This window comes from Lontra canadensis, unplaced genomic scaffold, assembly GCF_010015895.1.
Source record: "Lontra canadensis isolate GAN:19392208 unplaced genomic scaffold, GSC_riverotter_1.0 scaffold52, whole genome shotgun sequence".
In the NCBI taxonomy this organism is placed as follows: Eukaryota; Metazoa; Chordata; class Mammalia; order Carnivora; family Mustelidae; genus Lontra; species Lontra canadensis.
This window is the reverse complement of record NW_022631046.1, coordinates 10529712-10651607: the sequence shown is the minus strand read 5'-3', so window position 1 is coordinate 10651607 and position 121896 is coordinate 10529712. Positions and strand designations below refer to the sequence as shown.

At 45.8% G+C, this 121896-nt stretch overlaps 1 protein-coding gene across 1 annotated transcript; it reads right to left on the bottom strand.

The window, feature by feature from the left end:
• Positions 1–324: 324 nt before the first annotated feature.
• On the bottom strand, positions 325–66256 carry ELK3 (ETS transcription factor ELK3). The gene is made up of 5 exons (XM_032874277.1): positions 65887–66256; positions 39087–39295; positions 17903–18682; positions 7766–7888; positions 325–1103 (listed from the first exon to the last, which is right to left on the bottom strand). The coding sequence occupies exons 2-5, from the start codon at positions 39291–39293 to the stop codon at positions 1005–1007; spliced, it is 1209 nt and encodes a 402-aa protein (XP_032730168.1). The 5' UTR covers positions 39294–39295; positions 65887–66256; the 3' UTR covers positions 325–1004.
• Positions 66257–121896: the final 55640 nt, after the last annotated feature.

The following is a 121896-nucleotide window of genomic DNA, read 5'->3' as shown; positions in this document are numbered from 1 at the left end:
ATATTACAGAATTGTTAGGTTCATCAACCAGTTTGTAAGCCTCTTCCTAAGCATGAGATGTTTAAACATTAATTATAGTTCCAGGGGTTTAGAGAAACCCAAACTCATAACGATACAGGAAATGTATCAGAGGTGTGATTCTCTATGGAAAACTGGGAGAACCACAGCTAATTTTTTGAAATAAGAATTTGCTTACATAGGAGATACCCCAGGGGCATGGCTAGAATGAATCTGATGTAGATTTCCATCTTAGGTTTTTGTTGGGGGGAGCTTAAAAGATTGTAAACAGAGAGGTGGCTAACCTTTCAAAGTTCATTTAAAAAAAAAAAAATGCACTTTAAAACATTTTCTTTTATGAATGTTTATTTTCTAAATATGGCTTAGTTTCTTTTATAAAAATCATGAAATCAGACATTTACTGAACTTCAGTTCAAAAGAGGTTCTAAGGCAATTCTTATACAATTGAAAGCAAAAAAGAAAAATATGAATATGCTTTCATTTTGCCTACTTGTGAAAAATGATTCTACTAGAGAGCTGTTTGATACTAATTTTTGTCTTTCAAACATTTTTTCTTAATACTAAAAAATATATAAATCATTTACATAAAACTAAATGCAAAGGAAGGCACAGCTGGTTATAGTGTCTATAAGCATAGTACAGCATATGCGGAAATTAGAAGGAAAGCTTCACATCCTTATTAGTTACATTGAAAACCATTAAGAAAAGTTCTTCACTGTCAACAGTGTTCAACACTTAAGAGCTAAGAGGATATAAAAACAAAAACATAAAAATCACTTAATGCCAAACAGATTTTCATATATACTTGAATATAAAAAAAAAAGTTTTAAAAATGCTAACATAAATCTAGACCATCCATGTTATGAAAAGTGCAAACCAAATTAACAGCCGGTTTCACAATGTCCTTCTCATGACACAGGTAAACTAGCCCATGGGGACAAATTTGTTTCATCAGTTAATAAGTCTTTAACTGTGGCCAGATGTCATCAGGATTTCTGAGAATTCGAAGAAAGCAGTACTGGAGAAGCAGCTCTATCCAGACTGGGGATTGGCACTGGCATGTGGCCATTAAGCAGTGTTGGAAACTGTAGGGGACACAAGATTTTTAAAATAATTATTACAGATCCATTGGGACAAACTTAATTTCTCTACATTCCTAGACAGACCATAGTGAATCACCCCTGGGACTGATGGGTTGCAAATTATTGTGCAGAATGCGATCAGGATTACATACAGCAAACAGGAGATAAGGCCCAGAAAATTTCCCTATTTTATATGCCTAGTCCACTAGGAAAAAAAAAATGTACATATGGTGCTAAAGCATGTTCTAATACTCCTTTTAAAAGGTTCCAAGCTACTTAGAATGCTGATTTGCTTTAAAGTAATTTTGTGGTTTTTTTGTTTTGTTTTTTGCTTTAATTTTGAAAACCACAGACAACTGACTGCTGATTCACATGTAAAACTTCTAATACTTCTAATACTCTATTTTGAAAATGGCCATTGTTTTTCCAGAGTACTATATGATGCTTCTCAGTAACTGTTAAAAATGAGGAATGTTTTAGCTTAAAATATTTAGAAAGCAAGAATATATATTGAAGCTGAGAAAGTATTTTTTAAATTACAATGATAAATAATATCAAACTTAATAGATCACCCTTAAGTGACAAAAGAATAAAGTTAATTTCTGTATTCTTGGTAACTAAGATGATAAATGGGATAAAAAAGTATATGCTTTGGTAACCTTCCAGTCTAAAGGAAATACCACCACTGTACCCCCCAACTGAATAAGAATAATTAAAGGCCTCTTTTTAATACATAACTGTTCACAGCTAGATTTTCGCTGTCCAGAATGACATGTGCCAAAATGATTTCCAGGTTTATCTTCCAGCTTTATTTTTATTTAGTCTAGATAGGTTAATATTAAAGGTCAACATTATAAAACTGCAGAGCCTGGCACAAGTTAGAAGTACAATAAATATAGAATATATTTCAATTTTCAAACTATTTCCATAACTGTTAATGTCTCATACCTTACAGTTTATTGGTGATTGTCATTTCAGTTCGTATCTAGGAGCTTGTAAAGTAAGTTTGGTTATCCCCATTTGACAGAAGAGAAGACACAGCTCAGATAAGTTCAGAGTGGTTAAAGACTAATAAGCAGTAAAGCCAAATCTTAAACTTAAAAGATCCTGTGCTTTTTGTACCAAACTGGCCAACTTATTTTTGGCAGGGCTTGGTGTGAGTGTGCTCTTTAAATACTCTTTCAATTTCTTTAATGGTCATTGGCATATTCAAGGTTTTTGTTTCTTTTCTGACACTTTGGAATTTTAGTAGTTTGTAGAGTTTTATCCATTTCAATTGGATTATCAAATCTATTTGCATATATAGTTCATACTCTATTAAGATCCCTGCTCTTAACTACTATTCCCATTGACTTAAGAGTGAACACAGGATGAAGAGGTTTTGAATATTCATTCTCTTAGCTTATTTGCAGTCTTTTCTCATTTTGTTTTTTGTCCATCTTATTGGTGTTTTCAAAAGAAGCAGCTTTTCGTTTTGTTAATCTTCCTGTTTTAAAAAGTACGTTACTGATTTCTGCCCTCTGCTCTTTATTTCTATACACTCAGTTGTAGTTTCTCTTGCCTGTCTCTTCTGGCCTTTTTCATCTTTATTGACTCCCTACCTCCACTAGCTTAAGTTGCAACATTTATCCCAAACTTTTGTTCTCAGCCTTCCTTTCTCCTGTGCTGGCCTCAACAATCCTTTCCTGCTGTCAGTTAGACATCCCTATCAATGTGTCTTCACCAAAAACCTGCTATTCCGCATTCACTCTTAAGTTGGTGAGAGTGGTGATATGACCATGACCCTAAAAACTTCAGTCAGGGCTCTGCCACTTACTAATGTGAGGTCTTGGGTCAACTGAGCAATGACTCTGCGCTTTTTGTTTCCTTATCTTTTCAGAAAGAACTGTTGGGAGTACAGTTGACTCTTGAGCAACACAGGTTTGCAGATTTTTTTTTTTTTTTTCAGTAAACACAGTATAGTACTGTAAATATATTTTCCTTAACAATTTTCTTTTCCCTAGCTTACTTTATTATAAGAATACAGCATAATAATACATATAACATGGAAAATGTGTGTTACAGTCAACTGTTAAGTTTTTGAAAAGTCAGAAGTTACATGTGGATTTTCAACTGTGAGGAGGGGGTCAGCATCCCAATCCCCACATTGTTCAGGGGTCAACTGTATTAAATCAGAAGCCATGAAAAGTGCTTTGAACAACATTTAACATACCCTAGCCCTCAATAAATGTTAACTGCTTACTTATAGCATTTCCAGTCTTTTAATCACATAAGTAATCTTTGCCTCGTCCTAATTTTCACTTTGCCTCCTACTCCTCAAACCCAACTAAAAGTCTTTCTCTCAATTTTACCTCTGGAATGTCTTCTAAATATATTCGTATTGTTCTAAGATGATTTTTCCCTCAGTATTTGCAGTAGTATAAATATTCCTCATATCTTCCTGTACCTTACACTTTTTGCTTTTTCTTCAGTCCTTCCGTCTTGCTTGTATCAGCAATATCTTTCTAAGATAGAGATTTTAGAGGTGCCTGGGTGGCTCTGTTAGTAGGTGCTTTTTGTTCAGATCCCAGAGTCCTGGGATCGAGTCACATGTCAGGCTCTCTGCTCAGCGGGGAGTCTGCTGCTCCCTCAAATAAATTCTTAAAAAAGTAGTATAGTAAGATCTGTTCTTTTATCTCCAGCTTAGAAAACCTTCCATTGTTTTCGAGAGACTAAGGTGGAAAATCCTGAGCATACCATTCAAGGTCCACAGCCACCCAGTCCCTTCCTAGACAATGTTCTTGCATATCCAGATCAGGTAGATTATCTAGAAGGTGTTTTCTCTCTCCCAAAATCCTATCCTTTTTTCTCAGCTTAGGTGCCACTTCTTCCATGGAGCCGCCTTCTAGTCCCCAGCTAGAAAGTTACTCCCTGTTGGGTTCCTATAACATTTTGTTTATATATCTATTATAATATATAGATATAGATTATAAATATATATATATTTATAACATATATATATTCCCCTACAATCCCTAATAACAATGCATTACAAATATTTTCTGGGTTAGATCTGTTGAATTAAAATATTCAGAAAATATTCTCAATTGAAAACTTAATTCTAGGGGTGCCTGGGTGGCTCAGTTGGTTGGGTATCTGCCTTCAGCTCAGGTCATGATCCCTGGGTCCTGGGATTGAGCCCCATAGTGAGCTCCCTGTTCAGTGGGGAGCCTGCTATCCCTCTCCCCCTGCCATTCACCCCACTTATGCTCTCTGGCTCTCTGTCAAGTAAATAAAATCATTTAAAAAAAAAAAAAAACCCTTAATCCTGCCATGTTTTCAAGATATTATCTGTACCTATGCTAGATTTGATGAAAATCTGTTTCAGAAGTGGAACAGACACCCTGTAAATAAGCTCAAAATGCCAAACTGTTCAGACCAATATCGTTTTATTTTTAAATATACCTCTTCCAGAAAGGCACTAATATCTTCTCTCCCCTTCCCTTAAATTCTTCAGTATCTGCTGTAAGTTGCTTCAATAATTACATCAGTGGACCTTCTGTGCAAAATCTCATCAGCTTTGTCAACTCTTACCCTGAATAAAGATTCTGATCTACTTTCCAAGCCTCACAACAGGAAATTTGCCAGCATAATTTAAAACTTATTGTAGCCTTCCTCCATGTCTAGTATATACGGAAGATTGTTGTTGTTGTTGTTGTTTAATTTGTTAGACAGAGATCACAAATAGGCAGAGAGGCAGGCAGAGAGAGAGCGGGGGAAGCAGGCTCGCCGCTGAGCAGAGAGTCCGTCGTGGGGCCCAATCCCAGGACCCTGAGATCATGACCCAGCCAAAGGCAGAGGCTTTAACCCACTGAGCCACCCAGGTGCCCCACATAAGGTTTATTTTTAAAGAAAAATAGTTCAAAAGGGGCACTGCTGAGAATCTGAATTTTGAATATTCCTCTTACCATGTTTTATTTACTATTTTCAAAACTGCTATTTTCAACTTTTTCACAACTGCTTTTATCATGGGAAGAGTAATATTTTAAAAAGTACAAAGTTGTTTTTCCTTAGTTTTATGGACCCCAATCACAGAAAGAGGGCACAAGGCCCTGCCAACAATCCTCTAAACATGATTGTTTTCCCCATTCCTACCTCCCATTTGTGCTTTTGGTTGTTGTTTTGTTTTTTGTTTTTTGGTTGTTTTTGAATGGCTCTGGTAGGACAGGTACATTTTGTGAAATTAAAATTCTGAGTAGATGGCCTTTCAATGCAGCAATTTCTTCTGCAGAATTCTAGTTATAAATTAGGAACCACTGGTATCCTGTGGTTCTCAAAGTGAATTCCGAGAGCAGCAGCATCACTAGGGTCTTGAAACAATATTATAATCAGGCCTGTCCCACACCTTCTAAATCAGAAATTCTGAGGCTGGGGCCCAACAAACTCTTTTAACACACTGCCCAAGCGGATACTGTTGCATGTTACCTTTGAGTGCCATTGGTCTGCAGTGGTGACTGAAGAGAAAAGGGTGTGTATGTGTGTCCAAGACCCAGAGCTCCAAATACCCTGCTATTGTGTAGAAACCCTATGGATATGAACCACTGTTACTGTGAGGAGTGTTGATGGGCTGGGAAAGGTTTAGTATCCAGGGCAAAGGATCCCAAAGAACTCCCAAACAAAAGTTCTCCCTGGCTTCCTTGGGAGATCACCAAGCCCTGTACCAGTCAGGTCGCAGAATTCTCAGTAAGGATGGAAGTGAGATTCCATTCATTATTCACAAATATCTAGTGAACCCTATGGAGGCTTTCATGGATTGTAGGACTAAAGTAAGATTGCAGTCCATGTACCCTTGGAGCTTACCATACACATGGCACCAAACAACTCCTTCCTTTGGCTCTCCTTAGGAGCTCTAATACTAGAATACTGTTGCTCCATTCTGAATACTTGGAGGAAATAAGGTCTTTCAGTTCTCCACCAAAAGTTTACTACCCTAAACCTTTTCCTAGTACTACATTTGCTCACTGCTTCTAGTTCTTGTTTCTCTGCTGGAGTTAAAAGGGCTAAGAATCAACATGTTGGCTGTGTATGACCATAGCTCAATTTTCTTGTGATGAGAAGAGGGGCCAAAAGAGAAACCTGATTACCTAGGGATATACAGTCACATCCTGACAACCCTACCTCAACCTTACTGGGAAACCAGAGAAGCAAGATAGCAATCAAAACCTCTTTAGCTCCACCTTCTTCTGAGACCCTAAATCCCAGCATGTATAGCTCCTGGCACAGAGGGGATCAGTACTAACCTTGATAAGCAAAATGACCCATGCTCAAAAATGCACAGAGATCTGATCTTTTTAACACTCAGTTTCTTAAATATTTAACTTTTTTTTTTCTTTTGTTTTTTTAAAGATTTTATTTATTTATTTGACAGACAGAGATCATAAGTAGGCAGAGAGGCAGGCAGAGAGAGAGGAGGAAGCATGCTCCCTGCTGAGCAGAGAGCCTGATGTGGGGCTCAATCCCAGGACCCTGAGATCATGACCTGAGCCGAAGGCAGAGGCTTTAACCTACTGAGCCACCCAGGCGCCCCTTGTTTTTTTTCCAAAGTAACCTCTACACCAAACATGGGGTTCAAACTCACAATCCTATGATCAAGAGTCACATTCTCTACCAACTGAGCCAGCCACGTGCCCAATTCCTTGGTGAATTCTTAAGTATCCACTCATTTAGTCAGTGATAATTACTGAGCATCATTTGTGTGCCAAGCAATGTGGCCAGACACGGGGTGGCAGCGGGGGGGGGGGGGGGGGGGCGGGCAGGTGCTGCTGTAAACAAGAAACAAGATGCAGTTCTGGCCTTTTGAGGGCCCACAGTCTAATGGGGGAGATTGCCAGGTGACTAGGCCATTGTAATACAAAGTGGTTGGTGCTAGATGCAACGGGAACAAAACTACATCTAGCTTGGGTGAGCCAAACTGGGGAGGGGTGGGAGGCGCAGGCAGGCATGGGATTCAGGGTGGATGAAACAGGCTAGAGTTAGAGGGGGTTTTCACTTACCCCAGTTTCACTTCACTCCTGTCCCTAGGACCCTTTCTATTCTCAAGGGAGAAATACTGATTACCACACAATCGCAAGTAATGCTACTGCAAGATTCTAGTGTGGGAATGAATAATAAATGCACCTACCCAGTAACAGGAGTTGTGCAAGATGAAGCACATTTGGTTAAAAACTAAGACTGTTTTTAACCAAATGCCCTGGGTGCTCCTTTCTTGTTACAGAACAAGGAGAACTTGATGACGATTCATAGAATCATGCAGATAACTCTTCTATTACAGTATAGAGACCTTCTTCACTGTTTTTGTTTCTCAATTCAAGTGGTGTCAGTACATTGCTTCATTTTTTAAAGTTGTCCCTTTTCCTTGATAAATTTCCAGTTTTCATAGTCAATGAAGATACCCAAACCCTTTCAGAATTAATGGTTCCATTTGCGATATCCGACATGAATATGCCATTTCTGCCTCGATGAAAATCTCTGCCTCTGAAGGCTGGGTTTGACAGCACCATTAACTCCCCGTGGAAACTTAACATTTTACCCAAAGGTAGGCTAGAACTCTGTTACCTTTACAGTATTTATTGGGAAACACACCCTTTAGAAGGTGGATGTTTAAACATTCATTTCTAAATGCTCACCTGGAAAAGCGTGTTTGGCCCTTGCAACCGGGCGGGACTCAGTGGAGCAACTGGACTAAGGCTGCTCCAGAAATGTATGCTGGATAGCAGTGGACTCGGGGTCAGAAGCAATCCATTTGGTGTCTGGGAAAGAAAACACATACACAGGTTTTGATAAAGGTATCACCTGATTCTGGCCACAATCAGCAGTGCGGCTAGGTACACTAGCCACGAACCAAGAAACAAGCCCTCCCATCTTAGGAAAATCTGACAACTACGTAATTTCTGCAAGGCTGCGCACCGTTTAATTTTCTTCAGTTCTGATGGTATTAGCAATTTTATAAAGGCGCAAAGTATGGACAATTTACCTTCCCTAAACACTCTGAACACTGTAAAACTCAAGTTTATAGCAGTATTCATCCAGATGGTTCCTTCAATTTATTTCCCTTCCCACATTAAAGATGATTTAGTGTACAAAATGGGATTCCGTGAAGGGGCCTTTTTTTTTTTTTTTTTAAATCTATATTTTATTTTCCTACAGTGGACATCCATTACACACATTTTAAAGGGCCTCTCGAGCTTCACTTTCATGGGCATCAATGGTCCTTTAAGATTTTAGGACCTGTTGTTAAAATACCCTGTAGCAGCTTCTGCAAAAATTTTGAACTGGGTTTTCCAAAGATTCCACTCCGGATATGAGGCTGATGAGAATTCATCTCCCTGGCAATGGTTTGGAGGAGGAAAAAAATTCTTTCTTGTTAGATTGGGTGTAAAGCCAAAACTCTGGGTTTCCCAGGAGAGTGCCAAGGACTGCATTTGCTTGCACACACACAGCAGGAGTCCTGGCCTGCAAGCGAGCTGGAGGACAGAAGAAACAACTCACCCCAGCTGGTATGTCTGCATGGCCTTTGTTCTCCGCTGAGGCAAACTCCCTGGCCCATAGTGGTTTTGCACCTTTGCTGACTTGAAGGAGCCCCTCAGTGGTTTTGTGATGTCAGTAAGGTGCTCTGTGTAAGAAGCACCACAGCAAAGGCGCCAGCATTGCCGATGACATCACTCCGGATGCTAAAGTGTTATTTTTTCCTAGAATTGGCCCCAGCAGCTTCGTTAATTATCGAGAATATCTGGCATAAACCTAAGTCGAAAGGTCTGTTCCGCAGAGACAAACATCCAAAGGTTCTCAAACTGTGACACTGCTGGAAGGTCAACTAATTTATACCATGTTGAGTCTTCGGTTCCACAGCATTTCCTACACATGGAATAACCTATGAGGTTACTAGAATAAATACATGTTTTAGATAAGCTTCCCACTTCTAATCCAAGGCAGTTTTACAAATATGCCGGGCCATCTGGTCTGGTGATTAAGACTGAATGCTTCAGCATGGGCTCCGCCAGGGTTCCGACCTCAGAACCACTACTTACCACCTAGGTAACTGCTCTATGCCTTGGTTTCCAAATCTATAAAATGGGAAGGAAAAAATGCCTACCTTAATGACTGCTGGGAAAATGAAATAAGATGGTGTACGTAAAGCTCTTAATATGTGCCTGGCACATAACAAATGCTCAGAAGTGTTGATCACAAGTGTACCCAACATACTTATTCAATGAATTTCATCTGTTCATGGGAGAAGTTCTCAACGTGTGTATAAAAGTACTCAGGGTTCTGAAACCAGTCAAGTCAGCCAGTACCTTCAAGGCTCCTCTCAGTCATATTAGGCTCAAGTCCAGAAACTCAGGTCATCTGAGAACTAACATTTGCTTGTTACTCTGGAACGAAAATCCAGCCACGTTATGCCACGTTAACATTCAAAAACTAGTGTGTTCAGGGCCTCCAGTTTACCTACCAATGAAGGTCCCAAAGCTCTTAAGAGACCGTAAGTCTTCTAGATTACAAAACCTACCTTCCTCTTATTCATGGCCATAAATACACATCCACTCCATTTTAATCCTTTGAGCAATACATGAAGTTTTATTTTAGTCTAAAATGTGTACCCAGGTCTGGATGTGAGATGTTTGCACATCCGTTTCAAAGGGATACAGGACATACTCAGAATATAGTAGTCTTCTGTTTCCCATGTTTAATCTTTTGGAATATCTTTTATAACATATGCAAATAAATATTGTGAAATGACTTCATTCGCTCTTCTCCCCACCCCGACCCCTCTTCTCCCTGAAGATCCTGTGGCTGTAAAGAAAAAATTATTTGGTTGCTCTTTTAAGGAATGTTCCTATTAATGCTCACCCTGGGTAATCTCCAATACAGTGCGAGTTTTTAGAGCCTTTTTCCACAAGCTCCTGGAATCAAGGTGGGCTGGGCCTGAGGGCTAGACACTAAAGAAAGAAGCCACAGCAAAACGCATGCTTCCTCTTCCTTCACCAAAAAGTACTTTAGCAAATGGGCTCTTTTGAATGGCAAACAGGGAGTTCCTGATCCCACCAGCTTCAGGGAAGGAGATGCCCTAGGACCTGAGGCAAAGGGCATTGATGTTCAAGGGGAAAGACCATCTAAGCAGGATCTTGTTTTCAACCTCAACTCAGTTCTTCTTCCACATAATACAGTCTCCTACAAAGCCTGCACATTCAAGCTAAACCTGGTGAGCTGGCATTACCCAGACATCCCCCACCTTTGTGCCCTGGTTCATGGCCCTCTGCCTGGACCATGCCCTCAGACCTCTTCCTCTTTCCTACCCCTGCCTCCCTCTGCCCATGAAAACTCGACCTCCTCAAAGGAGACTTTTCTGCTTTTCCCTCCATCAGGTGAAAGTTCTCTTTTTCCTGAATCTTTGTAACACTTTATAACCCCTTTTTCCCTTAACAATTTCTGTGTCATATTATGGTAATTTGCATTTCTTCTTATACTTCTTTCTGTAGCCTTTAAGGTAGCATGCTTATCTTTATTCCTGTAGTACCCGGTTTCTAAATACTTGATAAGCCAAAGCGATCTGTAGCTCTAGGTACATCCTCTCACATGTGACCTGTTGGACATGTCCAATGGAATGCCCATGTTCAAACCAAACACCTCACATTCTTTCCAAGTCTAGTGTTTCTTAGGACTCCTCCATTTCTATCAATAACCAGCCATTTATCCACTCAAGAAATACAGAGTGCATGATAATGTATCAGGTGCCAGAGATACAATGATAAAACAAGACATGATCCATGGACTTACAGCCCTGTCTACAATCCAGCATCCTCGTCACTGAGATGCAAAATGATCTCCCACTTGCTACAACCTCTTGGGGACGACCTGTGGATCCTTCTTTGAACTGACTCTGATTTTTGCCCCCCATTTCCATTCCTGCTGCATTCAAGGCCCTATAAGCTTAGAGATGGCATTCAGTAAATGCCTCCTAAACCAGCCCCTGTACCTCTTGTCCCTCTTTCTATCTATTCTGAGCACCACCACCAAATCAGTCACCCTAAGATGCTTTTTGAAATTCTTCCAGTTTCAGGGGGAAAAAATGCCTTAGCCACAATTCTATGTTCCCCCATAACCTAGTTTCACAGGCTCCTTAATTTCTCTAGATGAACCCTCCTACTTGGCTTGATGTGTCCTGAACACAAAGAATTCCAACCCACTAGTTCTTCACTCATTCCAGAACTTCCCTGACTACGTAACCCACACTTCCCCACACTAGACCCATTCCATGGGTGATCTCATCCATTTCCATGATTTTAAGCACCTCTTACATGTTGGTGACTCCCTAACATCTCCAGGCCCAAACTCCTCAGCTCCAGCTGTAGCTGGATGTTTGCTCCTTTATGTCCTACAGGCTTCTCAGCCCAAAATGAACTTGTAACCAACCTTTCACCATGAGCTGATTCTTCCTCCCATGCTCCTCATAGTCAATTCCTGGCTCTACCCTACAACCTTCACACCTGATTAGTCACCAAATCCTATGGACAATTCCTTATGTCTCTCTCAGATCTGTCTCCTGTGGCCCCATCCCAAGGTAACAGCCTTAGATCTAGATCCTCCTTGTCTTTCATCTGGAATATTATCATGGTATCCTAACTGGGTCCAGCCTCACCCCACCCCAATCTACGTCATCAGGATGACTTCTAGAACACAACTCTATGTCACTCGTGCCCCATTTCCCACTGCATCCTTCACCTTTGGAATTTATCCCTCCATCCCTTATTAAACTACTGTACTGCCCCTACACAGTAAGCTAGTTCACATCTTTATGGCTTGGCTCCTCACCTTACGTGCCAGATGACTGCTACCGATCCTTCAACACCGTGCTCAAGTGTAAACACGTCTCCCATGAAACCCTGTCAACATTCTTCCCCATCCTCAGCAGCATTAATACCTTCTTCCTTAGTATTTCTTTTGTACTGATTTGGGACATTATATTAAACCATTTAAGGCAAGTTATGAGCTATTTACAATCAGAGATTATCTAACTGACGTTCGTATCCCCAGCTCCAAGCGCAACATCTACACGCGATAGGTGCTCAGTTCCTATATGCTGAATTGAACTAAATGATCTTTCCCTCTTCTGTTCCTAATGGTGCTTCTCTGCACTGTGTATCTGACTCTTGCCATGTGCTGTTGTCGATCTGTATGCCTTGTCTTGGCTAGGTTAGAAGGTCTTAAAAATAGGCACTGTATGTACTTCTGGTATCCTTTCAGTGATCTGCAAATAATGCTTGATAATTATTTGCTGAAAGACTCTAAAAGGAATTATTGTATCTCTCAAGTTAAAACCCTAGCAAGCTGGTAATTTCCTATCAAAACAAGTCTAAAAGTTCCTCAGCCAGTTTTCAGAGACATCTGTCATTTCACATCACCCTAAGTTACATTGCCCCATATTCTTCACCTATTGGACAGCAAGCTATAAGCTCAGGAGAGCAGGAACTGTTTGTCTTGCTCGCCTTTGTACACTCCAATCACTAGCAAATGGTAGGTGTTTACCAGTTATCTCCCAACAAGAACTATTTGCAGATTATTTGATAATTTAAGGTACCAAGACTTTGGTAAGTCTTTCGGGCTTTAGAAAATAAAGGAGAGGAAATCAGGGTGTCCATTTAACATTATGTTGTACCAACAAACATCACAAATCTTAGTCTCTCATGGACACCAACAGAATCCATGACAGTGCCATTCTGGGGTTAAAAACAAATCCTCAACCAAATAAGGTAACTACTTCTGGAGACTCCTGGAGTTGCCCAAATTCAATAAAAACATCAATTTTGAAGACTTTAAAAAAGAAGTTCAATCACACATAAGTCTGCATAGCACTGACTCTGCTGATCTTAATGAAAGGGGGACCAGAACTCCTTAAGAGTCTAAAGTAGGTGTTGTCAGTGGTAGGAGGGGAAAAAGGAGTAGGAGCAGAGCTGGAGAGTAGGCCGTGGGACCATGATGGCAACAGATAGAGATGAGAGAGGTGCCAAGGTGGAAAGTGGGAGGGCTCTACCACAGTTCTTTTATCTTGGGCAATCAGAGCCTAGGGAAGGAAGAAACTTCATCTGGAACATCAGTCACGCAGAACTCTACCAGCAACATCGTTCACTGCAAAGAGCTTCTAAAAGGACAACCTCTCCCCTGTAGGGTCAGTATAGAGAAAGCTGGACGCTAAGCTGGAAAAGTTGAGAGAGTTGAAGAGAGTGGGATAAAGGGAAGAAACAAACTTTTATCCTCTTGTGATAATGGCCTAGGAGACAATAAGATGAGAGCCTATTCCCGGGCAGAGCTCCTCAGAGAACACATCCATTTTACTCCAAATTCCCACCTGATGATTTTGGCCCAAAGTTGTTACATCTACCAGTAAATGAAAGGAGGTTCTCGCATTCCGGTCCTCTGCCAGCTGTCTCTACTCAATTAGTGCCATTCAAGGCTGCCGCTAATAAAACAGCCTGGGGCATGCATGCTCAGACTCTGACGGTGAGTTCATGCCCCAATGCCCGAATAAATCCAAGTTCAGCATCTTAAACATCACACATGAAATTAACAGAGGCCTTGGCATGAATGAAGGGAAAAGCAATGCGCCAACCGCTAATTCTGAACTAACTACATTGCTAAGAGATGAGGAGGGAGACAATGAACTGAAGAGGCAAATGGAAGAAAGAGGGACAGAGGACACCAAGGTGCAGAAGATACAGAGAATTGGAAGTTCTAACTGGCACTCTTTAGGCTTCCATGGTGCCTGGCTAGGAATCATGAGGGTTTCGCATCCTGGCTCCTCCTTCATCTCAATGTCTATAGCTCATGCCATGAGAGATAACATCCTTGCTTTTCAACCAACAGTCCAATATGACCTCTGGCTGAGCTCCAACTACATCACTTCTCGGTACACAGCTGGCTTTTGTATTCTCTGCCCTCAGTTCCTCGCAGTCCATGCTTGACGAGAGTCTGGGTGATCATCATGTCTGTCTATATTTGTGATCTTGGATCCTTAAAAAATCAAGAGTAATCTCAGCTGCACTGTATAGATCCCAGCAAATGCACCATATGTATTTTCGATGGGAATGGAGATTATGGTTTTGGGCGAGTGGCAGAACGATGAACATTTTTTCATGTACACCATCGATGACATTTCAAATCTGAATTTGGGCCTATGCAAGGTGGGTGGTTTAATATGATCCTCGAAGGGAAAAGTAACCACATGACCCTGTTCACGCCAAGACCCTCTTAATCCTACCCTTCCTTCTGCCATATTTCTATCCGAAAATAACTGGGAATTATTCTCGGGATAAGATAAAATACAAACAGTTCTTGAGATAAACTATATCCCTGGGAACTTCATTTTCAGGGTATCAAGTTATTAGAGCACACCTTTCATTTCTTCTAAAGCCAACTGTTAAGAAAAGTTGACAGGACAGTCCCGCCGGTAGCAAAATGTTTACATGCAAACAGTGTCACATTGCACACAGCACACCCCACTGAGGAAAGTAATTTCTACAGCTGAAAATGCTAAGGTAGGAGGGAAACCAGTGAACTGTGAGAATGAGACATCACTGCTGCCTGTGGGAGAAAAGCCCCAAGTCTCCTTCAGGAGAGGAAACCCCCAGAATTGACCTGGAAGTAAAGGGAAGGCTTTCGCTCCTGCCCTCTGGGGGGATTGCAGGGAAATGGGCTCACTCTTTAGGATGAGATGGGCTGCTGGAGGTGACCTTGCCTCAGACTGTCCCCTGAGGATGAACCATGGCTCAAGGCTTAGTTTGTTTTTTTTGTTTTTGTTTTTGTTTTTTTAAGATTTTATTTATTTGACAGAGAGATCACAAGTAGGCAGAGAGGCAGGTGGGGCGGGGGCGTGTGGAGGTGAGGGTGGGGAGGGGGAGGGGGAAAGCAGGCTCCCTGCTGAGCAGAGAGCCAGATTCGAGGCTCGATCCCAGGACCCTAAGATCATGACCTGGCTGAAGGCAGAGACTTAACCCACTGAGCCACCCAGGCGCCCTCAAGGCTTAGTTTATGAGCCACTCAAAGCAGCTCCCGGGGGAGCGAATTCTCTGAGAATCCAAATCCTACATTGATTTCTAGGCCCACCTTAAAGAGCTGGAGGATTGTCAAGCCCACACAGGTGTGACTGTCCTGTCCGACCTCAGAGAAACCACTTGGGTGAATGAATATCCCACCCGAGTCCTGCCCTTTCTCTGCTCTCTCCCTCCCTGTGGCCACCCTTGGCTGCACTGGGTACAGAGCTGACACTGCTGGAAGGTGAGGGAATTCAAGTCCTGAGATTACACCATCTCCCAAAGCCAACCCTTAACTCCTCTGACTCCACTTAGCACTACACTACCTTGTAGCCACCCCAGCCCCTCGGCTTGGTCCAAAGGCACTCTCAGCCAGAGACCTTACATCTACTCTCCTGTCATGGCAACAGACCCCTGCCCTTGCCCTCTCTCTCCTCAGGAAGCGCTGGTCCCCTTTCTTAGACTCCCTGGCACCAGTTCACAAGCAAGGTCCTACCCTTGCAGCTTGGCTGAGGACCATTCACTCTCGTCTGCCCAAGGCGCAAGTCCTCTCTTAAAGCATCTGGCTTTCCAATGCTTTCCCCCCTCCTGTTTTAGGCTGTTCTAGTAGTTCCTGTCTCCCAGTCCTGAGTTGAGCATCCCCTTGTTCACATCCGCATTCTATCCCTGCCTCACGTCAAGGTACGCCCCTCCCCTTGCCCAGCCATACCTTCCTCAGTCCCACTGGGCAGAGCCACCCTAAATTCACTGTGTCCAGATCCAAAACCCCAGGGCCAGCCTGAGCAGCTTTCCTGAGACAACAGGACTGGCCATCTGTTCGGAGATAGTGATGCAGGCTCACAGAGAAAGCAGATACAGAAATCTGAATTGGCCTCGGTCTGGCTTGAGATCTTTGTAAACCTTACAGCTGTGAACACAAAAGAGGCCAGGGGAGGAGATACTCAGAGCGTGCCTACCCACCCCCCGCCCTCTTCTCAAGTTACTTCTCTGAACTACTTGAGGAACCGCTGTTTCTGAGCCACTCACTCCGCAGCCCCTAGTCCCTGGACAGTTTTGTTTGATCAGAAAATGCCTGATCAATAGCACATATGCTCATTCTGACCAGTAACTGAGCCCTGAGCCCTCCCCTCCATGGTGGCAGCTCAGTAGCACTAGCTCGCAAGCTGGGGCAGACACAAAATCCTTGGGACACAATCAGTTTGGGAGAAGCCATGGAGAGGAGAGTGGCCAAGAGCTGCTCTCAGCTATTTGGCAGACTCCACGGATGGTTACGCTCAGGGACAACTGGAGGTTTTCCCAGTGGGCACGCCAAGAGCATTTTATTAAGAGCATGGATTCTGGAGCAGGATAACCAGGTTCAAATTTGCTCCTCCCACCTGCTAGCTGTGTGACCTTGGATGAGCTACTTTACCTCAGTGCCTCATTTACCTCAGCTGGAAAAATGGGACAGAAGAGTATCTACTTCATGGGCCAGCCACGAAGAATGACTGGAGTGGTGCGTGCGAAGTGTCTGGACCAGCGACCAGCAAACGTGAATCACTGTGACACAGCTGCCCCTTCTGACGCCTACGGCAGGGACGGTGATGGCAACGAGTGCAGGGGCAGGTGAGGGAGCTCCCACCGGCCTCACGGTCCCAGGAGGATACCTGCCAGCCATAGCTCTCTCAGACCATGGCCGTTATCCCATCCAGTCCTCCCAATAATCCATTTCACAGATGTGGAAACAGCAGAGAGCAAGTGCCCACCGTCTCAGGGCTCCCCAGCGGTGTAGCCAGGAACCAAATCTGGTCTGTGACACCAAAGCCAATGTGCTTCACCTCTGCCACCAAAGTGTGTCCAATTTTCCAGAGGAAGCAGAAATAGACTTTACCAACCCCGGCTCTGCCTTTGCCCTGCGAACACCAGCCGGACAAGAAAGAGCATGTGCATATGATATTTAAAGGAAAAGGCTGCCTTCTCGTAGAGGAGTTAATGATGGGTTTTCTCAGAATAGCACTGCTTTTGCTGAAGATTCTTCCTCACTGCTTGGTGTGGCCCTGATGTTTGGGACAATGCAGATCCACCCAGTCGAACACAACAGCAGCATCACTTAACATCTATCTTCTCAGTAACAGAAAGCAAATGGCTACTTATCAGGTGCCCCCCCCCCCCCGAGAGGACCCCATCATAGAAATTTCATGAAGCTCAGAGGCGCCTGGACAGCTCAGTCTGCTAAGTGTCCAACTCTTGACTTCGGCTCAGGTCATGATCTCAGGGTTGTGAGATCGAGCCCCACGTCGGGCTCCGCACTGGGCGTGGAGCCTGGTTAAGATTCTCTCTCTCTCTGCTCCTCCACCCTCCTTTCTCTCCCTTAAAAAACAAAACAAAACAAAAAAAGATCTCATAAAGCCCAAATGCCTTCTGAAATGTCACTCGGTCTGCTCGACTTTCCCTAGGAAGATATTATTTGGATCTGCTTTGAAGGCCCGGGTGATGTCCCATAATATGATCACCTTCAGCCACTGAAAGCAAGAAACCAGGGAAGCATCCCACCGTAACCAATATCCCAAACCTCTTCTCTTGTGGACACCTTGGTCTGGGGATGGAGAAGTAACTGCCCTTTACACTCCCACCGTGACTTTGGTCTATGGGCCCTAAGATGATCTTTTAAAGGGCCGAAGGAAGCTGCCTTGGTTGCTTTCTTCCTTTCCACTCTGCCACCGAGTCTGATGCAGCCCCAGCATGGGGACGGGCTCTTACCTGTGCGGTGAAGAAGGCTGGGGTGAGGGATCCCGAGGGGAGAGCTGGGCTGTTGAGGGCGATGGAGCCGATGTCGGTGCCGGAGAGCACCAGCGGGGGCGCGGAGATTTCCAAGCCTTTGGGTTTTTTGGCCTTTGGGGGAAGAGATGGAGACCTGGTCTTGGAGCCCGATGACAGGTTCAAGGGCTCTAGGGAATCGGAGTCATGGCAGGCGGCCTCCAGGAAGAGGCTTCTGTGTTCAGAAGGGAGGGGCGAGCTGGGGGACAGGGATGGGGACCGAGACGAGGAGGGTGAAGCGGACGAAATGCTGGCGGCATTTGGCAACATTAAAGAGGAGACCTTGGCTGAGGCCGACGAGGCCAGGAAGGCCTCAGACGTGGAGGGCAGGGGCACCACGGGCCTGCTGGCGTGCTTGTCGCTTTTATTAGTCACAAACCTGATGACAGTCCTGACTTCTTCCACGGGAGGGCTGTCTTCCGGCTGCTCCTCCAGCTTCTCTGTCTTGATGGCCTTGAAGGATTCTGGTGGGTTCTGCAGGGAGTTAATGGTGAAGGACGAGTACAGGCCTGAGTGGATGTATTCGTTGCGGCTGGCGCTTTTGAGGGCCGACAAGCCGTGTCTGTGGGCCTCTCGGCCCTCGGCGGGGGCCTTGCACTCGCTGTCCTGCAGCAAAAGGCTCTCCCGGCTGATCTCCACCGCATGAGGGTCCATTTTCAGTATCTCCGGGAAAGACACAAACTTGTACACAAACTTCTGCCCAATCACCTTTTTGATGATGTTCTGTGAACACAAGAAGGGACAGTGAAAAGATCAGTGCACCAGAGAAACAGAGGAAGACGTTCGTTGGCAGAGGGAGTTTGGCTGGCAGCAGCATGACACATGCCTCCTGATGGACACGTCTTGGCTACGGTGCTGCGGAAAGGGGACTCGGGCTGGAGGCAGCAGAATTCGATCTGCTTTCCAGTTCTGTGGTTACGAACGGTGTGAGCTTTGGCACAGTGATGGCCGTTTTTAGTTTCCTCATCTGTGAAGTAAGAGTTATTCTATCTAATAACGCCCTAGCCGTCCCCATTTGCTAAGGACTTAGAATGTGGCCAGCAATGTCCGTGCACCATCTCATAAGCATCTGTACGGAAATCCTAAACAGAAGGTGTTATTACCCAAAAACTAAATGATTGGACTCCCATTTTAAAACTTAAGAAGATAAGCTTACAGCGCTTAAATAACCCACATGAGCCACATGGTAGGTAAGTGGTCGAAGCAGCGTTTCCTTCGCCATAACGCAGTATTGTCTTACCTACCTCTGGGTCTTGTGAGAATTCAATGAAATAATAATAGGAAGGCCTTCTGTAAGCTAGAACACATTATAGAAATGTAAGTTATTATCACCAGCCACCACAATGTTTTCTTAAGTCATGTAGCCATTTTTTTTCTTTTCAATTTTCTGCCAAGAAAGCCACTGGAGGAAAAAACAAATTGTCTACTTTGATATTTACATCCCTCCTACAGTATTTTAAGTCGCTAGTATCTACTTCTGGCTCTTTAGTTTATGGATCCAAGTCCTCAAACATTAGGATGTAAATGAAAACCAATAATCACGCCAGAAATATTCACACCCCTTTGGGAGAACAGATTTCATCGGAAAGGCTCTCTGCTGTTCTTGCGGTTTACTACATGGGAACATCAGCAAATATCTATCAAAGGTTTGTGGGGTGCAAGGTGTTCCATGGAGACCAAGATGGTCTCCCTCGAACACAAAGAGCTAGCAGCGCCATCCTGTGGGGAAAAGACCCAGAAATGTTTCCTTGCAAACTGCTCCTCCTAAAACTTGGGTATTGAGTGAAGGTGTTAAAAAAAAAAAAAATCATTTGGGGGAGAACTACTTTAGAAGCAGTAACTCCTATTGAGCACCTACTATATACTGGATTTGTGCACAAGCTCTCTGATCCGTTCTCAAACCTCATCCTTCTGGAGGGTGGAAGGTGTCATCTTATGACACAAGCTCAGACATGGGGAGTAATCCATCCAAAAAACCACCATGATCTTCTCATTCTGGAGCCTGAGCTTTCATTTCCACAAAAATTTCGGTGGGGAGAGTCAAGGAACCCCTTAGTAGAGGTGAAATTTTCGAAATGGAGATGGCGTGGACAGGTAACATTGTATTACTTTTAGGTGGTCACAAGTCTAGTGAACATGATCACCACAGAGTGTAATTTTTTTTTCCTTGTGATGAGTACTTTTAGGATCTCCTCTCTCAGCAACTTTCAAATATGCCATAGAGACAAAATTTAATTAAATTTGATGTTCCTTTTGTGATCATCGTTTGGTATATAAACGTAAGTATATTATGTTTTTGCCTTCCCTCTTGTTACATTAAAGCATGCTGTTTTGCAGTTTTCTTCCTTAAACAGATCATCAAATCCCAGGAGTGAATTTATCCAGCCATCCGGAGGGGAGGGCATATTTACTATGCCACTGGGATTTCTGAGCAGGAATCCCTCAGGGCAGGCAGCGAAGGGAGGGACACACAATGTCCCCATTCAGCACCGGAAATCCCAGTAACGCAAATCTTGGCGAACCTCCGCTCAGCACCAGCCCACAGGAGGCTCCCATCCCCTGAGCACGTTAGATGTTAGATTCAAGGCGTAACAGTTCCACTGCCTGGCAGCCTGGTGCTGGGTACTGCAAATTTAACCACCTGAATGCCATTTACCCCATCTGACCTCAACTGCACACTCAACACTAGCAAAGCTGAACACCATTTACATATCTTCCAAGAAATTTGGGAAACTTGGAAGTTCCACCTGAGCCTCGCTGGCGGTGTCTTGGTGGGCTCCCCACCAGGCATGGGTACACAACATGCCTAGGTGAAGTCCACTCCCGGCAGGATAGGGTTAAATAAGGGTGTCACCCTTGCCACCTGACCCAGACAGGGTTCTCAGTAAGAAGAAAAAACACTTGCCTGGAGTTCTGCTGCTACGTTCTGTTGCTACGATTCTAAGATATTTCTGGTTTTCGTTAATATTTTTCTCCCTAGGTGAAAACTTTATGTTGTCCTCAGCCAGTTCCAACATCCATCTAAACTGACTGAGTCATTAAAGCCCAAATAATTACACAGAAAAAATGAGAAACTGTATGGTCTGAATCATTTCTTCAGGCATGTTCTTGTAAAAAAAAAAAAAAAAAAAAAAAATTTAAACCTTTAATTTTAACCTTTAATTTTATTATGGGTATTCAGAACATAACATCTGAGCAGGGATTATATGCATAAGCAAACCAAGGAGTCATTTGGGGCTGTGATTAAAAATAACAAAAAGGCCTCTCCTCCTGAAAATGGTTGGGAACTAAAAGGTAGTCTCAAAGAGCAGGGCTTTGATGTATTAAAAAGAACAAAGAAGGAGCATCTGGTGGGGGGGAGGGTGGACTCAGTCGGTAGACCTGCCGGCTCTTGATTTCAGCTTATGAAATCAAGGTCATGATCTTAGAGTCCTGGGACTGAGCCCTGCACTGGGCTCTGTGCTCAGTACAGAGTCTCCTTCTCCCTCTCCCTCTGCTCCTCCCCCCCCACCCATCTTTCTCTCTCTCAAATAAATAAAATCTTTAAAAAAAAATAAGGAACAATTCACATGACTATCGACTGACAAATGGATAAACAAAATGTATATTCACACTACAGAACATTATCCAGCCATAAAAAGGAAATTAGTACAGACACATGCACCATGAATGCATTATGTGAAAGAAAGGCCGCATATGTGATGATTCTATTTCTATCAAACGTCTAGAATAGACAAACCTAAAGAGACAAAAGAGTCATTTCCTAAGATTTGGGGGTGACATGGAAGAATTTAGGGGCCACACTAAAAAGTATGGGTTTGGGAGGGATAGTGAAAATGTCCTAAGGTTTACTGTGGTTTTGGATGCACAACTCTGTAGATATACTCAAACCACTGAACTGTATGCTTTCAAGGGGTCCACTGGATGGTATGCGAATCATACATCACGGAAGCGGTTTCTTTTTTTTTAAAAGAACATGAAGAATCTTTTTCCCCCAGCTTTACTGAGATGGAACTGACATACAACATTGTGAAGTTTAAGATGTACAATATGAAGATCTGATGCACGTATATCATTGCAAAATGCTTACCACAATTAGGTTAGTTAACACATCCACCACTCACGTAATTACCATTTTGTTGTGGTGGTGATAGCATTTAACTCTCCTCTCTTGGCAACTTATAAGTAGGTAATACAGTATTGTTAACTGCAGTCACCATCCATACCTTAGATCTCCATAACTTACTCATTTTGTGGCTGGAAGTTTGTACCTTCGACCAACAACTACTCATTTCCCCACCCCTCAGCCCCCGGTGACCACTGCCGATAACCACTCTACTCTCTGTTTCTAGTTCTGCTTTTTTAGATTCCACGCATCAGTGAGATAATTCAGTATTTGTCTTTCTCTTATTCCATTTAGCATAATGCTCTCGAGGTCCATCCAACATTTACCTTTAAATGGAAGATTGTGGGAATCTTCTATGGCTGGATGGTGATGGCGATAACCCTACTCTGAAGATAAAAAAGGAGCCTCCTCAAAGGACACTGAATTCAGGCATCGCAAGAGGGGCCCCGTAGCAGCTGCTGCTTCTGGGGTTGGGGGAGCTACCAGGATACCACTGGAGCTTTTGAGGAAAAGGTTACAGTGGCAGGGATGGAGCTGACCAGAAGGAGGAAGAAACCTTTGGAAAGAATCAGCGTGGGCCTTGCTGGTCTATTCCAGCAGGAAAGATAGAGTAGATCTGGCTACTGGACAATCTGGGCATGAAGGGGTGTGGAGGGTGCTAGAAGGAGGTTCAGGCCACTGTAGCCCCTGCTGTTTGAGAGCCCAACCCTGTACAGGGGATATCTGCTCACAGGAGGGGAGCCAGGAAGGAAAGCCTCCCACCAGGATGTCCACAGCCTGAGCCCTAGGTAGTAGGTAGACTCAGAGGAGGCATATGCCACAGGCAGACCCTGGGAGCTTGGGGTGGCATGCACGTTTGAAGATATCTCTACGGTCTCTGAAGAGTTTGTCCCGCAAGAAAAAGTAAAACCTGTTTAATCTTATTTGACTTTATGACAATGCTTTCAATAAGCAAATGTTAAATGTGTTGAGACTTGACTTGTGTACCAGTGTTGTAATTTTTCAAGTTTAAAGTGTCCCCAAAGGCCATGTCCTATATCTGATTTTTCCCAGTAAATGAGGCAAAGCAATTATAAGACCTTCAGCAAACATCTAGCCATCTAAAATGGAGAGGTGAGGTGGGTGGCTCAGTGGGTTAAAGCCTCTGCCTTCAGCTCAGGTCATGATCCCAGGGTCCTGGAATCGAGCCCTGCTTTGGGCTCTCTGCTCAGCAGGGAACCTGCTTCCTCCTCCCTCTCTCTGCCTGCCTCTCTGCCTACTTGTGATCTGTCAAATAAATAAATAAAATCTTTAAAAAAAATTAGTAAAAAATAAAATGGAGAGGTGAATCATTCCGCCTAAACAAACAAGCTGGCTGTTAGAGGGCGGTCAGGGTATGCTGCTCTCAGGATTTCAGAGGGTCTTCAAACGGAAATCTCAAGGTTCTCAGTATGAAAAACCTGAGATCAGATGCTTATGTAAGGAAAGTGCTAGTCACCCAGTAAACCCCCCAAAACAAATGGATAAAGCAGGCCAAATTTTGCTTTTCTGACATTTCCTTGGGAATCTATAAGACCCTCCCCTTCCCCTCCCCCAATCCCAAGAACATTTAAGAGTACGTTAAGCAACTACAGAATACTAAATAAAAAGTCCGGTCAAAACAAAACCAAAAAGAGAGAGAAAGAGAAAGAGAAGAGAAGAAATGAAAAAAAAAAAAAAAAAAGAGTGTGCCCCACGAGGAGTCTGTTGAGAAAACTCACAGCATAGAGGACTAATAGATAGTACTTGCTGAGCACCTATTACCTATCAGGCCAGGTACAAAGAACTTGGCCACCGTTAACTCATTTAATCCTCTGAGAGACTGGAGCTATTAGGATCCCCATCTTAGAGATGGGCAAAATGAGGCTCAGAGAGTATAAATTACCTATGTTCACAAGCTAATACACAGGCAGTCTGATTCCAGAGCCCTTGGCCACAATGGAAGGGGATACAAGACTTGGGCTGAGCCTGCCCAGGACACAAGAGTGCTTGGGGACAGGCTCTTATTATGAAAAGTGATGTGAATATTTACAGAAAGTTGGTTTTCTCACCCCTTCCTCCCAGACCCACAAGTATGTGTTGCCTACAGTTGCCTGGTAACCTGACAAATGCTGTCTGTGTCCAGCTGAGCAGAGCGACTTCTCCAGCATGGTTTTAGACCAACAGTTGCACACATCTACTTCCCTTTACACATGTGGGACCAGCCTCCCTGTACATCATTTCCTATTCAGTGTGTTTCCACAACCAGGCTGGATTCCTGACCCTACATGCCGTGTGTGGTCACAGGCAGCAAGGATGACCAACTTCAGGAGGGGAAACACAACATCCACCCCACACACCCTCCGTGGAAGTTCCAGGTGACAGCAGAAGCTGCTTCCACCACGGCCACGTCCAAGTTGGTGTCTTGAGATGGCAGGAGCCTCAAGGGCAAGCAGCCTGTTGCGGGCAGGACCAAGGCGGCCATCTTGGGCAGAGCAGCCCTTCCTGATTCACCAGCCACCTCTGGCAACGGAGGGACCAGTGAGAGTCTCCCTTAGTTATTTCCTGCTAACTGGATGGAAAACATAGAGAATAAGTCAGTTTTCTATTTCCCTCCCTTCCCTGTTGCCCTGACAGGTTCCAGGCATACTGGTAAAAATAGAGGTGCCTGAAGTGTGTTTAAATATGTAAACAGACACTCAACTCTGCCTTCTCCTCACATTGAAGAGAAAGAAGGGGCCTGTGTAAATAATGCTATATAGTGGATAAATTAGAAATGGGTCTACTCTATTATGATCGTGAAAAAAAAATTATATGTAGTGCTAGATAATGAAGAGATGCTTGAGGAATTCAATTTACCTTCTTAATTTTGATGTTTTGAAGGATAATATTAAATTAACTACATGTTTGTTAAGTGAATGACTCACTGTAAAGAGAACTGACCCAGGCAGGAAACTGGAGGCTTTACCCCATGAGAGAGAGAATTTTCTGTGGCTGATCCCCAGGCTGGTTCAAGCTCCACATGAATGTGTCCCATATGTATAAGTGTATGTGCTTTCTTGTTGGCATTTTCAGACTGAAAACTCCCAGACATATGGTAAGGGCCATAAGCAAAACCTTACAACCCCATACCTCCTGTGAGAGCTGAATAAACTTGGATTGCACATATCCATATCCATGGCAAATACAAGCAGTCTGTGTCGGCTCTGCCCTCGCACCCCAATTTTGATCTAAGGTCACGTACCAGACTTGCCAGTGCTCAGACTTCTCACCACAGCTGTCACTTCTCCCTGGGCTGCTCGTGGCCCCAGGAGGAGCCAGACTAGTTATGGGATCCCCATCAGCATGGCTACCATACCCTTGCCTCCCCACCATGGGAGGGCTTCTGGGAACCTCAGGACACCTCCCCTCTGATTCTGCAACTCTCCTATCTTGTTCTCAAAACGGAGAGATGTCGGCGGCTCCTGAATACAGCAGGAAAGGTGGTGTAGGACATTCTTCCCAACAGCCTGATCTCTTCCTAATCTCATAGCAGCAGGGGCTGCAGAGGAGAGAGTCCTAGATCCTTCCATAAATACCCACTTGGCTCTGTCACAAAGGCTGCCAATGGGATTATAAGGAGTGGTTCTAGAGAGGCAACTGCCTCTTACCAGCCATGTGCCTCAGTTTCCCCATCTATAAAATGGGGACTGATCTACCATCTGCCTCATGGGATTGAATGAGATAATCCATATAAAGCTTATAGCAGAACACCTGCTACAGACACACGTGATAACCCCAATATATAGCAGCTCTCAGTATTGGTATTTTTGTCTTCCCATGTAAGCAAAAACAAAACATAAAATCCACTCCCTATCCACTCCAGTGGCAAACAAATAGTAAAAATTAAACCTCCTAGAAGGCTGTGCATATCCCCCTCTGTCCACAGTCCTGGGTACCATGCTGGGGTGTATGGCAGACAGAATTATATCTGGTTTATATATCTCAACCAACAGGGGGAAACATGATGTTTTATTTAGTTGGGTTCAGACAAAAAATAGACAGAAGGCTTACCATATACCATGCCTAGCGTGGCCAGACTTTGACATGCACTGTGAAGGAAACCTCACACATAACAATTAATTCAGGGGTCGGGGGTGGTGGGGAGAGGGCCAGCCCTGGGGACAGCAGATGTGAAATGCAAGGGTCCCGCTCCAACGGCCATAGCAGCTTTAGCAGAAAGGCAGCACGTCCAGCCCGGTGAGCGGTAAGGACACTAAGCAGACACCCCTCTGAGCTCCGCTGCTCTCCGCTGCTTAGAGCAGGAAACATACTGCCCAGGCAGGAGGGAGCAGCCCAGCTCTGCAGGGTCTGCCGTGGCTGCGCCTCAGCGGGAGGGCCATGTGGGCTGCTGGCCCTGAGCGCCCATACGCAGGATCTCGGGGCAGGGGAAGAGAGATGGATTGATTCTGACAATGTGCATCTCACCACAGTAGAGATCCTACGTGAAAGGAACCTGTGGCCAGAAAGGGCCCGGGAAAGAAGCAAACACTGATGAGCGCTGACCACGGACCAAACTCACACAGCCACCTGGCAAGATGGGTGCTGGGATCCCATTTTAAAGATGAAGAAGTCAAGGCTGTTGATGGGAAGGGAGGTGAGACCCAATTTCCTATCCCACAATGGTGGGTTAGATTAACAGGAGGGCTTAGAGTGGAAAACCACGGAGCTGTTTTAGAGGACAAAACAGTGTTAACATTCCCCCATGTCTTTCAATGCACATTAGCTGAAAAAAGCACTCATAGATGTGTCCATTATCTTAATGAAACAACTATATATACAGAATACAAGAAGAAAAAATAAACCTCAAAAGATGTAAAAGTGTAGTATTTCTTTTTTGCTCCTCTGCTTTTTCACATTTAATAGCATGCATTCAATGTGTATCAATTCAAAATAAGCTCCCCCCGCCCCCTCAAGAAAGCAGCAGGCTCGGAAAAGCTTACTAGCCCAAGACCCTGCAGCTTGTCGCTGATGGAGCCGAAGCTTAAACCAATTCTAAGGAGTGCCGAGACGGGAGCCTTTTTTATCCCACGGCCGCACCCTCTCCCAGAAAGCAGCTGCCGTTGGCTCAGAGGCTGCTGTTCAAGTCAGTATTCCAGAGTAATCGTGGGGTAACCACAGCGTGTCTGGGAAACCAGCTTGGTGCCAGGGAAGCAAGGTGGGTGCTCGGGAATGGTCGTTTCCAGCTCCTCGTGAGGAAGACCCGCTTTCCCTAAAGTCTGTTCCTCTGCTGGAAACAGAAGCGCTTCTCCACTCCCAGGGGGCACGGTGCCACGCTGCTGGAGACCCTGTGTGAGGCCCCAGGAGCCTGGCGGTTCCACTTCAGCAGACGGGACATCAAAAGCCCACCCTGAAGTGGGTGACATTCAGGAGACAAGGCTGATGGGAAAACAAGAGGCAGCTGGCCTCCACATCACAGCCTGACTGTAGGAGTGCTCGGAGGGGAGCCCAGACAGCACGGAGAGCGCCGGCCAGCCTCTCTGAGCCTTGATAGGCCAGACGCTAAATAGAACCAGCACGGGGTGAACCGACCTGGGTCCGAATCCCAGTTTGTCTACTTCCTCTGACTTTGGGAAAGGTACTGAACTTCTAGAAGCCTCTGTTTGCTCATCTCTAAGAGCAGAACAATACTGCACAGCATCTTTTTTTCTAAAAAATCAATATATGTCAGTGCCCCACTCATACAGGTCCTCCAAACATGACCTCTCACCTAGTACAATTCCACTTAGCAAGCAATGATCTAACTGTACAGCAACCCCACGATACCACACTGTCCTTTCACTGTAGTCGGCCTTCAAATAATCTAAGTTCCTTTTTTTAAAAAGATTTTATTTTTAAGGGCGCCTGGGTGCCTCAGTCATTAAGCATCTGCCTTTGGCTTGCTTGGGTCATGATCCCAGGGTCCTGGGATCAAGCCCCACATGGGCTCCCTGCTCAGTGGGAAGCCTGCTTCTCCTTCTCCCACTCCCCCTGCTTGTGTTCCCTCTCTCGCTGTGTCTCTCTTTGTCAAATAAATAATCTTGGGGGAAAAAATAATTCTATTCTATTTTTAAGTAATCTCTACACCCAATGTGGGGCTTGAACTTACAACCCTGAGACCGAGACTTGCATGTTCCACAAGCCGAGCCAGCCAGGTTCCCCTCAAATTGCCTAAATTCCTTATATGGGTACCTCGTTGTATAGTTTCCTGAAGGCTTATGCCTTACGTCAGGCAATCCCTACAACACTTTGATAACCCATTTTACAGATGAGGGGCCCAGGGCACCAGGCTTAGTTCTCCAACGAGTAAGTAGCAGAGATGAGTCTCGAGGCCACCGGTTCCCAGCAAACACCCTGGCTTCAGCTCCTCGTTTTGGGTTCCCGTCCAGACCACTGGCTGACTCACCCTTCCTGGACACAAAACCTGACTGTCCTCTCTCCAAAGTTAGAACAAGTCCTCACTGTAGGAGTCATGCTCCAAGCTCCTCCTCTATAACAAGCAAGCATTCTTTCGACAGCGTTTCAGACACTTTCATACGGAAGGCTCCTTGCTAAGCTCTGAGGAACAGAAGAGGAAGTGAATCAGGGTCCCTCCTGGAAGCATCTGACCGTTGGGGCCATACTGAGCTCTGCCACGGACCTGTTTCGGGCAGGCTCACCTCTCACCTGCCATCCTGAGGAGCAGCCCTGAGAGGACACCAACCCAGCAACCCGAGCTGCCTCTCCCTGGGCCCGTCTTTCCCGTCAGCATTGAATTGTACGGTACCCACCTCCCCGCCCCCACAAATGCATTCCCACCCTAAATGACTGTTTAGAAACGGCATCTTTGCCCATGTCACCAGAGAAGGATGTTGGGACAGAATCATCAGGGAGTTAGGGTCAACACTAAAGTCAACACCTAGTGCCCTTACGATAAGGGGAAAGGCTCCGGGAGACACCCAGGGAGGAAGGCACAGAAGGAGGAGAGGGACAGATGCAGAGACTAAGCCATGAGCCACAGCCGAGGGACGGTGAGGACTGCCAGGGCCACTGGAAGCTGGCAAAGGCCAGGACGCATTCTCCCCAAGAGCCCTTGAAGGGCGCATGCACTACCTAGTGGACACCTTGATTTTGAACTTCAGGCCTCCAGAACTTTGAGAGAATACATTTCGGTTGTCTTGAGCCACCAAGTTGTGATCCTTTGTTACAGCAGCCCTAGGAAACATATTGTCCCCCCAAGACTCTGTCCAGCAGGGCAGGGGGCACAGCCTTTCCCAAGGGCATGGCCTGCCTGTGGGCAGCTGCACTACCGTACGCAACACACTGAGACAGTTGGAGCCTGAGCTGTTCTCTGTCTGAAGCTTAAGCCTGGAGTGTGCACACCAGCTCATATGCACACGTGCACACACGCACACACCCACAGCCCACTTTCAGCTTCTAAGAATAACGTGCCGCCAGTAAAGAGGTCCAACTTGGTCTCAGAATTGGCTGACTCGTGGGAGAGGTTCCGTTGTGGTTTGGGTTGAGATTTCTTTCTTCCCTGGTACTGCTAGACAGCAGCGTGAACCGTCTCTCCAAATTCGGCCAGCCTGACATGGGAGGGCTGCTCAGCCTTGCTGCCCGAGCCCCGTGCTCGCCCGAAGGCCTGCAAACAAGAGAAGCCTGGCAGGATGCCCAACCTCGGACTGCACATGAGGAGCATTTTTCTGCCCTCTCTGGGCTCGTGGCTGCTTCTCCTGGACTGAGACTGCTGTCTCCCTGCTGGCTCACTTTCAGCACTCAAGGGTATTTTTATTAAAGTCCTCTGGAGTGTTCACAAAACAAAATGTAAAACTGGTCCCCCAGCATGTGCTTGGCTGGGCAGGGAGCTGCCACCTCCAGCGGGAGGGGCTGGGAGCCACAGGTGGTCTGGGAGCATGTTCTCACCCTGGCTTGGCCACTGACGCTCCTGAACATCCACCTGCCCGCTCGGGTCCTCGCTTGCTAAAGGACGGGCAGGCAGGCAGGCTTCTCAGCCCCTGTGCGGTGCCAACACCCCGAGATGACAGATTTCTTTCTGTGCTACAGGCAAGCCTGCTTGCTTGTTTCAAGCTCATCCTGCATTCATTTTGCACCACTGCATGCCAGATGCTGCTGCACAGAACTGGACTTGGTAAGGAAAACCAGCACACGATTGGCAAGACAGGCACAAGGACGGTGGAAGAGAGTGAAGGCAATGCCAAGTGCAGACATCAAGTGGAGGAGAAGCAGGGAGGGTGTGGGGAGGAGCTGGAGTGGACCAGGCAGAAAAGGCCAAGGGAGAGCCTGGGGAAGGAAGAAGTCTGAGTAGAGGCCAAGAGAGGGTGGCAGGACGGGGTGGTACAGGAGAGGCAGTCTTTTAGGGGCCAGATGGTGAGGGGGTCTGGAGTCTTTCCAGGAGGCTGCAGGATGCTGGGCAGGCACACGGGCAGAGGGGGCCCGGGCCTGGATCTGGCTTTCTTTAGGAAGTGTCATTTGGACATCTAGGAAGTGGGTGGGGGGAGGGTCCTGGGGCCGCCAAGCCTCCTGCTTTCAGCTGGCTCAGAACGCTGCCAGCCATTTCCCCACTGTCATTTTGAACAAACAGGGGTTGGTCTCCCCTCTCTGCCTGCCCTTGGGTGATAATCAGGAATAGGAATGGGGTGTTCAAGTCTGGGCCCAAGGCTCTATAGCTGTGTGATCTTCTGGCTTCATGATGCTGAGCATGGACCTTGGGCTCAAGCGTCGTAGACCGACAGCTCTGCCACCTACCAGGTTTCATCTTGGATCTATCACTTAACCTCTCTGAAACTCAGCATCCTACCTCTAAAATGGGCCCATTACCAACTGTGACGACAGGCATTTCACATATTAGAAGAGGAGTCCATAAATGTAAAAATATCTAGCACAGTGCTGGCTTAACACAAATCCTCCATACAAGTGCGCTTCCTCTCCGTATGTCACAAACTGGGGGTAGGAGCTGAGGTAAACTGTTGTCAGAGCACAGGCAGGAGGTGTGGGGGGGGGCAGAGGAGCAGCTGGGCCGGTGGGTGGGTGGTGGGCGGTATGATGTGAATGTTAGGGGTTCTGTCAGTTTGTCTACACAACCACTGAATTCTCCTGCAGCTAGAAGCTGTCCAGAAGCAGGAACACTCATGCCGGCAGACCAGTGTGGGCTTGGGCAACAGCCTGACGTAAGTGGATTTGGCTAGGCGGCTGAAGCATTGGCAGCCGAATGCCAAGCCCAGCAGCCCCATCAGCACAGTGTTGAAGGTACTCCCAAGACTCCGGGTGTTTCTTAGCAACTGCCCTATTTGGGGGAACATGGAGTGCCACCATGAAGCTAGCTTGGAAGCATGTGCAAAACAGCTCCCCCAACCACCACACAGTTCCCCCCCACCCCCCCCCCCCCCCCGCCCACCGCCCTGGCCCCCCCGGACCGGCCGCTCCTTCCCAGAGCAGTGTGACCAGACTAGAAAACCTTCCTGAGGCCATCAGCTACCCAACCCCCCTCCCTCACTGGGCAGCTTCCTGGACCAAAAGCTTCCAGAAAGGTCCTGGTTATCCCCTCAGCCCCCAAGCAAAAGTGTAGTTGCCATCTGTTGTACTTCAAACCATCTAAGCAGCTGACATGACAGGAAGGGGACAAAAAAGACACCTAACAAAAACACCAGACCCCTAACACTCAGAGGCAGAGCCGGGCCCGGGGGGGGGGGCGGGGGGGTCGGGAGCAGCTTTGATGTACAAAACACTCCTGAACAGAGCCTAGGAGAGATGGGTCTTCTGTGGAATTTCACCACCAACAGAAGCCTTCCAGAAAGTTCCAGATGCAAATGCTTGCTGGACTTTTGTTCTTTCTCCACTCTGACAGACAGTAGTACATCATTTTATCTTCATAAAATTTATTTTGGGGAATTAGAGAACTCTGCCAGGGCCAGGCTTCTTGGCACAGGCAGGCGATCTCAGATATGTATTATTAACACGAACATTTTCCTGTCGTGATTGCACACCCAATTTAAAATAAATTATCCAATTAAGTTGAGAAGGTGACGCGTTCTACTTCCAGGAATACGCTGCCAGAGACACTGTCTTGACTGTTCTCCCCTGAACCTCTTCCAATTAAGCAGAGACCGTTCGGGACACTGTGAGGATAAGCTGGGATGTTGCTGTGGAGACCGGAGGGTTTTTCATCATATCGCCGTTGCAATCTCCTGATGAGAAGGGAGCTGGCAGAGCTCTCAGCCTCCCCCTGGGAGGAATGCTCACCGCCAACAACAACAAGGACAAAAGCTCCGTTGGAGGGAAAAAGGACGAGGGATTGCGTCAGCTTCCAGGTCTCCTGCAGCCAGCTCCGAGAGTCTGCGGCTGGAGCTTCCTCGGGGAAGTCAGCTGCCCCGCGTGCAAGCCAGCCGCGCAGCCCCATCGGAGGGCAGATCCTGGGAGGGGCACGCACGCCCTGACCTGAAGGGGCCACAGGGCCAGCTTGGGGCCAACTCAGCCCCAAGAAGTCGGTATGTGCTAACCTGGCCAAAAAGATTGGGGCTTGCGGGGACAGGGTGAAGCGGGACACCATCAATGCCAAGAAGAGCATGGGGAGATAAAGAGGCTTCTTTCTAAAATGCAAATCTGCCCACAGCACTCTTCCGCTTCCAGCCGTAGCCATGAAGTTCCAACTGTACCACATAATGCGCTGCACACTCCGTGCCCCACTCACTCTTCCCACCCCATGTCCCCCTTGTCCCCTGGAGAACCCTGGGACTCCCCTGGGAAGCCAAAAGTCAAACTCCCGGTCTCATGCACATGTTGTTCCCTTCGTCAGTGCATCTCTCCCCAACACGGTCCAGCCTGATAAGCCCAATCTCATTGCTCCGGGCCTGGGCAGGTGTCCTGACCTCCGGGGTCCTTCCCTCTGCCTTTACATCCCGCAGCTGCCCTGGAAGTTGCTGGCGTCTTGGCCAGGCTAGCACTGCTATAACTGCCCGCGCAGGTCTGTCTCCCCAGCCACCGCACAGCCAGCAGAGGGCGGCAGCTGTGTTTTTAAAGGTAGGGTTGGACCTGGGAAGAAAAAAAGCACAGGTGAAAGAAAGAGGGAAAGAATATCTTCTCGAGAGGGATGGAGAGCTAAAAACCTCCCAGAAGCTACCGAAGACGGGGGATCCCAGCAGCACGTCATGCCCCTCAAGCTTGGGCCCATGGGTGTGGGCAGTTGGAGGGGCCACTCACAGGCACGCTCTGGGCTTTGACCTCGCTCTCCTCTCCACTCCACCGTGAGAGGTTTAAGAACCAGGTCTGAGTTGTTAACGAGTGAAAGAGTCATTAATCTCATTCACAAAGCCAATCTCTGAAAGAGATTGCAGAGGTTGTAGAAGGACCTCTAGAAGACTCCATTTCACTCTAAGAGAGATAAAAAATCAAACCATACCCCCCCCCAAATTCCAACCATCAGAACTACAACGAACAAAGCCACATCCCAGGACACAGAGTGAGACTATGGGAAATGGGTGGGTTGGGGAAGGTGGTCTTGAACTGAGCAGGTAAGAACTAGCTGTTTTTTGGGCTCATGCACTTGGATGCAGCCTCCTCCCTCCACCTGCACATTTCCAAGCTGACCAGACGCCTTCAGTCCACGCCTGAGGAACACAACGGGCTGCGTCCTAACCTGGGCATCACTCCTTCCTTGGAATTCTACCTGAGTTTGACCAGCAGCCTCTTCAAAAGCTGTAAGTGGGGGCAGTAGGTCCTTGTCAGTGCTTAGCTGCAAACCCCTGACCTCCCAGCCTTCCCTAATGGTGTGTGTGATGGGCAATCCCCAGATATGCAGACGGAGGAAGGAACACCAGAGGTCTCCTATCACAGCCACGGCTAAGCCAGGATGGGCTCCAAGTCCCCTATTAGAGTCGTTCGCTCCTCTAGCGCAGAAGGGGACTCTTTCATCTTTCTGTCCACCCTGGGGACCCAGCCCAGGGCTGGGCATGTGACAGGCCCTCCATGACACGCCTATCATAGACTCTAGCTTCACACCTGCTGTTGAGTCTAGCTGCTGTCCCGGTCACACAGTTTTCCTTCAGAATGTGTGGCATTGATCATAATTTTGAAAATCTGAATGAAAGTCCAGTAGTGTCTGAAATATACGTAAAACATAGATGAAACATATGACAAACGACGTATGTCTCCCAAACAGAGATGCTGAATCCTACCACCCCCTCCCTGCTCCCCGTACCTGTGAATGGGATCTTTAGAAATAGGGTTCTGCAGACCTAACTGAGCTAAGAGGAGGTCATGAGAGTGGTCCTCATGCAGTACGACGGGTGTCCTTAGAAGAGGGAAATTTGGAGAGAAACACACAGGAATAACATCATGTGACAAGCCAGGCAGAAACTGGAGTGATGTGGGTGCTGGCCGAGGGACACAAGGACCCATGGCCCCCACCAGAGGCTAGGAATAGGCAAGGAAGGATCCACCTGGAGTCTCGGAGGGAGCACGGCCCTCCTGACACTGACCTTGGACTTCTGGCCTCCACATCTGAGACAATACATTTCTGTGGTTCTAAGCCACACACTTTGTGGTTACAACCATCCAGGACACTAATCCAGTTTTGTGCGATATTAACAGGCAACTGTCACACAGTGCCGGGAGTTTCATAAGCCCAGATAACAGAGGGGACGAGCGCTGGGGGTGTGTACTTAGCAGATGCCTGACACTGTGCTGAGTACCTTGCACATGAGCTCACACCACCCGCTGAGGGAAGGTGCTGCTACGAAGCTCCTTTACCCATGGGGAAATGGACACTCTGAGGCGGGGTGTCCGCTCCAGCCCAGAGAGTGCTGAATGCAAAGCTCCTGCGGGCTGCTCCAACTGGGGCTGCTCAGAGAAGGGTGCTCCTCAGAGATGCAAGGAAGCATCATTGAAATAGTAAAGCATCTTAGTCACTGAATTTCAGAAGGGCCTCCATATACAAAGATAGGCAGTTGGGTAAAGAAACTGTGGTCACCCATCTTCAGTCACCCAGAATCTGACCTCATCCGACCTCTAGGTGTGCTCATGTAGGAAGGTGGTACACAGGTCCAAACTTTCTTCTTTGCAGTTGTCTGAATTTTTCAAATTAGCAATGAGGATCATTTCTCTGGCTAACACTTGGTAGCACCTACTGTATTTTGAGCACAATTCTCAGAACCAACTGTGTGTAAACTCAGCTGACCTGCACCCCCTCCACCACAGTACAGGCTCTACTATCAGACCCATTTTAGGAAGGAAGCTGAAACCAAGAGGGATCAGGCAAAGCACTCACAGTCACGGAGCTGGATTTACACCCAGCAGACTAGCCCCAAGTCCATGCTGTGAACCACCGTGCTATAGTGATGGATGGTGGGGGGCTGCGGAGGGGATGGGGAGGGAGGAAGGTTCTTGAGGAATAACGATTAAAGTGTCTCAGCCCCAAACAGATACAATTAGTCCATATATCTTTTGCTCTGATGCCTTCTACAAAGTACTGCACACATTTTCCACTTTTTTCCCCTCTGTCCATGTCTAATATTCTGGAATGAGCTAAAAATATAACCTACAACAACAACAAAAAATAATGACATTCTCATGCTTGCAGGAAAGCTTCCCTATCAGGACACACCAAGGGAGGGGCAGTTTGAGCCAACAGTGAAGAGATACAAGCTAGCAACGGACAGAAAAGCCAACGGGAGAGAAGAATGCAGCCAAAAGGGTGGGGAGTCACCAACCTTAGGCCACCTGTAGAGCACACTCTGGATGGATGGACAGGACTGGAGAATGGAGGAGGGGGCTGGGGAGGACGCTGAAAGGCAGAGAGGGTCACACCGAGAGCAGGGAACTGTGAGGAATGCCTGCAGAGCACGATGGAAGGAGGAGCACGTGGCCAGGAGATTCCCATTCACAGACCCTCCTCCATTCCTCCTCTCGGGTTAAAAACCAAACCGTGTGAGACTGCCATTTTTGTGGGGTCAAAACGGTCAGATGATGGCAATTTCTTATGGTTCAATGTATACACATAGTCACAGAGTAACACTGGCAAGGTTGAGGAAAGTGCTGAGCATGGGGGCACCTGGGTGGTTCAGTCGGTCCAGCATCCGACTCACGATTTCAGCCAAGGTCACGCTCTCAGGCTTGCGGGACAGAGGCCCTCATCGGGCTCCACGCTCAGCAGGGAGTCTGCTTGAGATTCTCTCCTTCCCTCTCCCTCTCCCTCTGCCCCTTCCCTGCTCACATGCGGGCTCTCTCTCTCTAAAATAAAATCTCACAGACCTGTACCCCTGGGGAAAAAAATATATGTTTATAAAAAATAAAATTAAAAAAAATAATAAAATAAAATAAAAATAAAATAAAATAATAAAATCTTTTTAAAAAAGTGTTCATCACGAAATGTAAAATCTACTATAATTTTTGTAACCTTTGCATTTCTTCCCTTTCCCTCTCCCTCCCCGCCCTTCCTCTCCTCTCCTTCATTCTCTGCCCCCTCTTCTTCCCTCCCTTTGTATTTTAAGCTGTATCAGGAATCTAATGATCACACTTACTCATCACTTCAGGGCATTTCATGAGAAAGATTCAAATGCCCGTGTGCACACATGTGTACTGTGTACATGCCTATGTACAGTGTGTACACATGTGTACCACACACATGTATATTACATACACTTGCATGGATACCGTATACATGTGGACGTGTGCTGTGTGCACATATGCATATTAGCATGTGTACTGCATACATGCACAGGTATACTGGGCTTACACACATATATTGCCTGCACATATGTGTTGTGCACACACATATATTGTGTGCATATACATGCATATTGCATACGTGTACATTGTGTGTGTGCATATGTGCATGGCACACCTGTGTGTAATGCACGCATGTGTGCAGTGTGTACAGGGATGTGGCACACACATATCATGTGTCCATGTGTGTGTGTCTTGTGTACATGTGAGTGTACCGTGTACAAACCTGGGTACTGTGTACACGTGGAAGGAAGGACATAAAGTGTCCTCCCGTGGTGGCCACGCCTGTGTGACTCGCTGGACAAGAGCTGCTCCTGTCCTCACTGTTTGCATGAGCTGGCTGCTCACAGGTCACGTGGCCAAATCTTAGGCTCAGTGCTGGTGGGAGAGGAAAGGGACAAGAGGGCGAGGTCACAGCGACCACTCAGACCCTGGACCCAACAGGAGCAGGGCCGTGTGGTACTGCAGGGCTCAGTAAGAAACGAAAATCACCTCTGTGCTACCTGACTGGCCTCCTCGAAACTCAGGTGTTCAGGAGGCAAAGAAAATGAATGGCCCAGAAGGTAGAGCGTTTGCCTTGTGGCCAGGAATGCAGGCAGACAAGTCAGGTTCAAGTCCGAGGCTACTGCTTCCTGGAGAGGCCGTGGGTCCAGCAACCTGGGCTGCTGCGTTTAAATGAGGCGAAGGGTGGAAAGTGCCCGCAGCTCCAGGCCTTAGACACAGAAGGTACCAAAGTGTGCTGGGCGACTGAAGCCCCGAACCTGCTCTCCCCAGAGAGTTAGAAAGTCTGCCCAAGGGAGAGCAGGTGTCTTCTCCATAGGAATGGCTCTACTGGCCTTTGGATGAGTCCCTTGCAGCCCATGGTCTCCCTTCATGCTGAAGACCCAGCATCCTTAGCCCTGGTGCCTGGGCCACAAGGAGAGTCGCAGGTACTGAGACAGGGCCCCTAATCTTTGATGTCTTGAATTAAAACAATGACATTTTTCTAGTCTCAAAGCCAGGCTTTTAGGCACCCTGCCAACAGGCAAGACGACTGTTTTCCTTCAGAGGGCTCCCCCCCCATTCCCATTGTGTAACTTAGAACCTGGGGAAAAATGCAAAACAATAAACCATCTGCGAGTCTTTCAGACAGTGCAATTTGCAAGAAATGCTTTTACTCCTTCGTAGGACTCTGCATTAAGCCAGGACTAATTAATTGCTACATTAAAGGAAAGCACCTTTAACATTTCAATGACATAATCATATGTAATTACGATCATATAAAGGAACACTTTATAATTAATGATGTCTCCACTTCCTGAAATGTGTAATCCTTCTGTCTTGAATTCCAAAGAGATTGGCAAAAGGCAGGCACTAAATATAGATCAGGAACTAATATTTAAATCAGCTTTTAATTCACCTTTCAATAAGAACGGCAAATCCAGGACAAAAGCTTACCCTTATTAGGACTCTTAAGTCTTTGTGTCTGTGGGGCTAAATATACAGCACCAACAGATCCTCGCAGAGAGGGCCAAAATTACAGGCCTGAAATGATTACCTCTGAAGAGCAATAATTTTGCCCTCGCAGCCACATTAACTGCTTTTCCAGAAATGCATTAGAACTCACCCCAACTGTCCTTGCTTGGCAACTGGGCTGTGTCACCACTTAACAGAGCGCTCTGTCTCCTCTCTGTGACTTAAAAAGGAAAAAGGCTTTCCTTTTAATTAGGGAAATTTCCCACGAAGGTGCAAAGCCCGGGGCGGTAGCAAGCATCGTTCTAAGCACTGAACGTGTTTATCTTCGTAACAATCCCGAGATGGCACTAGTATGATCCCCCTTGTATAAATGAGGACACTGCGGCTCTGAGCAGCTAAATAACTTGCCCAAGCTACCAACGTTCCAGAAAAGACCCATCCGAGTGAACGGCAGACCAGTCGGGATGCACAGACTTTCTAGATCTTAACGTTCGTTCTGTCACTCAAGCAACTGACAACGAGGGAGGCCTGAGAACCTCCCGACGACTAATTTCTACTGTGAGCAAAGGTTTGCAGCAACCTCTAAGGGAAAATGCAGACGGAACAAAATTCGACTCATAGGAACATGCAAAGGGCTTCTAGGAAAAAAAAAAAAAAAAAATCCCTATGGCACAGCTTTCCCTTCCACCAGAAAAACCTGCATAAGTTGCCTCCATTTGATGTTTCTAATCTGCTTCGTGGTCCACAACCATCTGCTTTCACCAGGGAAAGGAGCAGGCGGCGCTCCATGCGCGAGGCTCGAGGGTTTACCTTGTCATAATAGTATCGAAGGGCTCTGCTCAGCTTATCGTAGTTCATGTTCGTTTTGTTCTTCCGGAGGCCCCACAGTTTGGCCACTTCTTCTGCTTTGAGGAGCTTGAATTCACCATCGTTGGAGGTCCAGCAGATCAGATGCTCATGTTTCTGGTCCAGCAGCAACTGCAACAGGAACTGCCACAGCGTGATTGCACTCTCCATACCTGCGGGGGAGAAGGCGGGCACAGCCGTCAGCGCAGGTGCCCACCGGTACCGCCTCCGCTCCTGCCCTCCCTCCCGCAGGGAACCCAACAAAACACCGCTTTTGCATCGACCCCACAGGCCACTCGGGTTCAGGTGCCTTCTGGAGGCATTTTTGTAAACAGCCCCGATTCAGAAATACCGGGAATCCCTGGGATCCCTGTAGTCACGACACGCGTCCCCTCCAGCCACGGGGTGGCATCGGGAGGAACGGGAAAGCGATTCACGAGCTCCCACTTGCACGCTGAGTCCCCATTCCAGCGAGTCCCCTCTTAACACCGGAGTCTGTTCCCAACCAGACTCTTGACTGCTCTGTTGGTCAGTCTCGGAGTCCGTGATCTGCTGTGAATCTGGACCCCATGACGAATGGGGGCTGGGCCGCGCTGCCCCGGGAAGGGTCTCAGTCCGGCTGCTGGGCGTCTTCCCCGGACTTCAAAACTGAGCCCGGCGTCACATGTCTCAGGGGCCCAATGGACACAGCTTTGTGAACTGAAGGATCACCACTGCCACGTGAAGAGCCCTTCGCTTCACCAGACATTTGTCCTGTTACAGATCAAACCCATGGCCACACCCGCTCCGATGGGAAAAGCATTTTTCCCAGCTATGACAGGATTAGAAAATACTCTTTTCCTTTGACTCTGGTGTGGACTTTGTAAGGGCTTTTCCTTCTGTCTAAAATGTTGTTCCCTAGCCTTGGAGCCTGGTAAGCTCCTACTTACCTGTGATGACCCAGTTGTGAGGGAACTTTCTTGAAGAAATTTTTTCCCCTCTCCCCCCAGGTAGTTCATTATCTTCCGACATTTGAGGACTTTCATGGCAACAGGCACTGATTCTACTACTAATACTAATGCACTTATTATATCCACAGTTGTTAAAGTAGTAGGTGACCAGGATTAAGGGGGGTAATTCATCATGACAAGCACTGAGTGACATCTGCACCTGCTGAATCACTGGATCGTACACATGAAATGAACACTGCAGGTTAACTATCATGGAATGAAAATAAGATTTAAAAAATAAAAATAAATCCTCTCAACGAAGTGGGGAGAAAACGTTCACTGCATGAGGAAAGAGGTGGTTGGGCTGGTCTCAAAAGCTGTACCTTGGGTCCCCTGTCACAGCTGGACACACCAAGTGCCCCGGCTTTCAATCTGGGCTGAGTGGGGGTGAGTTGAGGGGTGCCAGGTTGAGGAAGCCAGGGATGACCAGAGGGTGGAAAATTGGCTTCCAGCTGGAGAAAGTTTCTAAAGCAAGCTGGGGGTGGGGACCGAACCAGAGAGCACTAGGGTCCCCCACAAGGAGAGCAACAAGGAGATGCGGAAGCCGAGGGGTACTGAGCAAGGGGCATGAATCCAGGACACCTGGTAGCCAGGATAACTTCCTTCCAGGACCCCTTTGGGCCACTGGTTGTGTCAATTCCACAACACCTCCCCCGCATCTTCTTAAAGGGGCAGCCTTCAGGTGGACAAGTTACTTTTCTCCCACATGGGGACGGACATGTCACCATCCAACAAGCACTCACCTCTTTCTTCCTTTTCACATGTTTAGCCAAAAGAACACATTTATTTTTTTTTTCTCTAAGCAACCACAGGCTTTTCAGTTAAAGGAAAGCAGATTAGGAATGATCTCCAAAAACCCATAAGGCATTTTATTTATGGCTCTTTAAAGGAGATAGTCTTTCCAGAAATGAATCTTCGACACCATGGCCACTCGGGTCTGTGAGACAGTAAATCATGTCACTGTTAGATCAAAACCGTCCCTGCATCTCAAGAGTCTCGTAAGCACAACTGTGGTGATGTGTGGCAGCTGCTGGCCCAGGTTCCCAATACGACCCACCCTCCTGATTATTTGTGGATAAGCCACAGGCTCGCTTCTCATCCTTGGCACTAAGAATTGCGAACAGGCGTCTCAAATTTTTTGGTATTCTTTTGGCTGAACACTTCAGACAGTAAGCTTTAAAATATCTCGGAAACTTCAAGCAGATGCTCAGAGGAACTGCTCCAAAGAGCAGAAGGCTGCCCATGGGTCTGGAAGTCTGGAGGGCAGGGGCGGCTGGACCTCTGGCTCAGGCACCAGGGAGGAAGGCGGTCAGCCACCTGCATGTTCGTGGACTCAAACCAGCATGTTCCAGATGGGACAAAGGAAACCTATCTGTGTATTTGAATGTATTTACACTTTCTGCTTCTACCAACCAGGACTCCTAAAGCTTCTGGTGCTGCCTGAAACCCCCATTCATGGGACCCCAACCCCAGGTATGGGAACCATGTTCTCTGGGCATAAGTTAGGAGGATGAAACGTTCTCCATCTTCCACCCCTTCTCCTATTGAAGTGACCACACAGCCGTGCACGAGGTGGTGGGGTGCAGTTCTTTCTCCCCACCCCACTGAAATTTGGCCTTGACCATATGACTCCATCTGGCCAATGCAACGTTCACTGGAAGGCATGACCATGCCGATCCTGAGCCAAGGTCTAAGAAGCGCCACATGTTTGCACTTTTCCTTTCATGCTCCTGTCCCTGCTGTGAGGCTACTGCCCTGAAATGAGACACATGGAGCCAACATGAACTCAGCCCAAAGCCTGGAGCCCGGGCCCACGACCCACAGGCTAAGGCAGAATCCTTGAAGCTCACCGCGGGAAACAGAAGTGCCATGGTGCACCAAGGACGTGTGGGGCCATTTGTCAGTTGGCACCATGGCGGCCAAAGTTGACTATGACAACATCCAATGTCTCTGCTTTGAAAAATTCTCTCTTCAAAGGAGTGCCGTTATCTTCACACTGCAGGGTCACATTCACAATCGTGAGGTGCATCTAGACATGAAAAAAACACTCTGCATGGTGCCGGGGGTGGGGGTGGGGGTTGGCTGACCAGATCTTACTGAGAGGGCCACCAGCTGGCCAAGGGACCACAGGGCCTTAGAGAAAGGTAGAAGAAGGAAAGAAAAGAGGGAGATGAACAAGAGTAGAGGAGCAAGTGGTGGGGGTGGGGCCCCACATCAGGGGCCCCCTGGATTTCTGGAGTAGAGGAAATGGGCCAAGGGAAGGCACGGAGCTGTGAACCGGACTTCACAGAGCTGCCCCTGCCAAGTGCTTAGAGACCAGCAGGGTGGGCCTTGGAACCTTCCCTTCCCAGCCCTCCCCCCAAGTCTCCCACACTGAGGTATCACAGTCAGGTGACCTCTGAGGACTGGAGGATTCCTTAGAAGTGTGACTGCCACCACTCTACAGGAGGGGACATTGGCATCAAGCCACTCTTGCTTAAAGCACAGCGAGCCGGGTGCTGGGGTCCTCATTCTCGCATTCTCCAGCTCTGCTGGCCACTCCTTTGTCCTCACTGGTCTTCCAGTTTCAATGACTGTAGAGCACACACATCTTTATTGTTGGAAATCCCAGCCACATGTGACTCAGAAACCCATCCCTGGGAGTTTATAATCACACCTATGAACAGGTTGCCCCCTTCTACCGTGGGCAGAGGTAATTCTGGGATACGGGGGCGGGGGTGGGGGGCACATGGCTCTAGGCCCTCCCAGCCCTCTGGGCGCTAATCACCCAGGTGATTAAAACACGTTAAAACAACAGCGCATGTGGGCAACGGGGGACAGAGGCCCCCAGCTGACATCCCTGCAATGGTTCCCTCCATTCAAGGGCACTCACTGTGCTGCTTTTAGCGCCAATCCTAATTTATTTTAATTACGATTAAATACATTTAATCAACATTTACGCAGTTATTTCCATATACAATTATGCTCACAATCTACCACCTCTGCCTGCGACAAATTCTGCCCCCTCTGGGACACTGGAAAAGATTCTAACACCATGACTGGGAAGCGCGCCCTTCCAACAACGACCAACACTGGATGTATTCTCAAGTTCACCCAAATGAGTACTTCTATCACCAGAGAAAAGCTTTAAAATAAATTCTTTTCTTATTCTTTGACACCTAGAATCTTTAATAAAGCACTCGGTCTTAAAATGCAGGTACAATAAAGTCCAATTTCTCCAGCTGCCATCCTAAGGAACATGGGCAATCCAGAGAGCATCCTGTAGCTCTTATTAAGCAAAAAGTTCAAGAAAGTGTTGATACTTGAAGTTTACATTTGATATATTATTATGCAAACGGAGACCTGCTTTAAGTTAAAATATTTCCTTAGCCGAACCGCCTTCAGCGGGAGTCCCCACAATCCCCTGCTTAAAATATGCAGAACACATGAAAGAAATTGCTACAGATCTTTTAAAAATATTCCCCAAATCAAATTTTTGCTCATTAGAAAATGCTTCTCTTTCCCCTTCCCCTGCCCAGAACTGATTTTGAACGTACAAGGTTTTGTCTGGTCTCGTCACGCCATTCTTTATGCAAAAATCAAACTCTACACTTCAATATTTAGGAGATCAGTCCACTTCTGATCTTACGAGAAGAGGTGCCCCCCAGCATCAGACACTTGGCCTTCCTCTGGCTTCCCCTCAAAGAGGACAGTCCCGCCCCGGCCAGACCCACCTCCAGAACAAAGCCACCCGCTGGTTGTCCCAGCTCTCCTCTCCCTTTGTAATTTACAGCCCAGATCTCGCCACACACGGAAGTTTCGTTAGATATTTAAAACAGTTTGTCCAATTTGAATAACACACATACTTCCTTTTAAAGGAGCAAGGGGAAAAAATAGGTTCCCGGTGTTGACAGATGATTTTCATTAAAACTCTTACTATATTCTCCCTTCAATATAAACAATACTGGATATAAGCTCCTTAAGGTTTATGATTCTTACATAATGATAAAACAAAGTTTAACAAAGCAGATGCCTCCCGTGTCCCATTCAAATTACTGATTAATTTTACATGTGACAGATGATGTTTTGCTGGAAGATGTCCCAATTTCACAGCAAGGTTACAGCAATGACTGAGCCAATGAAGCCCTTTTGAGTAAGATGTGTTTATACCACTATACCCTATAAAAATTCAATTCTCTCCCCACTTCTTTCAAATATATATATATATATATATATATTTTTTTTTTTTTTTTTTTTGAGCGTTCACATTATGCCAAACACCATCTGGGTATTTAGGAGGGATCAGTGAACGGAAGAGACGAAGACCTCTGTCCTCATGCAACTCACATCCCAGTGGGCGAAGACAGGCCATAAACAACAACAAACAGGAATATTGACTATAGTGTCGGGAGAACAGCTCTACAGGAAAACACAGCCAGAGCAGGTTAAGGGGGTGGGGGGGGGGGCTTGAGCAGAAGGTCACGGAGAACCTAAGAAGCTATGGGTTGAGAAATTCCTTTGTTAAAACAATTCTGGGGGTACCTGTGTGGCTCAGTCAGTTGGGCATTTGCCTCCAGCTCAGGTCATGATCCCAGGATCCTGGGATCCAGTCTGAGTCCTGCATCAGCAGGGAGTCTGCTTCTCCCTCTCCCTCTCCCTCTCCCACTCCCCCTGCTTGTGCTCTCTCACTCTGTCAATAAAATCTTTTTTTTTTTTAATTTTCAGAATGAGTAACATCATTGCTCTCATACAGATATAAAAATGAAGACATGGTAAAGATTTTATTTTACTCACTAATCGAGGAGGGAACTAGGCAGACTTTGTAACAAGTTTAAAAATATCCAAACGGAAGAAACATTTGTAGATCAAAAACACTGAAATGAATGCACAAAGGGGGCAAACCTGAGGGTGGGAGAGAAATCAACTGAGCGCAGAGAGAGAAAGACAGAATAGAATTTGCATATCTATAGACAATAGCTACTTTGCTGTCACTTATCTATAATTAACAGAGTTGTAAATTAGCTTCCCGAAAATCAGAACCACATCACCCAGAGGGTGCTGTGTTTCACGGAAGCACAATTATTCCCTACAACATGCAGCACTGAGGGAGTGAGCCACTTTGTCTGGAAGGTTACAGGGGGGGGTAAGAGCAGACTCGGGAGCCAGACCTGGGTTTCCAATTCAAGTACCGGTCCTGTCTGGCTGTGGGACCTTGCCTAAATTCCTTAACCTTTCTGTGCCTCACAATCCTCGTAAGTAGTACAGGGAGGGTGATAATAAAAGTATCTCTTTTACGAGGCTGTTGTAAGGATCACTCGAATTACTCATCATGCCCTTGAACTACACCTGCTAGCTGGTGTTATTTAAATGTTTACTATTCTTTTTTAAGCAACGAGGAAACCTCTTCATAGAGCGTGTTTTGAGGTCATTTGGCTTTCACGTGGCTCAAAGGTGTCATTTAGATATTGTATCACCTTGGTTTTTTTGTTCATTAGACAATGACCCCAGTGAAGTCACTGGAATCCAAGGAGAATCTTCAGCTCTTTAGGGACAGTTTATATGCTTATATGGCTTTTTGGACTATCATCAAAAATGAAAGGACAAAAATTTTTTTTTTTAATTCTGAGAAAACTCAGATCCCTGCGCACATATTTGCTGACTCCGGCTTAAGAAACATTGGTTCCGGACACTCAGCCAGAGGCCTCCCAGCTGCTATGAGCCCGTGGGTGCCCACACCTCCCCTGGGGCTAACTCCACTCCACTTCTCATGCTCCTGGAGGGGGCAGGGCAGAGAGTCACACAGATGAAAGCTACTGGGTCAGAAAAAGAGAAGTGTTCTAAAGTGACATCCTAAGGAACATCTGTGACAACATGCTTATGACCGCCGGTGCTGGAGCCCACACAGGTAGTTTCCCCAGGCCTGTCCAAGCAGCAGATGCAGAGAGGAGGGGGCAGAGCTGACCGCCCATTAGGCTTGCCTTCTGGCCCTGGGTAGAGACGCCTAAGCAGACTGTGTGTCACCTTCCACCCCCACTCTGTGTCTTCAACTCTTCTGTTTTTAAAGACTGCAAATAGTATCCTTGATTTATTCTCAAATCCGGATGGAGCCGCACAGAGAAGGATGCAACATACTGGACACAGCGATCACGGTCACCAGCCCGGCTGCCCTCCTCTGCCTCCTTGAAAGCCACTGGACCACAATCGCAATGCCCCAGGTTCAGCCTCTCCACATCCCTCCCTCCAGGCAAGGGCACTAGCCCCCAGCCCTCCCCCACTTCCCGCACACTTCCCCTGGCCCCTGGGGGTCCAGTGAACACCTTGCACAAAAGAAGAGACAGCTGTTCCCCTCCCCAGGGCAGGGAAAGCCCTGAACTCACCAACAGGGGGAGACTAGTAAAATGCAGCAATCATCCCAATGCTAAACCGGGTGCCTCGAACAATAGGCACGAAGGGCTAAGAAGACCGGAAGGCCACCTGGCTCCTCCCACATGAAAGCAACATACACGTACACACACACACACACACACACACGTACACACGGGTGCACACACACTCATGCCACAAATCTTTTCAGCATTTCTTACGGTCTGCCTCACAGAGTTAATCATTCATTCATTCATTCATTCACTCATCTGTATTTTCTAATCCTAAGAGCCTTATCTTTGCCTTCTGTGTACACAGTCTGTACTTTTATTAAGCCCTCTCCCTCCATCAAGCCCTTTCCTTGTATTATCTCATTTAATTCGTACAACACGTCCATTTTCTGTTCCTACTTTGTAGATGAGAAAATGGAGGACCAGCCACGGAAGAGCAGGGGCCCTAGAATAGTCTATCCGGTGTGTGGTCAACACACTAGTGCTAACTGTTGGTCACCAGCCCATGACAGGAGTACAGAAACCAAGAATAAGTAATATGGAGACTTCTACTGCCATTAGGCATTATCACTATACCCCATATATCAGTGATCTGTGTGGGTTCATCTTACTGGCACAAACTAGACACTAGTCAGAATCGTGAAGTGGGACCACACTAACATGTTTGATATTCGAGGTTTTTCAACTGTAACCCAAAAGTATAAAAAAATCTAGAATTCACTGATTTCATTAAAAGATTTAAATATAACTATAACTTTATAGGAAAAATTATGGGAACTGGCAACTAACCAAGGAGTTACTGTAAATGCAATATTTGCTTTTAGATGAATATTAAAAAACTTAATATCCCGAGTTTGTGGAAACGGGATTGCAAAATCTCTTTTCTAGTGCTGTCAACATACCTCTGTGAGACTGGCTTCTCTCCAGTGTAATTGAAAAAAAAAACCACAAGAATAGTTTAGATACATCATCTCCTGCAAGTAGCATTATTGTATCCAACCTAGATTGAATTCATTAGTGAGCAAGAACCAAACTCTTACTCCATGAAAAGTTCAGTGCTGACAAATATGGTGTACGTTCAAAGTGCGCTTATAGGCATTTAATACAGGGACTCTATAGCTCACTTACAAACTTTTTGTTTGGTTTAAATTACTACAAAGAAAAAAGTTTCCAGTATTAATAATGATCTATATTAATTGCCTTTGCATGCACTTTCAATGACTATGTAGTTTTTTGTAATTTTTCCTCATTACACTTACTCAATTCTATTTATTGAAATGTCATTTCATGCCCGTAAAGTCTATCATTAAAAATCGGGCTACTATTTTGGTATCTTTGTTCTTTATTTTTTTTGTATGTCCCAAAATTATCAGTCCACAGTTTCTCAGAAAGTTTTAAGAAGTAGTCCCTTCCCACTGATGGCTTGAGAAGTACTGGTCCCAAATGCTGACTCAGTGAGTATGGACCTTTGTTTCACTCACTGACCTATTCTCAGTTTAGATCAGTGACAGGTCAGCCTGGACACCCAACAAACATTTGTCTCATGAGTGAATGAATAAATAAAACTGCGGTTAGCTCATGCCACAGCCTGTGTCCTTACCTGCTCTGTAACACTGCAGGGAGCATGCATGAGAATCAGGATTAGGCTCTTTGGAGAAGGCTTTCCAGAGGAGGGAGAGTACTCACCCTTCAAACTATAGGGTGGGTCAAATTTTAAAGGGGTGAGAGGAGAGAGGCAGAAGTCCCCCACAGCAGGCTTAGAAGCATCAGCAAAGGCTAAAGCAAGAACTGGCCTTGGGGACTGGAAGGAAATGCACCTGCAATTTACCCAGAGGCAACCCCCGCCCCCACTTTGACCTGAAGAACAGAAGTCACCCAGCAGCACGGGTTCTGTGCTCCCTTCCATTCCACCAAGCCTCCAGCAGCTGACAGAAGACTCGGTTCTTCCCACCACTGCCAGCACTGCCTGGGCCCCCTGAACCTGCACCCTGAGGCCAACTCACAGTGAACCTTATAGTGTAAGTGAATCTCAGAGACCCACTCTTTGCTAGGGGTCCTGGTAATTTTGTATTTCTAATTTGGAGGAGGTGGTTCAAAGACAGTCTCTTCAAAATGCTTAAGCTTCAAGCCCCACAAAACCTAGACGTGCCCCTGGGGAACATTTCTTCACAATGGCTCTTTACTCCCAGAAGCTGCTTTCCCTCCTCTCGGAAGTGGGCCTTCTATCTGTCTGCCACAAGGTGGCGCCAGACATCTGGCTGCGAGATGCGGCTGCCCAGACTCTCTATGCAAAGGAGGTGGTTTTTGCAGCCATTCTTAGAAGTCGAAATACCAACTTACTTGTTCTTCTTTCTATTGATGGCAACCTAACACTTCTCTTTGCATGTTCCTGGTTTCATTTTTAAAGTTATACTAAGGTGGGAGTTGAGGGGACAGAATTATTTGATTTTCTAAAGCTTACATATTGTGGGAACTAAAGAAATTGGCCAACGTTAAACACACACACACACACACACACACAAACCACAATTTTAGTCAGAAATTAGAGGACTCAAGGAGGAGAAAAACTTCTGTGTATGAAGCAAACAAAGCAGGTGCTCCATAAGTATGTCTTTTCGCTTGCTAAAACGCGAATGGTTAGAGAAAGGAGGCTGAATGTTAACACTGTTAACATTACAAATTCTCTTAATTTCCACTCCTCTGTCCAGAGCAGCACCTACTAAGTGTTTGTATACCATTATATTATCAATGTCCAAGAGAAAAGGCAGAAACCATTTCATTATATAAAACAAAGCTTAGGTTCCTAAGTCAAGGAATTGGAAAACAACAATTTGTATTATTTGAGATTGGCAGTAACTCAGCACAGAGTACCTTTAAAGCATTAAGTAAGGACAGCATTTGTAACTATGCAGCCCATACTTGAAGTCTTTTTTACTATTTTTATGAGGTGGAATAAAGATTATATTTTTTAGAAGATTTTATTTATTTATTTGACAGAGAGAGAGAGCACAAGCAGGGGGAATAGCAGAGAGAGAGGGAGAAGCAGGCTCCCCGCAGGGCTCCATCCCAGGACCCCCAGATTGTGACCTAAGCCAAAGGCATATGCTTAACTGACTGAGCCACCCAAGTGCCCCTACTTAAATTACTTAAATTTATTTTCAAAAGACATTTTCATTATCATCAACCACTACATGTTAAAAAAAAAAAAAAAAGCCAATCTGTGAGGCCAAGTTCAAGTCCCTTAAAGCTCTTTTTACTTACTAACAAATGTTTGTATTCTCATTCATTCTGTGAATAGCTACAGATTGTCCATGTTTAAAGGGCAGGATAAACAGAGAGAAGGAAATTAGCCATTACTCGGTCTACTTATTTACCGTTTATAATCAGTTAGCAATGTTCTGCTAGTACGGTTTTACAAATAACTCTTCCCTCTGAGGAAAGAGACTGTCAGGGGGCGGCGGGGGAGACACTGTAAAGAAGACCCATGAAACTGTTGTCTCCGGATATATTAGAAGCAACTCCATTGGTTCATCGGTGACTTCTCTACGGGTAAATTTCCTTTGGTAAAGTAAATGGATGGCTACATTAACTCTGACTGGGAAAGCGTGTTTGAGCCATTCTACTTCCTCCCACATCTGTATGTCCATGCCATTTCCCACCCCACTCCTAGACAACCCTGCCCTGCCTCACCCTCTCTCCCCATTTTCAGATAAACCTGCATTGAGATGGAAAAGGGCCTATTTTCCCTCCAGGCTGCCTCACCTGGGCACCTCTGTGTTCCCTAACTTGGCAACATCCCCCAATTTCCTAATGTTCCTGGTACAGAATTTGTCCTTTCTGGGCTTGAAGAAGAAACCGTAATCAATCCAGAAGGTTCATAAATAATTGATTGCCTACAAGGCACAGACCTATTTCTCTGTACCTCCAAGAGGCAAGTCTATTTCAATGAGGGTGTATGGGTAAAAGCTCAGCACAGTGCCCTGTCCGTTATGAGCCTTCAACAAGGCCTACTGTTGTTTTCATCTCTGCTTTCTACAGAGCCTTCCACAAGCCTCCCACCAGTGGAGCTTCTTAGTGTTAGCCATCTTTACACGAGTGTCACCCAGCAATTCCAACATGGCACCGGCAGATAACAGGCATTCTATAAAAAGGTATGCAGTGATGATTCTACTTTTGAGGTATCTAGAGTAGTTAAACTCTTAGAAAGGAGAATGGTAGTTGAGGGGGTAGAGGGAGGCCTGGGGGAAGGAAAAAAGGGAGTTATTTAATGGGACTGAAGTTTCAGTTACTTCTGAAAGATAAAAAAACAATGTTCTAGAGGTCTCCTGTAAAACACTGTGCATATAGTTAACACTACTACACTGTATACTCAAAAATGCTTAAGAAATAAAGTTTGCATTATATTTTTTAAAAAGGTATGCAGTGAATCGAAGTTTCTTTGAACCTCAATTTCTTTACTCTTAAGGTACGGACTATAACATGTGACTTCAGAGACTCTTCTAGAATATGCTAGTAACCCACACATAGAATAATTTTATTATTCTCTTTTTAATCTCCGGAGAAAGATGGACTTGTCCACTTCTCCAGTGTCTTCTGACTGCAGGAGCCCTGCCTCTCCCCACATGGCTCGTCAGGTAGATACACACACACACAGAGTGTGCTCTGCAGTCTTAACCATACACATCACCATTTAATCTCTTCTTTGAAAACATCACACACAATTTTATTGGGCAGTTAAAGGAACACAAGCCTGCTAGATCAAAGCAGCCAACTGGTCACCCAGCCTTCCCAAAATGAGGCTGCAGTTCATTATAGCCACTCAGTTAACCACATCCACCTCCCTCATTTATCAACATGCCCAGGAAGCAGATTTAGAAATCCAGGGCACTGCAGGGAAAAATCTTTTCAGGTAACCCACTGTATTTAAAGAGCATCTTGAAAGAGGAGTAGGACTATAAAACTCAGAGGTTCCAACAACCCGGGCCCGTCCCCAGGTCCCCCGCCACAGAGTCTCACAGGGAACCACAGGCTTTACTGACAATGTCTTTTCTTGAAACAGACAGACATTTTTGGACTAAAACCCAAGCATTCACTTTCTTTGCCATTGTTTTTGTTGCCCGTGTTCTGTGTGCCTATCTTAATTCTGGCCCGAAGCACGTCCCCCTTCAGTTCTCATACTTGGTAACATTCAGCTTCCTCTTGTGCAGGTTGCAGGCAGGAAACTGGAAAATGGGCCACAGGAAACCTGGCCTCCTACATCTGTCCCACTTTGTAATTGCAGCTCTGGTTTCATTTTGCTTTGTGTGTCAGCTTGGTTTTAACCCTCAACACGACAGTCGAACTCTGCTTTCTGGAAGAACGCTGCCATTCTTCTTGCCCAAGAAAACTCACTGAGACTTTTGTTTCCTCCCCAGAGTAATTAACCCTATGAATTCAATAGGGGGAAAAAATACAAAGCAAATTCTCCTTCAACAGTAGCCATTTGGATCAAAAGCATATGGAGCTAGAAAAATGATTCATTAGCTGTGATAAAGCTATCAATGAATCCCCAGTGGAACATCAAGACTATTTTATAGTACCGTCCACAGAAGTTATTTTAGATAAATTGGATTAACAGTGGTCCGAGGATCCCTGACAAAGTTTATCTTGTGAGTTTTTGATAAATAACGCATGAAAAGAAGCTATATTCACACCTCATTATAATCTCTTTCATTATGACGCTCTTTCCAACTGTATTTCTTAACAATTATCACCGTTAGGTTGAACTATATGACACTGTTTTTATGGGCCCAAAACAGCCAAATACCTACAATCTCATAGAGTCAACTTAAAGCATATAATCACATGCAGAGTCTAGACACACACACACACACACACACACACACACACACATATACACACACACATCCCCGGGGCAGTATCTTCTTCCAGTATTCGGTCCATGGACTCTTTTGAGAATCTGAAGAAGAATCTAAAGTCAGGGAAGGTAAACTCATACAAAATACATATAATTTCAACAGGATTTGTAAAACACTGAATTTATAAATCTCAAATTAAGAGCTCTATTCTAAAGGAAATGTTAGGTATATTCTCCCTGACTAGCAGTACGGAGATTTCATGGAATTCTCAAGAAAAGGGCTAATATCGGTCCCCCAAATCTGTTACTCCTTTAAGCAGGAGATTTTTTAAATGCAAACACTTGATGAGCATCTCTTATGTATCAGACATTACGCTCAGTGCTTCACACACACCTAAATTAAATGCTCTACAGGGAAGTCATGACTTCAAGAGGCCACAGGAGTCAGACAGACAGAGACTCCTGTCCAGGGTCATCTGGCTCCAACGACCAGGTCCTTGATCACCACACAGAGCTCCTCCAGTGGCGGCTTCATTTCCTACGTGCACACCTCACTGCTGCTAAGAGAGAAGCCTCGTTTTACCTCAGTGGGAGATGGAACTTTCCCACTACAAATCAGATCAGGGAATTTCCTTGTTCATTTCTCACTTTGCCTCATCTGTGACCCCAGGAATCCCAACTGGCTCCGTTTTAAGAAAGCAACTGTGAACCCATGCCACCATCATTTTTTGAAGCCAATCTCCCTTTTCAAGAAGATCTGTATGTTGGTTTCGACACGCTCCAGGTTCATCCCTCACTAAATAATCAAGGGTAGCTCTTGATTATGAAGACTAGACATGAGAAGTGGTCCCTTCTGTCACATAGCCCCCCTTCAGCAGGAGAGACCATCCTGCTCAGTGTGGGCACACAGAGCAAAACAAGAGGATGGAAGGCAAGAAAAGAAACACGAGGGATCTAGCCTGGCTCCAGAGACACAGCGCCAAACCTGCATGCATTTCTCCTAACCATAGAAGGAATCTCGGGCAACACTTCACCTGCGAATAGGGACACACTGGGAACCCCACTAAAACCACGTGACAGTATCTAGCACAGCACCTGGCCCCGGCAGGAACTCAGAACTGTTCCTATAAAAACAAATGCCTCCGGCGAAGCCCTGTTTCAGGTTCTAAGGAAGCAATGTTTGGGATTTTTGTGGAGCACCGTGACAAGCACATGAAAACAAAATGCTGCCTTGCATACAGTACAACTTACTTAAAAATCTTGCTAACGGTCCTTACATGTGAGCTTCCATTAAATGAGCTCCCTAAGTCCCAGTGGGTATGTTTTTTCCCTCCCATACTCCCCTTGGAATGTGACTTGGAATGAAAAAGCTTTTACCTAAACTTCTATACTATTCATATTTTAAAAACCTGATCCTATGCGTAAGGGGAAAATCTGCACATCGGAACACAAATTCCATCACCAGCCGTGGCCCTAACGAGTTGCACGATCTCGGGCAGGGAGGTCAACTTCTCCCTGTTCCAACTTCTTTATCTGTAAAACAGGGATTAGGCGAACCCTCTCCCCTTCCGCACACGAGTGCCCTCAGACCGAAAGACTCAGTATAATTATTTGGAAAATAAAAATCCAGGTTACCCTTTTGGTCAGTGCCCTGCACAAATACTCTTTGAAACGGGAATGGATTGATGTCTTCAGCTTCAAATCAAACCTTCGCAGAGAGATTTTTTAAATCGATGGTTGTCTTAACATCAGGAAATGTTTGTTTGCTCACTTTGTTATGACAGTTTTACGAAAATCGAAAATAAAGGAAATCTTACAAACTGCCTCCACTAGAACGAAACCATAATCTTTCAGATAAACCTGAAAGCTCTTCTCTGCTAAATAATAAGTTGGCGAAAGCCAGAAAGTCTATCCACGGCATAGTAAGAAAACCTGTGCATGATACAGAATGATGGTGGATTTTCCACATCCAGAAACTCCAACATTTCCTGTCAGAGCATCCTCCAGACCCTTCCATTGTGTTGAAACTGTAAAATCTTTCTAAATCAGGACTTCCTCCTATTATGCTTCAGAGGCGTCTTTCTGGGAAGGGTAGATCCAAGGCAAAAGGTAGGAATTCCCGCAGCACCACCCAGTGGAAACGTTAGAAAAAAAAAAAAAAAAAAAGGCAAGATAAAATAGGTTTCGTCAAAGAAAATTCACATTTTCGGCTCTTCTAATTAAAAATCTGGACACTGCTCTTCGTCATCAGTGGTAACAGCAACACATTCCCCTTAGCCCTAGTGTCCTTCTTCCTCGGGCCAGTCCCCCAAATGCCACCCAGCCAGCCACCCACAGCCTCACGGACATCATCCCCGTCTCTCTCACACATGCGCACACACACAAGGCGGACACCAGGGTGGGGGAGGAAGGAGGCCCGGGCAGGGTCAGGTGTGGGCTGCGACACCATCTCTTCCTCTCTAAAGGATTCCCAAGGGACCCCGGCGACCGGGAAATGTGCACAGCTGTGCTCAGCCTCCCAGCCCCGCTGCAGCTTTGGGCACTTCCTGTCAGAAAGGTAACCATCTGTGCACCTTCCCTGGCTGCCCCCCTTCCCCCTGTCCCCAGTCTGGGCCACCTCCAACATCTGCACCACAACCCTACCTCTCCAGTGCCACCCCGGGAAAGATGCAGAGCCTTTCCTCCTGGCCCAGATGTCCAGGTCCTCTAAATCTCTCTCCGGTGTGACCACGTCCTACCAAAGCCACCGCAGGTCCCCCAGGCTGCCCATGCATGGCTCAGTCTCTCTACCTCATTTACTGGCATTAGAACACATCTCTCGTCACCAGTGGCTGCTTCTCATGCATGCAGGACACATCAGGCTACTAATCTTAGGAGCCCTTGACCTTCTCCCTCCAGCTTTCCTTCACGGCCCTACTAGCCGCCCGGAGAGGGAGAGAAGTCATGGTCTTCCCAGAGAGACTTCTCTTGTCTCTTCTATAGTACTTCAAATAATAAAGCCTCATTTCTTCCATCATTTCTGGATGGTTAAGTCCCCGAAGAAAACTGGCCCCAACATTGGCACTCCTGGCAAAGTTAGCTTTCCCTCTTGAGGTAAATCTACAGAAACCACTTTAGAGTCTTTTTAAAAGAATACAAGAGAAAAGGATGCTCGTGAGCTGACCCTGATGTTCTTCAAGAGTATATGAGCAGTGTTAAAACTTTATAATACAGCTTTCTGAGCAGATCATTTACAAATGGCTCATAATACAATAAAGCTTTTCCTTTTCCTAAAATTTAACATGTCAAAATGTGGTGGCACCTGGAAAGCTCCAGATTCCGCTGACTTATATTACATGAGCTCGTGTTTGGGTCCTGCTCTACCCAGTAACTGCCACCTCGCACGGACGGCTAGCTAAGCAAGGAAATGGACTCCTCTGGGCTTCTAGATGCTTCTAGGGGCTTCTATGTTCTGTGGGCACTTCAGCGCACGCGCCTTCCTTCCTTCCGTGCTCTTCTCAGCAAAACTCTGTCACGGTTTAGGAAATGCAAATGCAAGGCATCAACATTTTTACATAATCTGTTATGATAATATACCCGCTTTCCAAGGGAACTATAAAAAAAACAGTGACGCTGCTGTCTTCCAAATGTCATCACCTGCTCATGTGGTGGACACCTGTGGGGGATTTTAGCTGCGTCTCAATTCGTGAAGGTAGACCAGCCCTTTTATGGTTTTATTGTTTCTCTCACATTTTTGTGCCTCATGGTACCAAATGCAGGGGCTCTACTAAACGTCAACAACTTCTCACAGAGTTCTTTTTAACATGAGGCAAAAATACAATGGCATAAGGGTAACGTGGCACGCAAAGGCATCTCATTTTCCACTGAATGTCTACTGAAAAATTGAGCCTGATTTGTCGACTCGACTAAGGGGAGCACATTTTAAAATATCTTGGTGTTCATGGTAAGTATTGTTATTTCTAAGAATCAGAATTGCAAAAGTAGAAAATAACTTCAAAACCCTCCCAATGCCTTATATTTCAAACCTATTTACTACCCCCCCCAACATGCACTGAGTAAATGAACCAAAGAACATGAACACAGTCATAAGTGGGAGACCGATGGTTTCTCCATTGTGTCTGGCTAACATGCACACCCACATCCTTCGAGAAGCCTACAACGGCATCTGATGGAAAAGACTGGCTGTTGGTGCATCAGCATCAAACAGCCAATATGTACCCCAAAGCGTCCTCATTCAGCCATTCGGGAATCTGCCATCCACTAACGTGGCTCAGCACTTTCCTGAAATGCCACATACAACATGATACTCTCCTCTTCCAATAACTGTTCCACAACATATTAACTGTAAAAAAAAAAAATAACAGATGGATCCTGCTTTAGAGATCTTGTCCCCCTTGCTAAAGAAAGTCACCCTTTTTACATTTTCATTATCTAGAGCACGTATGATCTTCTATGTCAAGGTCTTAAATACAAATCAGGTTTAATATTTAGGTTAAGGGGGGGGGGGGAAGCAAAGGATGTGGCAAAGGCTGGCAGAGGATGCTGTTACTGTGGTTCAGCTCTGATTTAAATCAAAGCAGGCCAAGAGCTCTTATCTAAGAGCAGGAACTCTGAGCTTTGGAGAACCCCAGTGTCCCCAGGACATTTGTTGGATTCCGGGCCTCTTCCAAGAGCATATACATTTGTAATAAAAGTAATTCACTTTAAGAATTTTTAGCACTCTTCAAAGTTGCTCAGTTTATACAAGTATCATAAATGCAGAACTGAGAATTAGCACTAAGACATCCAAAGCAGTCAATTAAGCAAAGGTCATAGGAATATCGAGGGACTGACTGAGTGACGTTTTGGCCTCGATTATCAAAGATGGGTTTGGCCCATCAACAGGCATTCCTGCCCTCCACTACGGCCTCAGCATGGATGTGACAACAGGTCTCTGCCTGGGGTTTAATCAGTTCCAGTCCTGAGCTCAGAAAGTCACTTGGAGAATCTGGAGATGTTTGTTCTAAAATATTTTTTAAAAAGAAAAAATGAAATAAAAATAAATATTAATGTTCTACTACCCAACACCTTCTGGTTTATGTGATCAGTTTCTAGGTCTTGGAAAACAGGCAGAGACATTAGCGGAAATAACATCTCTACCAACACTCATGGATTCTAGATTCCAGAAGATTTCAAAATGCAAAACCATACAAGAACATGGAGGCCCGGTGTCCAGATATGCTCTTGCAAATAATACTAAAAGGTTTGCTCCCTTCTTGTATGTTCTTAATGGGACTTGCTGAAATTAGGTATATCTAGTTTCTTCTCTCATAAATTGTATTTTTTAAAAATCCAAGTTTTCTGAGTTCTCACAGTGAAATAGTGGTTCTTTTGGGCGATAAGTTTAGCAAATGTTCCCTTATGTTCCCATCCTCTCTCTCAGGACTTGAATCCTCTGTGAGAACAGCGGCTCTGGATGTAGGAGGAACAAAAAGTGAGATCATACTGTCCCACTCTCTTCGACTCAGGCATTTCTCTTATCGCCTACGTATGCGGAGACACACACATACATATATATACACACACACTCCCCTGTCAATGCTTATCTTCTTCACTTTCAAAGGAACTCCAACCACCATGGCTTTTGTATCTTAGCCTCTAAAGGAAAACTGTCCAAAATCCAATAAGGAGGGAGTGGGAAAAGAACATCCCCAGCGCACTGAGTATTAACCAGAAAAGTGCTCTTCTTAACCGTGTTAGGAAACTGTCTGACCATATACAGATGCAGACAGTGTAAGAGAATCCTTGCTGTTTAATTCTTACAGAGAATTTCTGAGCACATCCTGGAATAAATTCTGGGGCTTGTTTTGCTGTTGGGTTTTTATCTCTCCCTCCTGACAGTGAAATGCAGGGAGAGAAATCTGCTTAATCATACATTCTGGTAAGTCAAGGTCTGACTATCAACAAACTCCTCTTTGGCAAAACGCAGCTGAAAGGCACAGTGGACAGAGCCCGCCTTCCCCAAAAACAGCGGAGGTATTAGTCATTCATCCTTTCAAATACAGAGTCTTTCCTTATTCTCGAAATCCATCAGAAATCAATCAGAAACATCATTAATTACAAGAAGTTACAGACAAATGCTACATACAGGTTTTAGTATAAGTGAGGAAGGATTTTTAACTGCAAATATTATGGAACGCAGCCCAGAGGAATGACCAAAACTTGGTCAGTCGACATCTTGATAAAAGACCAACGATCGTTGCTATAGAATGATCGGTTTTAACACAGAAAAAATTTTACATCAAGATCCTTTCAAGCTGCACTGACCTATGAATTATTTAACTGTTAACCCACCATTCCCAGTACAACACTGGTAGCAACAAAAAGGCTGACATTTGTCCTCTCAGGTATTAACAAACTTGTTTCTGTTCATCTATGGTTCTTGCAAGTCCGGACAAAAACTCTGGAAAATGACATATCCTCTGTACAGGCTCTTCCTGGCTGTCTTCATGATTTCACCAAGAGATAGGCCTCTTATTAATCCAAGTAATTTACTGTCTAGCAAAGGGTTGGATTTATGCATAGCAATAAAGACCTTTATCAAGTCCAACGGCAAGCTTTCCCCCTTCAGATGGTTTATAATTCAATGAATGCCAAGTACTGGACAACGTGCTGGGATAACTACGAGGATGAGAAAAACAGAGCAGGCCCAGAGGGAGGTTCCAGACTGAGGGCCGAGGCAGATGTGAAACACATCATGACGCATCGGTGGGCAGGTACCTCCCTCACTCTCTGAGTCTAAAGGATTCAAGGGTTTGGCAGAGGCTCTGGATAACAAGGGAGGCTGGGCTCCTCCTCCCTCTTTTGTTCCTGAGTTTGGGATAATGAGTAATAAGGAATAATGATGGACACCAGCCCTATCTCCAGAAAACGAGATCTCAAAGTGTTTAGTACCTGTGTTTGGATAGTGAGAATCTGGAGAGGGAGAATTAGGAGAGGGTACTGAGGTTAGTAAATACGGCAAGGGCTCTCTGAAGGCCGGGGCAGATGGCTGAATGATGGTGGGCGTGCCAGCCTCGGGGCCCAGCAAACGCCGAGTCTTGGAGGATGGCCACAAAGTAGCAAAGCAGAGAGAGCGGGATAGATGGGAGTGGGGTGGGGGCGGGGAAGGGAATTCCCAGGAGAAAGAACAGCATCTGGAAAGGCCCAGTAGCCAAAGGGCACAGGATGCCCGTGAGGAATGGACGAAAAGCCAGGGTGGCTGGCATACTGCCTACATGAAGGATTCCGGTCTCTACCCTGGCAGAAGCCACTGGGAGATCTGAGGTGGACGTGTGGCATGGTCAGACCTGTGTTTTCAGGACCACTCTAGCCTGTGGGGAGACAAGGGACTAAAGACGGCCAGAGGGAATGAGGGACCCCTCAGACATAGCAGTGGAGGACAGAGAGCCTTTTCAAAGACTATAGGAAAAAAGGAGCAGGGACTGAACCTAGTAATCACAATCTTATCTTGGCCTACTCAGCATCCAGTCCAGATAGTCACTGGTGTTCCCAAGAATGAGGTGACTGGGCCGTTAGAAATGAGTGATGCTTGTCGCAAACCTTACAAAAAGGAGGAAATGCAGCACAGCAGCCAACAGCAACCTTCCCTTGAGGGTTCCTTATTCTACAAGGGGCCAGAATGGGATTGAAGGGGAAATTTATGGGGAACCCCTTTCCCACCACAAAATACTTCGCCTAAATCACTGTGTATGCCTGGAAGTTGGCTCGCGGGGGAGGAGAGCAAAAATTAACATGTTTTCACAACTCTTGGAATTCAAGTTCCTTACTTCACAAAAGTGGACAAAAGAAGTTGACTTGGAAGGGATTATCCCAACCTCTACGCTTAAATCACTTCACCATCCAGGGAGATTCAGAGATAGCCCCTCAACACAACTGGTTTTAAGGGAATCTGCTTGTTCCTGTAGCACACACATTACTTTTGGTTAACTCATGCGGTATTAAATAATGTAGGAGGGATTTTTCCTCCTATGGTATTGCTGAGGAAATCCCCACATTCTAATGATTAGTTTTCAATCAAGCAGATTAAATAAAAATACTGCAGTATTTTATCAAAGTGTTCTGAGGTTTAATAACCTACAGGTAGACTCGTGAAATTATCATAATTTAAGAAAATAGCTAGGGAATGTTTCAGGTGATGGAAATATTCTCTATTTGGAGGTAAGAGGTGGGGATTCCATGGGTATATACAAAAACATCAAGGATCTGTCCATTTCCATGTATGAAATTATACCTCAATTTAAAAAAAAAAAAGACATCAGGGTCTCGGATTCCTTGTTCTACTTCTTTGAGTAATGGATTCCTGACCTCAGTCTAAAAGAAGGCATTAGATAAGTGTGTTTTATACCTACCCCATTATTTCCATATTTACACATGGAAAATTAGGAATTATTCTTAGATATGGTAGCTTAGAAATACTTATGATACCATGTACTTTAGAGACTCTTTCTAGAGCAGGTGAGTAAATTAATTTTAGTCCAACTTAAATTAGAATATATTAGTAAAACCACCATCTTAATTTCTTTAAAAATATAAAAATAAGTCTCAAAGATAAATTATAAAATAATCCCATTTAATTCTTAGAATAATTTAATAATTGCTTTCCAGGAAATGCAAATTAAAACACATAATCGATGAGTTAATAATTCCTAGTGCCAATTCAAACCAAATTACAGTTTATTGAAATGACCAATTCAAGGTTTATTTTTAAACTGCTGACACATACGTTAAGTTTCCAGTAATAGATGAAAGGCCATTTTTTTTTGGTTATAGGTAGGAGTCAAATTTCTGCAATTACTTAAAAGACTGAATGATCTACCATTTTTGAAGGCCTTTAGGATTCATTAACAGAAGGTTTTACACATACACACACACACAACACACACACACACACACACACACACACACACAATTCCATTTACTGGGGCTGCACTTTAAGTGGCAAAACCAGAGTTCTGTGCCACAAAACCATCGTCTCTCTACCACAGTTTCAACCAAAAAGTTGGATGATCTTAATTCAAACTGACCATGGGCAATAGTCATCCTGAGCTGAAAAGCCATTGAAAACCTCAGTTTCAAAGTCTGGAAACTCTCTGGATATAAAATGAAACAGTAATAACTCAGAATTGTCACAATGTACAAGAGGCACCTTCCTCCCACCTTATAGTTAAAGTTCAAGGTACGTTTTCGGTTTAACCTAGCTTCTCTTTCTCATCATCTAACATTCTATTTTGATGTGTAGAGCCCTGGACTTCCTGTTACTACATCTTGATATTCGGCTGCAAATCATGACTCATTCTTAAATCATACAGAAACTCATCAAAATCCCAAATTTCACAGCACATATGAATTCAGTCTTCTAAGAGGTCAGCATTCTTAGAACATTACTTGGAGCCACAGAGACAAAAACATTGAACAAGTCCATGTAAAAAAGTATGTCAATCCACTGTTGAGACAACACATTTATTAGATCAATAAATGCATGTTCTATGTGCAGTACTTTTGGTCTTGGTATCAGTTATGAAAATGTATAAAATGGTATGTTAAGTAAAAATAAGTTCAAAAGAAAGTACAGTGTGACTCCAATGAAAAGTTTTATGTGTGCATATGTGTATTTGTGTGTGTACACACACGCATTGTAGGAGACCAAAAAAATATACACCAAAATGTTAACAGTGGGATTATGGGAGATATTTATATTTTTCTTTGTGGTTTTCTGAATCTTCCTAACATAATTCACATTAATATTTTTTCAAAACAGAAAAAAACCTACCTAACCTTTAGAAAATATTATCATGCTAGTGCAATCTCAAATATTATAAATCAACATACAAAGACAAAGGGAATTATGGATAACCAGGACATAAAAAGCCCTTGCTTGAAACATACGGAAAAATCTTGGGGTCTTTCATTCAAATGACCCATGTGCCCGTGTGTATGTGTGTGTGTGTGTGTGTGTGCAATGTGTGTGTGTGTGGGCCCTTAGGAAGGGGCAGAAGCCGGCTGCCTGCAGCCCAGGTACAGCCAAAAGAGAGAACGCATTGCTTTTAAAGTTTAATGAGAAACCCCAGTTCTGGGGCACAGAGGTGGCTGGATCAGTCTCTAGGACTGGGAAGGAGCAAAGTCATTAATTCATAAGCAGTAATTCACCATCAGCACCCACCCCCCCCCACCCCAAAAAGGGGACTCTACTCCAGGAAGTCACATCCTTGGATAATTTTTTTTTTTTTTTTTTTTAGTGTTGGGTTTGTCATTAGGTAATGTTTTGCAACCACACTGGTGTTCTGAATCAGAGAGGTGTACAAACATAATCGAGTAGCACAGAACACACAAAACCCAGTATATGACAGCTAAGAAAGGAATATTTTAATTTAAATGCTCTGACTGGAAGGACTTTAAAACCGATTTCAGGAAAAGATTCAAGTTCCAAAAAGTTATTACAAATATAAATTTCAAAATATGATCTCAGAGTTACATTTACTGTATATTAGCAGTTTTAAATTATTAATTTTTTTTAATAAGAAGAAGAGGACATCTTTAATAAATGTTTTAGGAAATTTCAAAATTCAACTAGGGTTGAAAACAAAAAAAAAAAATCACTGCTCTCTCCTATCTGGGCTATCGCCATCTGGTCTGAAAAGCATTAGTAGCAAGTAAGTGAGGTTCAGAGATGGTCTAATTCAGCCCAAAAAGGTAAACCATCACAATTCATCATTTCAATGTCATTCTATGGCATATTACCGACCAAAAAGAGAGAGTGAGAGTGAGAAAATTCATGCACAGTGGTACATATGTGACAGAAAAGTGCAACTGACAACTTGTAAATGTCCTATTCATCGAATGGAGGCAGGTAAAAGAGTCACCATCATTGTTAATGTAGACAAGACCTTCTCACAGTAGGCACTACTGACATTTGGGGCTGGAAAATTCTTGGGGGTGGGGCTGCTCTGTACCTTGCTGGATGGGTAGCTTGCATGCCTGACTCTCTACCGACTAGATGCCAGGAGGACCCCCTTTGGTTATGAAACCAAAATGTCTCCAGATACTGCCAAATGTCACCTGGGGGACAAAATTACTCCCCAAAGTCTGTTTATCCAGGCTGGTTTGTAGTTCACTGAAAGGGGCCTCTCCTGCAATCTGGAAAGTGTTTTTCTCATCTATTTGTTTTAAGTGTCGTGGTCCTACTCACAGCTTTCAACGCAACAATTTATTGAGCATCTACTGCTGTGCCCGGCACTGTGTTAGGGACATCCTGTACTCACATCCACTGACTCACACCCTCCTTGGGCTGTTTTTGGGACAGGCTTTGCCACCAGAAGAGAAATACCAACACCTCAAAACCCTTCAAGAGTACTGTCCCCAAGCAGCATGTCCTTGTCAGTTAAGGGAACCCCACAGTTCCAAGCAGGTTCCTTAAAATTCTTTACCCTTTTAAGCAACTCTACACATTTCTAACATTTAAAAGTTTAAAAGGAAGGGGGACACATAAGGCCTTAAGGCCATAATGCCTTTGCTATATTTGGCATAGAAAGACCATCAGGGGTTTTTGCAGGCAGGATCATTACCGGAAACTCTAAAAACACTTATGGACAGTCTTCTTCACTGCCTGACCCATATGACCTCCTAACACAATTTGTAATTTTATAATCCCCATCAATTGAAACTCATAACTGACCTATCCCAAATAAATGTGTGCCACAGACAGAGAAAAACGGAAAGAGATCAGAGGGCATTTTGTTTGGCAAAAAAAGCAGTAACGCTCAGAAATCGATTTGACTCATTAATAGATGCCTGGAACACACTGGAGGTTCTCGCCTCCTGTGGCTCCCCCAGCCCCCGAGACCCCTTCCAACAAAGACACAAGCTCAGATGAGAGAAGATGGGGGCGTTTGAGCTGCTCGGGCCATAGAAACTTCACACACATACACACACACACACACACACACGCACCCCCTACACAGACACCCTATAGACAACTTGGAAAGAAAAACCTGAAAGTCCGAAATCCAAAAGGGCCCAAGTGACTTCAAAGTTTTCAAGATACTGCCCTGAAAAAGGTTGTCAGGCAGCTGCACCTCTAAGTAAATAAAGCCCTAATTTGTCCCCCTCTGCAGCACAGTACTCCCCCAGCTGACAGTGGCTGCACAAAACCCCTCCTGTACGGAGCAGCAGCGGAAACTCCTAATGAGATTAGTTGGTGTGTGTGCAGACATTACTTAGCAGTGACTAAAGGGGCTCTCTCTTCCTGCAGCAGCCAGTGGAAAATTCAGGGAACTTTTTCCCCCTGCAGCAGCAGAATCCCTGTAACCCTCTCCCCAGCCAACTCCAACAACAACTCAGCCTCCCCCAGCCCCCCTCCGGCTGGGGTACTGGGGGTAGTTAAAGACTGGCCAGGGGCTTCCAAAAGCGAGAGGGAAGGAGGGGGCGGCGGGGAAGGGGCGGGGGACCCTTCGAACACTACAAAGGAAACTGTAAAAGGCACAAATACATAAACCTGAGAAGGAGCAAACCAGTTTCTTTGTGAGCTCCTCTAGTGAGTCATTTTCAAGATGCTGTCTGCTGCCAGTTTCAAAGCGGAAGCGCATGGCAATTAGTCTTGCCGTTTCCAGACAAGCCAGAAACTCTCCCGACACTCGTTTTTTTTTTTTTTTTTCTAAAAAGCCCCTTTTGCAGTTTCTGAAATAACATTTCTTACTCCCACCCCCACCCGCCACCTAAACGCAGCTTGTCCTCAGGATGATTCGGTTCAGAAAAAAAATAAAATAAAACCGAGACCTCTTACTTGTCTCTTTTAACTCTCCAAAATTTTAATTCCTCCTCCCAAAAGTTACAGTAGCATTACAGGCCAACGTTCAGTTGCCAGCTAGAGCGCCCCCTCCTAAAGAGCGGGGGGCTCCAAGACCGTCTGCTGCCCGGTCCTTCGCCAAAACCCTGTCCAGTAAGGACTCCGCTGGCTTTTAAAGGTCCACCTGGGCTTGCGCCCGGAGGCGATGACCCGGGCGGGTGTGTGTGTGGGGGGGGGGTCACCTGCCGAACGAGAAGGGACGTGGCCCCCAGCCCCGCGTCTTCGCTCCCCACGCCCTCTGCTTCCCCCTCCACCCTTGTCTTCTCCCCGAATCGGAGCATCGGTGCCCACTGCCACCCCTGGGGAGTCCCAGCCCCTGCTGGAAGGTCGGCGGCGATCCAGCATCCAGACACGCAGCCTGCCCCGTCGCCGTCCCTGCCGGGGACCCGAAGTCCCACCGTCCCTTCCAACCCCCCCCCCCCCCGCGCCCCCTCCTCAGAGCCGCAGCGCAGCCCCAGGGCAGGGAGCCGCCGGCGCAGGGTCGGACGCGGCGCGGAGCTCCGGCAGGGCGGGCGGCGGGGGCGCTGGAGCATCCCGGCGGCGCCCCCTCCCCAGGGCCGCAGCCCACCCCGCGGCGCCCACCAGCCCCACCCCCACCAAGCCAAAGAAAAGAAAGAAAAAGCACCCCGACGAAACTTTGCAACTGTCGGAGCAACAGGCAGAAACCCTGCTTGCTACCTACCCAGATGTGGGGGAGCTTTCAAGATCCTTCTTCGGGGGAATTTCTAGGAGGAACCGGGCGAAAGCCCCCGACTTTCCATGCTGACAGGCGTCTGCAGACGGTCTGTTGCTCTTGTAATGAGATCCTGATTTTTCCCCCTTTTTTTTTTCTTTCTCTCGCTCCTCTTTTTTTTTTTTTTTTTTCCTCTGGTGTGTGTGTGAGAGCAGGAAGTTGGAGCAGTCAGGCCGAGCCGGCTCACTTCCTTTACTGCATTATTCCCCAGGCGGTGTGCAGTCTGTGTAAACAGGCTTTTCCGCCCCGCGCCGCGCGCCCCGGCCGCGGCTGTACGCCGGGGCTGGCCGCCGAGGCCCGCGCATACTCCGCCGCCTGCGCCCCGCGCGCTCGCCCCGCACCGCGCTGCGCCCCCGCCCGCCGCGCGCCCCGCTTCCTGCTCGGCCACCCCAGGGGAGGAGCCTCGGGACCCTCAGCGACTCCCGGCGGCCGCAGCCCCTCCCCAAGGCGGGGGGGACTGCTCGGCCAGAAACCCAGAGAAGTGCCCACCCGCCCCCCGACCCGGGGCGCGGCTGGCGACCCCGGGCTACGGCGAACCCGGGGAGCCCTCCTCTGCCCTTGGGGTCCCTGCGCCCTGCACCACAGTGGGGTCGTGCCTTGCCCAGTTGGCCTGGGCGGAAAGGCCCGAAGCCGGGAGGCCGCTGGCCTGGCTGTTTTCTGTTAGCTGGAATGGCTGAGTTGTGGGACAGTGGGGCACGGGGAGTGGGGTGCAGCGTTCGGTGGCTCTAGGCACAGGGCTGCTTTTATCGTGGGTGGGGACGTGACTGCTTAGGAGATGTTGGAGAGGAGGCACGGTTTCTGCCTGGGGATGGACACAGTTCCTGTCTGGGATTTAAAAAAAAAAAAAAAAGCCAGAGCTCAGAGTAGGGGGCCCACTTTGGGGAAAAGAATGAGGAGCCATAAACTGGAAGCCGGGATTCTCCAGGAAGAGACCTTTCTAGCCATTCACTATGGCCTACCAGAGGCCCAACCTTTCCTGCCTAAGAGCTCCAGAGGGAAATGAGCAGCCACAACCAGTCTGAGCGACTGAGGCTTCAGGAGGCTCTGTGGTGGCAAGGCAGGTCTACACAGCCCATCATCCCTCGGGGATGGCCCACCCGAAGGACTCAGGCCAGCCTCTCGCTGGAGAGCTTGTCCATTGCCCCAAGGCGGATGGGGGGACTTTGGAAGGGCCCCTCACCCCCACCCCTGCGCTCCAATCCCAAGAGCTCACCTTCCGGAACCCTCCATTTCTGTGCCTCCACTCCCTAGCGTGCCCACCGTGGTTCTCAAACTTGCATGTGCGCCAGCATCACGTGGGGGGCTTGTTAAAATACTGGTTGCCTGGGTCTCGCCAGCCAGAACATGTGATGCCGTAGATCTGGGGCAGCTCTCAGGCCGTGTTTACTGTTTAGAATCACCTGGGGAGAGTTTTGAAGACTACTGGTCACTATACACAACCCAAACCAATCAACTTAGATTCCACCCTTTGTTTCTTTTTTTTTTTTTTTTAAGATTTTTTAAATTAATTTATTTGACACAGTGAGAGAGCACAGCAGGCAGAGCGGCAGGGAGAGGGAAAGGGAAAAGCAGACTCTCCCTTCCCCCCTTCTCGCCCCCAGAAGAGAGCCCAGACTTGGGGCTTCATCCCAGGAGCCTGGGATCATGACCTGAGCAGGAGGCTGATGCTTAACGGACCAAGCCACCCAGGCAACCCCACCCCCAACTTTGTTTTTTATTTTTACAATCTTCTCTAAAGATTATTTGTTCACGAATTTCTCACGTCTACTAAACTGTGTGTTGTTGTTTTTTTTAAGATTTTATTTATTTATTTGACGGAGGTCACAAGTAGGTGGAGAGGCAGGCAGAGAGAGAGGAGGAGGAGGCAGGCTCCCTGCTGAGCAGAGATCCTGACACGGGGCTCAATCCCAGGACCCTGGGATCATGACCTAAGCCGAAGGCAGAGGCTTTAACCTGCTGAGCCACCCAGGTGTCCCTAAACTGTGCGTTACTAAAGGGCACGCACTGTATTTTACTCAAGTTTGTATCAGCTCTCCACCCACAAGTGCCGTCAGAGCACCTGAGTCATAGGACAGTCCATTTCGGAGCATTTGCTTCCTGGCTGGTATGTATACTTCACTGAAAGTTAGGACAAGGCCTGCCAAATCTCTGAGAAGGGTGGGAAGCCATGAGGTATGAGAGGTGGGGGGCAAGAAAAAGAGCAGAGAAGGAGGAGAAAGTATGGGGAAGAGAGCTGTTTATCAACCCCTGATTTTCTACAGCTAATTTTACACTTTAGGGATTATCTTTGTAATCCCTCGCTGGCTTCCCTTGTAACTCAGGAGAGCTCACTCTGTGTCCCCGTGTGATCCAGTGATCTGTGGACCGGAAGAATGTAAACTTATTTTATTAGCCTTCTCAGGGAGGAAAAAAAAATTTCACACATACAATTCAGAATACCATGTTTATTTTGAAAAGTATACATGAGAGAAAAGGTGTACTTGTTTTCATCAGGCAGTTTGATTGTTCTGAGGAAACACACCCCTGTTCAAAGCACTCCTGAAACATTATGGGCAGCCCTCGGGTTTCTCTGGTCAAATGAAAGCTTCTTAAGTTTTCCTGGTGTTTGAGATTGTCCACACCACTGCTCCTAGTTCTCCATGTGAGTGAGTAATTCAGAGCTGACTCTGCTCTTCCTCCTGGCACAGGGAGTAACTTTTGCTTTTAGGTGTCTCCAGCATCTGTCCTTTGCATTCTAAGGGAAAACCACTGTCTTTGCTGGGAACGCTAGAACAAATGTCATAGACTGGATGGCTTGCATAACACCTTTATTTCCCATAGCAGGAGGGGAAGTCCAAGATCAAGGTGCCTGCAGATTTGGTGCTTGGTGAGAGCCCTCTTCCTAGCATGGCCCCCTCTTGCTGTGTTCCCATATGGCCTTTTCTCAGTACACGTGTGGGTAGAGAGGGAGGAACCAAACCCTCTGATGTCCCTTCTCATAGGGACACTAATCCCACACAGGAGCATCACCCTCATGACTTCATCTAAACCCAATGAACGCCCAAAGCCACACCCCCAAATACCGTCACAATGGGGGTTAGGGCTTCAGTGTTCATGTTTGGGACCCACAGCCTTTAAGTCCATAACAACTGCTATTTTTTCCCCCATGCCTTCCTGCCCATGATCAAAAAGTAGCCAAGAGGTGTGGCATTTAGTATTGTATGATCCACAGTCTTCTTTCTATGCTTTTGTTGTAAAACAGGAATTAAGATTGCATGGGTTGTAAGATTTCCGTAGGAGCCCTTTTGAGCAGGTAACAAGGCCCAGGCTCATTCATTTCCACTGGCCAAGAGAGTATTAGGCTCTTAGCTTTGATAAGAAGAGCTGATATCTCAACAGAGATGGGAGTTAGCAGCATGGTGTGTGGGAGGATGCTGGGGCTCAGTGGAGGAAGGCCAGCCCAACCAAACCCTATGATAAAAAGTGGAGAAGGGCTGGGTCTCTAGAAGAAAATAGAAGCCCTACCTCCAGGAGAAGGGATGTATTAGTCAGCTTTTGCTGGGATAATGCAATGTAACAAACAGCTCCAAGACTCAGAGACTTAGAATAAACGGATCTGGGTTGTCTGGGTTCTGGCTGTTTCACACATCTTTTCATTCTGGGACCTGGGCTGAAGGAATAGATTTTACTTGACACCTGTGGTTCTCTAGGAAGGCAGGAGCTCGAGAGAGGTGAGTAGAGACACATGAGGCCTCTTAAAACCTCTGCTTAGGATTCTCATACCTTCATTTTGACTCAAAGTCCACTGGTGAAAGCAAGTCATATGACCAAGTCTGAAGTCAGACTTGGGGGGAAGGACAGGGAGGGAAAGGAGAATTCTGAACAAATAATACAATCTACCACAAGAAAAAATGGATGATGGATATACAAAAATAGCAAATCTGTCAGGTCCTTCATAATTTAACATTTCACAATGTATAACAGAATGGGATGCTATGAAAAGTAAAAAAAAAAAATATGGATGAGGAAGCATAATTAGGGCAAGCGATGAAAATGAGTTTCAGAAAATATCAATTAAAATATTCTAGAATATAGCAGAACAAACATATATAAGACTTCTGACCCGATGGTATTAAACATGAATTGATAAATTTTGGAAGAAACCCGAAAGTGCTTTGCCATCACTACTCTGAAGACTGCATCAATTATGGAGAAATATCGCTAGGAGTTGGGAATGGAGAGCCAAACCTGATGGGAAGACAGCCTGTTCAGGTGTAAAGCATACATTTCCAATCAGGAATTTTGGGATCCACTCCCATACCTGAATGTTCTAGCTCTGTGACTTGACTAGGTCACTCACCTTCTTTGAGCTTGCATGAGCATCAGTTTTCACAGATTTTTGCAGCGAAAGCCAATGTCACATTAAAACAACATGTGTTATAGACTAAGATTCAAAGACGTTCATGAACTTCATTTGAAAGAGTACTTAAAAGAATTTTATAGACCTGTAGGCAGACCCCTGTGGGAGTCTACCTTCCTCCTTTTCTGTTGTTAGAGGTCTTTCAGTGGGGACATTTGAGAAGCACTGATTTGGACCATCTTCTTTGCACTCAGACTGGCCACCCACTGGCAAGAGGTTGGCAAATTATAGTCCACGGGGTCTGCTGCCTGTTTCTGTATGACTTTCAAGTGAAGAAGAATTGGCTTCTTTTAAAAGTTTTTAATTGTGGTTAAAACAACAGCAACAACAACATAATGTTTACCATCTTAATCTTTCTTTTTTTCCCTTCTGAAGTGGTACCTGCCACTTCCACTCAACCGTTTCATTGGTCAAAGAAAGTCATTGGGCCAAGGGTAACATCAACGGGATGGGAACTGCAATGCATGGTAAGGAGGAGCTAGGAGGAAAGGATGATGAATGTTTATACATTAGTATAACCTACCCAGTAACTATTAAACGCTACAAGTTTTTATTCAGTCACTCTTCCACTCTCACAAGTATTTAATGCTTTCTCTGCTCCTTCAACCTCCAATACTTCTAATCCCATCCTACTCCTGCTGAATACCTTGCATCCCATTTCACTGAAAAAAACCCAAAACAATCAGAAGAAAACCCCAAGTGACCCCACTACCTGCCTACCTGCATTTGTAGCCATATATGCTCCCTTCCCTTGGATTAACTTCCCATACTTCTACCTAGGGCGGACCCCTTCACTTGTCTACCACATTGTATGGCCTCCATCTACTCAAAGTCATCGCCCCAGTACTCTTTTCCCACTTCCACATTGTCGGTTTCTACCTTGTACTGGATTGTTCCCATCAGCATGCCAACATTTTTTTTTTTCAATGTGAAAAAAAACACAAAATACCTTGACCTCATTCCCCCTCAGGATACTTCTCTATTTTGATTTCTCCTCTCTGAAAGGGAAGTTTAAGCATGCTGCCATATGTGCTCCCTTCTAATTCTCTCCTGAACCCACTACCCTATCCACATCTCAGTGACCTGTGTTGTTAAGCCAATAGCTGGTTCCCAGTCCTCATCTTCTTTAAGCTGACAGCAGCCTGGAAATACTTTATCCACTTGCCATTAGAACAGCACACATACCTGGTTTCCATTCTCTCTCTCTGACCACAGCTTCCTGGTGTTTTTGTGTCCTCCTTCCCCATTTCCCTGACTCCCCCTTGGGGGAGTACTTTAGGAAGCAGCAATGAGTTGCCTTTTCTTGGTCTATACGCTCTTCTTTGGTAAATTTATCCAGTCTTTTGATTTTAAGCACATTCTTCTTGTTGCTGTCTCTCAAATGTATAACTTAAGCTTATACCCCTATCATTCACTTCATCCCTATAAATCCACTGCCTATTTTATGTCACTAATTGCATTTCTGATGAGCATTTCTAAAGTAACATGTCCTAAAATCATCTCAAACCTCCCCCAAATCTGCTCTTCTTGTAGACTTTCTCATCTTAGTAAGTCGCAATTCTATTTACCCATGCGTCCCAGCCAAAACCCTTGTAACTCTCCTTGATTCTCCCTTTCTTTCCTTCAGAATGTCTGCGTGACCCATCCACAAATTCTGCTAGCTCTACCTTCAACATATATTTAAAAAATTTGATCACTTCTTACCAGTTCCGCTGTTACCACGGAAATCCAAGTCACCCTTGTCTCTCTCATGGATCATTGCAATAGCCTCCTCCTTGGTCTTCCTGTGCCATCTTAATCATTTCCAAGGACACACTGTGATAGTGTTCAGTGTGTTCTCATTGTTAGGTAACCAGTCTCTAAAACTTTTTCATCTTGCAAAACTGAAACTGTAGATCCATTAAACACAGCCTCCTACTCACGCTTGTCCTAATCCCTGGCAACCATCATTCTACATTCTATTTCTATGCATTTGACTACTTTAGATACTTAAGTAAATGGAGTCATATGGTATTTATTTTTGTGACTGGGTTATTTCCCTCAGCATAATGTCCTCAAGGTTCAGCCATTTGTATCACGTGACAGGATTTCCTTCCTTTTCAAGGCTGAATAATATTCCACTGTATGTAGATACCACTTTTTAAAAAAACATTATCTGTTGATGGACATTAGGGTCGCTTCCGCCTCTTGGCTATCATGAATCATAAGAATTTACATTTTTAAACTGTCGAAAACATGGGGCGTGGCCCAGTTTATTAAGTGTCTCCCTTTGGCTCGGGTCATGATCCCAAGGTCCTGGGATTGAGCCCCACATCAGGCTCCCTGCTCCCCTGAGACTCTGAGGTTTGAGCCTAGGATCCGTGTTTCTCCACCCAGGCCACCTCTCTCCCCATGAAACCCCTGTAAATGTCTTCCTGATCCTCTGCAGTTAGCTCAAACCCTATGTCCTCTGATAAGTCTTCCAAAACCCACCGGATTATGTACACGGGCCATTTCTCCTAAACCCCCAAAGCACAGTGTTTGACCTTTATGGCTTAGCATTATTTATATGACTGTTCCCCCACATTCCACCCCTAGATCACCAATGCTGTCAAAACATGCTTAAATTGTTATTGTCATTGAATCAATCAGTTCATCAATAATAATTTTTTGGTTGGATCACTCAATTTACTGATAATAAAAGGAACGATATACCATAAAATTTTGTGATGTTGGACAGTACTCACTGAGATGTGAACCATCACCAGGAGGGAAAACAATCGGTGACTTTGGGAGGACATTAGAACAGATTCCAAGCTTCAGATTTTTTATAAATTTTAAAACTGATTGAGGGGTGCCTGGGTGGCTCAGTGGGTTAAAGCCTCTGCCTTCAGCTCGGGTCATGATTCCAGGGTCCTGGGATTGAGCCCCGAATCGGGCTCCCTGCTCAGCAGGGAGCCTGCTTCCTCCTCTCTCTCTCTCTCTCTCTCTCTCCCTGCCTCTCTGCCTACTTGTGATCTCTGTCAAATAAGTAAATAAAATCCTTAGGAAAAAAAAAAAACTAATCGAAATTCATTAACCCTGTAACCTCCATACTCTCCCCAAATGTCCATTGTACCAGTAGAGGGGAGGGGAGAATAAAACATGGCATTAGGATGTCACAACTCCATGAACTGTGAGTCACTGCCATAATTTCCAGAATGAATACTCTGTCCTGACCAGCTGCTTGTCAACATCACTTCCTGCGTAACAGAGATGTGATGTCCGGAAAGATGCAAATGATCTTGGGCCTTTTCTTTTTCAGTGATGCCCAGAGTTCCTGTGTAAACAACTGCTTTGGATTTTAAATGTGTTGATGGACAAATAGGGTATTTTATCTCTTGTTTTGATCTGAAGTGTTGCACAAGACTTGGTAGGAAGCTTCAGGCTTTCTTAGGCAGCATCAGTCAGAGGAGGCCCAGGAGCCCCTCCCCGAAACCCTGGTGGGGGTAGGGAGGTAGGACATCATGCTGGGCAGTAATGGCCAAGATAGGTAAGTGGCTATTCAGGGGGTTTCAAAACTAACTCTTTAATGGTAGAAAAAGCTAAGACGTTCATTATCACCTTTTAAAAATTCCTGAAACTGAAAAGAGAATAGTAATTTGAGAGCAGTCAAGGAAGGCTGGGGGCCACAAGTAGACTTGCCAGAGACAATAATAGAGTAGGAGTCTTCAGAGCATGTAGAAGCTTCTGGGCCAAGCACAATGATCCAATCCCTTCTCAAGGGCCTGTGTGCATGGGTGGATAGGCTTGATCTAGCAAGGCTGGAGCCCAGCGAGACTTTGGATGCCAAATCAGAATAAGTGAAATCGTTTCACGTGAAACTTCAGGATATTCTGAAACCAAGCACTTCCTCCCGTTGGGGTCCAGCAGAGAGATGGGGAGAAGGCTTCTCCCCACATTGGAATTGAACCTGGTACTCTGTGCCGTCATGAGGAAGCCCCTGAACGAGGAAGCCAGAGAATAAAGAACATGAGAAAACATGCTCCTAAGACTCAGGGGACACCCTGATTCCCTCATGTTTCTGTCTGGAAGGATCTCCAGTAGGAAAGACAGAGGGGCGGTGTCTGATTGGCAAGTGTGGGAGAAACATGGGAACACTTGACCCAGCTCCTTCCTTCCTCCTCTTTGGATCCTGCTCGTCCCAAGAACATAGAGTCTCTGTTCTTCACACCGGGGAAGGTCTGCAGCTTGGTCCAGGCTTTTCCAGCTTGGTCCAGGGAGGTAAGTTTACTTTGGGAATGAACAACATCTAGCCAGCTGTGCCTGTTCACGGAAGGTCCATCCTCCAGGTTAGCTTTTGTCAGTGGTAAGGCTGTCATTTGGATCTCCATCCATCTGGCTCCAGGGTCTCTCGAGTTGGTTCTGAAACGGGACAGGGAACAGAGGTGTTATTTATGGGGCTGGGGGTTCACCCAGCCAGCTCACACACGACACCACTCTTGGAAGTCTGAGTGGTAACTGGAGAATACTGTGTTTGCAGGGGTGATTCCCACCGGAACAGGCAGAAGTTAAACCAGGTCATAAATGAGGCACCTTCGGTCACGGGGCCTCATGTGTCCCCAAAAGTTGACAAAGCTATGAATGTAACCCAAAGATGGAGGAGAAGAAAAACGCCTTCTAGACAGCGAGCTGCTGTCTAGAAGCAGGCACTGTGGTTTGAAGGTGAAGGAAGCTGGGTGATGTCATGCTACTGAACTGACTTTAAATTAACCAACCTCTGTAGGGCCCTGTGAGGGTTCTGAGGACTGATGCTAGAGTGAAATGAAGGGGAATCGCACCTTCTCCTTGGAAAATGTCAGTAAATACTCTTCACAAGGGGTGAGACTTGATAGTATTATATCCAGCCCCCTTCAGCCGGCCCCACAGCAACACATGTTATTGACTCAATGCCATGGATACTCCAGGAGGAAAAATTATTATTTTAAAACGTATACAATGCCTCAGTCCAGAAAGTACCACTGAATCGATGGACTCAACTGGCCCCTAATAGCATGAATCCTGTGTTATAGTTGATACCACCTGAGGAGTAGAGATAGTCAATGATCTAGTTCAAGGTCACAGAGTAAACGATGGACTACAGTTAAAATCCAGACTTTCTGGCAAAAACCTAAATCCTGTCCACTAATCTTCACTGTATTACAACAGAGGACCCCAGTACCTAAAGAAAAGGAGCCCAGGAAGGAGAGGCAGAGAAACCACGGGTAGTGCAGGTTCTCCCACTAACTAGTCTTCCCACCTTCCTTAGATTCAGCCCCTTCCCCTGGTAAACAGTGAACCGAGCGCAATGGAACAGAAAGTGGTTAAGACCCTGACATGCAGTGAAGGTCCCGCATGGTTCTTAGCCTTAGCTCACCTCCCATCTCAGTAATTCAAAGCAATTCTGCTTCGGAAGCCCATGCGCAGGATCCGGTAGGGAAAGCCGGTTGCATTTTCACCTGCCATTTAGAGCCACGGATCGAAAATGTTCACTCCAATCTATAGTAGGAAATTAAGTTTACATCTGAGCCCAAGGCACACATACATGGACTTGAAACAGGTTTCAGAAAACAATTTTTTTCAACTTTTAAAAAAACATTTCCTGTATGATATCTTCTGTTATTTTCTATCCTCTTTGTTTAGCAAATGTTGGTTGTCGCCCACCAATTTGATTTTATGACGCATGAGTGGTATGAGACACAAGATTGGAAAGCCGAAAATTGAGAAGTGCTGGTGGGACAGAGCATGGGAAGGCAGGCTCACAGAGGCCACAGAGGGCAACTAGGAGAGCTGGCTATCAAGCCACTACATGGCTGGGTGAGTGTGAATCTCTGGCAAGATTCTTCTAATGTCTCCTCATGCTTTCACGTGGTCTTCTGTCTCCCCAAGCACCTTCCCACTCCTGTCATGAAGCTATCTTTCCCAAATGCAATACTTAAAGGATATTTTTGAATGCCCTAGCTTGGTTTATCACTGGCTTATGAGCTGGTCAGTCAGCAAGCTGCTCAAGGAGCACCTACTTGTATACGTTGCACAGTACTATCCTCGTCATGGGGGGACATGTGATATTTTAAGGGGGTGGCGCATGACATGGCCAGGGGTTCACCGGGTTAAAGGCTGATTTAGCTAGTGGTCATGGAGGGCATCTCCTTGGTGATAGTCTGAGCCTGAGCTGAGCTGGTAGGTGGAGAAAGTAGGCCTATACTTCTGAGCATGGCCCTTTGGTCTTGGGCATCTGATATTATCACCAAATTGTCTTACTTATGCAGTTACAGAGACAGCCCACAAAATCAATAGAAGGCATTCATCACACATCCTTAAATTTCCATCCTATTCTTCAACTACACTGCTTAAAGTGTACTAATATTTTTGTGGATCCCTAATTTATATCTTGCTAGCACAGTATTACTGCATTGTGTTTTCTTTGTAAAAAGCCAACAACTGGTTGAAGGGAAACAATTAAAATACTTCACAAGTTTTATAACTATCTTTTAGAATTTGTTCAATTTGTAATATACCCAGAACCTCAAAAAATATTCATGGTCTATGCCTTTCTCAATATTGAGAGGTTCCACCCACAGGGAAACCAGATTTTTGGTGACACAATTTTCTTGGTATATCTGCAAGTGAATTCACTTATAATAGACAACATTCCTTTCTCAGAGCAACTGAAATGCTTGTCTCTCCTCCCAGGGGACCCCCTCGGTAACCAGAAAGCCAAATTAACATTTGAGAATTTGTTGCTTGGTAATCCACAATAAAGGCAACATGAAGTGAATATCTTATCATAGAGGGTGCTCTCTGGTAACCAGAAAACACCCATTTCCCAAATACATTCTTCCAACTCTGCATTCTGGTGGACAGTCAGGCCAAAGATGGCCTTTCTCTTTTTGCTCCATTCTTGACCACACTGTGTTTGGACTGAACATTCTTTCTTCAGACATTAAACTCTAGTCAAGCTGCTGTTCTAGACCTTGAAGATGTCCATTTTCTTCCCATGTAGAGTTCATTTATTTAATAGTTTAATTTCCCAAGAGAAATCTCACTTCCAAGCCCCAGGTCAAACCTCCCTGTAGGCACCACATGCTCCCAATGTGACATGGTGCAAAACAGACACCATGCCTGACCTTGAAGATTTACCAAGCTAAAATGGTAGATTTAACCAAGAAATTTGTCCTAAACAGATAAACTGGAGGCAGCATGGTTTGGTGGAGAGAGCCGAGGATTCAAGGATTCAATAGCCTACGCTTTCCTTCCAGCCCTGTCTTGTGATTTTGGGGAAGACACTTAGCCTCCTGTCTTGAAAATAGTGGGCCTGAGGTGGGAGGTGGTTCAACAAACTTCTCATGGCTAGAACTCATTCATTCATTCATCAGATAGGATTAGTGTCTCTTATATGTCAGGGGCTGTGCCTCCACTAAATGGCAAAATGAGCGAAACAGGATTCCTGCCTCCAAGGGACTTCCCATCTATAGCTCCCAGCTCTAAAATTTCACACTTACAAAATACAATGATAATCAGAGAAATTTATTAGTGCAGAGGTATGCTGACCAGCTTCATGAGGCCACATGCTACATGGGGAGGGTGCCCACCATGGAGTCAAATGGTCCTGGGTTCAAATTTGGTTCCACATCCTGGGCAAGTTCCTTTATTCCTTTTAGTCTCTGTTTCTTCCTCTATAGAATGGGCGTAATAAGACCTACTTTGAAGCATTGGGAGGATTAGAGCTAAAATATACTAAGTACCCCACACATACTGAGCATTCAATGAACCACCTCTCCCCATCTCACTCTTGACTCTCAATATCCATTCTGCCAGACTGATTTTTTGATTGATCTTAAAAATGTAAACTGTATCATATCACTTAGAACACTCCCATGTGCCCACCCAGGCGTGTGGGTTCCCAGCTCTGCATATGGTGGCCTACAGGCCCCGCCTGATCTGGCCTTTGTCTCCCTCCGCCCCTCATCACTCCCTCCAAGAGACCATATGCCTCCTCTTTGCTCTCAGATAAGTTAAGTTTACCTCAGGGCCTTTGTTCTTTTCATTTCCTGAAGAATTATTGGTTCCTCATCAATCAGATTTCAGCTCAAAGGTCATCAGGTCAAGGAGCCCTTTTGTGGCCCTACACCCCTAAGTCCAGTCACCTCTATCACATTTCCCATTTTGTTTCTGTAACACCAGCCCTAAATTCCCTTATTTGCTTCCTGAAGTATTTATCTGCCCAGTCTCCCTCAAGAATATAAATTCCCCAGAGGCAGAGTCCTTGTTTTATTCACTGTATCCCCAAAACAGAGGCAATGCCTGGCACATAATAGGTACTCAATAAGCACTTTTTGAATTTATGATGTTGTTGTCATTATTACCATTATCATTGACGGCTACAATTTATCTGAGAAAACATCCCTCAGATAATGTCTGAATCTTGAGCGGGAGGAGGAAACTCGTTTTATGCCTGAAACACAAAGCTGGGAAACTCGGGAATTGGTAGGAAGGAGAGGGTGGGCCTGTAGGGGGCCTTTCCATGCAATAAAGAGACTGTTGGATTTTAAGCTAAGAGGTTGGAATACTACCTAATTTTACCACAAGCTACCCCAATCCTTAACTCCGTATGCCTTAGTTTCTTCATATGTATAATAAAGAAAAGTTCAGAACTAACTGGACTTAAAAATTCCCCGACCTTGTGCCTTTAGGACAGGGCCACTCGCGCGAAAGCCCAGACAAGTACTTGCATGAGATGCCACAGAGAAGCAGCTGAGGAGGGAGTGACGGGCGGATGCCTCCTGATGCGCACCCACTCAGGTCCACTCGGCTGCCAGCCCTTCCCTCGGGGCCTCCTTCCCAGACAGGGCCTGGCACAAGGCAGCCACTCACAAGGTACTGAGTGAATGAATTGAACCACAGAGAGGGGGAACTGACGACTCGGTGACTCAGAAGGAAGGACCACTGAGTCACCAAGCCACTTCCTGTCTTGCTCAGTGTCTTCCAAGCCAAGTCCTAACAGGGTGGGAAGGTGGCAAAGAGTTTAAGCTCCTGTAGGTCTATACGAAACCGTGCCACACGGAGAAGGCCCTCAGGGTCAAGGGTGTGGGGAGCAGGGCAGAAAACAAAAGAGTCACTTAACCTTTCTTTGACTTTTTTTTTTTTTTGAATTTTATTAATTTGACAGAGATCACAAGTAGGCAGAGAGACAGGCAGAGAGAGAGATGGAAGCTGACTCCCTGCTGAGCAGAGAGCCCGATGTGGGGCTCGATCCCAGAACTCTGGGATCATGACCTGAGCCGAAGGCAAATGCTTTAACCCAATGAGCCACTCAGGTGCCCCCCTTTCTTTGAGTTCTGACCAGCACACCCTAACATACAGCTGAAAGGTCATACAGCCCGACTGCTTTTTCAGAGCCATCAAGTTAGTTTCTAGAATGTCAGCTCTAAAAGAAGCTGTATCAGCTATCTGGTCTTGTGTAACAAAGCATCACTTAGTTGATGAAAGCAACAGCCATTTTACTTGCTCGCAGTTGCGTGGGTCAGCGGTTTGGGCGGGACTAGGCCGAGCAGTTCCCCTGTGCTCTCGCCTGGGATGATCGCTCTCGGGACTGTGTTCATCCGGCAACTTAACTGGGGTTGGACAGCCTAACTCCATGCCTGCTGGTTGTGCCGCTGGGCTCTCAATGCTGCAACCCAACCACCCAACCACAGTGTCCCTTGTGCTCCCTTCTGTTATTCAGAGCAAGTCACAGTGTGAGCCCAGCATCAAGGGGAGGAGAGGAGACAGACGCTACCTCCTGATAGGAGAAGCGAACTTACATTGCAAGGGGAACAAACGTAGGGGTGGAAGAAACTGTAGCCGTGTCTGCCAACAATGTACCGCAGAAGCCTCGAGTCTCACATGGGGCTCTCATCACACACATACAGGTGCAGTGACTTGTTCAAGTTCAGAGAGTTAGTGTCACGTGCGGGATGGGGACCTGTGTCTCTGTCCAATGTTCCACGCCTCCAAGAACCTCTTCCACTGGAAGAACAAATATTGTGAAAATGTCTATGCTACCTAGAGCAATCTACACATTAACACAATCCCTATCAAAATACCATCAATTTTTTTCAAAGAAATGGAACAAATAATCCTAAAATTTATACGGAACCAGAAAAGACCCCGAATTGCCAGAGGACTGTTGAAAAAGAAAAGCAAAGCTGGTAGCATCACAGTTTCAGGCTTCAAGCTCTAGTACAAAGTTGTCATCAACAAGACAGTGTGTTACTGGCACAAAAACAGACACAGATCAATGGCATAGAAATGGACTCAATGTTCAACTAATCGACAGAGCAGGAAAAAAATGTCCAGTGGAAAAAAGACAGTCTCTTCAACAAATGCTGCTGGGAAAGTTGGACAGCCCCATGCAGAAGAATGAAACTGGACCATTTCCTAACACCATGCACAAATATAGACTCAAAATGGCTGAAAGACCTAAATGTGAAATAGGAATGCATCAAAATCCTTGATGAGAACACAGGCAGCAACCTCTTCCCCCTCAGCTGCAGCAACTTCTTCCTAGAAACACAGCCAAAGGCAAGGGAAGCAAGGCCAAAAATGAACTATTGGTACTGCATCAAGATCAAAAGCTTTTGCACAGCAAAGGAAACAGTCAACAAAACCAAGACAACTGACAGAATGGGAGAAGATATTTGCAAATGACATATCAGATAAAGGGCTAGTATCCAAAATCTATAAAGAACTTATTAAATTCAACACCCAAAAAACAAATAATCCAATCAAGAAATGGGCAGAAGACTTGAACAGACATTTCTTCAAAGACATCCAAATGGCCAACAGACACGTGAAAAAGTGCTCCACATCACTCGGCATCAGGGAAATACAAATCAAAACCACAGTGAGATACCACCTCACACCAGTCGGAATGGCTAAAATTAACAAGTTAGGAAACAACAGGTGTTGGCGAGGATGGGGAGAAAGGGGAACCCTCCTACACTGTTGGCGGGAATGCAAGCTGGTGCAGCCACTCTGGAAAACAGCATGGAGTTTCCTCAAAAAGTTGAAAACAGAGCTACCTTATGACCCAGCAATCAAACTACTGCATATTTACCGCAAAGATACAAACGTAGTGATCCGAAGGGGCACGTGCACCCGAATGTTTATAGCAGCAATGTCCACAACAGCCAAACTATGGACAGAGCCTAGATGTCCATCAACAGATGAGGATAAAGAAGATGTGGTATATATATACAATGGAATACTATGCAGCCACCAGGAAAAAACAAAACCCTGCCATTTGCAACAAGTAGGATCGAACTGGAGGATATTATGCTAAGTGAAATAAGTCAATCAGAGAGGGACAATTATCATCTGATCTCACGGATTTGAGGAATTTTAGAAACAAGACAGAGGATCATAGGGGAAGGGAGGAAAAATGAAACAAGACAAAACCAGATAGGGAGACAAATCTTAAGAGACTCTTGGTCTCACTAAACAAACTGAGGCTTGCTGGAGGGAAGGAGGGCCGGAGGGATGGGGTGGCAGGGTGATCGACACTGGGGAGGGTATGTGCTATGGTGAGTGCTATGAACTGTGTAAGACTGATGAATCACAGACCTGTACCCCTGAAACAAATAATACATTATATGTTAATTAAAAAAATAACCTCTTCCATCTGCAGCCTAATCTTCTTTATCCACACTTGCTCACAGGGCCAGTCTTCAGAAGCACCCCACTTCTCAGCCTTCCTGCTTCAGATTTGCAGACCAGTCCCATGGCAGATGCAGAAACAGTCCTTTTCCAAGGCTACAGCTGCATTCATGCCATGCATCTCCTTAACAGAAAAGGAGATCTCAGTCCATCTTCCAGTCCTTTGGGAGCCTGTCGGGCCCCCAAGCCACAGGTAGATTTGACAGCAAAAGCTCATTTCATTGGGCTCTGTTACAGTCATTTAATGAAATAGCACTTTGTAGTTACAGCTTTTAAAGCAGTATGTCTCTAGAATATCTTGGAAAGGTAGCAAACCAATCTTTTAGATGCCATGGGACTATCAAGACTTGGTTCCCCAGAACAGCTTCTGAAAATGAAGGCTGAGGGAATGATCACCATCATCCAATATTTATTGAGTTTTAACTACATCCAGGCACCGGCTCGGCACTGACACGTCGGAGCTCATCAATTCTCATAACCATCACGTGACATAGGTATCACTGCTACCCCGTTCATAAAACTGCTCTCTTAAATGTCACCTTTGTGTCCAATTGCCAAATCCAAGGTCTTATTTACAGCCTTTCACCTTTTCAACTCTGCATAATTTGAAAGTACGTATTCAGTCATTTATCCACATGTTCATTCTGTTGGGTGAGGAGACCAGGTCTAGGTGTAGAACATAAGTGTAGTAAACAAGTCAAAAACAACTCTTGCCCTCCGAGACCTCCTTGTCTGGGGAGATGGATAGGCATTGAATTAAGCAGCGGCCTGCAGTGGGTGTGGTCAAGAAGAAGGTGGGGAGGATAGTCAGGTGGGGAAGGGAGGAGAGGGGAGGCAGTGAGGGGGGAGGTGTTTGTGCCTGGGTGGCTCCCTTGGTTAAGCGGTTAAGCATATGACTCTTTGTTTTTGGCTCAGGTCCTGATCTCTGGGTCCCAAGGCTGAGCCCTCTGAAAGGTGTGTCTTGCTCCCTTGGTTTCTGGAAGTCGAAACTCTCCAGATTCTAGTTCTTATTTCTCTGACCACTCCGTCGCCGGTTCCTTTTCTAACACAAGCCCTTTAAACCCTGGCATTCTCTGCGGGTTTGTCCTCTTAGCTTTTTCTCTCCTCTCTGTCCATTGGTGAACTCCCCAGTCCTGCTTCAGCCATACCCCCTGTTCCACCAGGCTTTGGATCTTGCCTTCTTCCCTTCTGGTTCCATATGCTTCCCCCGGAACTCTCCTGTGCTCTGTGGCTTCAGCATCTGCCACGGGTTCCCAAACCTGATCTCCAGTCACATCACATTCCCAGCTCCCTGCAGGATGTTGCGATCCACACATCCAGAATCTGGCCCTGGCCATTCACACCCCTGTTGATGTTTTTCCTTCTGCCTCCATCAACCCTTGCATTTCCAGCCCGCGATCAACGCTGTTCGCCTTCAGGGCACAGGGAACAGCCGGCTCCTCCGGAAAGTCTTAGAAAGTCTTTTTCCTCTTTTTCCGATGCACCTTCAGGTGGAGCCGGTCACTTCGTCCTCTGACCTCAGCAATTCTCTTTTCCTGCCCCGCCCTCCTCCTCCCCCACCTACGGTCTTTTACAACAGTCAGCTTTGTCTGGGTCAGCCTGGGCTACACTGTGTGCTCCCTAAAGGCAGGGACCAGGTCTTGTTCATCAATACCTGTCCTGGGGATTGCACAGCAGAAAAATCCCCAGATATCATTTATTGAGCTACCGAATTCAGTTTGGATCTGGGAAACCTTTTCAATTCCCCGGTTGAAAGCTGTACTTTTGAATGAGACCACAGTGAGTCTTTTAGCATTTCTGCTGGAGTTAGCTGAGTGGGCCCGTCTCAGTCACAAGACTGAAGGCAAACCATCTCTTTGCAGGCAGCCTGTGCAGACACACACATTTAGTTGTCTTTTATCCACGAATACCCTCCACGACCAAACAGTTAATGAAAATGTTTGTGGTCCAGAGTCATTTCACTACCTGGGTCCATCCTTGGCCAAAGGATCATTCATTACTGATTTAATGAGTACTAACGGAGGTCCTTCTCTGTGCCAGGCAGGATTCAAGGCAAAACCCTGCCCTCAAGAAATTTAAATTCGAATGAAGGACATGGATGATAAACGCGCAAATACATAAACAGGGAAATGTCAGACTGATAGGTGCTACAAAAGGAATAAAACAGGTGATAAACAGACGGTCAGAAGGAGGGGTGCCATTTTAGCAGGCCCAATAGAAGGAACAGACACAAAGTTCCAGAAGGAATCCTAGGAGGGGAACAGGAAGGGTAACAAACCCGATGCAGGGACAACAAGGGGCATATCTGAGAAATGGAAGGGAACGCAGAGCGCATCGGGTGGAATGAACACGTGCAGCAAGACGGCAGTGGCGGGGAGCGCAGGGGCCGGGCACGTGGAATCCCACAGGCAGGGAGGGGCTTTTGATTTTATTAAAAGCAAAATAAGGAGTTATTACACACAGGAGAGACCAAATCTGATTTACTTTGCAACAACAGCTCTCTAGAAAGAATGCACAGAGGGTGGAGGATGAGCCAAAAGACCAATTCCAGGATTGCTGCAACGGTCCGGGCAAGTTCACTGGGGGCGGAGAGCAGGTGCAGGCTTCCGGAAAGGGAGAGAAAGGCTCCCAGAGGCGCCTGGCTCCAATCTGTCAGCTCTCACTACCATTCGGAACCCTCAAGCAGCTAGGAGGGGGCTCAGCGAGGGCCCTGCATGCCCAGGAGAAACCCATGTGCTGTGGGCGAGAGATACCCAGAGTTGGCCAATGGCCCACATCCTCTTGTCTCTCACTGTCTCCTCGGCCCCTTGCCTTCTGGCTCAGCCCCGCAAGAAGGAAAGCTCTGCTTGGGCGCCAGCCCTTCAGAGGTGTGGAGAGACTGGCAGGGCACGGAATACCTGAAAGCTGAGACGACTGCAGGATCCAGCAGGTGTGGGCGGCAGCCGTGGTCTCGGCCCCTACCTGCTGCCTTACCCGCAGACCCCCACGCCATTGACCTAGGCCTGCTTGTGCCTACCTTGATTTACTCTCAGACTCTGTAAGCGCTTCGCTATTGCCCTGACGGCTCACAGGGTTACTATTGTTCTTTCCCCCACCAAACAGAGATGGGTTTCACATACCTTAGACTGAGTTGAAGTGAATTTGCCAAGCTGTTGAGAGGAGCAAGGTGCCCAGGGGCCGTGGGCCCTATCTACTTCTTCCCCTGCTGCCACGTACCCTCCCGCTGTGGGTCAGACCCGCTGCTCTCCCCTGCTGACCTAACTTCTCCTTCATGTCCCAGCTCTAATATCACTTCCTTCTAGAGCCCGTCCCTGAGGGTCGCCTGCCAGTCTGGAGTAGATACCCCGATGAGATGCATTCAAAGCATTAGGGACTTTTTCTTCATAGGATTCACCGTAAGGATAATGACATATTCTCCCAGGGCAGAAACATATACACCATGGCTCAGGGTGTTTTTGTTGTTTTTTTTAAAATGATTTGCTAAATTCTTTTATTTCTGTAAGAGGTCTCATTTGCTCCCACTCCTGGTGATGGTGGTGAGTGGGGGGAGGGGACTGTCAATGTGCCAGTGAAAAGTAACAGCCTCTTCCAGGTTAAAACAATCTGTTTCCCCCAAACAGTCAATTAATTCAAGGCTGAAGGTCGCCGGCCTTGGATACTATCAGGACACGTCGGGCCACCACTGCCTGCCTGTCTGCAACGTGGGGGTCAGCTCCAGCCTCCAGCCCTTAATGGCAAGGCCGCCTCTCGGGCTCGCTGGGGCAGGCTCATAAGCTGGCATTCTCAGCTGCCTTGGGAGGATGTCTTGAGGAACTTCCATCTCCCCTACACATCACCCACAGGCCAAGAGGAAGTGGGGAGCCGTCTCAGGCCCCACTCCGTGGAAACACGCCCACCACCATTTCAACTCCACTGTGGCTGCCCCGTGGTTTATGGGGTGCCCAGAGAGAGAATTTCCTCTAATACCCAGGCGGAAGGCAGAGCCCACTCTCCTGTGATCTGACGCCCCCTCAGCCACCAGGGCGGTTCTGCAGCTGCACCCGCCCTGCACTGATGTTTGCTTAGGAGGTAGGGACCCGAGTCTTTCTCTTCCTCCACTCTCCTGCTAATAGAGCAGGGTCTTCTCTTTCCTTCCAGTCTCAGGAGCCCCCCGTGACCCCTGACGTGATCTCTGTTGATTATGCCCAGTTTGTGCCATGGGAAGCCGGTGATCCAGGGTTGCCTCTCCCTATGGAAAAGGAAGCTTTGGAAACGGACCACCTTCCCTGGCTGCCACGCCCCTTACACTTTTCCTTTCTCCCACAAAGTTTGCCTGTTACGATTACTTTTTTGCAGATTTAAAAACCGAGTCTGAGGGGCGCCTGGGTGGCTCAGTGGGTTAAAGCCTCTGCCTTCGGCTCGGGTTGTGATCCCAGGGTCCTGGGATGGAGCCCCTCATCCGGCTCTCTGCTCAGCAAGGAGCCTGCTTCCTCCTCTCTCTCTGCCTGCTTCTCTGCCTACTTGTGATCTCTGTCTCTCAAATAAATAAATAAAATCTTAAAAAAAAAAACAAAAAACAAAACTGAGTCTGACTCCACAGCTGAGCAGTGGCCTCTTTCTCCTAACTCGCGTCCACACTCACCGAACCCATCCATTCATGGCCAAGGACCACCTGATTTTCAGGAAACAGAAAGCACCTCAACTTAATGTCATTAAAAAATAACTTTTTTGGGGTACCTGGGTGGCTCAGTCGTTAAGCACCTGCCTTCAGTTCGTGGTCCCAGGGTCCTGGGATCGATCCCTGCATGGGGCTCCCTGCTTGGCGGGAGGCCAGCTTTCCCTCTCCCACACCCCCTGCTTGTGTTCCTGCTCTCACTGTCTCTCTGTCAAATAAATAAATAATCTTAAAAATTTTTTTTAAATAAAAAAGAACTTTTTTTTTTTTTAAAGATTTTCTTTATTTATTTGTCGGAGAGAGAGAGCACAAGCAGGCAGGAGTGGCAGGCAGAGGGAGAAGCAGGCTCCCCGATGAGCAGGGAGCCTGATATGAGACCAGATCCCAGGACCCCGGGATCATGACCTGGGTGGAAGGCAGACGCTTTGCCCACTGAGCCATCCAGTGTCCCAAAGGAGATCTTCTTATAGTAATTTGTATGAGTCTTTGCTAAAGGTCTATCTCTACAATCTCTTGCTCCGTGCTGTTCTCTTCATGACTAATACATATGCGTGCAAGTAACATAGATTCGGTTGCATGATTGAAGCCAACTGCTATAACTTTATAGTAATATTAAAATATCAAGATTGTCAGGGACCATTGAGATCATTTAGTCCAATTCTTTCATTTTAGGAGAAGAAACCTAAGGTTAGAGTGATTAAACATACTGTTCGAAGTCACACACACAATGACCCGTGTGGATCTGGAACCTCTCATTTTTCTACCCACAAGTTCTTACTGTTTCCCAATTCAGCCAACTGCCTTCACATGGCATTTCGCTTGCCGCCAGCTCCAAACCCAAACTAGGTGGTTTCCTAGAGAACTAGTTGCCTTGGTAGACTGGTTTATGGAGACAGAACTTTCCCCTTCTCCTTGTCTTCATCCAGCCTATATAGATAGGTCATTTTCAGAATGGAAATTACCAAAGTTGATGCATTCTCATTGTAATAAAAAAGAAAAACTATAAAGCAATCTTTACCTGTGTTTCTAGCATTTAACACAGTGTTGGTAAGCATTGAATTGTGTGGAGTACTCGTGAAGAAAATAAGAAGTCAGGCATAACTGTACTAGCCAGAAATAATTATTCAGTATATGTGCTTTCTATTTGTACATATATAATAACAGGATTAGATACTTATTTTTCTCTTACCAGATTCCTTAAGCAAACCAGCAAAACAGATTCAAGTAAGTAGTGGCCCATTCAAGGAAGTGAACTGGGGAGATGATACTCTTATTTCAATGATGTTACTGTTGCTAATACACGTATGGAATGGTCTTCCAAGATTGTTGCTAGTTATTTTATTTTCAGTATGAACAAATATTCATCCTCTGATGGATTTTATTTGTAACAGGAATATCATTGGAATAATGGTAAAAAGGTGGGTCTTACCGTTTGGATAAAAAGCAAGATGTGAATATAAAACAATGAGATTGACATTTGCCATATACCTGCTCATAAAATGCTTTGAAGATAAGCCCCCACACGGCGTCCCAAAATGTGTCTTTCAGGGGCATCACAGGAAACAGTCCCCATCCTCCAAGGGGACCACTTAGAATGTGATGATTTGCATCTGAATGTAAAAATTCCAGGAGGTGGCTGTTAAAAGACAATCAGATTGGTTTACAGTAATATTTTTGTACAGTTATCAGACTCTTACAGAAAACTGTGGCTGTTGGGAATTTAGCTTAATAAGATTGTTTGGTTTTGTTTTAAGTAAACCTTTTTAGGTCTTCCATGATCTGGGCTTGAGGCGATCAAGGAGTTTCTCCCCAGCTGCAGCAAGCTTTCTCCCAGTAGCTCCTTTGAATTTGTTCATTATTGTTTTGCTTCTCTTCTCGATGTCCATCTTTAATTTTCTGGTACTTAGTAACAATTCACAAGAGAAGTGAGACTCTCTTGTACTTCTGCACTTCCTAGGGTACATATTATCAGCAAAAATGCAACCTGGCTTCACTTGATGGGGCACAGATGTCTCTGGGGGCCAGGCCGGTCACGTACAGTGAGTGAAGAGGGTGTCTACAAACACTGCCAGCCCAATGACAGAAGGCGAATGACAGGCAGCCCCAGTGTTGGGAGGTGAGGATGGGGGAAGTCAAAGGACACATCCCTATGCAAGGGAAGCTAAGTTTTACCCCAGGGGAGTGAACTCAAGGTTCTTAGAACTTCTGAGCTTTCCTTCTGACAAGCTGGAAACCTGGGTTTTTATCTTCTCTTGATTTTTAAATGTCAACCAATAACTCAAGCATACCAGAAGGCAGAGATGGTCGAGAACCTGATTGTGGAGCCAGACTGCTTGGGTTCAAATTCCACCTCTGCCACTGATTAACTGTGCCACTTCCAGCAAGTTACTCAACCTCTCTGAGCCTTAGTTTCCTCATCTGTAAAATGAGGACAGGCATATAGTACCAACTTGCAGGTCTGATGTGAAGATAAAGTGAGTGGACACATGTAAAATATATAAACTCCTGGTCTATAGTTAGTGCTTCTGAAATGTTAGCTTTTGTTCTTTAAACTGAGAAGTCATTGTGTGGGCTAAATAAAACACATCTGCAGGAGGAATTCAGCTCATAGAATTTGGGCATTATGCTCTAGAAACAGGAAAGAAAGCTTTTGGTAGCCTAAGACAGCTTTGTATAAAATTATACTCACTATCTCAGCATACTTCAAAGCACATCAGGAGTTTAAAATAGGCTGTAAAAGTCAGTCTGACCTTAGTAACTCTCCAATTTTCTGATGAACACAGCAGTCACTCAGCTGATCCTTGGTGGGGGGCTGCGTGGCAGGGGGGAGCTTTGGTGAGTAGCTTTCCATTTCACCTGGGCAGGGCTTTAGAGGTACAGTAGGCTGAGTTGTTAACATATGTCAACATACTGAATGAAATACCACCATACCGATCCACAAACAGATGCTTTCCTCGCCGACCCCTCCAGGACTGGGCTAGCCCAGCCACCCCAGCCTCTCCCCCAGTGACCCCTGGCTCTCAGACCCTGCTCCATGACATCTGTCCTGATCGGTTAGTGTCCACTCCATACCAATTGTTAAATATCTTGTTTATCACCTCTGCGCTTAGGTACAGCAAACCACAGAAGCGGCAGATTCAACCATTACAGGGTCTGTCTTCCTAAAACCTGTTATTTAACCTCTTTGAGCCTTAGTTTTCTTATCCGTAAGATAGAGATAGTATTAGTCACTATCTCTTGTTATGATAAATGAGAGAATCCATGTAAAGCATTCAGCAGTGCCTGAAACATGCCAGCCCTGTCTCCATAAATGCTGTTATTGGTATTAATTTAGGTACTATTCCTCCAGCTGAAGGTCGTGCCTTGAATCCCCCATACCCTCAGGAAGGCTTAGTCTCATTCAGATGGGCATGCTATTCAAGGCCTATGATTTATAGTTATATATAACTATATCTATGACTATATATAAAAATTCTATTTTATTTATTATTGTAAATTACAGAAGCATAGAAACACATTATAATTTGGACAATAAAGAAAATGGGGGGGGGGAATCTAACATCTCACCAATCTAGAACACCAGCTTCTATATAGCACATTTAAAAAGGATTATGTAAGAAGAAATTTTCACGTGAATCAAGTACAATTTGACACCTTTCTGTCATCTGGGCAGACTAACAGCCCCCTGAGGGCAGGGTCATGTTCATCTTGGTTACTGCTGTATCTCCAGCATCTGCAGAGTACATGGCTATGACTGGCACTCAATAATTATTTATTCAACAAATGCACAAATGCTGAAGGAAGGAAGGAAGAAGAAAGCAGGCACAGAACATTAGAGTCCAGGGGAGACCCGGGAGTGGTGTTTGCTAATCAGGAGCTGGCTGGCAGATATCATGGATCAGAATTCAATTTCTGGGAAGGTAGAGTGGGGAAGAAGAAGGGAGTCAAGGTCCAGGAGTGTACATGGGGATAGAACAATACAGAATCTCAGTGTCCAATGAGAATAATGTCCTCAGCATTGAGGTAGAAACTTGGAACTGAGTGGTCCTGCCAAGCCGGGTGTTTTTAGAGACCCCTCCCCCCAAACCCCCACCCCCTGCTCAGGCATCTCTTGGTCTTGGAGTTGGTGGCCCTGATTCCGCAGGCAGTTACACCCCTACTGGGCCAGGTGGGAAACAGAGCACCGACAGATAGCTGGCCAGTCCCTCCCTGGGTTCATCATCCTTAACACAATTCCCATTTGTCCTAGCTCCATCGCACACCGTCCTTTGATCAGAAGGGCCTTTCCACATTCCTGCTGCTACCTTTCAGTGGGAACTAAGGCTCCTTCAGTGGAGCCTATGAGGCCTTTAGGCTCAGGTCAGCTTGAGACTAAGAGATTCTTGCAACGTGTCTCGCTGGGAGCTGATCCCAATTTAGAGCAACCGGCCTCGCGCTTTTGGTTGCTAGAGACGAGGAACTATGTTTAGTATATCACCCTATTCAGGCCTGTTCTGTGGCTGACATGTACACCTGTGGTGGTTAATAAAACACTGAAATACACTCGGCAGGTGGAGGGTTGACACCGGGCACAGAGATGGAGGACCTCCCACAGAATGTCAAGCGCGTTCTTCGGGAACCAACGCCTTGCTGGGCAATGTACTGAAAGCCACCGCTGATTGCCCTTAAAATACAACCCAATCCTTGGCACCTTATTATATAAATGAATGACTACACACACGAACGAATGAATGTGTGAACGAACCAACAAAAAGCAGGCAACAGCTGTTCCATAAATTTGTGTTGCATGAATGAGTTCTCTCTCCACTGCTTTCTGAAAAGACAGGTATCCCTTACATGCAGCAGAACATCCCGAATACATCTTAATCAGCGTTTCCAGCTCATTTCAGAAGTCAAGGTCACCCTCTCACTTGTAACCGGGCTTTCATATAACATGCTTCAATCACCCGTCTGGGGCAAATGTCGAAAAAGCTCGCTATTGTGAGGAACACATTCAGAACACAAGCGGTATTTTGCTTTCCATACTTAAGTGAAGAATTGGTCCCTGGCTGAACATAATGGAAGCCATTTGTTCTGGAAAAAGCAATTCAGAAAAAGGTATCACCCAAAAAGCTAGAGCAGTCCACTCAGAACTCTCTCCTCTGCTGGACTGTGAAAGATTCTTGGGCTTAAGTGTTATTTTTCGAGCGGTGAGGAGTGTTTTAATTTCCCATAATGGCCTCGTCGAGGAAGTTGGTCCATTCACTATAACTATTCGCTCCCGCAGGGTGTGACTGGCCCCGTCTGAAAAGCAACGGATGCTCCTTTCAGGGCCTGGAGGCCTCTGGCGAAACCAGTTTAGCAGTGGTTTCCACAGTTCCTAGCCAGAGTTAAAGGCATTTCAGTCAGTGGGAAAAGTGGAAGGCAACTCCTTGCGTTTCAGAGGTTGCCCTTGAGAAGTCTCTCCTCAGAGATCAGGTAACTTTTTCTCTATCATTCACCCATCTCTGCAGCTTGAGGCCATGGGAGCCATTTTGGTTTCCTATATAAGGACCAGGAAGAGGGGGGAGGGGATTCCTCCAAAGCCACTCTCTTATTTCACTTTGGCTTTTTTCTTTCAGATATAACCGTGGAATTACTTCTCCCTGTTAGAACTGTGGTTTTCACAACTCAGTCCTAAAACCAGAGAGCTGTGTGGCGTCAGGGTGGGCAGCAGACATTCTCCTACTGACTTCTGAGCCCTGGGGGGTAGAAGAGAGCAGAAGCCTGGGGACAGGAGAATTCCAGCCCTCACTAGAGTGGGGATAGAACTTTTCTCACACCCCTCATGAGTGAGTTTCTCCAGGCACATCTCTGGCCAAACCGGGGGAGCCGAACCCAAACCCAAACCCTTGCCTTGCTGTGGGAAGCAGAGATTTGGCCACTTTCAGCTTTTGTTCAAAGCCTCCTAAAAGGGAGCCGCCCTATCCCACCCGGGACTTCAGGGAAGCTGTGCCCTCCCCAGAAATGACAAATGGAAAAGACAGAACGGACTCCAGCCAGGCCAGGATACAGTCTCTGGAAAGATGTTGTTTTTGTCTCCAATGCCATAGAAAACACATCCTCTTAACTTATTAAGTAGGGAAACAGCACGATCACACACGCTGGAGGTTACCAAGGTGAACAGAGCCCAAGATTAAAATCTGCAGCCCAGTGGTGCATGGAAGCATGGAAGGCCCAAAGAGGAAATCTAGTTCACTGTTGGTAAATTTTTTTGGATGCTGTTTATGTTTGAACTTTTCTCTGTTTTCCTGTAGAAACTTCCGTACCCTCTTCCTGTGTCCCTACAAAAGGCCTGGACAATGCAGTCCCAGCACCGCTGTAGGACATGGGCAGGGCCCCACCTTCCTCCTTCCTGCAGGGATATCCTTTCCTATAGAAGAGGTAAGAATGTAAGGTTCATGTGAAAATGTTATTATATTCCTTATCTCAGTCATTTCGTGATTTGCTGTTTGGCCACAATAAGTCAGCCTGGCCACATTCACAATAGAGGTGGCCCCAGTTCCTAGTTTTGGCTCGTGCTGTTTTCTCAGCTGAAGAGGGCAAATGGCTGTTAAAAAATGCTGCTTGTTTTCCAGGATCTTATCAAGAGTTCATGTCTAAGGCCAGAAAGAGAAGGGAGGGCTCCATTTTTTTTTCTCTCTCCTCATTGTTTCCAACTGATTTGTCAGGAAATGGGAGTCCTCTACCTGTCCCTCTTGGGAGTAAAATTGATTTGATTCCATTTTTCAGATGTATCCGCTACTGCCAGGACTTGGGGACATTTCTGCTCACCCTAAAGCAAATGTGTCCTGCGTTTACACAAATGACATCTTTCAAAACTGGAAATGAGTCAAATTTAAATGCGGAGCTTTGGGATTGGTGATTGCCATCAATTGCCTCAGAGAATCTCAGCTTTGTTTTATATTCTAATTCACCCCTTTGTAAAGTGCCTTTTGGGGCTGTGGACTTTGGTTGACTCTGGTGAGTGTGAGTGTGAATGTGTGTGTGTGTCTGCGTCTATACCATCGCTGGCACAGACACTCAGAGAATTGAAGTCTTCACACAGACTTTCACATGAACCAGGACAGCTCACGTGAACAGCTGCCTGGGAGCCCATGTTACAGACGGGCCATGCGGAACTCAGTCGGTTCCTCAAGAATCCTAGTGTGTCTATGGTTGACCCAGGATTTCCCATTTAACCGAGTTCAGCCGATTCAGTCAATGTGGACAAGAATCAAGGTGCATCTGGATGCTTCATTTCATATAAAATCAACCTCAGATGACTTACTTTATTTTGTGGGGCTTGGTTGCATTAGTGTCTATAGATAAAGTTGAAACATAGGCATTCCGTAAACCACAGTATTCCCTAGACAGAAGGGCCCTCCCTTTCAATGTCAGCACTTCACTTTGGAGGTAAGACACAGAGCCTGGACAGTTACTGGATGGAATCATGGAACAATCCAGGCTTATCTATCCTCGGGAGCACAAGACCTAGAAAGAGTTATTTGATTCTGCTCTACGGGGGTCTTGGTTTTCCTCAACAGAGGACTCTGCCTCTGCTCAGAGAGGCTCTGCCCCCACAGTCTTATGGAGCTCCCAGCTTCTTGCAACACTGCCCGGGCTGACGACTGTCTGTGGCTCTTCTGCTGCACAAGGATATTGGCAATCAGGGAGGCCCTCTCCTGACTCCTCCTATGGGTCCAAGGTGGCCCACAGAGTGGCTGCCGCCCTCAGACCTGCCTACCCCTCCACCTCCTTAGCTGTTTGGTCAGAGCTATCCTCACCCCCTGTGCTCATCCTGGGGCACGCAACTGCTGTTTCAAATACAGAAGTCCAATAGGTCTGCCATGAGCGACCCCAGAGAGTTTTTCCACCCAAGTGAGACAACCAACTTTAGATCAGTCTCTAAGGGATTACATTTGTGGGAGAAAAATATTAGACATCCTTGTATTGTATTAACCAATGCTTTCCCTCAATCCCAACATTTCCTTTCTCTCCTTGGTGCTTCCCCCATGCCCCTAACTCCCTTTGAAGCAGTTGGGCAATTCTGCGCTGACTGCCTCAGAGAAAGGATGTTACAATGGAAAACAGCCGGGAAAAGACTCTTCCTGACTTTTGAGTTTCAAAAGCCAATGCCATTAGGGAAATGGAAAAGACCCACAGAAAGGACAAAACATTTGGCAGCAATGTCATGAGTGAGAACAAAATGCCTCACCAGCCCTATTCCCTGAGCTTCAAGAACTGGAGAGAGCCAGAAGGAAAAGAAAAAACTGGCGAAGTCTGGGACAAGAGGGCCAGATCTGATGAGTCCACATGGTCATGAGCAGAAGCAGCATCCGCAGATCACCTGTAATCCACTGACATGGACCCTCTGCATCACCCGTGCCCAGGGGCTAGACTTGCTGCCATCCAGTGAGGGTTGCTCACTGATTGCTTAGCAGGAATAACAACCACAAAAGGTGATCTTTTTCATGGTGAAGTTATAAAAGCATTCAGAATTAAAAAAAAAAAAAACTGGAAAGAAGCAAACATCAAGGGATTATTATGAATGACCATGAAAGCAGATTAGTTAGCAAAAACAAAGCAGGTCCTCAACCGAGGTGACAGCATAACTGATTTTTAATATAAGATTTTCAGACCAAGTCAATTAAAGGAATTGTTGGCTTGGCTCCATGAGTGTTCATCATGGTGCCATTTCTCCAGATTGAATACTAGCGGAAATTAATGTGACATGGGCCAGGGGTGGGGGAGTATGAAAAGTTTTTATTAAAATACAGAGATTGTTGTGGTAAATGATGGTAGCTAGGGGTTTGCGGTTGGGAGTGGGGAGTACTTTAGAGTTTTTCTCCTACCAACTGCCCTGGCTGTCATACCCATCTTAGGAGGTTCACTGCCTGATTTCTCATCTTTGGTGACCTTGCAGCAAGTTATGTAAGCCTTTTGTGCCCTGGTTTCCTCATTTGTAAAAAGGAAAAGTGAAAATTCTATCAGGGTTGGTGTGAAGAAAAATGAGGCAACGTTGGAAAAACATCGGCAGGTAGAAAGTACTACTAAAGAGTTTACTGCCATTATGAGAACGGTCATTGTTAGAACTTGACTCTGCCCTTGGAAACATCTTGAACAGGGAATCTGTTAGAGAATGAATGTGTCCCATAGAAGACCCAGATAGGGTCTAAGGACCCAGGAAGAGAAAATTGAGAAGAAATGACACCAGGTGAAAGAGAGTGGATGTGCCATGAAAGTTTTTTTGAACAGGTTTCGCATATTCCAAAAATTTTTTCATGTTATTCCACCTCATCTGAAGCCATTCTCAAAATAATATTTGACCTGTAGAACAAGACTATTCAAAAATATTCAAACCTTGTTTTTGGCCCAGTATTTTGAAGCAACATTAGATACAACAGAATCATTTGGCCCTTCTCTTTTAGTGGTCATGACATTTTAGATTCTGGAAAGGAGATGGTTAGTAGTGATGTTTATTAATTATTTTAAGCTCTCTTCCTGCTGAATGCATGATGGGATTATAGTTCTGGACCCCTGGGGCATTGGAATGGGGTCCAGTGGCTAGTTCTGGTCAGCAAGTTGAGAAAGGCAGTGAAGGGGGTCACTTCCAGGCTGAAGCATTTAAGAGCCAACACAAGACCTACCAACTCTCTCCTTCCCTCTGGCTTGGAAGCCAACAACACTAGAGACAGTGGCTGTTCACTGCCTGCATCCTTCGATGACTCTGATATATGATGAACAGAACCACCATTATCACCCCCCTTCCAACCAATCGCCAGTGGACAGGTAGCATGAGTGAGAAATAAACTTCTGTTGTTGGAAGCCACCATTTAGGGGATTATTTGTTACTGCAGCATAACTTAATCTCTCGTGACTGATACAGGTATCTTTAGTGTGAAAATCTCCTTGCACACGAAACAGTGAACAACAATAGTGAAAGTCTATCCTGACTACCTTCCCCAGGTAAATCTTTGTAAAATACCTCTTGTGTTATAAGATTCATCCTTTGGCCTGGTGCAATATCCCAGCTCCTTGGCTCTGTTCCTCTAATCTGACTTTCTGTCCCACAGCTTTAGTAAAGAAGCCTTCTTCTCCAATTAGACTGCACTCTTTGCCTTGGACCCTCAATGAGCCCTATTTATTCCTACCACCTGGAATATTCATACTGTTTGCATAAAAAGAACAGCAATGACTACTGTTCTCTGCCTACTTAAATCCAATCCTTTGATTGTAACTGCTACTCTCTTCCCAGATAGCAATGGAGAAATGACTGTGAATCTTTAGAATGTGACAGTTGTGTTCATTATTATTAGTAAACGTAGATTGACACAAAATACAAGAGGGCCATGCAAGGACCAATGACCACGACATGAGATGGACTAAGGATTACGGTGTGCAACTGAGGGCCTGGCACATCAGTATGGATATTCTCTATGGGTCACAGAGTCACACCTAGGACTTTATCCTGCAGCTACACTATCACAAGTGTACAAAATTGCACTTTTGAGATATTTGCTGCACAGAGTTTATCATGGTAAGAAACTGGGAAAGTCTCGGGGACCACCAATGTGACACTGATTAGATAATTATCATAGATCCGTGAACAGATATGCTGGGCAGGTGTTAAAAGGAGAGAGGCAGAACGACATGTATTGACATAGAAAGACAAACATGATGTGTGGGTATGTCAACAAAGCAACTTGAAGAACAGTACATGTGGTATGATCTTCTGTTGCTAAATATATTTTATGTTCATAAAATCTCTGGAAGGACATTCACTAAGCCAACAGCAGTGGCTAAGTCTGTGGGGTAAGACTGCTGGGGTGGAGTGAGGAACTCACTTTTTACTGTATTCCTGGACCTCTTACAAGAAGCCTTTTTTAATGATGATGGTTATAATACTATCGTTCGCTGAGCACTTACTATGTGGCAGGATGCCACTAACTTCATCTGATAGTCCTCCTGATAAAACATCATGAAGGAGTATTTTTACTACCCTTACCCAATGGACAAGAAAACTGAAGGACAGAGAAATGAATCTGCTGAGACGGTAAGTGTCAAAATTGGAATTTTGAACCTACGTGCCTTAGCTACATGTTGTGTGCTCTTAATTGCTATCCTACAATCAAAATAAATTATAACAATTTGGGGGTACACCCAGGTGGTTAAGTTGGTCAAGCATCCGGTTCTCGGTTTCCATTCAGGTCACGATCTCAGGGTCATGAGGTCGAGCCCTGCGTCATGCTCCATGATCAGTGGGCAGTCTTCTTGAGATTCTCTCCCTCCCTCGCCCTCTGTCCCTCCCCCCTTGCACTTGTATGCACCCACTCTCTCTTTCAAATAAATAAATCTTTAAAGAAAATAAATAATAACAATTCTTTAAGTCTGTTCTCCCTTCAGGGGAATTCTCACTTCTGTGATGCCACCTGTGATCACATCAGGCTGTTCATTCATTCAACAAACATTTAGCAAAATGTATGGTCAAAGGGCAAAGAATACAGGTCAAGAAGTCACAATCCTTGCCATGCAAGAATTTATGAGGAAGATAAAGAGAGCTTGAAACCTGGAACGGGATGCTGTGAGACTGCGATGAGGTTCTGTGAATTTGGAGAAAAGGGGAGGTACCTCCAACTCCAGGAAGTGGAGTCAAGCCTGAAGACCAAAGAGCTTCACGAGGAGCCACTCATTTGTTTGGCCGGAGTGAAGGGGAGTAACAGAAGAGGCTGCGGGCTGCAGAGATGGGGTGAGATCACACCCTGCTGAGGGCTGTGGACTCTGGTAGGAAAAAAGATCCCATGAGAAAATTTTTATTAGGCCAGTGATAGGGTCAGAAGAGCAACCTAATGATACCAGTAAATATTTATTAAGTGCTAGACAGGATGCTAAGTATTTTTATATATACTCCCTCGTTTCATCTTCAAAACAACCTTGAAAGGAAGATATTGATACTTTCCCAACTTTATAGGGAGCTGAAATAACTGGCTCATTGGGCAGCACAGCTGGGAAATAAGCCTGAGCAGTCTAGGTCTGAAGTCTGTGTTTTTAACCTACTTATCTTTCTTTTTCTTTCTTTCTTTTTGCTTGCTTTCTTTCTTTTTTCTTAAGATTTATTTATTTATTTATTTATTTTTAAGATTTTATTTACTTATTTGACAGAGAGACAGCGAGAGAGAGAATTCAAGAAGGGAGTGGGAGAGGGAGAAGCAGACTTTGCGCAGAGCAGGGAGCCTGATGCGGGGCTCAATCCCACGACTATGGGATCATGACCTGAGCCGAAGGCAGACGCTTAATGACTAAGCCACCCAGGAGCCCCTATTTATTTATTTTAGAGACAGAGAGAGCGAGTGAGCAGGGGGAGAGGCAGAGAGAGAGAGAGAGAGAATCCCAGGCAGACTCCCTGCTGAGTGCAGAGCCAGATTCAAGACTTAATCCCAGGACCCTGAGATCACGACCTGAGCTGAAACCAAGAGTCAGATGCTTAACTGACTGCCACCCAGATGCCCTAACTACTTTCTTACACAACCTTTTGTTGGAGACACTTGGGGAGGACAGAACCTCAAAGGGCAGGGAAGCCATTACCAGTCCATCCACCCAAACTCCAACAGCCTTTTTTCCCAAAGTACTCATTTGGTCCTTCATCCTTTTATGAGCTTAACATATAATTACTAATATTCTCAAGGGCATAAGAAACAACAAAGAGCATATTGTATTTTTTTTTAAATAAAGATTTATTTATTTGAGAAAGAGAGAGAGCATGTGTGTGAGCATGGGGTGGGGTGGGCGTGGCAGACGGAGGAGAAGGAGAGAGAATCTCCAGCAGACTCAGTGTAGTGCAGCGCTCGAGCTCACAACCCCGAGATCATGACCTGAGCTGAAATCAAGAGTCCAGCACCTAACTGACTGAGCCACCCAGGCTCCCCCAAACCATGTTGTTTCTATACTGCATGAAACAGATAAACACAGCTGCACACATTTATCATGTAAAAGGGTTTGAATTAATAATTTCTAATATCCTGTCATTCTCTGATCCACAGGAACATCTTGATAACAATTAGAGGAACGGGATGGCTGGGTGGCTCAGTGGGTTAAGCAGCTGCCTTTGGCTCAGGTCATGATCCCAGCATCCTGGGATCGAGTCCCACATCGGGCTCCTTGCTCGTCAGGGAGCCTGCTTCTCCCTCTGCCTCTGCCTGCCATTCTGTCTGCCTGTGCTCGCTCTCTCTCCCTCTCTCTCTCTGACAAATAAATAAATAAAATCTTAAAAAAAATAGATTAACTTAAAAAAAAAAAAAACAATCAGAGGAACAAACCATGGTGCGTGGCACTTCATAGTTCTACGCTTTCCCACAGAAGCCATTCTCGTTCTGACCTTCCCAGGAAACTTCCACGGCGCATCGAGCGAGTACTACTTTTTCCAGAGGAGAAGAGAGAATAGATGAGCTTAAGTGCCCAAAGTCCCAGAGCTCCTAAGCACTAGAATTTGGGTTCAAATCTAGATATTCAATATTAAGTCTTGAAGAAAATGCCATGATTTCTTATGACCATGCTCTCACCACCTTCATGTTAAACGTGGCTTCTGAGAATTCCACAGTTTCAGAAACTGTGTTCCTCTTTTCAGCATTGAAATGGTGGGCAGGTGGGACAAAACCTGCTTTCCAGGTGGATGAACATTAGCACCGTTTAATGGCGACTGGAGCCAGAGCGATCGGGAGCAGGTGCAGAGCCTGGCGGGGTGCTGCCTCTGCCCACAGCATCACGTTTGGCTGGAGCTGCCTGCGCCTTCCTTGCTGGGTCGCACTGATTTTGCTGCCCTTGCATTCATCCATAAACACTTTGATGTGGATGGACTTGGATATGAAGTCACACTCTCTGACTCACTTCTACTTCAAAGAAACTAATTATGAATGAACTCACCAAGTATGTCAAAAAACTGACGATTTCCTGCGAACTTCTGCAAGAAACCCTTCTGGATCTGATTACACGAAATACTGTGTGTGGAAGTATCTAGCGCTGCGCCAGGCCCACACTGGTCTTTTAGTACCCAATCAATTCTGAGCACCACCCAGGCTGGGCTTTGTTCTGGGTGCTGGGAATAGAGCAGTGAACAAAACAGGTGAGGCTCCTGTCCCCACGAGCGTAGCTGGGGAAGACAGGGAATGAGCGAGTACATGAGCGAGAAGGTATATCAGGTCTTGAAAAGTACTGCAAAGAAAATGAAACAGGTAACATGATGGAAAGTGGCAGTGAATGACTTTAGGGCACAGTGGTCAGAAAAGGTCTTAGTGACAACGTGCCTTTCTTTGAAGGGCCAGCCATCCCAGTGGCTTCAGGAATTTAGGGGCAGAACACACAGGCATAGCCTGGAAGGGGCTGAAAGAAGGCAATGGGTTGGGGAAAGGAGTGTGAGTTATACTCAAGTGTGAATGGGTGATTAAGGCAGAATGGCTTGCTTTGTTGGTAAAAGCAGACTCCAGCTGTTGGCTGGAAAATGGAGGGTAAGGGGAGTCTTAGCTCGGGCTGCTATCACAAAATACCATAGACTGAGTGTCTTAAACAACAGACATTTATTCTTACAGTTCTGGAGGTTGGGAAGTCCAAGATCTAGGTGACAGCAGATTCAGTTCTTGGTGGCCCCCTTCCTGGCCTGCAGACCTATCTTGTCATGTCCTCACATAACAACACAGAGCACGAGCTCTGGTCTCTTTGCCTCCTCTTATAAGTACATTAATCCCACCTCGAGGGATCCACCCCCATGACTTCATCTAACCCTGATTACCTCTCAAAGGCCCCATGTCCAAACACCATCACACTGGGGGTTAGGGCTTCAACATGTGCTTTTTAGGGGAGACAAACATAAAGCCCACAACAGGGCTGATGGAGGTGAGAGGCAGCTGCTCAGAGGTCTGCGTGAGAGGTGGGGGACCCTGACCAGGATGAGCAAAATGAGGTGGAGATTCTAGATCCGGCTTGTCTTTCGGAGTCGGATCCCATGGAGTAGACCCTGAATAAATGTTTCCACATGGGGTTAATTTTCTTCCTTTCCTCCCTTTCTCCCTTGCAAGTACCCTACATCATTTCATTTGCTGAGTTGTGGCATAAAGTATTTCTTAGGTAATTTATATCTTTTTTTTTAATGCATAGGTGATAACTAAACCCAAAGACAGGTCAATTCAAGTTGATACAAAAAAACTTGAGCATTGAAAACATACAACCTCTTCACATCAGATGCTTTTTCTACTCATTTCAATTCAACCATGGGTTGTGGCTGGCGTTTATGAGCTGGGTACCATCTTTGGTCCTGGAAGCTGACGTGAGAAAGATGCAGGTCTAGCCCCTCCACAGTCTCAAGTTCAATAACAGAGAAATTATGAGCAAGGAAATAAAATATGATACAGGAGACAAGTGAAACCCAGAAACACGGAAGGTACAGGACACCCAAACAGTTAAGGGGGAAAGGGCAACCCTCTGAGAAAGGGACAGGAGAAAGCTTTCTGGAGCCGGTTACTCCTGGCCTGAGTGTTGGGGAAGGACCATTCCCTGGTATCCTGGGTCAGGGAACAAAATGGGCAGATAAATGCAGGAGCGAAACAGCAGGGTTTATTTGGGGAATGCAGGCCCCTTGGTCTTGCTGGAGCAAACATAACAACAAAGGGAGACATGCTGTCAACAGAAGTAGGACCAGATCACAGAGGGCCTCATTTATTATGATGAATGAGCCCATACTATATTCTATTAGTGACGGGGAGTCAGAAAAATGTTTCACACAGGGAGACACCATCAGACTTCATTCAACTCTATGCATTTGCCAAGTGTATCTTTGAAATACACACAGACACACACTTCATTGGAGAATATTCACAAAGGTGTATGAAGGAGAGACTTTAAAAACATGTGGCTTCAAGGAAATTATATAATTTGGAAAGGGCAGAGAATGAGGAGAGGAAAAATTCCAGGGGCTCAAGGAGAGATTCTCGGCCCCTTTCCAGCCCCTGGGAAAAAGTCCGACATGGGAAAGCAGCCTGTCTGTTATGTCTGCAGGCGTCTGAGGCGAGCCCTGCTCCTCCACAGAACGGGGCAATTCATGCAGAATGTAAAGATGAGAGGTGCCCATTTTCCAGGGGCTGTGATGCCAATTCCAGTTGCAGTAAGAAAGTGACAGGAGCCGGGAGGCCCGAGGGTGCCAAGGTACACATTTCTAGTGGGCACACCATTAAGGCATCTAGTAAAAAATCCTAATTGTGCTCAGAGGACTTTCATAGACCTTGGCATCCTGGCCCCGGGTGTGGAATGTATGGCTTCCAGGCCCGGCTGAGAGTGGTGCTGCACAGCATCTTAGAGGGGTCTCAAGAGGGGGCCCAAAAGTCTGCACCAATGCACCGAATCAAAATTAACTTGAAATCCACTTTGATATCCCTTTTTTAAGATGCCACATAAAACTCGGGAAAGGGGGTGCTACAAACCACAGTCTGGATAGGATGGCATCACTCTACCATTCCTACTGTGCAGAATGAAGTGGGAATGTCAAGGTTTTGACACGGAAAAATCCCCCTGAGGCTTCCAAATGTTGTTGTTGGCTTTTTGGCTCGCTTATAGAAACTGTAGGGGTGCAGCCTTGGTCTTTGTAGTGGGTAGGGAGGCACAACAGAGCTCAGGGCATGGCTAGGAAATGAAGTGGGGATCATTATGTTATTTGGAATGGAAATACTCGAACATTCTCTATTGCTGGCTGCTATAAAAATCTCATAAATCTGCATTGCCCAGTAGGATAGCAGCTAGCTCCAATGCTATTCGAACTTAAACTTGGGTTACCCACATTTCAAGTGCTCAATAGCCATATATAGCTAATATCTACCCTACTGAATAGAACAGACTGAGAACATTTCCATTGTGGTGGAAAGTTCTATTGGACAGTGCTGTTTAAGATACCAGCGTCATGGTTTTTTTTTTCCCCCCTCAGGCCATAGACTCTTACTGCTGTTTCATATTTGGTTGTGATGAGAGCAATAATTACATTAATAATAATGATGATGGGTCACATTGTTGGGCTTTCGGGACTTGTGCTAAAGTCTTTCCATGTCTGCCAGGTTAATCTGTGGAGAAGTAAATTTTTTTTTTTTCTCATTGCTTTTCCTCCCTCCCTATCCCAAAATCCAAGAGGAAAATGGCCATTGGCCCTGGTATAAGGAGAGAATCCTGTTGCAGAGAACCAAAGCCAAAGTTGACTAAAGACAACATATCTGCTTGTCCTTTGCAAGAAAGCTAAGCTTATGGAAGAGATTGTGCTAGGTCCCCTGGAAGGGAAGAGGGGAGGGAGGAAAAAGTGGGAGAGAAGGAGAATGAGGCAAGTCCCCCAGAATGAAAAGAAGATAAAAGTCAGAAAGTCCTTTTTCGGGGTGGAAACAGCCCCACTCCCTGGAGCTGGGATACTGGTAAGATTCCCAGAGGGGAGAGGCTATCTGTGTCTCTAGGGAGGCTGGACCCAGACCTTAGGTTCCCAGCCCCTGAAAAAGCTTCTCTGCCACAAGCAGAACACAGAAGTGCTGGAATCACTGAGCTTTAAGGGATGTCCAGCTGGACCACAACTAATCCCTATGGTGCCTTTGTGCTTACCAGAAAAAGGCACTCTCTCCCTCATACAGAATAATTTATCGCTAAGTTAGTATGTTACTGATAGGGGCTGAATTGTGCCCCCTACGATTCACATGCTGAAGCCCTAACCTTCAGTACCTCAGCATGTCTGTATTTGGAGACAGGGCCTTTAAAGGGTGATTAAGTTAAAATGAGGCCATAAGTGGGACCTCATCCAATCAGACTGATGTCCTTATAAGAACAGGAAATTCAGACACACAAAAAGAGGAAAGGAACCCGGAGACACAGAAAGACCATGAGCACGGGCAGCTAGGGGGTCGCCATCTGCAAGCCAAGGAGGGAGACCCCAGAGGAAACCAAGGCTGCCAGACCTTGATCCTGGCTTTCCAGCCTCCAGAGCTGTGAGAAAATAAATTTCTGTGGCTTAAGCCACCCAGCCTGTGGTACTTTGTGATGGCTGACCCAGCAGACCAAGAAAATTACCATGCAGTCTGACGAGCCCTCCCTGGTTAGTCTTTCTAGGGCCTGTGCTGGACAGCAGCCCTGACTGCAGAGTCACACACCGAGACTCTTCTGCGCATGTCCACACTGTACACTGGGACAGGTGCAGCGGGTGGGTGAAGACCGCGGGTCAGGTTCAGAGGAAGGGACACATAGGACAAACAGTCCTTGCAGAGCCTCCTAGGACTATGGGTGGGGAAAAGAAGCCACTGCTGGCATGAGGTGGGGCAGGACGTGGCCCCGCCTGCTAGGGAGAGCCTGAGAGTGATCTACCGCGCGTGCGCGTTGCCGGGCGTACCTTACTGCTCCAGGACACGTCCAAGAGGCTGGAATCTGCACGTCCACCTGCCCTCTGCCATAGACCTGCGCAGGGGTCCCAGACGTGAACGGCGACTGTAGAGAGGACACTGCTGTGCAGTGCTCTGCCTGACCCGCAGACGGGATCGGACTAGAATGAAACCAGCAGCAGCTCTGAGAAGCTGGAGGCCCAAGCGACAGGAGTTCCATCTTGTCACGAGACCCTAGAGCTGAGCATTGCCGCCGTGTTTCCTGCCAACCCAACGGAACCTGAGATGGGAAGCAAAGTTGGTGTCGTTCAACAAAATGGCTCTTCTTGCACATTTACCTTTGTGAAATAAGATTCATATTTTATGTATGATTCATACTTTATGTATGATTCAGAAGCAGGGTTCCAGCAGGAAACTGCCGGCATCCTCCAATGGGATAACTAGGGAGGGATGAAATGGGATGATTTACAAAGATGAGGCAGGGTTAAGAGAAACCAACCAAAGACTATGAGGCAACCTGGGGCTAGTGTCAGCTGGAGTGGTCACTCCCCAGCTAAGGGGTGTGTGGAGGGAGCAGTTTCAGGAAGGGCGGAAGCTCTAGGAGAGGGTCACATGGCAGGAGCCGTGGCCATCAGTGGAAGTGAGCAGCTATTGTCCGGCGGAAGCTAGCAAGCAAGGAGCTGGGGGAATAAGACCCTCACCCCATTCTGCCACCCTCCGACCTCTACCGTAAGAGTCCTCACCGGGGCACCTGGGTGGCTCAGTGGGTTAAAGCCTCTGCCTTCGGCTCAGGTCATGATCCCAGGGTCCTGGGATCAAGCCCCACATCGGGCTCTCTGCTCAGCGGTGAGCCTGCTTCCCCCCCACCCCCTCCCGCCTGCCTACTTGGGATCTCTGTCTGTCAAAAAAAAAAAAAAAAAAAAAAAAGTCCTCACAGCGGAGCCCAGCAAAAACCCAGAGTAGGGAGAGAGGAATGGAGAGAGAAACTAGGAGGGCAAACAAGACAACCCAGCACATTTCCTAAACGTGCATCGTTTCATCTAGTCCTCCAGCGAGCTTCTGGTTAAACCCACCTGTTATACATACTTATAGATACTAGCGTTTAGCCTTAGGGAAGAGGCTAAGGATTTTTGTCTCACTAGATCTGGAATGTAAGCTCCATATGGGCAGTAACTATGTTTGTCTTATATCCAGTTATATCCCCAGTGCCTAGGGGGAAAAAAAAATGCCTGGAATGTAGTAGGTGCTGACTGTATGTTTGTTGAATGACTAAATGAATGAACTTCAAGAGCTCACAAGTACTATGTGGTAGTGTGGGATTTGAACCCAGACTGTCTGATGGCAAAGTTTGCAGGCCTGAGGATCACAGTTCCTAAACCAAGGTCTATAGATGCTTATAAATCTAATAGTTTGCCAAGATAATGATCAAATTTGGTGATTTTGTGTATTCGTTTCAGTGATAGCCTTCACAAGTAAATATTAGCCTATCCTGGATCACCTATCCCATAAGCAGAAACTGTTATGAGATTTCAGTGCCCAAGTTAGTGTTTGCATTCACTGGCATATTGGCACAAAATGGTTCCATTGTAATTATCTTCGGCTAATGAGAAAGGAACATGGGTGGACTTAATTCCTAAGTGATTCATAAGTGATGACTGTAAATGCTGAATGATGTCATGAAATACCATAAAAACCGGAAGAAGAGGGGGGTGGGGGCACACACCAAAGAACTGGCACCAGGGGGTCAGAGCCAGTGTCTCCTCAGGGTCAGGGGTTCAGGTTAATGCAAACACCATCTCACACACTAATGTTGTTGTTCTGAATAGCACAGTTTATGCAGCAGTTTCGGTTTTTTATTTTTTTATTTTTTTTAAGAGGTTCTTTTTTTTTTTAAGATTTTATTTATTTATTTGACAGAGATCACAAGTAGGCAGAGAGGCAGGCAGAGAGAGAGGAGGAAGCAGGCTCCCCGCTGAGCAGAGAGCCCGATGCGGGGCTCGATCCCAGGACCCTGGGATCATGACCTGAGCCGAAGGCAGAGGCTTTAACCCACTGAGCCACCCAGGCGCCCCGCAGTTTCGGTTTTTTTAAATACAGTTTGTTTTATAGTTGCATAGGAGTTTAAATATAATTGTATGTTTCGTTTGGTCAAAATATTATTTAAACCAACTCTTTAAGTGTTTTTCCTCTCTAAAATATATTCAGGAATTAGACAAGTGCAGGAAATGCTTGTGCTGTATGCTACAAACCATGGTATGAAATGCTTGCAGCAGGAACCCAACAGAGGCAGCCCAGATTTAACTAGGGATGTCTCGGGAAAGGGGAAAATCTTGGTTTTCCCCCCAACGCTGGAAATACTTATTATTTATTGAGATCCTATTAGTCACTATAGGGAGGTTTTGGTTTTTGTTTTTTGGGTTTTTTTTACATATGCTATGGACTGAGTTGTGTCTCCCCAAAATCATATGCTGAAACCCTAATATGATGGTATTTGGCGATGGGGACTCAGAGATAATTAGGTTGAGATGAGGTCATGAGAGTGGTCCCTTATGATGAGACTAATGTCCTAATAGGAAGAAACACCAGAGAGCTTGTCCCCTCTGGCCTCTCTCTCTGCGCCATGTGAAGAACAGAAGGCAGATGTCTGCAAGCCAGGAAGAGAATCCTCACTAAAAACCAAATGTGCTGGCACCCTGACCTTGGACTTACCAGCCTCCAGAACTGTGAGAAACTTAAACCACTCAGTCTATCCTATTTTGTTATAGCAGCCTCAGCTAGTACAATGAGTGTCATCTCAAACCCTCCTAACAATTTTGCAATGAAAGTATTATTTCCCCATTTCACAGCTGAGGAAGCTGAGGCTCAGGGAGGTATATAATTTGTCCAAAGCACACAACTAGAAAGAGGAGTTCAAAGATTAGTTTATAAAGGTTTGTGAATAAAGGTTTATGGATTTTTAAAAAGGTCTCTATCTCCTAAGTCTTTATTGATAGGTGACAAGGGTTAGTCCTACCATCTATGGTGAATGTCATACTGTTAATACTGACAGAATCAGCTCCTAGTCCCACATGGAGACTGTCCAAAAATGTCCTAACCTTGGTACTGAATAGATATTGGACCATTGTTACTAACGTGGGTGTCAACTAGGGTGAACCCGACAGTTCAGCTGTAATTATCTTAAAATTTTGTGCATATTTGAGCTTAACTTCTCTTCCTGTTGAAAAGCATTAGCACGTGGGCAGAAGGTGTTCTAGTCACACAGCTAAAACCTGGTTGAAGGAGAACTATGGGAGCTCAGCTTGGCATTGCCATTCTAACCCCTTGTAGTGATTCTCCAAACCCCAGCGACTCATGCAGGCTGATAGACAGCATAACGGGTAACTTCACAGACAGAAGCAATTAATGACACAATCCCTTATCGATATATAGTGCTTCAGAGTCTGCAAAAAAAAATTCACATACGTCAGCTCGTATATAAACTGAGTTTCAGAAGGTTAAATAATTTGTTGAAGGTTCAAGCCCAGATCTTCAGAGTGACTCAAAGTCTGGTGCTCATTTTTTCTATTCTGTTTGTTGCCCCAGTCTGGAGTGTGGACTCCTCAGAGGCTGTTGTGTGCTTGCAAAGGAATCTATGCCAGCATATGCTTGAATTACTAGCAATGTCATTTCCCATGAGGGCAAGTGTTCTCTAAGTGGTTAAAAGCCAGGGCTCTGAACCTAGATTGCTGGATTCAAATCCCAGCTCTTCCAGTAGCCAGCTGTGTGACTTGGGGCAAGTACCATAGCCTCATTTAAAAAATGTATATTCATATATAGTATGTACTATTTCTTCATTTAAAATGTATATTAATATAGAATATATAATATTTTATAGTAAATTAATAGTATCTATATTATAGTGTTTTAGGAGTAAATTAATGAATATGTATAAACGTTTAACATAATTTAACATAATGCTTAAAAAAATGAGTACTTAGAAAGTACTCAGTATATGCTAACTGTAATTATTATTGCTTACCCCTGAATTAGTCAGCATCTAGGTTAGTGCCTGATAAAACAGTGTACCCTTCAAACATCTGCTGGATGAACTAAATATTTTAACAGAGGACTCCCCAAGTAATATCATGGAGAGGGAATCCTTTAAACAGTTTTACTTGGGAAAGCAAAAAGAACATACCTCCCTGTGACAGTGACATCTGTCCTTGAATTGACAACATTTCTAAGTGACTTCAAATAGCTGGAAGAAAATTAATGTTAAATCACTTTTGGTTTTTGAAAAACAATTTTGCTTCAGTGCCTAGCACAGTTGGATGGCACCCAATAGGCCCTCACAAAATATTTATTGTTGATGATATATTCTTTATTTTGGGTCCGTTTTGAGCAGGAACAAAGGAGAAGAGAGGATCCATTTCTGGAAAATAATTTCTGCAGAGACTTGGCAAGAGGAACCCAGAAGGTTGGTCTCAACATAATCGACACTGAATGAACGTTCCTTGCAGAGTGCCGGTCCTTATAGTAGCAGAGGCAGACTCTGTCCTGGGAATGGAATTTCAAGAGACTTCTTTCTCCCTTCCCAAGATCCAGGACCTCTGCTTTTCCGCAGTAATTTGAGAACCAGGAGACTGGAAGCAGAGGCACAAGATGGGCAAGCAGCGTACAACACTGGACCTCAGTTTACCCAGAAAGCCCTCTGGCTGAGCCTCTCATGATTCAAAAGAGACCACAGCTCTGGCCAGCAGTGATCACAGATGTATGTAAGCAACTTTTCTAATATCAAAAGATACTGCAGCTCAGGGAGTTTTTGTTTTGTGGAATGCTGTTTCTCTCTTTGCAACCAACGTTGCTTCCCTTTTCTTCTTAGGCATTTTTTACTTTTATGAATTTACTTAGAAAATTACATTCTTAGAGCAATTGGAGTTCCTCCTTCCAGGATGGATTTGACCCTCCTGCCCTCCCCCACTGGGAATTTTCCCTGAGACAGGTTTGCAAAAAAGCACTTGGGGTCTTTTCAACACATGGTGACTGTTCACAAGGCACAATTGTTTGTCTTCAACTTGGAATTCATCTCCACTGAGCCAGGAACAAAATCAAGGCGACAGAGGCTTTAAAATTCAGACAGGAAGTTCTGCCCTTCTGACCTGGGAAACCAAGAGGAAAGTGAGGAGGAAGATGATAAAGAAAAAGACCAGGAGGAGGTCTGATATCTGCACCTCTTAAGGATAGAAATTCTACGTTTTCCCAACAAAATTGTTTAAGGTAGAGGTGGTCTTTTAAAAGACTATTGATGAGCGCCGATTGAGCCCTGAGATGCCCCCCCCTTCCCCCCAGCTTCCATCCAGGCACCTCCTTGTTCTAAAACCCTCAAGCACAGCTCTAACTAAGGCAAGTAGTTCAAAAAGCCAGGGAAAGAAACTCGGAGAAGAGTTGTGTCCCATAGCCGTTCCAACAGAGAAGTCCTTCCACACTCCAGACTCCCGTTTGCCACCTTTCTGCTTGCCCTCTACACATTCACATCTTCTTCCCTAACTTCCTGTGTCCTTGCTCTGGCCCCGTGTCTATTTCTGGCTTGCTTGAACCTGCACCCTCCTTCAATCCTTCCTCCTTTCTCTGCTCTCCCCCAGCTATCCCCTCCAAATCCATGGAGCTTTATTTAAACCACTTGTGTTCCATTTCTTTCATTCTAGCACTTGTCCTCATGGGATTTTGAGAAACAGCATCTCCTCCCTGTGTGTAGCATCAGAGGCTACTGTACAAATTGTGGTTTAGTAAGCTCACCAGTTAGATATCTAGGGAAACATTTCATTGCCACCAGGGATAAAGTAGGCTAGGATGAAATCATCACCACCACAACTCCTTCTTCTCACCTCCTCTAGGGCTTGTCTGTTCCTCCTTCTCACTTGCCTGGGTACCCCCAAATCAGATCTCTCCCTCTCCTCCTTCTCCCAAGGCCTTTTGATATCACTGCAACACTTTTTAAATGTGATTCTTCCTCTCTGTTCTCCTTGCCCTACTTCAAGACCTGATCATTTCTCACAATCCTGAACTGTTTTCATACCTCCTGATCCTTCCCCAGGACATTCAGTTCCTTCTCGTTCCATCAGACTCAACTCTCCAAAACATACATCTTACCACATCACTTCCCTTGTTCAAAAATCTTCAGCGGTGCCCTATTCCTAAGGGCAAGTCCATGTCCAACAGCCCAACATTCAAGGCTCTTCAACATCTGGCTCAGAACCACTTTTCTTGTCCCCTCTCCCACCACATGCTAGTTCTTGGGGCACTGTGCATTGAATGAAAAATGTTTTGTCTTTAGATGTTTGTCCCATGATTGTAGCAGCTGGGGATCACGGCCAGGGCTCCAAGTTGAAAATATATTGGCTCCTAACCCAGGTAAACACTGAGACATGACTGCCCAGAGTTGCTCATCTGGGACATTGCCAGGCCCCTAATACTAACTAGCTAGATGACCTTTGGCCAGCCCTCATTTCTTTAGGTCTAGGTTCCCTCAATAATGCCATGAGGCCCAGATGACTTCAAAATTTACTACTTCCAATGTTAAAGATGATGGAGAAGATGTGCGGACCCACTGAGCCAGACTTCATGGGCTGTGGTACCTTGCTGCATGGCCCAGGTACTAGCTCTGGCCTCTGAGTTCTGTCTGAAGCCATCATCCCATTTAGGGATGAGATCAGACCCTGGGAGAACTGACTCATACTGCAGCCTCAGACAACTCAGATTTGTACCAGAAAGCTCCTTTATGAATATGCAGTTGCAAAAAAAACTTCCATCTGCTCTTCAGAACATCTTCTCCCTAAATTAATGGAACATACATCTTAATATATTAGCTAGATTTTTTTTTCCTTGGTAAGTAAAGTTAGTTACCAAAAGATTGCCTGGGCATAGGGATTCAGAATAAGAAGTGCTTATGGTCTAGAGTCTGGTGTTTCCAGGCTGTGATAGGATCTGATGAATTCCTTTTGTTCCGAGTGTCTGCTAGGAGCATTTGGTTGCGAGCAACAGAAACTGACATTGGCAGCATAAAGCAAGATATAGGATAATTGAGAGGATCCTGACTAGCTCAGAGAGGTCTTCCCTGACCATGAGTCTGAAGCAGCCTCTCTAGCTGGTCTCCACCACATCACCCTACCTATTTCTTTTCTTTTCTTTTTTTTTTTTAAGATTTTTATTTATTTATTTGACAGAGAGAGAGAGATCACAAGTAGGCAGAGAGAAAGGGGAAGTAGGCTCCCCGCTGAGCAGAGAGCCCAATGTGGGACTCGATCCCAGGACCCTGAGATTATTACCTGAGCCTAAGGCAGAGGCTTAACCCACTGAGCCACCCAGGTGCCCCGACCCTACCTATTTCTTTAATTGCACTTGTCTAATGTGAAGTTATCTTGTTTACCTCTTTGTCATTGGTCTTCATTAGACTGCTTGATCCATGAGGGCAGGGACATTATTATTCCTATTTGTAGCTCTGTCTCCAGAACCTAGGAGCTCAGGAAGATGTGTGGGGTGAAAAAATGAGTAGAAAGAGCTGAAAAATTAAGCCCTAGGAATGACTGGAGATGGAACGCCCAGTATCAGGAACCTCTGTACTTGTTTGGTAGGTATTACCATGAGTGACTTAACTCCAGCTGCATTTTTCTCTCCATGTTTCTGCTCTAGGTTGACATGTATAGGATAGAGAATTTGGGAGGCCCAAGTAGGATCACATGACCAACCTAGAGGCTGTGATATTGGAGTCTTGGGATTGGTTGCACAGCAGAGCCTCACATGGAAGAGAGAAGGGCAGATCCTCAAAGAAATGGTTATCAGGCAGACATCCATTGCCTTTGACCACAGTGATCATTTTTCTTTGAGACCTGTCAGTTGATATGGCAATTCTGTTCCCTAAAGATATCTCCATAATAGCTTCTTTGCCAATTATCACATTTCCTGTCTCCATGGGCTCCATTTAAGTAGGTCTTACCCACTCAAAAGTCTCACTTGCTCAAAGGAGACAGACTCACTCTGCTAACACGATCTATGTACTTTCTGGTTAGCATATCCCAGTATATCTTTTTGTACATTTGTTTATTTTTTAGCTCATGAATAAAGCATACATCTACTTTGAAAAATGTGTGCTTTGACTTAACCCAAGGTCCTTGTTTTCTGTAAACCCACATTTGGATTACTTTGTTGTGGCTAATACTATTAGTTGTCTACCCAACAGCCACAGAGGGCTGCAATCCACCCAGTCCTAGGGATGAATCCTAATGGAAGCCCCTTATTTCTTTACCCATAACTGGGCTAGAGGTAACATGTACACCCAATCTGGGCTGTGAGGAAAATGTAAATTCTACTGGGGATTTTTGGAAAGATTTTCCTCCCTGAGAGGAAAAGGGTTTCTTGTACCTTGTAGCTTTCCTTCTCCTCCTTCTTTTACTTATTTTTTTTAAAGATTTTATTTATTTATTTGACAGACAGAGATCACAAGTAGGCAGAGAGGCAGGCAGAGAGAGAGGAAGAGAAGCAGGCTCCCCACGGAGCAGAGCGCCTGATGCGGGGCTCAATCCCAGGACCCTGAGATCATGACCTGAGCCGAAGGCAGAGGCTTTAACCCACTGAGCAACCCAGGCGCCCCACTTCTTTTTTTAAATTAAAAGACCCTTCCTTCTTGATGGGGATGCTTTCATGTAGCGATATGATAGTTGGAGCTGCAGCAGCCATTTTGCTAATATGAAGAGATAAGTGTAAGAACAACATGCAGGAAATGGCTGAATAGAGGAAAACAAGTCCTTGATTTCACTGTTGAAGCACAGAAATCAACCCTGGATTACTTAAGTAAATAATACCCTTTGTCAGGCCCCTGTAACTTGTAGCCGAAAGCATTCCTCCCTGATAGACCTGTGACAAACAACCCCGTCTTCATCGTAATGCTAACTTCTTGACTTTATCACACTAGAGTTGCTTCTGTTGCATAGTAGTGCGGGTTTTACTGCGTATTAGTGTGAGAGTTAATTGAGAGGTTAGTGTGAAAGTTAAGTCTGAGGAAGAGCCTAAAATTTCACTGTGTTTTGTTATACATGCTTCTCATGATTTCTATCTACGTCTCATGAAGTGATTATCATGGATACTTACTTGAACGAATACTATGACTATTCGTACAGATAGCTTACAAGTAAAAACATGTTACCTAATTTTTTGGGTCAATTTCACATTACAACTTAATAGACTCCGACCTATAGTAATGTCAGAACTTCTGTACAGAAGGGGCTTAAAAGTGGCTATTAAAAGGGAAGTGGTGGGGGGAGGTCTTGAAAGCACATTTGCATTGCACTTTTAAGATTGAAAGGCAACTGTCCATATCACGAAATGGGTGGAGCTAAGGCAGCACCTTGTTGCTAGTGTACCTCCCGCCCTTAAAACTGACCGCTTAAGGAATATGACTTCCCTTCTGGAAGTCAAGGTATCAGTTTTGAAGGTCTTCTTTTTTTTTTTTTTTTTTAGATTTTATCTATTTATTTGACAGAGAGAGAGATCACAAGTAAGCAGAAACAGGAAGCGACAGAGGGGGAAGCAGTCTCCCTGTTGAGCAGGGAGCCTAATGCGGGCCTCGATCCCAGGACCCTGACATCATGACCTGACCTGAGCCGAAGGCACAGGCTTAACCCACTGAGCTACAGGTGCCCCTCAGGTTTGAAGGTCTTACATCATGGGACTTCAAGACTGGAAACCTGATGGAATAACAGGACTTTACAGCTGTGTCACCATCAATGCTGACTAAACCACTTCACCTCGCAACACTGTCTGGATTATCACTAGCATTTACCATAAGAAGAGATTCAGGCACAGAGGGTTTAACCACTCAAACACACAGCTAGCCAGCAAAACCAGCTGTCCAACTCTGGTGTCCTGATCCTGACTCTTCCCACTGCAGCAAGTGGTTCTCAGCTTAGGGATGGGGTCTTTAGGATCTAAAAGAGTGTGGCTAGAAAGAAAGGCTCCTGGCCCATTCAAAGGAGCCTTTTATAAGAGCGTATCTTTTCCTACCTGGGAAGAGGAAAAGAAAACTTAGGGGGCTTGGGCGGGGAGAAAAGGGGCAGCCCAATCAGTCGACGGATCTGGAAGGCTACGGATTAATGCTATCTCCATGTATTCCTCTAGAATATTATCTGCCTTCCATCCCACAGTTGCCTCGATGACACAGACCCGTCTTATTAGAACAAGCCCACCAGGAGGAACTTCAGATCTTGGAGCAGAAAGGACAAGGCGTGTGCAGACCCTACGTGTCTCTTTGTAAAAGTGGTTTAGAGGACACTTTTTTTTAAGATTAAGATTAAGATCCCACTCTGGAGGAGTGGGGTCTGAGAGAAGGGTTCTGTGTCCCAGAGAAGGGGAGGAGTGTCTTCAAGGGCAGCTTGACAGACCAAGTGAGGAGACGGCTTCAAGTCAAAGTCAGCCCTGGGTTTTCCATGCCCCAAGGAAAACTAAGCTCCACAAGAGACATGGGAAGTTAGGACAGAGCCAGAATAGGAGCAAAGGGAAAAGAAAGCAAAAGGAAAATTCATGTTGACACTGAATGAAAAGTTTTATATATAAATGTGAAGAGAAGGAGGTTCTGACTTCTCAGCTCAGGACCAGGGCAATGATGTAATCAGCATAAATGAGACATAGTGGCCTGGCAAACATGCCAAGAATGTGGGCTGAAGGGGCCTGGGTTATTCCAGGTTGCCATGGTTTTTAGCCAAAAGTAATAGAACCAGGCAAGGAAAGCAGGCAGCCTTATGTTTCAAGGATGTCCACACATACTCTGAGGTGCAGGACAAAGGAGGCTTGTTCATTCCCTTACTACACTGAACCATGAGTAGAACTAGCAGTCAAGTGTAACCTTTAGAAGCACAAAATTTGGAATCAGACAGACCGGAGTTCGAATCCTGGCTCCACCATTTACGTGCTGTGTGGTATTGACAAAATGACTTAATCTCTCTGTGCCCCATACTCTTCATCTTCTAGGCTCATCAAAGCACCTAACTGATAAGGCGGTATGAGAATGAAACAAGTGTTTTGGAAGGTGCTCGATCCTAACCTACTCTTTTTCATAATTAAGTAAGTATTGAGGCAAATAGCAGAAGAATAAAGGAGGAGAGTGGTAAACACTGATTTTATACACATAATAAAATGTCAGCCAATAAATGAATGGGAAAGAAGCGAAGACTAAGAACAGGGTCTGGACCATCAGTGACCGAGAAGAAAGCAGATGTACTTGTCTCGGGTGCTTCCAGTGAGGACACTTTTGGTTTGTATTAGATTTGGATCAGGTAAGAAACTTTGAACCTCCTAACTACCACCTGGAAGGAAAAAAGAAGGTGAAGACACAGATTTTCAAATAAGTGTTGGAGCGTGTGGATAATTTCTTTCTTTATAAAAACATTGTAACATTTTTAAGACCACTCCAGAAAGGGCTGTGCCATTTACTAACTGCATGGCCTAGGGCCAAGTTATTAAACTTCCTCACACCTTCTTTTCCCCATCAAGGGGGGTAACAATAGTACCACATGCATAGGGCTGAAGCAAGGGCTGATTCAGTGAGTAAGTGTGAGGCTCTTAGAAGAGAAGTAGCAGCCACTACATTTTAGCCCACAAATCCCCCACTGCGAAAGCAGTCCTGGGATTGTGCAAACTCTACCCACTCACCCACTGTCCTTCTATCCAGTAACGGCCACCTTTACTATTTTGTATGAATTCTTCCCACCTCTTTCCATGCACACACAGTCCTGTAAATATTCATTTGTTTCTCACAAAATGAATCATTCTGTAATATTTTCTTAGGATCTGCTTTCCACCTCACAGCACCTGGTGAATGTCTTCCCATTGTCAGAGCCCAGCGACTTCAGGGATGATAATCCTCCTCTCTGGGGAGTTCCCGAGGTTCTCAGTGGGGTTAGTCCCAGTTCTAACTGCTGCTTCTCACTCTCCCAGCCATGCCTGGCACCTCTGCTCACAGCGGGTTCTACCGGCCTCCTGTCCCCTTACTGTTGTGTAGCTACCCCCAAAGGAGGGCCTGGTCGGGGAAGTCTCACTTCCTTTTCTTGCCCACCTCTCAGTTGCCCCAGACGGCACCAACCAAGGGGTGTGCATGGTTAACAGCCTTTTCTAAAGGGTTAAAAAAAATAAGAAATAAAACACTGAGAAAAAAACAAAACCTTAAAATTTGTTGTCAACTCTGTTTTTTGAGTCCAAGTGAGGGGCAATATACTCTTCTTCATGGGGAACTCCTTCCTTGGCACAGCCCAGCCCCACTCTGGCCCCCCGGTTTCCAGGCTGGAAACAAGCTTCCTCCTTGTGCTCCTCCACTCTATCCACAGCGTCACCCAGGCAAACCAGCAAGCCTTAAACTAAGTTCAACCATCAGAGGTGGTTTGGCCAGTAAGGGACTTAGAATTTTCTTTTGAATGAGATGTCACTATTTGAAAACCAGGAGATTTTACCTACAAACCTAGGTTTGTGACTTCTCTTGAATGATGGAAGGCTCTGGCAACATGGGACCCGTGCTCCTATGTGGCAACGGTTTGGGAGCGGAGCCCTCCTCTCCACATGGACGGAACACGTGTCCACCAGGTGGCCTTGGGCCCCACTGATTTCTGTCAGAGGACACTGGATGGCATCACTTGTTTATTTACCCACCTGAGTCCAGTAGGAATTTAAGTCCAAGGTGGAGAAAAAATATATGCTATCAGCTCCCCACATTCATTGAGAGTTTGCCTCAGAATCCTCCTGTCCACCCAGGTGGCTGCCATGGTCTGAGTGATTTCATTATCCAGGAGGCCTATCCCACCTGAGGCCAAGGCCAGTGGGGTGAAAGCAGCCTGCCCCAGGGTGCTGTCAAAGAAGGAAGATCCTTGTGGGGGGTATCCCCCGAGGGGACCTGAAAGCCAGGATGGAAAGGTGGGATCGTTGTTGGGAATGGTGGCAGCCTTTTGTGGAAGTGGAGTAAAACACATGCAAGACATCTGAGGAGAAAGGCCAAGGCCAGAGGTAAACTGGTGGAATTGATAGCTGGGAGGGTTAGTGGAGCCAGGATGAAGCAAGGCTCGGCTCCGGTCGTTCAGAACTCATTCCTGGGACAGGACGCATGAGGTTTTCACCATTTTATGCGATGCCAGCAAGTTCATGGGAGCAGAGCATGGCCCCACGGTTGTGTGGGGTGGCCCTCACTTCCACTGCCCCGTATTACCCTCTGGGCCTTGTCATCACCTCGAAGTGTTCTCTGTCAGCCATCTTTAACCCCCAGACTTCAGACCACAAATGTTTAGCCTTTCACCTCTCTTGCTGAGAACTCAGTCAAAGTCTACTGACCCTCTTTGCTTTAATTCCTTCCCGCCAAGCCTGGATTCTACCAGTTACCAGGTTGACCTCGGGTGCTCTGCTCCTTCACAACTTTTTCTTCCAACACCAGCCCTCCAAACCACCAACATTCACCCACCCAAAACCCCTCTCCACCCTACACTGGGGACACTGAGCACTGCTAGGTCAGCCAGCACCTTGCCCAACATCCAACTTCACTAAGCCCCCTACTGCACAAGATTAGGACCTTGAAATGTTCTCCCTACCATGCCTTCATGGATATGTAGATATGCACCCATCTTATTTCTGTCCCTCCTAACTCAGTCCATTCTCCTATTCCTGGAACCCCATCTTTCTTCTCTTAGCCCCTCTGCGACTCGTTCTTTCAATAAGCCTGTCTCCTGCATCTTCAACTTTTCCCTCTCCCCTGAGTCTTGCTCAGACCCTAAACTTATCCACATTTCTCCCATCTTGGAAGAGAATGCCCAGGAACTTTGGTGGAAATGACTACAGAATGATAACATTCAGGGTTCTAAGGAAGGAAGGAGAGAAATCAGCGAGATAAAGAAAACAGGCTGCAGGAAGGTGCAGTTCTTCGAGCTCAGGGTTTTGGCAAGAAAAAGCCAATGGGAACGAAATCTGAGGGACAAAGGGTCTGAGCGAACAGGATGCCCTTTTCACATCATATACTAAATTCGTCATAATACCCTTCTTGTGTCGAGGGCTACATAGCCCACATGCAGTGTTTTATCCAATTCTCACTTCAGTGCAGTGAGATAGGCATGGGGAGACTGAGGGGGCGAGGAGTGGCTGGGGGGCTCTGGGAGGTGCTGGCACTGAGCGGGGGGGCGGGGCCGGATATGCACCAGAAAGAAGGGGAAGGAAATCTCTAGTGGCTGCAGAGGTGGGGGTGAACCCGGGGAGGGGGGATTGCTGGTGCAGCGGGGGCAGGAGAGACCATTTGCATGGATGCGGCTGAAACAGGTTTCCCTGGACCTGGGAATGACTGCATAAAGAAATAAATTCATTTTTAAGGAAAACCACAGGGGGCTATTGAAGGAGGGAAACGATGCCATTATTAGTGGTTTGTGTGACCACCCAGTGCAAAACCCATCCTCAACCTAGGAGATGCAGGAGGGAGGGCCCAGGAAACCAGCCGTCTTGGAGAAATGTTGAAATAGAACAGCAATGTGAACAAGTATGAAAGGACAGACTTTATAAAAAGAATGCCGCGGCCATCTAACCAAGACAGGTGTCCCCTCGTCCGAGCTCTGGAGGTGAGGCCAGGAGGCTGAACCCTACTCACAGGCCCTCCCCAGCCACATATCAGCTGTATGATCTAGAGCCTCCATCCCTCTGTTTTCTTCACCCGGATGATTGGGCCGCTCAGGCTCCCTAACAGGTGCGGCAGGAATCAACAGTGACCGCGAATGAGCAGGTGCTTTGGGAATGACAAGGTCTCATGCCAATGGAAGCCAATATGCTGAAAGAGGCGAAAACTTGTGAAGAAGTCTCCAGCGAGCCACGGCACCGTGCCAGATAGGGCCATGCGGTTCTGAGTATGATGGGCTGAGTAGAGCCGTCCCAGGTGGAAGTGAAACTCTTAAGACGGGGTGGGTTGTTGGGGGGGTGGTAACACAGTTTTTTAAGGGAACTGCCATCTCCACGAATAAAATAAACCAAGGTCTTTTCAAGGTCAGCCCTGGTAGGAGATTCTTCACCCAGATTTCCTTCTTGGCTACCCCAGACCAGTGGTAGATTTTTTTTTTAACGGAGACTCTGGAGTTCTTGCAAGATGAAATCTCTGTCTTGTATAAAGGGAAAGGATGACTCCGGGAACTGCAGATCGTCTGCTCGTCTAGGTAGCAGGAAGAGCGTAGCGGGAAGAGCAGAGCAGGAAGAGCAGAGGCTTTGGAACCTGGCTAATCCGGGTTCCAATAAGCCTTTTGGTGGCAATGGGCTACTGCATGCACGCTTCAACCACTCTGTATCTAAGAAGTGAGGTGATCATATTGATCCCAGAGGATGAAACTAGTACAGAAAAGCTCCTCTGTATTATGATGAGGACTCAGGCCTGCCGTTCCTGGGATGCTGGGCAGTAGATAAGGAGGCTTGGTTGGGAGCAAATTTTCTCGAACCAATTTGTTTTCTGTCTGGAAAGGGAAGTCAAACATCTGGAACAGTGGTTCTCAACTTGGAGTTGATTCTGCCTTCCCCACGCCCCAGGGGACATGTGGCAATGCCTGGAGACATTTTTGATTGTCCTAATTGAGCAGGGGATCACTACTGGCATCTGCTGGGTAGAGTCCAAGGATGCAGCTAAGTATCCTACAATGAGCAGGACAGCCTCTTCGAATAAAGAATTCTCCACCTCCAACTATCAATAGTGCTAACATCAAGAAACCCCAGTCTGGTGCAAAGCTGGATCTTTCTCGCTTTTTCCACAGTATCTAGACCATAAGCCAAGCGAACCCAACCGCCCTTGTGGAGTTGTTCATGCTCTGAAGCAGCCCATGTGGAAAAATATTTAGTGGTGACTTAAATGTGCTAGTTCGGGGCTGTTAACAATCTTTGTCTGAAGCTGGAGTAATTCATTTAGAGTATGTTTATTAGTCACAGAGGACATCAAGTTTAGTGGTTGTATTCACATTTTGGAGGTGGGAGATCGTGCCCTAAGTCACCTTGACAAACAGGAGAGGTAGTTTTCTAGAATCCTTATTGAGGAAAAATTAGTGAGGCTTACAGGTCATGGAAATGACCTGAAAGTCCCTGAGGACTAAAATTTACACACAGCCTATGGTCAGGACTGTAAGATACTGAGATCGAGACAATCCTTCTGTGTTCCTCAGACAGAGCAAGGCCATTTTAAACCACTCAGCACAGGGCTATGCATTTTTTTTTTTTTTTTTTTTTGACAGAGAGAAAGATCACAAGTAGGCAGAGAGGCAGGCAGAGAGAGAAGGGGAAGCAGGCTCCCTGCTGAGCAGAGAGCCTGATGTGGGGCTCGATCCCCTGGGATCATGACCTGAGCCGAAGGCAGAGGCTTAACCCACTGAGCCACCCAGGCGCCCCAGGGCTGTGCATTTTAAAAGAGATATGGAGAAATCCATAGAAAAGCCACAACAATAGCTGGAAAATAAAAAGAGGGGTCTGAAAACAGGCAAAGGAGTCTGGGTTTTTTAACATGGAAAAGAGAGAACTGAGGGTGCACCGTTTTGAACAAGAAAGATTATCACAAGGGGAAAAATGGCCAGCTGTTTTCCATCTCCATGGAGGAGCAAATTATAGGAAATGGGCTGAGATTGCAGCACAATGGTGGCTGTGAATTCGAAAGCATTTCCTAATTGGACCCTGGAACAGACTTCAGAGGAAGACAGTTCAGTTCTCATTACTCAAGTTTGCTAAAAATAGGTTAAGTATTGACCTGACCCCAGGTGGGCGGCTGTGCATGATGCCTCCCTGAGCCCCCTAGTTTCACCATTCCTTTTGCCTGTGTCTTCACA

What these genes read in the sequence shown, in the direction of transcription:
- ELK3 (XM_032874277.1), bottom strand. Translation starts at nt 39,293, where the DNA reads ATGGAGAGTGCAATCACGCTGTGGCAGTTCCTGTTGCAGTTGCTGCTG. An exon ending in TTCGATACTATTATGACAAG is followed by an intron (nt 18,683 to 39,086) that starts GTAAACCCTCGA and finishes TTGTGTTCACAG; the next exon opens with AACATCATCAAAAAGGTGAT. An exon ending in CAGCCTTCTTCACCGCACAG is followed by an intron (nt 7,889 to 17,902) that starts GTAAGAGCCCGT and finishes TTTCTTTCCCAG; the next exon opens with ACACCAAATGGATTGCTTCT.